Source organism: Symphalangus syndactylus, chromosome 17 (assembly GCF_028878055.3).
Source record: "Symphalangus syndactylus isolate Jambi chromosome 17, NHGRI_mSymSyn1-v2.1_pri, whole genome shotgun sequence".
Classification (NCBI taxonomy): domain Eukaryota; kingdom Metazoa; phylum Chordata; class Mammalia; order Primates; family Hylobatidae; genus Symphalangus; species Symphalangus syndactylus.
Window position 1 is genome coordinate 74237289 of NC_072439.2, and position 121896 is coordinate 74359184.

Consider the following 121896-nt stretch of genomic DNA (forward strand, 5'->3'; position numbering starts at 1 on the left):
CAGGGTAAAAACGTGGTTAGATACAAGAGTGAGATCTGGGGATGTTTGATTCTTCAGTCGCTCAGTCTCCAACATACCCTTTGGGGCTCTATTTATTGACAAAGTTGGCAACTACCACCATTGTTAAAATCATTCCATGAAGTATAATGTGGGGTAGGGGAAAGGAGAACTGTTCTTCTCCAATCCAGGCTACAGGTTTGCACTGCCAAGATGCCCTCTCCAGGTTGAATGCTGAAAACTTACAGAATGGACAAAGCACTGGAACTTGTTGGCACATGACAGAATCCCTCAGATTAAGCTCTTAATGCAAGAGTCATAACTAATCAGATCTGTGGAACTGAACCAATATAAGTCAACAGAGGCTAACAAACTTTAAGAGATGTATTCCTGGATAAATTCCAAGCCTATTACTTAAGAAAGCAAAAACCAGAATGAAATGAACCTGGGAGGCAGAGCTTGCAGTGAGCCTAGACCGCACCACTGCACTCCAGCCTGGGCAACAGAGCGAGACTCCGTCTCAAAAAAACAGAAAGCAAAAACCTGCAAAAATACACCCCCTGTTGCAAATCCCAACCCTTAGAACTTACACCAACTGGAAACAGACTACTATAGTGCATTCCTCAGAAAATGAGTTCTCACTGGTGCCCATCTTAGCTAAGATCAATGGTTAGCTTGCAGGACCGGGGAAAGCCAAGTTGGTTGATTTAGAAACTTGCTCTACTGTCTTGGCAGGATATAGTTGCTATCCTCGTTTAGCAGCATTTATTGATGCAACAAAGCAGTGTCCTTTGTATTTTGTTTCCCCGTTTTCCCATTTGCAAAAGGAATTTTTATTATAGTTATGACGTTTCCCCTCCATTATTTTACACTGGGAGTATAGAGGATGAATAAATATGTCATTTAGTCCAGATGCCATTAACATAAAGTCTAGAGAGAAATGTGCATCTCCCAGAGATCCTGGAACTTGTATGCAAGAACTGGTGCAACTTGAGGCTATCTCCCTTCCTAGAAGAGAAACTCTATGTATTTTTGGTTGTATGCTGATGGGTGAATTGTATTAGTGGGGAGAATTCTGATGATTGTTTCTATGAGGAAAAAGATGAATGTGAAAAGTTGGGCTGCTGAGAGACGCACTTGGTAGATATCTACAGCTTAGGTCTATCCAGTATCCATTCTTCTTTTTGGTATTCACACTTAAATTTATCTTTGAGGGAACCACCTTTCCCCTATTTCATTCATGAAATTTCAATGGAACTGATTCTATCCCCAGGTCCAGTCAGAAGCATTATTGGCTTAGGAATGGCAGGTAACCCAAATTAATCCAGTAAGAAAGAGTCAGCTCTGGAAGATTCTTTAGAGTCAGAAAAGATCACTTCCTTTCTCCTTCTTTGCTAATATGGTAGACTATAATCCTGGACTATAATGGCAATCTTACTCCTATTTAGGAAGAATCTGCTGAGAATGATGCCAACACCGAGACATTTCTGACTTTATCTCTCTCTCTCTCTCTGTTTTTTTTTGAGACAGAGTGTCACTCTATTGCCCAGGCTGCAATGCAGTGGTGCAATCTTGGTTCACTGCAACCTCCGCCTTCTGGGGGTTCAAGCGATTCTCATGCCTTGGCCTCCTGGGCAGGCGCACAACACCACGCCCAGCTAATTTTTGTATTTTTAGTAGAGATGGGGTTTTGCCATGTTGGCCAGGCTGGTCTGACACTCCTAGCCTCAAGTCTGGTCTGCCTGTTCTGGCCTCTCAAAGTACTAGGATTACCGGCATGAGCCACAGCACCCAGTCCTGATTTTATCTCTTGATCATCTGGATTAAACTGTACCAGAACACACTCCTGGGACTTATGGATTGTGCAAACAAATAAATTTTTTCTTTTGCCTGAGTAATTTTGTGCTGGGTATCTGTCCTGGCTGATATAGTTATGTTAGACTGACTCTGTCTTTAAGTGTTAGTAGTTAATTCCTAATTAATAGACTATTAGATATCTCACGTTCAGGTATACATCCTTTTTTCTTTGTAATTTTGTCAAATCTTTTAAGTATTCATTTCTGATTCATTTAACCGAACTCTGAATTTTCTGGAAGGGGTTGGAAAAAGGGTTGTTATTTCTCTAGTTTGCATGCTTCAATGAGACCAGGTGTTGACAGCTGGTGTCTGTGTCAATGCGTCAGTGACTATGCCCTGCCAGTTACTAAATATTTTCAATATCATATCTAATTGGTAGGGGGACACTGGTCTAAGTTGTTCTTTGAATATATTTTTTGTTTGTGGACAATAATCTTAATATAACTGACTCCCAGATGACTTCAAGTGTAGTTATAACTTTAATCAAATAATAGAAGAGTATGGAATTTTACCTAACATTTAAATCTAGAATAAAGTTTTGCAAAAAGAGCTTTGTATGGAGCTCAGGAGGGCTCGGGCAAACCACTAGTCCTAATATTCTGGATCTGTAAAATAAGAAGTTACTATCCTTCAAACTCTAAATTTTTATGATTCCATTTGTAATAAGGAGAAACAAAACCAAAAGCACTATGTTAAAAAAAAAACTTAAGGTCATTTTAGAACATAGCTAATTCTGGGAAATCAGGCACACCTCAAATTTGATAAGGAAGTGGAACACATAAGCATGCAAACGCTCACAGGAACACACAAATAAACACACATACAATGGAAAAAAACCATTGCAGCATTGCAGGCTGGTCTCTAACTCCTGACCTTGTTTTATTTAAACATGAGGAAGGTATGAGGGAACCCAGCATGAAACAGTGTTACTGGCATTTTTTTTTCCTTCTGAGATTTGGACCTTAAGTACATCAATCCTTTTCAGACTACGCCAAGAATACTTAAAGCAGATTTTGCCAGTTAATCTAGGCACACCCAGGCTTAAGTCTTTCTCTATTTGCTTACTCCAGTGTAAATACATTCTAGAAGTTATTTTTTTGTTGTTCTTTTTTGCTAGTTTGCTTGTTCTTCTGTTAAGAATTTTATTGATAACTTTTAGTAACTTGAGGAAAATTTTGAGTATACCTTTACTATGGAGTTTTTCATGAACATAGGAATTTGGTGATATCAATTTAATCATAATTTAAAACTCAGAGTACATATTACATCCCTCTTGACTTATTCCCCACCTACCTGGAGTCATTCTAAACATCAGAGATCAGCCACTATGCAGTGGGGTCCTTTAGCTTTTCAGTAATATATATTTAAAACAATAAGGAAAATTCTCATATGAATTTGTGTTTATTGATGTTAACAGACACACCTGGAGATTGGGTGGGAACTTTCCTAGCTCTACCTTCTCTGTGTTTCATCCATTGTCATCACTTGTGATTATTGAAGGACTTCCCTTCACATCCTTTTATATTCTGATTCCTTATAAAACCTGAAGATAATTTTTTTTAATTTTTTTTGTTTTGTTTTTTTGAGACAAAGTCTCGCTCTGTTGCCCAGGCTGGAGGGTAGTGGCGCAATCTTGGCTCACTGCAACCTCTGCCTCCTGGGTTCAAGCGATTCTCGTGTCTCAGCCTCCCAGGTAGCTGGGACTACAGGCATGAGCCACCATGCCCAGCTAATTTTTTGTATTTTTAGTACAGATGGGGTTTTGCCATGTTGACTAGGCTGGTCTTGAACTTCTGACCTCAGGTGATCCGGCTGCCTCGGCCTCCCAAAGTCCTGGGATTACAGGCATGAGCCACTGCTCCTGGCCTGAAGATAATTTTTAAAAGTCACTGACTCCACTCGCCAGATTTCTCTTTGGTTCCAAGATTATGTAGCCACTTTGCCCATAAACCTAAACTTCCCACTGCCATCTATTCATGCCATTTCTTCATCTTTAAGCGTATTTGCTCACAATTCTCTATATAACACAGAGTAGAGAAATAATGGAAAATAATATTCTACTTCTAATGCTGTTGCCTGCTTAGATTTATTTTATTTCTTCTAGAACCCCTTCACATAGGCTAGTAGTTATTTCTTGCCTCTTATTTTTTCTTTCTTTTCTTTTTTTTAGATGGAGTCTTGCTCTGTCACCCAGGCTAGAGTGCAGTGGCCTGATCTCGGCTCACTGCAACCTCCACCTCCTGGGTTCAAGCGATTCTCCTGCCTCAGCCTACTGAGTAGCTGGGATTATAAGTGCCCGCCACTGCGCCTGGCTAATTTTTGTATTTTTAGTAGAGACGGGGTTTCACCATCTTGGCCAGGCTGGTCTCGAACTCCTGACTTTGTGATCCACCCACCTTGGCCTCCCAAAGTGCTGGGATTACAGGCGTGAGCCACAGCACCAGGCCTTTTTTTTTTTTTAAGTAAGCTTTTAGGTTGAGGTGTACGTGTGCAGGTTTGTTATATAAGTAAACTCCTGTCATGGGGTTCTGTTGTACAGATTATTTCATCACCTAGGTACTAAGCCTAGTACCCAACAGTTATTTTTTCGGATCCTCTTCCTCCTCTCACCCTCCACCCTCAAGTAGTCTCCAGTGTCTGTTGTTCCCTTCTTTGTGTCCATGTGTTCTCATTATTTAGTTCCCACTTATAAATGAGAACATGTGGTATTTGGTTTTCTGTTCCTGTGTTAGTTTGCTAAGGATATGGGCTCTAGCACCATCCATGTTCCTGCAAAGGACATAATCTCATTCTTTTTTATGGCTGCATAATGTTCCAAGGTGTGTATGTACCACATTTTCTTTATTCAATCTGCCATTGATGGGCATTTAGGTTGATTCTATGTCTTTGCTATTGTGAATAATACTGCAGTGAACATGTGCATGCATGTGTCTTTGTGATGGAACAATTTATATTCTTTTGGGTATATACCCAGTAATGGAATTGCTGGGTTGAATGGCAGTTCTGTTTTTAGCTCTTTGAGGAATCACCACACTGCTTTCCACAATGGTTGCTCTAATTTACACTCCCACCAACAGTGTATTGGCAATCCCTTTTCTCCACAACCTTGCCAGCATCTGTTATTTTTTCACTTTTTAGTAATAGCCATTCCGACTGGTGTGAGATGGTGTCTCATTGTGGTTTTGATTTGCATTTCTTTAATGATCAGTGATACTGAGCTTTTTTTCATATGCCTGTTGGTCACATGTATGTATTCTTCTGAGACGTGTCTGTTCATGTTTTGCCCACTTTTTAATGGGGTAGTTTTTTCTTGTAAATTGGTTAAGTTCCTTATAAATGCTGGATATTAGATCTTTGACAGATGCATAGTTGGAAAAAATTTTCTCCCATTCTGTATGTTGTCTGTTTACCCTGTTGATAGTTTATTTTGCTGTGCAGAAGTCTTTAAGTTTAATTAGAACATATCTGTCCATTTTTGCTTTTGTTGCAATCGCTTTTGCTGTCTTTGTCATGAAATCTTTGCCCATTCCTGTGTCCAGAATGGCATTTCCTACGTTGTCTTCCAGGACTTTTATAGTTTTGAGTTTTACATTTAAGTCTTTAATCCATCTTGAGTTGATTTTTGTATATAGTTTAAAGAAGGGGCCCAGTTTTAATCCTGTGCATATGGCTAGCCAGTTATCCCAGAACCATTTATTGAATAGGGAGTCCTTTCCCCATTGCTTGTTTTGTCAGCTTTATCGAAGACAGTTGTAGGTGTTAGCCTCATTTCTGGGCTCTGTTCTTTTCCAATAGTCTATGAGTCTCTGTTTGCACCAGTACCATGCTGTTTTGGTTGCTGTAGCCCTGTAGTGTGTAGTTTGAAATCAGGTAATGTGATGTCTCCAGCTTTGTTCTTTTTGCTTAGGACTGCCTTGGCTATTCCGGCTCATTTTTGGTTCCATATAAATTTTAAAATAATTTTCTTTTTAGTTCTGTGAAGAATATCATTGGTAGATTGATAGGAATAACATTGAATCTATAAATTGCTTTGGGCAGTATGACCATTTTAATGATATTGATTCTTCCTGTCTGTGAGCATGGAATGTTTTTCCATTTGTCAATGTCATCTCTGATTTCCTTGAGCAGTGTTTTATAATTCTCATCGTAGAGATCTCTCGCCTTACTGCTTAGCTGTATTCCTAGGTATTTTATTGTTTTTTGTGTCAATTGTCAATGGGATTGCATTCCTGATTTGACTCTCAGGTTGCCTGTTGTTGGTGTATAGGGATGCTAGTGATTCTAGTGATTTTCGTATGTTGATTTTATATCCTGAGACTTTGCTAAAGTTGTTTGTCAGCTCGAGGAGCTTTTGGGCTGAGATGATGGGGTTTTCTATATAGAATCATGTCATCTGCAAACAGGAATAGTTTGACTTCCTCTTTTCCTATTTGGATGCCCTTTATTGCTTTCTCTTGTCTGACTTCTCTGGTCAGGCCTTCCAATACTACATTGAATAGGAGCAGTGAGAGAGGCCATCCTTGTCTTGTGCTAGTTTTCAAGGGGAATGCTTCCAGCTTTTGCCCATTCAGTATGATGTTGGCTGTGGGTTTTTCACAGATTGCTCTTACTATTTTGAGGTATGTTACTTCAATACCAAGTTTATAGAGAGTTTTTAACATGAAGCAGTGTTGAATTTTATCAAATGCCTTTTCTACATCTATTAAGATAAGCACATTTTTTTTTTTTTTTTTTTTTTGTCTTCTGCTAGCTTTGAGATTGGTTTGCTCTTGGTTCTGTAGTTCTTTTAGTTGTGATACTAGGTTGTTAATTTGAAGTCTTTCTAACTTTTTGGGTGGGTGTTTAGTGCTATAAATTTCTCTCTTAACACTGCCTTAGCTGTGTCCCAGAGATTCTGATATGTTTTATCATTTTTCTCATTAGTTGCAAATAACTTCCTGATTTCTGCCTTAATCTTATTATTTACCTGAAAGTCATTCAGGAGCAGGTTGTTTAATTTTCATGTAATTGCATGGCTCGGGCTATTTTTTTAGTCTTGATTTCTATTTTTATTGTTCTGTGGTCCAAGAGTGTTTTTGGTATGATTTGGTCCTTTTGCATTTGCTGAGGATTGTTTTATGTCCAATACTGTGGTTGATTTTAGAGTATGTGCACTGTGGTGATGAGAAGATGGATATTCTGTTGTTTTGGGATGGAAAGTTCTGTAGGGATCTATGAAATTCATTTGGCCCAATGTTGAGTTCTGGTCCTGAATATCTTTGCTAATTTTCTGCCTGAGTGTTCTGTCTGATACTGTCAGTGGAGTGTTGAAGTCTCCCACTATTCTTGTTTGGGAGTCTAAGTCTCTTCGAAGCTCTCTAAGAACTTGCTTTATAAATTTGGGTGCTCCTGCATTGGGTGTGTATATATTTAGGAAAGTTAGGTCTTCTTGTTGAATTAAAACCTTAATCATTATATAACACCCTTCTTTGCCTTTTTTTTAATCTTTGTTGGTTTAAAGTCTGTTTTGTCTGAAACTAGGATTGCAACCCCTGCTTTTTCCTCATTTCCATTTGCTTGGTAGATTTTCCTCCATCTCTTTGTTTCAAGCCTATTTGTCTCACTGCATGTGAGATGGGTCTCCTGAAGACAACATACCACTAAGTATTGCTTTTTTATCCAGTTTGCCACTCTGTACCTTTTATTTTTTATTTTTACTTATTTATTTATTTATTTTTATTTTATTTATTTTTTTTTTTTGAGGCAGAGTCTTGCTCTGTCACCCAGGTTGGATTGCAGTGGTGTGATCTCGGCTCACTGCATGCTCTGCCTCCCAGGTTCATGCCATTCTCCTGCCTCAGCCTCCCAAGTAGCTGGGACTACAGGTACCCGCCACTATGACAGGCTAATTTTTTTGTATTTTTAGTAGAGACAGGGTTTCACCGTGTTAGCCAGGATGGTCTCCATCTCTTGACCTCATGATCCGCCTGCCTCAGCCTCCCAAAGTGCTGGGATTACAGGCGTGAGCCACCATGCCTGACCTACTTATTTATTTATTTTTTAGACAGAATTTCGTTCTTGCTGCCCAGGCTGGAGTGAAGTGGCACGATCTCGGCTCACTGCAACCTCCACCTCCCAGGTTCAAGCAATTCTCCTGCCTCAGCCTCCCAAGTAGCTGGGATTACAGTCACCTGCCACCATGCCTGGCTAATTTTTCGTATTTTTAGTAGAGACAAGGTTTCCTCAAGTTGGCCAGGCTGGTCTCAAACTCCTGACCTCAGGTGATCCACCCGCCTTGGCCTTCCAAATTGCTGAGATTACAGGCATGAGCCACCATGCCTGGCTTCTGTGCCTTTTAAGCGGGGCATTTATCCCATTTATATTCAAGGTTGGTATTGATACATGTGGATTTAATCCTGTCATTTTGTTGTTAGCTGGTTATTATGCTGACTTGCTTGTGTGGTTGATTTATAGTGTCACTGGTCTGTGTACCTAAACGTGTTTTTGTATTGGCTGGTAACAGTCTTTCCTTTCCATATTTAATGTTCCTTTCAGGACCTGTTGTAAGGCCGGTCTGAGCTCCCTTGGCATTTGCTTATTTGGCTATTTCTCCTTTGCTTATTAATATAGCTTGGCTCCATGTCCCTACCCAAATCTTATCTCCACATGTTGAGGGAGGGACCTGGTGGGAGGTGATTGAATCATAGTGGCAGTTCCCTCCGCAATGCTGTTCTCATAATAGTGAGGGAGTTCTCATGAGATCTGATGGCTTAAAAGTGGCAGTTTCCCCTGCACACACTCTCTCTCTCTCCTGCTGCCATGTAAGTTGTGCCTTGCTTCCCCTTTACCTTCTGCCATGATTTTAAGTTTCCTGAGGCCTCTTAGCCATGCATATGTATGAGCCAATTAAACCTCTTTCTTTATAAATTACACAATCTCAGGTAGTATGCTAGCAGTGTGAGAATGAACTAACACACTTAAGAAGCTTAGTTTGGCTGGATATGAAATTCTTGGTTAAAGATGTTTTTCTTTAAGAATGTTGAGTATAGGCCCCCAATCTCTTCTGGCTTGTAGAGTTTCTGCTGAGAGGTCTACTGTTAGCCTGATGGGATTCCCTTTTAGATGCCCTGCCCTTTCTCTCTAGCTGCCTTTAACATTCTTTCATTTCAATTTTGGAAAATCAGACAATTACATGTCCTGGAGATGATCTTCTTGAGTAGAATATTGTACAGGTTCTCTGTATTTCCTGAATTTGACTGTTGGCCTCTCTGGCAAGGTGAGGGAAGTTTTCATGAGTGATATCCTAAAATGTGTTTTCCAGGTGGTTTGCTTTCTCCCCATCTCTTTCATTGATGCCAATGATTTATAGATTTGGCCTCCTTACATAATCCTATATTTTCTGGAGGTTCTGTTCATTCATTTTCATTCTTTTTTTCTTTATTTTTGTCTGGCTGTCTTGTTTCAGAGAGCCGGTCTTCAAGTTCTGAGATTCTTTCCCCAGCTTGTTCTATTCTGCTGTTAATACTTGCGATTGCATTGTGAAATTCTTGCAGTGTGCTTTTCAGCTCTATCAGATCAGTTAGGTTTCTTTTTAATACTGGCGATTTTGCCTGTCAGCTCCTTTATCATTTTATTGTGATTCTTAGTTTCCTTGGATTGTGTTTTCCTGTTCTCCTAAATCTCAATGATCTTCATTCCTATCTATACTCTGAATTCTATTTCTGTCATTTCAGCCAACTCAGCCTGTTTAAGAACCCTCATTGGACAACTGGTGCTATTGTTTGGAGGACATAAGACACTGGCCATTTGAGTTGCCAGAGTTCTTACATTGGTTCTTTCTCATCTCTGTGTATGGGTGTTCCTTTAACTGCAGTGTAGATTGAGTACAGTCAGAAGGCTTTTTTCCTGAATATTTTCACAGGGCTGAGGCTTTGTGCAAGGTCTTTATTTGTAGCTGACTTCTTATCTTTGGTTTTACAGGGTGGGTATGTTAGTGAGATACATCTACTGAGATAAGCACGTGTTTTTTTGTCTTCTGCTAGCTTTGGGATTGGTTTGCTCTTGGTTCTCTAGTTCTTTTAGTTGTGATGTTAGGTTGTTAATTTGAAGTCTTTCTAACTTTTTGGTGTTGAAGCTGCGGGGTGTGATCCAGTAGGTGGTGCTTAGGCGCTTCATGGAGGCCAGTGGGTGATACAATTTGATGACATGAGATTCAAAACTGAGAGGCTTTAGGGAGGAGAGAAGGAAATGAGGGGTTTTGTGAAGTAGTGGTCAGCAGGTAGGCTCTTTCCCAGTCATGTGACTCCCCTGTATTTCTTCATGGTTGCAGCTGGGCTCCCTCTCAATGCTCTGAAAGTGTGGACTCCTCTCCCACTTGAGTGCTGGCTACAGATTGCGACTTGGCACTCCTAGGCTGCCCACTACAGCTCTGGGGAGATCTCAGGATTCATGTTTCCTCCCCAGCTTGGAGGCAGCAGAGAGAAGGACCTTAGCAGTGGTTGTGGCTGAGGGTCTCTTACTTGTCTCCTGGGGCTCCACCCCACAGAGATGCAGGTCAGCAATTGCTCAGTGTGATCGGCCCAAGATGGGGGATCTGTGCTATGGGTCCAAGCTGGGGGTTCCCTGGTGACAAGCAGCAGGGGTGGCTGGGACCCGTGGGAGATGGACTGGTCTCCTCTCCTTGGGTTAACTGCAGCTTGTTGGGGGTGTGGATGAGGCACTTAGGGTCTTTGCTGTTTAATTAGTCTAAAGGTAGTAGGGGTAGTACTACTACAGAGGCAGTGGCAGAGAGGCTTTTGGTTGCCCCTGGGGGCTGCAACCCCAAGAAATGCAGAGTCACTGTTACTGGGAATGTTCAGCCAGTGAGGTGGGTGGCTGCACTGCTGGTGTGAGTTGGAAGCTCCACTTGTTGGGAGCAGGGGTTCAAGGGCTCACTGAGAGGAGACAATGGTCTCTCCATGTGGTCACTGTGGTGCAGAGACTGTCATATACCTCTGAGAGCTTTTCCCCAGGGAAACTCCAGGCCACTACCTGTGGGTATGCTCAGCTGTGGGTGATGTGACTGTTTTGTGATCATGAACCAGGGGCCCTGCCTGGTGAAGAGTAGGAGGTGGGGATTCCCAGGAAAGAGAAACTGAACTCCTTTCCATATGGTGGCTGCGGTGCGCTAAAGGTACCAGTGCAGTGACTGGTACTTTGTTCCTTCCCCAGCCTGAGGTCTGTTAGGGCAGTACCACTGCAACTGCAGAGACAAGCGTTTGCAGGTTCACTCTGGGATTTCCTCTTCGAAGAAATGCGGGGGTGCCTCTGATTGAAGTGGTCAGGAGGAAACAGGGTGGTCGTGCTGGAGTCCCAGGTCGGGCAACCCTACGCAGTGAGGACTGGGACTTGTGGGGAACAGTCTGGCCGCTTTTCTAAGGTGGGTGCCCTGTGCTGGGGGTCCGGACCAGCCTCTGGTACTCACAGAGGACTTTTCAGAGCCTGGAGACAGAAAGGGCAAGGGCTGCAAGACAGCAAACATCACAACCCCCACCCTCTCACCCTCCCCTCACCCCCACACACTGGGAGCGCTGTCCCAGAGAGTTGTGGAGCTGCTACTGGTTCAATATCCCGGGCAGGGAGTGGGTGGAGACCCAGGCCAGGAGGACTCATCCAGTGAGGAGAAACAGGTTTGGAGATTGTGTAAAAAAGCAGTCTGGCCACTTTTCCACAGGGCAGCCGTGCTGTGCTGGGCGTCCACTCCAGTTACTGACTGATCACCTTGCACTCTCTAAAGCCTGAAGGCAACAAGGACTGAGGCTGTGAAACAGCAAAGATGGCCGCCTACCCCTTCCTCTGAGAGCTCCCTCTCAGGGATGTGTAATGCTGCTACCAGTAGCTGGCTAGAGTTCCAAGCCAGTGGGTCTTATCCTGTGACCTCTGAAGTGCTATGGAAGTGAGGCCTGCAGATCATCGCTGCTCAGCCCCCTGGATTCAGCCCCTTTCATAGGAGTAGGTATGGGGTTCTAACCTCCCACTTTGCTGGGGTAGCAGTTACTTTTGCCAGGAAGCCAGGATATCTAAGGCTCCTGGGACTCCATGTGTACCTGAGCGGCTGCTCTGCCAAGATTCCCCAGAGCTCTGTGTGTCACACTGGAGGCCCTAGTGGAGTGGGTTCATGAGGGGATCTCCTGACCCAAGAGTAGCAACGATCCATGGGAGAAGCATTGGTCCGCAGGGTCGCTCATTCACTCACTGCTTCCCTGGATGGGGAGGCTCCCCTGGCTCCGTGTTTCTCCCGGGTGGGCCGTTGTCTTGCCTTGCTTTTCTCCGCTCTTCCTGTGTCAAGTTGTTTCCTTGATTAATTCCGACGTGTGTATCTGTACGTTTCGGTTGAAAGTGCAGTGTTTACTCGCCCCATCTATTTCTCTCTGTGAGAGCAGTACACACTAGCTGCTTCTAGTTGAGCATAAGAAAAATAAATACCCCTTTAATGTGTTTGCTAGAAGATAGAAAACATTGTAAAGAACAGAGTGGAATTCATATTCTTAAAAACAAATATGAAAACTTATTCTACTTTCCTTCTTTACAAATGAAAATAAACATATCTATTGTCCTCAATGCACTTTTTTCTTTGAAATAATAAGTCCTCAGAAAGACCCTTGCAGTTAAGAATATCAGCTGTCGCACAGAGCTAAATCCTTTTAATTGTGAATTTTTTCCCCACAAAGCAGGATGAACTACATCTTGACAGGGCAGGCAAAGTATTAAAGTAAAATATTTCTCCTACATTTTCTTTCTCTTTTCTTTTCTTTTCTTTTTTTGAGATGGAATTTCACTCTTGTTGTCCAGGCTGGAGTGCAATGGCGTGATCTCAGCTCACTGCAACCTCCACCTCCTATGTTCAAGCAATTCTCCTGCCTCAGCCTCCGGTGTAGCTGGGATTACAGGCACTTGCTACCACACCTGGCTAATTTTTTTTTTTTTTTTTTTTGAGACGGAGTCTTTCTCTGTCCCCCAGGCTGGAGTGCAGTGGCGCAATCTCGGCTCACTGCAAGCTCCGCCTCCCGGGGTTCACGCCATTCTCCTGCCTCAGCCTCCCGAGTAGCTGGGACTACAGGCGCCTGCCAACACGCCCGGCTAATTTTTTGTATTTTTAGTAGAGACGGGGTTTCACTGTGTTAGCCAGGATGGTCTCGATCTCCTGACCTCGTGATCCTCCCGCCTCGGCCTCCCAAAGTGCTGGGATTACAGGCTTGAGCCACCGCGCCCGGCCCTAATTTTTGTATTTTTAGCAGAGATGGGATTTCACCACATTGGCCAAGCTGATCTTGAACTCCTGACCTCAGGTGATCCATCTGCCTCGGCCTCCCAAAGTGCTGGGATTACAGGCGTGAGCCACTGCGCCCAGCCCCCATTTTCTGAGGTGAGATGAAGGAAGAGTTAATCATTCATACTCCTTTTCTTGAGTTCAGCTGCCATCCTTACTTACCTCTGATGGAGGACCAGGGATTTCTGGGACTTGAACTCCTGTTATAGAAGGTCAGATTAGCCTTAAGCTGAACAGCAGCAGCTACCTGGGCCTTTCTCCCCTGAATAAAAGTTCTGAAGATCTAAAATGAAAATATGAAAGGAAAGAAATTATCAAGTTCTGTCTACTAAATATCTCAGTGGATTTCCTTAAACACTAGAGCCTCAACTGGTAGATTTGTCTTAAGGCCTTTATTTGGCGTGTTTTCCTACAAGTCTCAAAGTCTAACAAAGGCAGGCGTTCCCGGCCAAGTGCTGCCAAATTCACCACGTGACCTAGGACCTGAAGTGACCTTTTGTTTCTCCTATTCTCTCTCTTTCCGACCTTCCCTCCCCGCCAAGGCAGTGCAGACAGGATCTCAATATATTTTGAGTTCTCCATAGGAAAAGAATTATTATTAAAACAATAAGCTCTCAAGATAAATACCAATATATAATGTATATACATTCATATATACATGAGTATATACTAGCTTTCATATCTGTATTCTTTTTCTTTCTCACCCAGAACTCAAGAAGACATGTCTGTATCCCTTTTTTTTTTTCTTTTTTAGACGAAGTTTCACTCTTGTTGCCCAGGCTGGAGTGCAGTGGCGCCATCTCAGCTCACTGTAACCTCTGCCTCCCGCATTCAAGCAATTCTCCTGCCTCAGCCTCCTGAGTAGCTGGGATTACAGGCGCCCACCACCACGTCTGGCTAATTTTTGTATATTTAGTAGAGATGGGGTTTCACCACGTTGACCAGGCTGGTCTTGAACTTCTGACCTCAGGTGATCCACACACCTCAGCCTCTCAGTGTGCTGGGATTACAGGCATGAGCCACCGCACCCGGCCCAACATGTCTGTATTCTTAAAGCTATAGAGGTGTCTTTGCTATTTTGTTCTCTTAGGTAAGAACCGGGTCCTCACCTTACACTTTATTCCTCAGGTGAAGAGACTGTGTGTGTGTCCATTCAGGGAAGCATGAGAGCATTTGAATTCAGCTGAGCAGGTTTAGTCACCTAGGAGCTGCTCCCTTAAGTGTTAAACACAATAGTTAACAAACTAAAACTTGCAGGAAATTAATCTGGAATTTCCCAGTAACTACATGTTTTAGATAAGTTTTTGAATTGAGTCCAAGATGATGTGATAGTGCATGTTCATAATTAACTAAGAAACTGAGAAAAGCTTTCTTTTTTTTTTTTTTTTTTTTTGAGACGGAGTCCCGCTGTGTCCCCCAGGTTGGAGTGCAGTGGCGCGATCTCAGCTCACTGCAAGCTCCACCTCCTGGGTTCATGCCATTCTCCTGCCTCAGCCTCCCAAGTAGCTGGGACTACAGGCGCCCGCCAACATGCCTGGCTAATTTTTTGTATTTTTAGTAGAAACGGGGTTTCACCGTGTTAGCCAAGATGGTCTCGATCTCCTGACCTCGTGATCCGCCCGTCTCGGCCTCCCAAAGTGCTGGGATTACAGGCATGAGCCACCGCGCCCGGCCGAGAAAGCTTTCTTAATCTAAGAACAAAGCCAAAAATATTTCCATGTAAGGAAAGAAAATCTTAATTGATTAACTCATTAATAGAGCAGGGAAAAGAAAACAAAAGCAAAAGCAAAAAAACTAACTTGAGATATAGCTGAACTCATAATGTTTATTTGTTTTTATTTCCAGTTGCTGCTTACCCTCATTAGCTGTGCAAGACCAAAGGATTTTGTGCTTTCTCTTGCCTAGTAATTGTTCAGTCCAAAATTTAACCATGTTGTTTTTGTGTTATTACCAGGAGCAAGAGGACATGTGTATTGGTGAGAGAAGAGAGGTGAGGAGGCAGAGATAAGATGAATCTGATTAACTTCAGGGCTCATTAGAATAAATCCTGTAGGCTTGAAGAATCTATAGAATCTTGTAGGCTTGGAGAATCTTGTAGGCTTGGAGAATCCAGAGTTCTATGAGAAATGGTAAACAGACTATAAATCCTGGCTGTGTTGCTGCTATGATGTTGGCCTTCCCCTGACATAATCCCAAGAAATAGAAACGAATAGAAATAGAAATCTAATAGAAATAGAAATAGCAATATTTCCCAAGAAATAGAAAGTAAAACTGACAAAGCCAATGAAAAGAAATCAGTTCGGAAGCTGTTAATTTTCACATGATCTGTGTTCAGTAACCGCCCTCTATCGGCTCTCCTGAATAGCACACTATATGGGATGGAGAATCTGAAAGGCCTTTTTGCTGGTTTTCTTACTAACAGAGAGTTCATAAACCAGGATCTTCTTCAGCCTCCAAGGTAAGGAAATCTGTGATCTCCAAGCTCCCTCTTGTATGTATTGTGAACGCCACTGTCAGAAGAGAAACACCAAAGTTATTCACTTGGAAATGTTGCAATATGAAGACAATGTATTTGATGGAGATGTTATTTAAATGGTAACTTTGTTAATGATCATTATTTCTTTGCTAACTTCCCCTGCTTTATTTTCATGCCAAAAACCAGAGAGGTACAGAGAACAGAACTCGGCACCACAGTCTAAAAGTGTTAAGTTTCAGGCACAACACTGCTGTTTTTGAGCTGTGGGTCCTCAGACAAGCCGTTTTAGCTTTCTGAGCCTCAGATTCCCACTTGCCTGCTTCTTCACCACTTCCTGGGGTGATAAGAGAAGAACAAATGATATGTTTGTGAAGGGGCTTTGCCGCTCGTATGTACCCTATGCAGACATGAAGCATTATTAGTAGTACTTTATAAAAGTAAGACATCATTTTCTCATTTACAGGACTGAGGATTAGAAAGAATAATGCTGGGTTTCTGGCTGCCTCTGCTTTTGAGGGCCTAGGAGGCATTCTGACCTAAAGAGAGTAGGCAGTGGAGTCAGACATAAATGTAAACACCGTTAGTATGACCTTTGCAGATCATTTGTCTGCCCTGTGCTTCTATTATGCTATCTATCTGCAAAGTAAAGAACTTCTTTACAAAATGCCTCATACAAGTGTGAATACAACAAATAAGTTCCATCTCTAAAGTTCTTCATAGAATACAGAATTATAAGATGCACTTGCTATCCAAGGATAAATGATACCAGGAAAGGGCCAAAGTTAATTAATCTTCTTACAATAAAGAGCACATTTCAAGGTAAATAATAAAAATAATTATCTTAAAATTAACAAAATGTATATGGTTATTTGCAAATATGCATTAATTCTTAGTCCAAAGAATGTTGAGGAGTTGATTTGGCATGAAGAGGACACATTTTCTTGGACAAAATTATAGGATGGCACAGTGCGACTTTGTTTAGCTCATACTACCTTTGTGTAACACCATCAAAGGGGATCTTTTTTAACAAAAACTTTTTTTAAATCAAGGGTTTTCATCAATTTTCCAAAGGGATTAAAAAAATTCTTTGACATTTAAGCTGGTACATTTTGGAAGCATTTCTTGTATCATCATCCTTACCCATTACTCTTCTTTATTGTTAATTTATATGATTCCTTGTCTATTTTTTCTTCTGCGGTTTTTACCTAGTCTGTTGACACGTGACTATACTCAATGTTGGAGCAGTTCGCCAACATTATTTTCATCAATTTCATGAAATTCTGCATCTTTTGCAAGAATCGCAACTCCACTTTGCCATCTATTTGACTTGTGTTGTCAGATGTTTACAGCATTCCACAAGCAGTAAGAGTTAGGCTGAAAAAGTTTTGACTTGTGATCAGGGATAGTCATTCAAGCTAAGCAAAGAAGATTGTTTGAAAGGGGAGCAATTTTATGGGTATTCGGTTCATGAGTGAATACTTTCATGTAATGGCAAATATTCCTGTATAATCATGTTCTAGAGGAATTTAAGTAATGAAAACTCAGATAAGAAGGAGTCTTTGGGCCAGGTGCGGTGGCTCATGCCTGTAATTCTAGCACTTTGGGAGGCCGAGGCGGGCGGATCACGAGATCAGGAGATCGAGACCATTCTGGCTGACACGGTGAAACCCCGTCTCTACTAAAAATACAAAAAATTAGCAGGGCATGGTGGTGGGGGCCTGTAGTCCCAGCTATTTGGGAGGCTGAGGCAGGAGAATGGCGTGAACCTGGGAGGCAGAGCTTGCAGTGAGCGGAGATCGCGCCACTGCACTCCAGCCTGGGCGACAGAGCGAGACTCCATCCCCCCCGCCCCCCAAAAAAGAAGGAGTCTCTGATAATGCCTTTTTTTCTATCCAAGAATTCCTTTTTGCATTTTTGGTTCAGTTGTAGTGGATTTAGGCTGAACCACATTCACTCTCATATAAAGGACCTGCATTTGCTTGTCAGTTCCCAGCCTGGGTTAAGGGGTGCTAACTTTGCCCAATAAGATCAATTCATTTGCATGATGTTCTAAATCAATGTCTCTTAAACTCCATTCTGTGCTATTCTCTTTATTAATATTCTGCAAACATATGTAAAATAATGTTATATTTTAGTAGTTTGATGCCAAACAAAATTAAAAGTGATGATTCATTGAATTCATTATTTCTACCAGTAAAGAGAACAGTTAATTTTTTGTTATGTAAAAAGCCAGTAGTTTAATTAAAATACACCACTAAGAGTGAAAGACTGGGAAGAGATATGATTTGTATTATATATTTATATATTATATAAATTTATATAGTCAGATACCATCTAACACTAGTCAGAATGGCTATTACTAAACCGTCAAAAGATAGCAGATGCTGGCAAGGTTGTGGAGAAAAAGAAATGCTTTACACTGTTGGTGGGAGTGTGAATTAGTTCAGCCATTATGGAAGACAGTGTGGCAATTCTTCAAACACCTAAAAACAGAAATACCATTCAACTCAGCAACCCCATTACTGGGTATATCCCCAAAGAAATAGAAATCATTCTATTATAAAAACACATGCACGTGTATGTTCATTGCAGCACTATTCACAATACCAAAGAGATAGAATCAACCCAAATGCCCATCAGTGATAGACTGGATAAAGAAAAAGTAGTACATATATACCATGGAATACTATGCACCCATAAAAAAGAACAAGATTGGCCAGGTGCGGTGGCTAACGCCTGAGGACATGGATGCAGCTGGAGGCCATTATGTTTAACAAACTAACACAAGAACAGAAAACCAAATATTACATGTTCTCACTCATAAGTGGGCGTTGAACAATGAGAACACATGTTCTTCCCACAAATCGTATCTTCTTATATATAGTAAAATGGGAAAAAATTGCAATGAGTGAAAATTCTGTTGCTGAGAAACTTATAACTTCAAATGTAAACATTTTTAATTCTTTTTTATCACAAAATCAAAATATTTATTTTGTTCTTTTCCATATGACACTGTTAAAACATTCCTACTACAGCAATACTGCTCTCCAGGAGCTTACAATCTAAAACAGTCAACGTTATTTGTAGGCCCCAGTAATTAAGACATTATATCAAATGCAGACTTTTTTTTTTTTTTGAGATGGAGTTTCGCTCTTGTTGCCCAGGCTAGAGTGCAATGGCACCATCTTGGCTCACTGCAACCTCCACCTCCCAGGTTCAAGCGATTCTCCTTCCTCGGCCTCCAGAGTAGCTGGTATTACAGGCATGCGCCACCACGCCCAACTAATTTTTGTATTTTTAGTAGAGATGGGGTTTCACCATGTTGGCCAGGCTGGTCTCGAACTCCTGCCCTCAGGTGATCCAGCCTGCCTTGGCCCTCCAGAGTGCTGGGATTACAGCTGTGGGCCACTGCGCCCAGCCTTGGACCTTGTTTTCTAATGTTCTAATGTTAATGTTCTAATGGTTCTAATGTTAAGTTTGAGTTCTGGGTTTAGTTGGGCAAGAATTTCCCTCAGCTGCCATCAATCCTGGCTGAAGTTAACCCCTTTCCATCACTGACCTAGGGCAAAAAAAATTTACTTACTGTCTGTTAAACATCCAAAAAGGAAGCAGATAATCAAGTCAATGAACAAAAAGCTACATGGATTAGATATGAACATATAACTTGGCTCTAAGATGATGGAGAAGGAAAAGACATCTCATGGGTGGCTTCCTTAAGAGAAATGGGAATCTCAGCTTATTAGAAAAAACAATTTGGGAGGTTACTACTTTAGCTCAGAGACTGTAAACTAAACCTCTGTTGAGCAGGTGTGTGTGTGTGTGTGTACGTGCATAAAGAGGGGCAAGAAGGGATGATTGGAGCAGGAAGCACGTCTTCAAGTCTTGAACAGCTTCCCACTGCAATCAATAAGGCCATGCCATAGAATTTGACGTCAATGGCAATACTCTGTGATGTCCACTACCACTGCCTTCTTTCAGCTGAAGAGGAAGTATCCTGTACCAGCCCCTGCTGTTACTGCAATGCAGAGATACCCATTGTAGGTCATGAAGATGAGCGTGAGGAAGTAGCTTATGACCACCTGGATGATGTGCAGCACTGTTTGCAGGAGGTGAGGAAAGCTCAGCATCTGCTGCCCAACAGTTTTGTGTGTCTACATAAGGATGGTTCCATTTGGTCCTGGGACAGGCATGGAATTGTAGCAAATGCTGACTTGTGACTTACACAGCAGGCTCTCTCAGGCTATCTTAAGTCCTTCATAGAACACTGCTAGTATAAACACTGCCACAAAAGCTCCAGCCATTTCTCCAGCTGTATTGATCACCAAATCGGAAAACAGTAGTTCCACATTCTTAAAGCCAAAGTAGAAGGTCACAGGCATCATCATCATCATCATGTTGCTGTCTCCTCCACCACGGGAATGTGAGGCTGAAGTGGTTGCGTGATGGTGAGGAAGTTGCATGGTACTGTTGGAGTCCATATAGCTCATCCCCGTATGATGGGAATGATCCATTTTTTCCAGGAAAAGTTGAGAGTCAGCAGAAGATTCTTGCCAGGTTGAGTCCAGCCACTAGCGTCTCTCTCTCCGAATCTTAGCCTGTCACCCCCTCACGACTCCTCCAATGGCCCCTCCACTTCTACCCGGCTCGACATGTCCATGACCACCATCGAGGCTGAGGATTCCCCTCCCCCCCGACATTTGTAATTCTTAACAGTGTAGCATATTTACAAAGATTGGAAAGACATTTAATAAAATGTTAATGATAAGACTGTGGGTTGTTTTATTGCCTTTATGCTGTTCAATATTTTTTCAGTTTTCTATGATGAACCTGTCTTAATTTATAAACTGAAAAAAAAATACGTGAACGGTGTTTTAAGGCATCTGCTAAAATGTTAACTAAAAATAGTATCCCATTTTAATTTCAATTCACTGATTCATAATGTTAGTATTAAATATTTTTCTTTTGTGTACTTTTTCAAATAAAAGAGAATTAAAAATTATCTGTTTGGATTAATAATCTTTGGATAATAGTCACCGAAAGTATGTATTTTTTCTTTTATTAAAACCATATGCAAGATCGTAGCATTCTTTATTTTAGAGCAGTTTAGCCTGTGTTAAGCATCTCAGCTTAAGTCTGGCTGCTTGAGTTTATAGACTTAGCTCTGCTACTTTCCAGCCCATAACTGTAGAAAACTACTTCCCCTCTCTAATTTTTAGTTTCCTTTGAATTGGAATCTTAATAGCATCTATATTAAAAAGGTCGTAAAAAAGCAATTTATCATCATTGCCATGATAGATGATTAACTTGTTTTTGATTTATGTCTCTGTGGGTCTACCAATATTATTTAAAGATAATTTTGAAGGCTATTTTACATTAAAAATTATTTATGTTCTGAGCTCTGACAAGTTAAATAGCATAGCTCTAACCAACTCCTCTACCACCCAACATTGAAAATCAGTAATAATCTACATTATCTAATCATTACAACAAATTCGTGAAGTCGGCAGAGTGGTATTTTCATTTTACATGTTTGGACACTGAGGCCCAGAGAGGTGAAAGAAGCCCCAGAAGACACAGAGGAGGCCAGAGTAGAGCAGAGGGCTTCTGACTTGCAGACCACACTGGCCGCAGTGTGCACAAGCAATTGCTTTCCAGTTGAGTTTAACTTTTAATTCCAATATGGCCTCTCTGGTTTCTCCTCTGATCTGTGCTGGGTCCATCATTCCATCCCAATCTCCCACACTCTTCCCATCAACCAAGCTGTGCTGTACAGTGGACTTTCCCACCAACAGACTTATGCTTATCTTGGTGCTTTGCCAGAAGTGCCTACCATCCTTCAAGGCTAAAATCACCTTCTTCATCCTTCATAAAATATTTCCTAATTTACTTCATTTGGTGCTCTGTTTAATTTTACCCTGTTTTAAATCCTGATAACTCTTTGTTTTTCCTCTTACTCAGCACTTACAATGCTCTGTTTTGCATTTCAGTTATTTGGGTGTTTGTCTTCTCTCAGCACTTCTGCTATTTATCTTAAAACCCCTTAAACTACCCAGCATAAAAATGACTTAAAATCGGAGATGCCTAATGGACATGTATTGAATGAATGAATGAGTTAATGATGTAGCAGGCAAATAGGTACCTATTTAAAAATTTTTTTTTTCTGAAACAAGCTTGGAGGCACACATCATAATGTATAGAAATACATCCCTTTGCCTGAGTATTTTAATGTAGCAACTGACTTACAGATTCTATCTGCATTTCATTCATGAAAATTTTTTCAGGTTTTAAAAATAGGAGTCTTGGGCTGGGCGCAGTGGCTCATGCCTGTAATCCCAGCACTTTGGGAGGCCAAGGCAGGCGGATCACAAGATCAGGAGTTTGAGACCAGCCTGGCCAATATGGTAAAACCCTGTCACTACTAAAAATACAAAAATTAGCTGGGTGTGGTGGGGCGCGTGCCTGTAGTCCCAGCTGCTCGGGAGGCTGAGGCAGAAGAATTGCTTGAACCTGGAAGGCGGAGGTTGCAGTGAGCTGAGATCTCGCCACTTCACTCCAGCCTGGGTGACAGAGCAAGACTCCGTCTCAAAAAAAAAGGGGGAGTCTTGTTCAATTGTCCTTGGGTCTGATCTCATTAATATACTGAAAATGAATTTTCTTTCCTTTTCTGGCACGTTAACTCCTACAGACCACAGAGATGAGGCACTCAGAGAGAATTTCCTGAATACCAAACAGATCAGAGAGCGAGGGCTGCAGCCCATTGTTGACAGATATGCAGCCAATCTTTTCCTGGTGGGTCACAGTGTTCCTGCCCAGGGCAACATCATATTCAGCTGATTTGTTTCACAGACTGCTCAGTATGGTTAGACAGACTGGTTGAGAATGCTGTCTTACATATGGCATAGTGGATGATATAATATTATCTAATGCAAAATGTGATTCTAGAAATTGGGAGAAATATGCATTTCAAGTTTTAATGCTCTTCATCATTTCTTAAGACATGAGTTTTATGTGGTTTTAGATAGATCTAAGTGGTTTATGCAGTATATCTTATCTATTATGAAGTCTTGAACTTCTCGAATATGCAAACTAAAGGTATAAAAATAAATTTGGATTTTTGAACCAAAGAACCTGTGTTTTTGAAAAATAATTTGGGAAGGGGAGAAAATGGTGAGATGTAGGTCAAAAGATACAAACTTATGTAATATTAATAAGTCTAGAGATCTAGTATATAGTATAAGGATTATAGCTAATAGTATCGTATGATTAACTATATTGTATATTGAAAATTTGCTATGAGAGTTGATATCAGATGCTCCTGTGACAAAAAAGTAACTATGAAAATTGAAGGATATGTTAATTTGCTTACTTACAGCAATTATTTCACTATGCACACGTGTAACAAAACATTATGTTGTATACACTAAATATATAAAATACAAATAAATAAATTTGAAAAATATATTTTATGTTTACAATATTTTAATTTAAAAAATTAGAAGGCCTGGCTGGGCATGGTGGCTCACATCTGTAATCCCAGTACTTTGGGAGGCCAAAGTGGGTGGATCACCTGAGGTTGGGAGTTGGAGACCAGCCTGGCCAACATGGTGAAACCCCACCTCTACTAAAAATACAAAATTAGCCGAGCGTGGTGGCACATGCCTGTAATCCCAGCAACTTGGGAGGCTGAGGCAGATAATCGTTTGAACCCAGGAGGCGGAGGTTGCAGTGAGCCAAGATCACGCTACTGCACTCCAGCCTGGGCAACAAGAGTGAAACTCCATCTCAAAAAAAAGAAAAAAATCTCCATCTCAAAAAAAAAGAAAAAAAAATTAGAAGGCCTTAGCTTTTTTGGATGATAAGATACTTTTTATTGTCTGAAATTCTTAGTAACCCCAATGTAAATGAAAGTCAACTTTGCCAAAAAGGAAGTGCAATGGGAATTTCCAGAACATTACCAGCAATGAATGTGTCAGAGGCTTGGAGACGAGCCAGATGAAACTAAATTAACAGCTGGGTGATCTCAGAATATTTGATGAAAAGAGCTTTTAACAGGATCTCCCCCACATCCCAAAACAATCAATGTAGCTCTTAAAGTTGGAGCTTGGGATCAGAAAACTCACCTCCTTTGGGGTAGAGTGATGTGATGAAAAACTATGGACCTTAGAGTTAAATTGATCTGTATTTAAATCCCCCATCTCAGCCGCTTTCCAGCTATGCTGTGGTGGTTAATTTTATGTGTCAACCTGATGGAGCCATGGGGTGCCCAGACATTTGTTTAAACATTATTCTGGGTATGTCTGTGAGAATGTTTTTAGATGAGATTAACATTTGAATCCGTAGACTAAGTAAAGCAGATTGCCCTCCCAGTGAAAGTGGGCCCCATCCAATCTGTTGAAGTCCTGGAGAGAACAAAAGACTGAGTAAAAGAGAATTCACACTCCCTGCTTGACTGCTGGGACATCAGTATTCTCTTGCCTTCAGACTCAGAGTACGCCTTACACCATCAACTCTTCTGACTCTCAGGCCTTCAGACTCAGACTAGAAGTGTTACCATTGGCTTTCCTGGGCCTCCAGCTTGCCAAATGCAGATCTTGGGACTTCTCAGTCTCCATAATTATATGAACCAATTCCTCAAAATAAATATTTTTATTATACTAAGATAAATATCACACACACACACACACACACACACACACACCCCTATTGGATCTGTTTTCTCTGAAGAACTGAGACTAAAACATATGTGATCTTGGATAAACTGATTAACCTTTCAATTTCTGGATTCAAAAAGCACAAAATATTGCTGATCGTTAGAGAAAATATTTGTGTATTTTATATGTATCTATAAGCATCCAATCTTTTAAATCTGTTATTGTTACTGTTTCCCTCAGGATTTAGATAGCATTGTTCCAAAAAATAATTATCTTGCTGTTTGTATTTTAGTTTGTAAATGGAAGATGAGTCAAAGTAGCTTAAATGAAATATTTTTAAAGTATGTTCAGTGTTCTTTCAAAAGCCCCGAAGTGTATCTATAACTTTAAATAATAAAGTCTTGAAAATTAAACCAAACTTTGACATTAGTACTTTATATGCACCATGCTCCTTTATTATGTGCTTTGATTTTGAGACATCCTGAATCTTCACTGGGTTTCTGTTGTACCAAACTTGGCAAGCTAAGCCAAGGAGAAAATAGGACATGTCTCTCTCTTGATGGACAATAAAGTGTTCCCTCTTGTTTATAGCACTCTTTCCCTATTAGGTCATGCCAATTTGGAGACTGAAAAAAACATGGCATTGAGACTACTTAGAGGGCATTTTAATCTGGCTACATAGAACTTCGTGTGCTATTTGGGGCACACATTTATTATGGGCCCCAGTGAATAGAACAAATGCTGACCACAAGGACCAATAGAACATCGTTTATCACATTACACTGGTATCCAACTCCCACTCAGCAAAGCTGGAACAAATAATCCAAGCTTGATTATAACTGACCAGGCTATGGACTCAACCCTAGAAATGAATCTTGGGGGTAGCAGTCACTGAGCCCATGTAGGCAACAGGGCCAGACCCAAGTGAAGTGGTGAAGCTGTGAATATTGCCTGTTGGTGACCTTCATCTCCTATTTGTATCCTATTTTCCTCCTTTCCAGGCCAACTTTTATTATGTACCTCGTTTCTTTTTTGTGGTCTCTTTTTTGTGTGCTTTATTCCTGTTGCAGTTAAAGCTGATTTATATTTTGGAATCAGTGGCTTGCTATTTTACCCTTTCAGTTGTATTTGTTTTTTAAACAAAGATGGCAGCTATAGAGCAATGCCTAGCATAAAGATGCCAATTTGGAGACTTTTAGTTCCATCTCTACCAGTTAGTTGGTACATAGCCTTTCTGGGTCTCAGTTACTTCTCTGTAAAGTCAGGTCAATAAAAATTACCTCCCAAGTTACAGTGAAAATTAAATAATAACAACTGTAAAAAATGTTTGGTAGGATTTCTAGTTTCTGGCCCAGCATGTAAGGAGGTTGGAAGACACCACTCTATCCTAACAACAAGTATAAAGCTAAACTTAAAATTCAACAGCTCCTCCTGGATCCACAAGATAAGTGAAGTCACAGGGAAAATCACTGCCCCCAAAATTGGAGTGACCAAGAGGTGAATACAGAGAATCACAACACAGCAAACAGAAGCTCGCAAGTAGCCACCTCCACCAGAACCAAAGCCAGAGTAGGAAAAATCTGAACTGTAATTGATGAATTGCTGAAAGTTCAATGTAAAGAACTGATATGGTTCAGCTGTGTCCCCACCCAATCTCATCTTGAATTGTAGCTCTCATAAGCCCCACATATCATGGGAGGGACCCAGTGGGAGATAATTGAATCATGGAGGATGGTTTTTTCTGTGCCATTCTCATGATAGTGAATAAGTCTCACAAGATCTGATGGTTTTAAAAAGCGCAGTTCCCCTGCACACACTCTCTTGCCTGCTGCCATGTAAGACCTGCCTTTGCTCCTCCTTCACCTTCTGCTGTGATTCTGAGGCCTCCCCAACCATGTGAAACTGTGTCAATTAAACTTATTTTTCTTTATAAGTTACCCAGTCTTGGATATGTGTTTATTAGCAGCATGAGAACACAGTAATACAACAACTTTGAGAATTAAAAACTCCAGGGAGACCCAGCTGGGGGAAGGGGACCTACACTTTTGTTTGTCTTACCTGCAAGAGATCTATCAGGTCAGCAGAGTGAATATTAGAGAAAAATCCCCTTGTGCTTCTGGCAGGAAGAGGGGAGGTAAAGGAACCATTTTGAAATACACTAGAGCATTTTGTTCTTCTTAACAAGGTCTTTCCTCCGGATAAATAATTTAACGAAAGCCAAACCTGCTGGGCTTTTATCAGAGCCTAACTGACCTGGAAGAAAGAAAATGCCCAACTCCAGCCTGCTCTGGTCACCCTGTTCCACCAAAGGTGAGGTCGGGAGGACTGAGAAGTATCCATGAAGTTCACAATCTAGAGGCATAGACTCACTAAAAGAGCCCAATCACAGGACTACAGAATGCTTTCTACCCCGCTTACACCTTACCACCACACTACTAAGGTCTGGTTTATAGCAGTTTCTTTCACCCAGTACTTAGTTTTCTAGCTATCTAGAAAAAAATACATGACATACTAAAAAGCAAAATAAAGAGTTTAAACAGGCAGAGCAAGCATCAAAACCAGAATCAGTAAATGGATGCAGAAAGATATACCATGCTAACAATAATCAAAGGAAAGTAGGAGTGCTATATTAATTTTAAACAGAGCAGACTTTAGAGCAAGGAAAGTTATCAGCAATAACTGATAGCAAAATATTAGCAGATTGCTAAGGATTTTTGCATGTGTGTTCATGAGAGATATTGGTCTATAGTTTTCTTTAATGCCTTTGTCTAGTTTTGGTATTATGGTGATGGCCTCATAGAACGAAATGGAAAGGTGGAGGTTGCGTTGAGCCGAGATCACGCCATTGCACTCCGCCTGGGCAAAAAGAGCGAAACTCCGTTTAAAAAATAAATAAATAAATAAATATTAGCAGATTGAATTCAACAACATATAAAAAGAATTATATATTACAACCAAGTGAGATTTATCCCAGGTATGAAAGGCTGGTTCCACATTTAAAAATTAATGGGGCCAGGCGCTATGGCTCACGCCTACAAGAGATAGCTTGCCAAGTGATGAACTAAATCATGATTAAAAGAAAACTAAAATGGATATTCTGAGTCCTTTTGTAGATTCTGTTCAGAGTATTAGTTATGGGTAAACCACCTTTCTTTCCGTTTTTAAAATAAGAAATAATAAATAACCATAAAAAATTCAAAGCCAGGTGCAGGGGTGCACACTTGGCCAGCTACTGGGGAGGCCGAGGTGGGAGGTTCACTGAAGGCCACAGGTTTGAAGCTGTAGTGCACAATGATCATGCCGATGAATAGTCACTGTGCTCCAGCCTGGGCAACACAGCCAGATACTATCTCTAAAAATATTTTTTTAATAAAAAATTCAAATGTTTCAGAGGGTAGCAAACTGGGGGATAAAAGTTTTTCTTCCCTTAGGATCTCCGTTGCCAGTCCTCAGAGGTAATGAATTAACAACTTTCTGTATAACCTTTAATAATTTTCTTGATTTTTTTAAATTTTTTTGACATGGAGTTTTGCTCTTGTTGCCCAGGCTGGAGTGCAATGGCACGATCTCGGCTCACCACAACCTCTGCCTCCCAGGTTCAAGTGATTCTCCTGCCTCAGCCTCCTGCATAGCTGGGATTACAGGCATGCACCACCACCCCTGGTTAATTTTGTATTTTTAGTAGAAACGGGGTTTCTCCATGTTGGTAAGGCTGGTCTTGAACTCCCAAACTCAGGTGACCCACCCGCCTCGACCTCCCAAAGTGCTGAGATTACAGGCGTGAGCCACCACACCCAGCCAATCTTTAATAATTTTCATATGCACCTATAACATTTTCTTTTTTTCCGTTAGCCCCAATAAAAGAAAATCAGAAAGCAGATTATCTTGTCATCAATACACATCCAGGGATATATTTGATAATATCTAACATTTGACTTTGGTTTAACTCAAACCTTTTTAAATTGCCCTTCTACAGCTTTATTTTTAATAATCCTTAGAGACAAGTAGTAGGACAAACACTGTTACTTTTATCGATTCAATATATGGTTACATTGATGTTTAAAGTCATGTCCACAGTTCTCATTGAGGTTCATTAAATAAATAGTTACATGAAAGTTCCTGCTGTATTGCTTTAAAATAATTGAGGACATTATTCAGTAGGTCACATGTCGGGATTTTCTTTTAGAATTTAGTCATAAGAAAGATGATCAACTCTGAGAAATTGGAAGACTTCTTCCTGTTTAAAATAAAGACTGAGTCACTGACTAAATTTTCTACTTTTTGCCTTGACTGCCAGGGCCCTCAGGGCCAAACTGGAAGTTCAACCACATAAACTGATTTTTCTAGTTAGCATATTTTTGTTCATTTCCTGGGCTATGAGCCTGATATGGTTTGGCTCTGTGTCCCTACCCAAATCTCATTTTAAATTGTAATCCAAATTGTAATCCCCAGGTGTTGAGGGAGGGACCTGGTGGGAGGTGATTTGATCACGGGGGTGGTTCCCCCATGCTGTTCTCATGATAATAAGGGAGTTCTCTCACAAGATCTGGTTGTTTGATTAGTGTGAGACTCTTGCCCCTTTGTGCTCTTCTCTCCCTCCTGCCACTATGTAGGACGTGCCTTGTTTCCCCTTCACCTTCTGCCATGATTGTCAGTTTCCTGAGTCCTCCCCAGCCACGCAGAACTGTGAGTCAATTAATCCTCTTTTGTTCATAAATTACCCAGTCTCAGGTATTCTTTATAGCAGTGTGAAAACACACTAATACAGAGCTACTATGAATGTGTCACAATTTCATTATATTTTTTGTTTAATTATAAGCTGTTTCAAGTATTTGTGGGGAGTAAGAGAGAGGTTTAGATAAAATGACTTTTAAGATAGGGAACACAAAACACCAATAAAAACTTAAATTTACTGAGATATTTACTGGCAGAGCTGGAACTGGGATTACAGTTTCCCAAATTTTAGTTCATGATATTTCCTCTCTTCTACATGAAATGAATGGTGAGGTTTTCCTTCTTAATCATTTTATTTCTGTTTTTAAAAATATGGCAGTTCCACAAACATCATGGCTGGATGCTGTTTGCTGGAACCTGTGCCACAGCTTTTGAAGGCCACCCCTCCCTGCCTTATTTGTTGTTTTCAAAGGCAGTTTTTCTATAATGCAGTGCTGGGTGCCTGGGGTTTGCCGGCAAACAGAACGAAAAGATAAAGGTCATATATTTCCCGCTACACTAAATAGTCCTTCAAAAATGCAGAACACCATTGTTCTGTCAGCCTTTCTGCAAAGGGATGGCAAATATCTACCTTGAATAAAAGCACGTTAAAAAAAAATAAAACACTTTGGCAAGCAGAGGGGTGAGTCATATTTCAACAAAGGATTAATGCAAGTCCTGTTTTGTTTGTTTGGAGAACTCAGTCATTTTTTTAATCAGGTAGTTATGAGAATTTTAAATTCTATTTTATAAAAAACAACTCAACTTAATCCTGTGATGAACTATGACGTTTATTGACCTTTTATAAAAAGTACAAGAAAGCTATTGATAAATCTTTTCTTTCTTTTTTGTAAAAAAAGAAAAGAAAAGAAAAGAAGAAAAGAAAAAGAATCCAGATGAAACACAAAACACAAACCGCAGTGTATGGGATGGCGAACACCATTGACTTTCAAGGCGCCCTCTACTGGCAATGGCTTTAAATTTTTAAACGTCTATTATATTATAGGCTTTGGGATTTCATTCTTTAACCAAATAAGATTTTCGATACATTAGTAGGAAGAAAACATATGCAGGGAAAAAAGCCCCAGATATTTTATCTCAGGAATATAAATAAGCAAATATATACAAAAGTATCAGGCATTATTTTACATATCCTGAAAACTATGCGTTAATTGTTAATAGGAAGAAGAATAATACAGTCAGTTGTTCATCAAAGATTTATTGAGCGCTTATAAGGGGCACCATGTCAGGCATTGGGGTCACAGAGGTGACGCTGACGTGACCCCCACATCAAGCGTCCTAGTCTTATAAGGGAGTCAGACCTACCTGCAGACAATTAGCATATCCTGTGTGGAGTGCAGTGTGAGACCCGAGGAACGACCCTTAAATCCTCCTGAGAAAGGAGTTAGGAAAGGCTCCTGGAGGAGGCTGGCAAAGAAATATAAGAACAGTGAAAAGCACTCTAAGGAAAAGGAAGGGTGTTAGGTAAGAGAACATGGCGCGTGTGCGGAACACGAGCAGAACCGCGGTAATAAGTTCCGGGTTGGCTGGCTGTACCACAGCACGATGTGCAGGGACGGCCAGGAGAGGATGCTATAGAGCAGCAGCTCTCAAACTTTTCAGTCTCAGGACTTTACAATCTTAAACATTATTGAGGACCCTTCCCCCTCCCCCACGAAGAACTTTTGTTTATGTGGGCTTCATTTATTGATGTTTACTTTTTTTTTTTTTGAGACGGAGTGTGTCTCTGTGGCCCAAGCTGGAGTGCAGTGGCGCGATCTCTGCTCACTGCAAGCTCCGCCTTCCAGGTTCACGCCATTCTCCTGCCTCAGCCTCCAGAGTAGCTGGGACTACAGGCGCCCGCCAGCACGCCCGGCTAATTTTTTGTATTTTTAGTAGAGACGGGGTTTCACCCTGTTAGCCAGGATGGTCTCGATCTCCTGACCTCGTGATCTACCCTCCTCGGCCTCCCAAAGTGCTGGGATTACAGGCGTGAGCCACCGCGCCCGGCCGATGTTTATTTACTTTTAAGAAACTGTTGGATGGGCATGGTAGCATGCACCTGTAGTCCCAGCTACTTAGGAGGCTGAGGTGGAAGGATCACTTGAGCACGGGAGGTCGAGGCTGTTTGCCAAGATTGTGGCACTGCATGCTCCAGCCTGGGTAACAGAACAAGACCCTGAGGAAAACAAACAAAAAAAGAAGGAAGGAAGGGAGGGAGGGAGGGAGACTAAAGCTGATAAATTTGAAATGTAGTTATTAATGTATTTAATTACATGTTATCTTAAGCTCTATTTTACAAAAGAAATCCTGAATTTCTCAAATACAAATTAGTGAAAAATGTGGCATTGTATTATATTTTTACAAGTATCTTTTTTTTTTTTTTTTTGAGACGGAGTCTCGCTCTGTCGCCAGGCTGGAGTGCAGTGGCGCAATCTCGGCTCACTGCAACCTCCGCCTCCTGAGTTCAAGTGATTCTCCTGCCTCAGTCTCCCGAGTAGCTGGGACTACAGGTGCGCGCTACCACGCCCAGCTAATTTTTGTATTTTTAGCAGAGACGGGGTTTCACCATGTTGGTCAGGGTGGTCTTGCACTCCTGACTTCAGATGATCCACCCACCTCGGCCTCCCAAAGTGCCGGGGTTACAGGCGTGAGCCACCATGCCCGGGCCTTCAAATCTCTTTAATATCTAGCTTAACTAGAGACAGCTGGATTCTCACACCCGCTTCTGCCTTGGATCTGTTGCAACGTCACATGTCTGTAGCTGCTGGAGGACTCCGCTGTGCACTCGTGAAAGAAAAAGTGACAATGGCAAATAACATAGTATTATGAAAATAGTTTTGATTTTGTGGGCCCCCAGGGGGTCCCCAGACCACGTGTAAGGAACTACTGCTGCAGAGGTGGGCAGGAGCAAGGTCACCAGGGAGAGGCAGGCATATAACATTAAGTGGCTTGAAATTTGCCAATAGGCAAAAGGACTTGAAACTGAGAAGCATCTTGTCAGGTGTGAGTTCTAATTCATCGTTTTTGCAGCTGTGGAGGGGATACATTTGAGGAACATGAAATTGAGGGAGACAAGAAAAGTAGTTAGAGTTATTGCAATTATTTGGGCAAGAAGTGATGACTCAAGTAAAACAGTGTGTCCAGGGATGAAAAAAAAGGGAATGGTGCTGGGAAATATTTAGGAAGTAAAACTGACGGGGCTTGGTGATTGATTGAAAGTTGAAGGATTGGAGAAAATAAATAAAACTTACAATTCTAGCTTGGGTAACTGAAGAGAAGGTGATACAATCAAATGACATAGGGACCATATAATGCAATAGCGCTGCAGGGAAGAAGGTAATGCATTTAGATTGAGGTTTGCTGCCCTGGTGGGCCTAAGGATGGCTCAGGAGAGACATCTGGAAGGAGGGTGAATGTATGAATCTGAATCTTGTGCATGAGCATATTTACCATAAAACTTGAGTTTTGGGCCCTTTATCTGAATAGGCCCCTTTTATAGGTACATAAAATGTTGCTTTTTAAAAATACACATAGGTAAAAATACTTTTTAACTGCAGTTAGTATCACTGACTCTTCCCACCACAACTTCTCCTCCACTGTGATTCCCCACATGTTAGATGGCTTGGAATGGCTACAGGCATTTTGGGGATCTCCTAAGGAAAAATTGCGCTGAGGATACATTTAGCTTGAGTTTAGAAAGATATATTTGTTATTTGCAGCTGCTTCGGTTAAGTTATTGCTGACTTATCCAGGAGAGGAACAGCTTCCAGGAATATCCCATTCTATACTCTGCTGAAGTGGAGGGCATATGCATTGCAATATGAACTTATTCAATGGCACTCAGCACGAGAAATTTCAGCAGAGTGGAGCAAAAACAATGTTAGAAATGTTTGGGGTCAGAGTGAATCTGTGAAAAGTCCTCTCAATCATTAGACATAAAAAATGTAAAAAGAGAATTTTGTTCTTATCAATGACTAATCAAAATGGAATTCTCCTCTGGAAAGAATTGTGGTGCATTAAAGATGGCTATAGGCTGGGCGCCGTGGCTCATGTCTGTAATCCCAGCACTTTGGTAGGCTGAGATGGGTGGATCACAAGTCAGGAGTTCAAGACCAGCCTGGCCAACATGGTGAAACCCCGCCTCTACTAAAAATACAAAAATTAGCTGGGCATGGTGGCGCATGCCTGTAGTCCCAGCTACTTGGGAGGCTGAGGCAGGAGAATTGCTTGAATCCGGGAGGCAGAGGTTGCAGTGAGCTGAGATTGCGCCACTGCACTCCAGCCTGGGTGACAGAGTGAGACTCTGTCTCAAAAAAAAAAAAAAAAAAAAAAAGTCTATAAACTCTTCATCACACCCTCTATTGTGTGGTGGTGTCTGTCTCCCCTCTCCTTAAATCTGGGCTGGTCTTGTAATTTGTTTTGACCAACTGAAAATGGTGGAAGTGATGTTGAATAACTTCCAAATCTGGACCTTAGAAGACACAAAGCTTTTCACTTCTGCATATTGAGAATGTTCTATCTTGGAATCCAGATGCCATGCTTTTAGAATTACAATTCAGAAGGGAAAGCCATGTAAAGGAGATCCAAGGCAGTCAACCAATAGCGAGCACCACTGCCAGCCTCATAGTGAGCCATCATGGAAGTTCTAGCTCAGTGGGACTCCGAAGTTTGCAGTCACAGGCAACATCAAGTTTAGCAGATGGTCTGCCAAGCTAAGCTCAGTCCACCCAGAATTCTGAGACAACAAATGACTGTTTTAAATTGCAAGTTGCATAATAATTTGTTGCTTGGCAATAGATAACCAAAACCCTATTGCATCATGTATAATTTTAAACTCTCCTTTGGTATATGTGGTGTTTGTGTACACACACAAAAATTTTTCTTTTTTTTTTTTGTTTTTTTTATTTTGAGATGGAGTTTCGCTCTGTCGCCCAGGCTGGAGTGCAGTGGCGCAATCTCGGCTCACTGCAAGCTCCGCCTCCCGGGTTCACAACATTCTCCTGCCTCAGCCTCTCCAAGTATCTGGGACTACAGGCGCCCGCCACCACGCCTGGCTAATTTTTTTGTATTTTTAGTAGAGACGGGGTTTCACCGTGAAAATTTTTCTTTAATGGAAAACACATGAAGTAGAATTTTGTGATGTTGATATTTGTCAACTTTTAAAACTGGACAATTCAGTGTTTGCGCCAGAAGGAAAATAAAAGTCAAAGGGGAGTTTTTTGTTGACAGGACAAATTTGACTATATTTATAGAGCTAAGAGGAAGGAGTGAGTAGAAACAGAGAGTTCAAGGTACAGGAGAGAAGGGAGGTACTTTAGCAAGTCCTTGAGTGAGACAATAATGAATTGGATTAAGGACACAAATAGAAATACTGGCTTTGTCCAGAAGGAAGTTAACTTCATTCCGGGAGACTGGTGGAAATGATGTAAGCAGGAGAGATGTTACTCAGCTTAGTAAACCATTTATCTTAAAGTACAATACTTAAAATAACGTTAACCTGCGGCTAAGCAAAATAAGTATTATTTCTTGATTTCATAAATTTAACTGGAATAAAAAACATTTTTTCTATGAAAAAAATAATGAAAACAAAAAGGGAAAACCACATCTTAAAAGTGGTAGATTGCTGTTGGCTGGGCGCGGTGGCTCACGCCTGTCATCCCAGCACTTTGGGAGACTGAGGCAGCTGGATCACGAGGTCAGGAGATCGAGACCTTCCTGGCTAACACGGTGAAATCCTGTCTCTACTAAAAATACAAAAAATTAGCCAAGCGTCGTGGCGGGTGCCTGTAGTCCCAGCTACTCGGGAGGCTGAAGCAGGAGAATGGCGTGAACCTGGGAGGCGGAGCTTGCAGTGAGCCGAGATCGCGCCTCTGCACTCCAGCCTGGGCAACACAGCGAGACTCTATCATATTTAAAAAAAAAAAAAAAGTGGTAGATTGGTTTGTCTGGTTAAAATTTCTCAAACTCTAGGCCGGGCGCGGTGGCTCACGCCTGTAATCTCAGCACTTTGGGAAGCTGAAGCAGGCAGATCAGGAGGTCAGGAGATTGAGACCATCCTGGCTAACATGTTGAAACCCCATCTCTACTAAAAATACAAAAAATTAGTCGGGCATGGTGGTGGGCGCCTGTAGTCCGAGCTACTCAGGAGGCTGAGGCAAGAGAATGGCGTGAACCCAGGAGGTGGAGCTTGCGGTGAGCCGAGATCACGCCACTGCACTCCAGCCGGGGCAACAGAGCAAGACTCCGTCTCAAAAAAAAATAAAAAAAATTTCTCAAACTCTAAAATTGACTTCAGGCTGGGCATAGTGGCTAACGCCTATAATCTCAGCACTTTGAGAGGCCAAGGTGGGGGGATTACTTGAGCCTAGGAGTTTGAGACCAGCCTGGGCTACATGGTGAGACCCCATCTCTTAAAAAAAAAAATTCCGTGGAACACTTATAGCATATGCTAGATAGGTCATTCTTTTAGTGCAGTTTACAATGGTTTATTCAACATAGCAAAAACTATCTGCTGAGAAAAATTTAGAACAGACTTGAGTTGTGGGAAAAGCGAAAAGAACTTCATTCAAAAGCATTTTTTGCTTCAAAATTTGGTAGTTAAAAACAGGGCTTCTTTTCAGTTGTTTAATTTTGTTTGGAAATATTTACTTTTTAGTCTTAATTATATTTGACATAACTTACTTCTTAAAAAAGAAGGGCAATAATACCCCAATTCTTATAAGTTTAATTTTTCTTGGTGAGGACTTATTCAAAATCAACTTTAAAAAAACCACTCGGGCCAGGTGCGGTGGCTCACACCTGTAATCCCAGCACTTTGGGAGGCTGAGGCAGGTGGATCACTTGAGGTCAGGAGTTTGAGACTAGCCCAGCAAACATGGTGAAACCCCATCTCTAATAAATACAAAAATTAGCCAGGCACCGTGGCACGTGCCTATGTTCCCAGCTACTCAGGATCCTGAGGCAGGAGAATTGCTTGAACCTGGGAGGTGGAGGTTGCAATGAGCCGAGATCATGCCACTGCACTCCAGCCTGGGTGACAGAGCGAGACTCAGACCATGTCCTCTCCCTCTTACTCCCCACAAAAGGAGAAGAACATGGCAAATGGCAGTTACAGCGAAGCCATACACTCAGGAAGGAGGCTTCAAAATCATTTTTTCAAAGTCTACTGTGTGCCCTGTTCTAAGTGCTGAGCAAACCCTGTTCTAAGTGCTGAGAAAACAGGAAAGGCCAAGAAAGACAAAGTTCCTGCCCTTGTGGAGCTTGCAGATAAGCATGGGGAGACAAGAAAACAAGCACATACATACAGACATGATCATCAGAAATGAGATGGAAAACAGCAACAATCAGTGTCACAATCAGATGAGAGGGCCAGGGGATGGGGACAGGGGTGGTGATTGGGAGGGCTGGGCAGACTGGCTGGCTGAGGTGGACTTCTCTGAGGCGGGGGCATTTAATCTAAAATGCCAACAATGAGCCAGCCATGAGAAAATCTGGGAGAGGAGCCTTTCAAATGAAGATACGTGCAAATGATGTCACCAGCCTCTCTCACTCTGATGACACAAAATGTACTGACAGCACTGAGCTACCATGTGTGCCTATCAGAAATCATATTTACATTTCCAATATTTTGGATTTGAGACGTCTGGTACTGATATCCATATCTTCTAGATGTTTCAATAGGGGGTCCATTAGAAAATCTGAGTTATAAAAAAATTAAAAACAGGGGATAAAGACAGAATGAAAATAACAAGAAAAGCAATATTAAAACACACATACAGTTTACATTTAAATGCCCCAAAGGAGATGTGTTGGAGCTGTTTGGGGATCCAGCCAGCCAAATATAACCACACACCAAGAGGTTTTGTTAGGGAACATGAAAGTAACTATAACAGAATAGGAAAACCAAATTTACACACTTGTATGTGGATCATTTAGAATATAAACAATTCACTCTGAAAAAAAGTTTTATAAATTCCTCTGGTATTGACATAAACTAAGCATAATAAACTCAAGTGTGAAATTATTAGATTTATTTGTAATGACAGGGTCAGTTTGAGAACCTGCCTTCAGTGATAGTGATGCTTTGGCTGAAACAATTCAGCTCAAACTCTTGGCATTATGATCATCCTTTCCTAACATGTGTATTGAAGGTCCCAAAATAGTCCCAGGGCCTGCCTGGCTTTTATGAATATTCTTGCCAGTCCAAATGAGGGCAACACATACTGTATCCAGACATGAAACAAATGTCATCAAGGAGACCACTGAACCACCTCTCTAAAGGAAAGACAGCTGGAGTACTCCACTGGGCAGAAGATTTGGAAAGAATTGTGGCTAGCAATTTGGCATACAGAAAGAAGAGAAGAGAATACTGTTTTCAAATGGGAAACAGAAAATGAGACGGGGAAATGAAAGCACATTCCCAGATGGAGCAATTTTATTTCCAAACATGATTCAGAACAGATATATGCTTTGCTACCTCCACACTGGATTTTCATTTTATAAAATATATTTGCTATTAAAATCATTCATAAAATCTACCTTCCCCTTCGTAGTGGGAAATAAGCAAAGTCAAAGGTTAAAAGGTCATGCATAAAATAGATCCACCAAGATAATTATATAATAGTCTTAAATTCTTCACAAATCAATAAAACATTAATTTATACTTCACTATACAGCACTTCAAGGTTTTTCTTTATATATTAATGTTTATATTTCACAGACAACAATTTTACAAAAAGATTATCATTTTTTTCATAAAATAGGAAAACAAAGCCACAGTACTAAAAAAAAAAATCCATCTGCAGAGTGTAAACATTTTTTATAAGAATACAAACTAAAAGAACAATGAAACTCAAGTACTTTATCAGAAACAGCGGTTGACCTCTTTTTTCCTTTACTCCCTTTTCATCTGAGAGAGCCTTTTAGAGATCCAGAATCATTTGTTGTCTGCAATTACTATAGGCTTTGGCTCACAATTCTGGGGAAAAATGCCAATTGAAGGAACCCTGCATATACATTTTATTTTCTTTTTCTTCAAGACAGACAACCTCAAAGTAAGGTCCAAATATTGGTTCCTTCAAATGGTGTCAAAAAGAATAGTATTATATGAGGAGGATAGTTATCATAGAATAAGAACTAAAATCCCATTTTTTTTTAGGAAAAAATGATGCAGGTGTCTGTGTATAAGGAACTATGACCCACCAAAAAACCACCACATAAGAAGAGGCCAATGTAATTTGCCAGTCTGACAAGACAGTTGGTATTATAGGTGGAAGAGACCTCAAGGATCACATAATTCAGCTCTTTGTTTTTAGTGGGAGGAAAGACGAGGCCCAGAGATGGGAAGTGGCTTGCCTAAGTACATTAGCAAGTTAGCTTCAATGGTTATTTTTATACACACATAGGCACACATACATACTGTTGCACTGACTTCTGTTTTGTACATAAAATGCTACTGGCTCATATAATACATCAATAAGTATGCAACTTTTCATTTGTTATTTCATTGCTGGAAGTGGGAAATACCCAGTCTTCCCAGGAGTGAAATGGTTCTACTTTCTCTCCGTGGTGCCCTGTATCATTATTCAGCTCTACTGCTGCTCTCCGCAGCCCCTACAAGTAGCATGGATTGGGGAAGAAGGAAGGATGGCAGGAAGGCAGGCAGAGATCCTCAACTCAAATCAGAATTGGAGTGTCTTGTTGTGTCAAAGATATTCCCACTGGCAGTGAAGACTTTACATGAAGTTAAGCTTGGGCTGTTGAAACTTCTAGACCTGGCTGGAAGGAGAAAATGGGGGATCTAGGCACCACCAGGTGCCAGTGTACACCCTTCACTCAGAACATGAGCTTGTGTTCCTCTGACCCTAAAAAGTGGAGATAAGCAGTGTGTGTCTTGCCTAAGCTACTGAACTATAAACTTAGATGACTTTACTAGGTGCAGTCATAGTTTCTAATTATTTTAACTTGTATACGCATATAAAAAATGAAAATATTTATGCCTATGTTATAGTAGTATTAATAGCTATTATATTATTTCCACAAAATTACATGTGGTTATAACTGTAGGGAAGGTTTTAAAACCCTAAGGCAATTTTTTAAAAAATACCATTGTTTTTAATATTTATTATGGACATCTTTCTGAAAAACCTTAAGTCTAGCTATGTATATTAAAATTAAATAACTTAAAAAAATAAACAATACATTATATTGTAGCAAAATAGCTCCATTTTAAAGCCATAGAAGTGAAAAAATTGAGTTTTCAAGAATAGACTAGACCTTCTAAAGGTATTTTTCACAATTTTGAACTAATATTAAATGTATTTTCTTTTTCGACTATGCCAAATATATTCACACTGCTCTTGGTACTTTATGTCAGAAGTGTTTTTATGTGAAACACTAGGTTGTTTCATTTGTCTGTTTTTACTTGCTCTATAATGAAAAGTTTACTCTAAATCTAAATAAATTTGCTCCCAAAGATCTCCCCAAGGAGAAGGGGGACAACATAACCAAAAAAAACAACAAAAACCTAATGATATATAGATATCCAGTGCATGCGACTTCATATTTTCTAATAATAGTGGTAGAAAGTAACTTTCAAGTATCCCTGTAATCCAACCGGACTTACAGATAGCGATCTCATAAAACATTCTAGAGGAAGAAAGTCCTTTGAGAAACTTGTTCTTTCTAGAAAACCTTTGCCAAAATTCCCATAGGAAACAAAACCATCCATTCACAAAAGACCAGAGGGTACTTGGTCCCCAGTACTGACCTGAAAGTGCACGCATTTAATACTGCTCTGAACTCAAGGTTAACTCTAGCAGAATTGAGGAGTCCTTGTTTTCTTAACTTATTAAAGGTCACTCTATCATCCAGAGCTGGAAGAACTGCTTCTAAAAAGAACGTCCTGATGAAAGCAGGACCCAAAGCTATTTCCAGTTCCTAGTCCTGCTTTCTGTAGCTGTAGGTATGAGTATAGTTGGCTAAGATAACAAGAACAGAGAGATTGGCCCATTCTGGGAACCAAATTTAGATGTTTTGCACTTAAGTTAGTCAAATTCATTTTTAAAAATTAGGTTATCATAGAGACTTCAGTTATGGAATAGAGATTCCAGAACTCATAAGTAGAGGGGAATGGGAGGAAGAATTAGTCAACTAAAAAGTGCATGTCTTTCCAACAGGTGTAGGAGGTCAAGAGGGGCTCGAGGCTTCTGGAAGTTTTGCTCCTTTACAGGTTTTGATCTAGCCACTTGATGTAACTATTCCTAGTCCGGATTCCCACTGAGAAGTTGGTGGGCCAGCTAGTGAAAATCATACATCCGTGAAAGCCATCCTCAAAGTGATCCAGGGTCACCTCCACGCCGGCACTCTCCAAACGCTTGGCATACATGATCCCATCGTCTCTGAGGACATCATGCTCACACGTCAGAATGTAGGTCTTTGGGAGGAGCTGCAGCACAGCCTGGTCTGCAATGAGTGGGGCGGAGCGGGCATCCAGCAACTGAGGAAGCTCCTGGACAATCCTGGCATTGCCTGTGGTCTGTAAAACAGGCTTGTAGTTCTTTGTGAAAGATGCAGGCAAGAGGGATGTCCAGTTTAGACGGGCCCTGAGGGCAGCAGCCTCTTCCACATCAAGTGAAGTGTGATTGTTAATGATCATTGCCTGCACAAAGTCGTAGTTGCCTTTGAAGTAGTCCACCCAATACTTCACCATGACATAGCGGGGCAGGATTGGGGTGTTCACATTTTGCTGATAAGATGGTGTGTTAAAATCTAAAGCTTGAAGAACTGGATAAATTAAAGCTTGTAGTTTGAGCTTATTTTTTAGGCTGGCATCTTGAGTAAACTAGAGAGGAGGAAGCAAATATATTATTTCATTTTGCATGCCTTCTTTTATGGAACCATACCCTGTAGAGTAGCTTAATGTGTTACTCTGAATCTGTCAATGGTATAAGTGTTACATTTCTACCAGGCACTGTATAAATAATATAGTTTAAAAAATAATTCTCTATCATTACCATCACCACCCTATCAAGCTGCTAGATATTTAACTAAGAAAGGTATGATGTTCACAACTCACTTTTGAGTGAACCCTGTGCTTGTATCTATCTTTAGGCAGTTAAGACACCTGGGTATCATGAATGGATAATGTGTGAACCTTATTTAATTTTTTATTCCCTACAAAACCCCCAAAAAAGGTCATGGCTTCCTAGGGAGAAAAAAAATTAGTCTTACTCTTCCAGAAGAGAGGGGCAGAAAAAACTTAATAAACAGATTATGAGACTCCTGAGTGTTTTAGTAGGACCTCAGGGTATGCCTTCTGGTGAGCATCTTCACGCTTGGTGAGACAGAATTTAAATAGTTCTGGCAATGCACCCTCCATTCTACATAATGAGCATATGCCACAGAGTGAAGTTGTCATGGGAATGTGAATGAGTCCCCTACCTCAACAGATCTCAGTCCCCCCACGCCTCCCTACAGTGTTAATATTGCCCCATTTTGTAATTCTAGTGTGCAAAATTATATATTTGTCGTGTAACATCTAAAAGAAAGCTAACTAGTCATGAAGCTTCATAGACAACTAAATGATCTTCAAGGTAACCGTAGCCATACACTTCTGCTTCATACTTGGACTTTAGAAACCCATTCCCAGGTGAGATGTGACTGCTCTCCAAAAGCAAGAATGGTCAGTAAATAGTACTTTGAATATGTGCCACAAATTGTATACACATCACCTCACTAAGTCCTTGCAACAGCCCTGCAATCAGATGACATTGTCCTCATTTTTCTGAGGCTCAGAGAGGTTAAGGGACTTATCCAGGGCCCCGCAGCACGCAACCGTGGGTCCTGGGTTAGATCCCAGTGCTGTCTGGCTTCAAAGCCAAGAATGTTCTCTCCACCGAGCCAAGACTCTCTTCTGACCATATTTGGATGGAAAACTTGCCAATGCCAAACGGAAAATCAAGTTCTCGAATTATAGCAAAAGAGTTAGAAGCCAAGGTACATCATAATTAGAATGACAGATGGTATTTGAGGACACCAAATGAAATTTGGAGGTGAGAAGACAAAGATGTCTTCAGTTACTTCATCCATAACAGGAAGAAAATGTGCTTTTTCCCACTTGCCAAAAAAATTGGGGTGCTATTAGAGCTAGACATAGTTTTCAAAGAATTCAACCAGGTAAAGCTCATAGTAACTTGTAAGACAATATTTAAATGGCTGAATCGTTTAATTTTTTTCTTTTACATTAAAAAAAAGTTAGGGAAACAAATTTTAAGGTTTTAACTTGGCTCAAAGTTGTAAGGAACAATCTTAGGAACTGGAATTTAAGCAAAAATACTCCGCTTTGCAAGTCAAACATGAAAAAGCAGGGGATACTGGAGTTCCATACATAGCCCTGAGAAGCAAGGGATGTCAGCCCTTCTTTAACACTGACTGTAATCAGGGACTTTACAAAGACTCATACGTGACACTTCCTCCAATGACCCATCTTCCTACTTCAACAAGATCTCTGAGAGCTCAACAAGTGTAATCGCATGAACAATTTGGCCATCTAGTGACCAGCCCACCCAGCTATGTGTTTGCCACACATAATGGAGGGTGTGTTGGTCTGCTGGACCTTGTCATACACCGCTCAACCCACCAGCACCTTAGGACAGTGGTGTTACCTGTTGTCCAAGGGCAGCAGCCAGATTTCCACCAGCACTGTCGCCAGAAATGCAAATTCTGCCTGGATCAACCATATACTTCTGTAAGACTTCTGGCTTCAGGAAATACTTTGTGGCCCGTACAACATCATGAATTTGCTCAGGAAAATAAACCTTTGGAACTAGCCTGTATCTGTAAAAATAAAAGTTGTATTCATTTAAGGCCTTCGCCAATTTTTGGGGACATTTAAAGTTTAGATGGAAACTGGTTCTTTTAAATCTGGAAATAGATAAGAAATTAATTCAATGGACTTATTGTATGAAAAAGAAAAAAAATAAAATATAAAAATAAACCATTTTCTTGCAAATCAAATACTTAGTTTAAAATGTGATGATTTTGTATTAGTAATCGTACTATTTTTCTTTAAACTGTCAGCCACCAAACCAAACCTACTTACCACCAAGAACAACCAAAATAAAACTTCAAAGTAAAGGGCAGATGTTCATTACAAAGACATGGATAACACCGTAATAGATTTTAGAATGTTATTTCTGGAAATCAGCATTCCATTCATAATGCCTCTGGGTTAACAGGTGACTTGGCAGCATTAACCACTTCATTGATCTCACATTTAATGAGTCCATCATTTACTTTATATAATAAAATTGTACTTCACTGGAGAGGTCCATACTAGCCTGACATTAAACCCAAGAAATACATTCACTACCTGGAAGATTGTAACTAAAAGGCCAGTTGTTAACCCGCAAAAGAGAAGCTAAGTTTTCCAGACAGCCTAGAGCAGGCCCTCTGAGATACTTCTGGGGCTCCTCCAACTGGCCCCACTTTGCAAGATCAGAGTCCTTTGGAATCCTACTCTGTACACCTGGTAGAATTCATATCCCCTTAAGATTCCCAAAAAGCTCTGGTTTTGTCAAATGCCCCACCCATAATATTATCTTACACATCTACATTGGCAATCTTGGTTTAGAGTTCCATCTCACTCTCTACTCCCCTCTTTTGCTTAGTAATTCTCACTCATTCTTTAAGCCTTAACTGGAGGGTTTGGCCTCCTCCAGTCCGCCTTCCTTGGTCATATCTCCACTTGCTTCTGGGCTTGAACTGGCTACTATTCCTTGATATTTCTGTGTGCCAGAGTATGTCACTCACTGTTCTTATTGGCTTATGTGAAAATTATTTGTGTTTTTCCTAAAGATTGTGTTCTCTGATATCAAGAACTGTGTTTTATTCATTACTGTGTTTCCAGTATCTGCCAATGTGAGGGGCACATAATCATCCATCCATAAATCTTCTTTGAGTATTAACATACCTTCATTTTGCAAACGAAGCAACTAAGGCATACAAAAGTTACTTGATTTGCAAAAACTCAAAAACAGACCAAAATTAGGTAGGATAAAAACTAATTACCTAATTAAAAATTAATAACAGTCAGTGAAGACTCAAGACTTTTGATTTCCATCTTATAATTAGCATACTGATTTTCACAAACTAATTTTTTCTAAGCTACTCTAAATAAAGACATTTATTTTCCACCATCTAAAATCCAGCTAGTTGGGCTGAGAGCGGTGGCTCACACCTGTAATCCCAGCATTTTGGGAGGCTGAGGCAGGTGGATCACTTGAGATCAGGAATTCAAGACCAGCCTGGCCAACATGGTGAAACCCCATCTCTACTAAAAATACAAAAAAAGGGCCAGGTGCGGTGGCTTAGGCCTGTAATCCCAGCACTTTGGGAGGCAGAGGCGGGCGGATCACCTGAGGTCAGGAGTTCGAGACCAGCCTGACCAACATGGCGAAAACCCGTCCGTACTAAAAATACAAAAATTAGCCAGGCATGGTGGTGGGCGCCTATAATCCCAACTACTCGGGAGGCTGAGGCAGGAGAATCCAGGAGGCAGAGGTTGAACCCAGGAGGCAGAGGTTGCAGTGAGCCTAGATGGTGCCACTGCACTCCAGCCTAGGTGACAGAGCAAGACTCCATCTCAAAAAAAAAAAAAAAAAAAATAGCCGGGCATGGTGGTATGCACCTGTAATCCCAGCTAGTTGGGAGTCTGAGGCATGAGAATCACTTGAACCCAGGAAGTGGAAGTTGCAGTGAGCTGAGATCATGCCACTGCACTCCAGCCCGGGCGAAAGAGCAAGACCCTGTCTCAAAATAAAACAAAATCCTGCTAGGTAATTAAACATCTTGACATTCATTGTAGATAAAATCAAATGGACAAATGTTTGTGAAATACATTGACAAGTAGTGAATGTGGATCTGGTCATTCCGGAATTACCACATTTTGAAACTAAATGCAATAAAAAAAAACTCCCTTAGTGGAGGCAGAGCTTGCAGGGAGCTGAGATCGCGCCACTGCACTCCAGCCTGGGCAACAGAATGAGACTCTGTCAAAAAAAAAAAAAAAAAAAAATTTTCCCTTAGTGTTTGCCATATAGCAGATAAAATAAGCTTTCTAATTTCTTATTTTTCCATCTGGGGTGGTCAATTAATAGTGCAAAATGCTTTTTTTTCCAGTTGATTTTTCACTATGTATGAAAGCTGCTGCTGTATAATCTATATAATTCCATTTGAGCAAAAAAGTAGAATTACACAGTTTGGTCCACTAGATGACATCATTTCGTATGATTCTATTTACCCCTAGTTCTTGGGGTGGGGGGGTGGGTCTCAATTTTTAATCTTCAGTATTACCAAGCTGAACTTTTAATTTTAATAAAAACAAATGTACTTCATGAATCAAGTTGTAAAAACAAAGGTTATTTCATTTCAGCAATATCCCACATATCACAATAAACTGTTTCCCTGGTTGCCCAGATGGTCAGAACATATCCGCTGTATCCATACACCAAATAAGTTGAGTTTTTAGATGTTATTTCAGAAAAGGTCTGAGAGACTTTGATCAAAGGAAATTAGTAATCTAAAAAAACATGCTACTGCTCAATCTTCTCAATTAATTATTGGCTTATATAATAGGATAAACATGCTTAAAAACAAACAGGTTATGATGCAAGAGTGTTCCTGGTGCCATAAAGATCCATGGCCTAACCCCTCCCCTTATCTGTTTTCATGCTGGAAACGTTCTTCAGTTTTACTCAATAAAAATGGACACTTTTGGCCAGGCGTGGTGGCTCACCAGCACCAGGCGTGGTATAATCCCAGCACTTTGGGAGGCCAAGGTGGGCGGATCACGAGGTCAGGAGATCAAGACCATCCTGGCCAACATGGTGAAACCCCATCTCTCCTAAAAATATGAAAATCAGCTGGGCGTGGTGGCGTGTGCCTGTAATCCCAGCTACTCAGGAGGCTGAGGCAGGAGAATCGCTTGAACCAGGGAGTTGGAAGTTGCAGCGAGCCGAGATCACGCCACTGCACTCCAGCCTGGTGGCAGAGTGAGACTCCGTCTCAAAAAAAAAAAAAAAAAAAATGGAGACTTTTTGTAGACTGGAGAATATCCTGAAAGCGGATATTTATTAGGTTACCTGGTATAAGATGAACTTTCAAAGTAGCTTGAAATTCACCTAAGAAGTATACCAAAATTTTGTAATATCTAGACACAGAAAGCCAAGAATCAGGAGGAAATTCATGGGTGGTACAGCCAAATAAAGCATACATAAACATATCTGCTCTCTGCTGCTGGTGCTCAAAGCTACGTCCCTGCAAAGTAGTGAAAGAGGGTTCTGATGTTCAATATTTAAAAACTGCAGATCTTAAAGCACCTGATACCTAAATATCAAAGATGTTATATCATATTAATATTATGGATGCATATATATTCCTCAGTTTGCCCAACTCACTTCAGGGAGAGGATGACTCAGCAATGCCAAGTGGATTACCTATCTTTATCACTGTATGTACCTCCCGCTAGAAGAACAAAATTTGGTGTAAATTCAGGCATGAGGTTTAATCAAATTAATGTGTACAGTCTGTAAAAATGACCATATTCCTGCTGGGTGAGGTACATTGCCAAATGTTCTACAGACGTATGTCGCTCAAATCTCAAGCAAACTTCTGGGTTTAAGGATGAGAATGTGAGGCTCAAGGAAAATGTGTAACTTGTCTATAACAGCTTGAAGTGGCAGAACTGGGATCTGAACTCACAACTGAATTCAAACCTATGCCCCTAAGCCCCAAATGACACCAATGTGCTAAGAGGGTTGAAATGCGCATTCTTTCTCAAAATAACCTAACCTGGAAGGCACGTATACAGCCTTCTGCTGTGGAAAGGACGCCCCGTTCTCTTCGTGTAGTGCCAGTTAGGTGAAAGATACATGCGGTATTCTGGAATAAAATTATACTCCTATCAGATTCAGCAGGAGAGAGGATAAGCCTCACTCCTTTTCCAGCTTTTTTACTTTTCACCATCACCCAAGAAAATCTCAATAGATTCATTTTGGGAACATAAAAGAGTTAATATTCCCCACTGTCTTAGGGATATTTTTAGTAGGGGATATCCAAAACAAATCAATAATTAAAACCAGATTGTGCTCTCTGAGTGAGACAACTCCAGAGGGAGAATCTATTTATTCCGCTAACAGAAGTTTCCTTTCTACTGTTGCATCACAAGGTCAAAAAACAAAAAAAAACAAAAAAGAAGCTTCCTTTCTTCCCTGCCCCCCTTATTTTTATTTTTTTATTTTATTTTATTTTTTTTGGGATGGAGTCTCGCTCTGTCGCCCAGGCTGGAGTGCAGTGGCCGCAATCTCGGTTCGCTGCAAGCTCCACCTCCCGGGTTTACGCCATTCTCCTGCCTCAGCCTCCAGAGTAGCTGGAACTACAGGCGCCCGCCACCACACCCAGCTAATTTTTTGTATTTTTAGTAGAGATGAGGTTTCACCGTGTTAGCCAGGATGGTCTTGATCTCCTGACCTTGTGATCCACCCACCTCGGCCTCCCAAAGTGCTGGGATTACAGGTGTGAGCCACTGCGCCCAGCCCCTTGCCCCCTTTAAGAGACAGTCTTGCTCTGTCACCCAGGCTTGAGTGCAGTGACACCATCATAACTCACTGCAGCCTCAAATTCCTGGCCACAAGCGATCCTCTTACCTCTGCCTCCCTAAGTGCTGGAATTATGGGTGTGAGCCACTGCATCCCACCCAGAAGCTTCCTTTTCATTAAAAGAACATATAATAAAATTGTGCTAGAGGGCAAGGGATGTGGATGGATAACTGTTTCTTCAAAACTGCACCATTGCACTCCATCCTAGGCAACAGGGTGAGACTCTGTCTCAAAAATAAATAAATAAAAAATTTAAAAAACTAGAGGTAAAAAATACTCTTATTATAGTTAAACTGCACTGAAATTTGTAAATATATAATAAGACCTTTCTAGATTATATACATGAGGATACACCTACAAATCTTAGATATAAGATAAACATTGTAATGTATTTAACAAATACTTATTGTGCAATTAATATGTAAAAATAGTATAGCATTGTAGAAGTTACTGAGTAGGAGGCATGGCTTTTACGTAGTTTTTGTTCTCAAGGACTTCACCTATCGGTCATTTGATCTGTCCCCAGACCCTTGAGCCAGCATGAGTGACATGAATCATGGAATCCCAACTCCTGGTGCTCATATGAGGTGATTCCATTACCAAGGCTGCTGGAACCCCTGCCCACCAGCTTCCTCAGATAAGAACCTTCCCCAATGCCACAATCCACATGAAAGAATAGCAAAGCCATGATGCCACTACCCACTCTAGAGGGCCTCAAGGCAAGGAGCTGCTGGCTCCAGACAGCCTCTCTTCTAGAAAGTGGAGGTCCAGAAGGACCAAGGGTCCACCATCCTCCTAAAGACTCTTGGAATCATCCACACTTACTTCTGTTTTCCTCAGTCGTCCCTCCGTCTGTCTTCTCTCACATTTCATTCCCTCTCTGCTCTCTGCCTCGTCCCTCCCCTCCCAAGCCCTCTTGTTACACCACTTTGGTCTTCCATGACCAATCCACTTTTTCTAATGAGGTTCTGCTCATTCTTAGGGATTTGATCCAAACATCACTTTCTTCGAGACACCTTTTCTGACCCTTTAAGCAAGGTAATGTCTTGCCTGTTAGATGCCTCTGTTACTACTTGCCCTTCTACTTCCCATCACTTATCACACTTTTAACATTACTTATTCAAGGTCTTTCTCTTCTAGATCATAAACTCTATGAGGGCAGGAATTAAGTCATTCTTACATTGTTATGTCACCAGCATTTAACACGGTAACTGGCACAAAATAGGAATCCAGTAAATATTTATGGAATAAAAGAAAGAAGAAAGAAGCGAGCCACTGAGATCCCGCTCTGAACTGCTTTTTTTTCTTTTTTTTCTTTTTTTTTTTGTTTTTTGTTTTGAGACAGGGTCTCACTCTGTCACCCAGGCTGGAGTGCAGTGGCGCAATCTCAGCTCACTGCAGCCTTGATCTCCCACGCTCAAGCAGTCTTTCCAACTCAGCCTCTCGAGTAGCTGGAACTACAGGCATGCACCACCATGCCTGGCTAATTGTTTTTTAACTTTTTTGTAAGACATGGTTTTGCCATATTGCCCAGGCTGGTATTGAACTCCTGGACTCAAGTGATCCACCTGCCTCAGCCTCCCAACATGTTGGGATTACAGGTGTGAGCTACCACACCTGGCCTGAACATTGTTTCCAAGAGAAACACCATGATCATATAATGTTGGCTGTCCCTCAACTAGAGCATAGGTTATAAAGTGCTCTTGGGTTAGCCTGAATCCTAACAAGGATTACTATCTCGCTATTTCTAGAAAAAAAAAAAAAAAAAACACAGTACTGTGAGTTCCAAACATGCTGATAAATAAATGTACAAGCTGTCCTTTTCATTCTATAGGCTAGATAGAGCAATAATCCTCCAGACTCAGCTAGTGCTTTTGAATATCTGAACTCCTTTTATATCAATTGTCTAAAATGATTCTCGTGACAACTCTCTGCAGTCATTATCCCAACTCAGCATGCATTTACCTAGCATGCACACTCCAAGCCTTGCACTGGGTTCTGGAGATGCAAAGGAAGGAAGGAAGATGTGATTTCTGTTTCCAGGAGTTCACAATTCTTTTGTTTTTGCTTTGTTTGTTTGTTTTTTGAGATGGAGTTTCACTTTTGTTGCCCAGGCTGGAGTGCAATGGCACAATCTCAGCTCACTGCAACCTCTGCCTCCCAGGTTCAAGTGATTCTCCTACCTCAGCCTCCCGAGTAGCTGGGATTACAGGCGCGCGCCACCACGCGGGCTAATTTTGTATTTTTAGTAGAGACGGGGTTTCTCCATGTTGTTGATCAGGCTGGTCTTGAACTCCCGACCTTGGGTGATCCACCTGCCTCAGCCTCCCAGAGTGCTGGGATACAGGCATGAGCCACCACGCCCGGCCTTTGCTTTGTTTTTTAAAAAATAGGGTTTCCCTATGTTGTCTATGCTGGACTCAAACTCCTGGGCTTAAGTAATCCTTGTACCTCAGCCTTCCAAGTAAGGCACACCACCATACCTCACTCTTTTCCCAGTAGCTCACATTCTAAACATATAGGAAGGGTTCTCAACCCCATTTTGCACATGAGTTTAAATGACCTGCTTGAGGTCACCCAGTCATGAGTGATGGAACTTGACTGCCATACGCTCATGCCTCCCATCTGGACACCATGTTGTATAGATGAGGAATAATGCAAAGTTTAAATCAAAGCAGTCCCTTCTCAATTTTAGCCCTTTTCAAAAAAATCTTCTTAAATATGTCTTATTCTTCTGTGTCTTATGATAAGCCTGACAATACCCATTTTACTTCAGACAGATGCTGATAAGGGGAGAAGGGAATGGAGGAACGGTTTAGGGCATGTCGCCAAATAGTGATATTGAAGCCCGGAGGGCAGGCCCTGTGGTGAATGGAAAATCCGCACAGTGCCAACTGAAGCAAGCCCAGCTTCCCTCCTTTTCTCAGGCCTGCAAGGAGCTGGGGCTACACAAGAAACCAACTGAATGGCCCCTGAAACTTGTTCCTCCACACCGAGCTGTAGGGCCTTGTCTCCTTAAACATCCCCTGTGCTTTCCTCTGGCCAGCTGCTCAGGCCAGCTGCCCAAATCATTTCCTTGAAGGTTCCTGTATTACCAAACTGCACTGACAACCCTTGAGTAATCTGGGAGGCCTCGCTGAGAGTCCAGAAAGGTCCAGGTGCGGTAGCTGCTTCCTCAGCAGATTTGGCTCCAGCTGTCTGGACTCTAGGGCTTTTGGGTGACTGTAGGGCTTTGGGTGACTCTAGGGCTTCTGTCAACGGGGTCAGAACTGCCTCAGTGACTCTGAGCAGCCCCTTCCAAGAGACTGCAGAAGAAAAGATCCAGTTAAATCTGGAGTAGGAGCAAGGAGGTGGTGCACCATGAACAGGAGGACAGCTGACAGAGAGGCAGAGGGAAGAAGAGAACTGAATGAGCCTGGGACAAGAAAAAGTGGTTGGTGTCATGGCCCTGCCACTCAGCATTATAAGCTCCCTTCAATAGTGGCTTGAAACTGGATCAAAAAGGTCCAGAGACCTCGGGAACTATCTGACTTATTCCCCTCTACCCCATCTATGCAACGAGCTAGCTATCTGGCCTTATGCACATTACTTAGCTTTTTGGGTCTCAATTTCCTCACTTATGAAAGATATCAAAATATCTTGGATGTTTTATATGAGAATCAAGGTGCTTCATTCATTCATTCCATAAATATTTACTGAATGCTCACCATATGCCAGGGATGTTTCCAGGCACTAATGATTCAGCAATAAACAAAACAAACAACAATCCTGAAATGTTTGCCTTTATAAAATTCATATTGTCTATTTCCACTAATTACAATAAACATATAATAAGTCAAATATGTAGTTTGTCAGATATTGATGATAGCTTTGGAGAGAAATGAAACAGAGGAACGTGGGTTGCAATTTCACAAAGGCTTGTCAAAAAAAGGCTTGGCTGAAAGGATGGTATCTAAACAAAGACCTGAAGAAGAAGAGACACGTGTGCAAAAGCATTTGCACGATGCCTGGCACAAAAAAGATGGCGTGATTTTTGTGTTGTATTATTATTATCATCACAATTATTATAATTATTATTCACATTCTTCTTAGTTGCTCAGAAAAGTGGCTTATACAGAACTGATAGAGACAACTCAAAATATTAATATTACTACTATTACTACTAACTACACCATTAAAATTTGTTGAACATGTATTTCTATTCCCAAGGTACAAGTCATAGAACCTGACTCTAAGAGAGCAACTTTTTCAACTCTTGGCTGTAGAAGAGATTCTCTTAAAATCCTTAATACTTTTTAGATTTAAAAAGTTAGTATTAAACTTAATATGTTGCAGGTAACTGATTGCATACTTCTCTAGGTTTTTAGTTAATCCTTTTTTTAGAAGTTTTCAAAACTAACGGTGAAAAGGTAATTTGAAGTGTTATAAAGCTAGTTCAATAAATTTTGTTATATCAGAAATCATTTTTCTGATTATGCTGAGTGTGACTTTGGGCAAATCTCTTTGCCAACTCGAGACCTTTATTTTTTACTTTATCACTTGTAAAACGAAGTAACTAGACTGTTATCTAGAATTTCTTTATAAGAAAAATTTTCTATGACTAGCATTAATTACTTACTCAATGGAAACAATGACAGCATTCAATTCCTCAGCCATTGCTGTACACAGCTCATCATAATACCTGATTTCTAAAAGACACAAAGGGAACAATCATTACAAAACAGGTCATTTAACACTGCCCACTCGTAAATTCTGCTAAGTGTGAATTGTTTTTAGGCTTGGAGCTAATACTAAAAACAAATAATAAAAAGCAAATGTGAACAAATAATAGAGTTACATGTACACATGAAAAATTAAATCTGATTTCTAATAACATGCAACTACTATGTAACAGGAAATGCATAGTTTAGTTTTGAATATATTACTATCTAAATATTTATTTCGTAACGCACTATATGAAATGCACCAAATTAATCCTGATTTTATAGCTCTTCAAATGTATATATCTTTCTGAAAAAAAAATCACAGCAAATAAGCAGTCTCTTCCTTAGAATCATGCAATTTTAGGCTGGGAGTGGTGGCTCATGCCTGTAATCTCAGCACTTCAGGAGGCTAAGGAAGGAGATCACTTGAGGTCAGAAGTTTGAGACCAGCCTGAACAACACAGCCAGATGCTGCCTCTATAAAAAATTTTTTTTTAATTAGCCAGGGATAGTGGTGCACGCCTGCAATCCCAGCTGCTTGGGAGGCCGAGGAAGGGGGATCACTTGAGCCCAAGAGTTTGAGGTTACAACGAGCTGTGATAGTGCCACTGTACTCTAGCCTGGGTGACAGAGTGAGATCTTATGTCTAAAAATAATAACTTAATTAAAAAATTTTTGCTCTTTTAACACTTCATTTGCTGCAGTTCAGTAAAGTGATCAATTTGAAGAATATGGTATTCTCTTTAAATTAACACATAAAAAACTAGAATTCTAGGAAGTCTTAGCATTTCTTAGCGGATCCAAAGGTCTGCAGTAACAGAACCAATTTAATATGTAAGAATTTAATCCTTAATTGCTCTCGGTAAATTAAGATCTATATTGTGCCAACTGAGAGCCAAATATTTCCTTATTTATAGGGTTTCCAAGACAGTCTTAGAATCAGAAGCTTAAGAATTACATAGATACCTGTTACCTCCATCTGCTCAAGTTCTTCCTCAGGCAGAAGTGATCAGTCAAAATTATGCAGAAAAGGCCAGGTTGACTCTTGTAATCCATCGCATTCCTGGCACCCATACCTCCTGTCCTCCAGTACAATGTTTTTCCTGGCAAGCGTCCAATGCTACAGACTCAATCTCTTTTAAGGCAGAAACTCCTTCTTATTCATTTTTGTATCCCTACACCCGAGCACACCTTAGACTGACCAATGGTCCAGACTTGCCCACAACTGTTTGAGCTTTTGCACTGAAAGATCTGCAGCTCAGCAAACCCCTTGGTCTCGGGCAAACCTACCTACTCATGATCAGCTATTGAAAATGTGAAAAAAAATCACTGAATAAAAGAATAAACAACGGATATGGAATTAAATAAGATTACTAGAAAAAGTCAAACCTTCTGACCTTTGTTGCTTTAAAAAAAAAAATCACATAATGATAAAATAAACAAAACAAGTGGCCATTGCTTTTAAACTAAGGGGATGCCAAAAGCTCTGGACTGAAGATGAGGAAGTAGCTCCATGATCATTTATTAGCAGAGACAAGACCCCGACTTCCGCCTTGGCAGGCTCTCTTCCGGGCGGCTCCGTTTGGCTGCCTGCCATTTTGAATGTGTTCTACTCATGAAAATCATCCAAATCTAAAGAAAATATCCTTAAACTTCGCAAGATTGTTTCCTTTGAATGGTTGCATACATTTTATATTTTAACCTTTGCTTTCATAAGCAGATAAAATGTTAACATGTGTATTAAGGAATACCTGGTCTATTTCATAGAAATATATCTTCAAAACACAAGTTGGCAAAAGAGGCACAGATGATTCCCCATATGCGTGCCCGGTGAAACTTCACCTTGTTTTGGTGCAGAAAGCTGTATCAGCACTGCACAATAAGTTAGTCTGTGATGTAGATCACAGGAAATATTTTTACAGCAGCCTGAATTAACAAACAAACAAGCAAAAAACCTTTACATAGGATACCCATTTAATGTATCACCCAAACCAGGACCCTTTTGAGAGTGAAAAGGGGGCACTAGTAATAATTTTGCTGGGACAACAGGGTTAACTGGGACCATCCAGGGGAACCAAGATAAATGGTCCCCTTCTTTCCCACTAAGAAAGCCAAACTCAATTACACATCTCCCCCAAGGCCAACCACAACAACAAACCATCTGAAGGTGACCGGGACATACTTGCACTTGCCAAGGCCCAGCCTCCTCCGTGGATATAAACGACGCTGCGTTTCAGTGGCTCTTCGGGCTTCGGAGGGCCTTCAAACACTCTGACTTCCACACCATCAAAGTCTGTGTCCGTCACCTTCACTTGGGCAGAAGACCATGCGCTTTTTTTGCCAAAAGAAACAATGATAAAATTCAGTGCCAGCAGGTGATGGCTCAGTCCCAGGTAGTGGATCAGGTTACTCTGCAGGGCGAGGGAGGAAATAAAAGAGGGAGGGTGCACGTCAACTTGGCATCACCAGAGCTGCCCTCACCAACTGAGTGTCTGAATTCCTACAAGCAACTGCCACTGGACTGGAGGGCTCATTGAGCCCTTTTAATAGAAAAACCAATTGTATTTACCTTTTGCTTTTGGAGTTGACAAAATATTTTCATACATGAGATCTCCTCAGGTATCATCAGTCCCATTTTATTGAGAGGGCTTAGAAAATAACTATGCTTATTCACTTCATTGGATAAGTGGTAGTTCTGGGACTCAAATCTAAGATTAGGTTTGAATTCCAGGATTCAGTACCTTTTTTTTCTAAAGTATATCACAGTTCCAATAACATACTAGGAGTAAAGAAATAATACTTTATTTCAATGCAAATAAAAGAGGAAAATTTTCTATTTACTTTAATTTCTTTAAATTCCTTTGTAACATATATTTGAGTGTGTCTTATTATTTAATTTCTTTAAATTGCTTTGTAACTTCAATATATTTAATTGTATCTTTAAGTGTGTCTTGTCCTTTTGAAAGGAGTGTGTGAGAAAAAAGAAACATGGTCAACGGAGGCCCTGGCATTTAGAAGCAGATCGGCTCAGACATAACCAGAAGCTTTTTTAGAAATGAGGCAAAGACCATACTGCCTGATGGTCTCTTCCCTTCTGAACCCTCAGGGTATCAAGCTCTGCATTAAGTGTTCGCAGAAAGTTATTTGGTTGCAGAAGGAACATAGCAAGGAGACCTAATTTACCCACCAAGCAAAGACACTTCTGAGTTTATTTCCTTCTCTACACTTTCGCAAGTTCATCGGGAAGGGTAACAGCTGGAGAGTAACAGTGCTCTTTTGTAGACTGTGAAACAGAACACTGGTGATTAATGATCATAAGATCAAGGAAACAGTGTTGCTAGCAGAAATCAGGACTATATGATGTCTGCAATGTGGCACCCTACAGCTTCTCAGGCTGTGCACAGGGCATGATGGTACACCTTGAAGAGGGTCCGTGTGTGCTCATCGCCTCAGCCTCTGGGCAAATTCCTGAGCCCTTTACCCCAGTGTCCCATATAGACATTATAACTGTGTGTGTATATTTTATATACATATATATATATATATATATATATATATGTCGTGTCATGAAAAGAGTTAGAAAGCACTATATTATAACAGCATTAGCAAGTGTTAATGAAAAACAAGAACAAGAGGCAATTAATCAAATAATGAACAGCTATTTCAGGAATTCCTTTAATATTATTTGCTGGCAAGTATAAGCAGCAGCAGAGCAAATGAATATTAAGAAAATTCAACTTCTACATGTGCCCTGACATCTACTGCCCAATTTACTGAACAAGTTAAAACTGTTCATGTCTTTGTTACTAATTCATGCATGTGTACATGCACATATGTATGCACACATGTACCTGCACAGAGGATTCTAACTATCAACTTTAGTTCTTTGGTAAATTGGAAGAAGGCAATTACCATTCGAGTTTTGTGGTAAAATGTTAGTCTAATTTAGAGAATATTGAGATCTGCTAGAGAATAGCTAAGAATCACTGTATTTCCAAAGTTTCTAGAGTAGATATAATAAACCCTTGTTAACGCCATTATCAATTAATAGGGAACATGCAAGCTCCATTCCACTTGTCACAGGACAAGTAGTTTGACCGTCATGAAACGATGAAATATGAACAAAGAAATGTCAGACCTGGCTCTGTTATATTATGGACTGCACTTTTCTTTTTAATTAAATGAAGACTTTCTTAAACACTTGAGACAAATTATATGAGTTTCTTTAACTATATGAAGCTGTAAAACAAGTGAATTGTCTTTATATGACAGATATGAGAAGACTGTACATTTTATAAGAGAACCCACCTCGAGTTTCCTTTATGTAATGCATGGTCTGAGTACATGCGGGTTTGACTCAATTTGTTCATACCTTTCCAGAAACATCTCTCCACATTAGCTTATGTTTCGCTTGCATTCACAGAATACCTGAACAACCATCTGTATTGTTTCCAATAGCAACATGGTGGTGTGGGGGTAGAAGTGCTGATTAGAAAAGGGACAATTTGGCTGGGTGCAGTGGCTCATGCCTATAATCTCAGCACTCTGGGAGGCCAAGGCAGGCAGATCACCTGAGGTCAGGAGCTCAAGACCAGGCTGGCCAACATGGTGAGACTCCATCTCTACTAAAAATATAAAAATTAGCCAGGGCTAGGTGCGGTGGCTCACGCCTGTAATCCCAGCACTTTGGGAGGCCGAGGCGGGCGGATCACAAGGTCAGGAGATCGAGACCATCCTGGCTAACACAGTGAAACCCCATCTCTACTAAAAATACATAGAAAAACTAGCCGGGCATGGTGGCGGGCACCTGTAGTCCCAGCTACTTGGGAGGCTGAGGCAGGAGAATGGCATGAACTCGGGAGGCGGAGTTTGCAGTGAGCCGAGATTGCGCCACTGCACTCCAGCCTGGGTGACAGAGCGAGACTCCGTCTCAAAAAAAAAAAAAAAAAAAAAATTAGCCGAGCATGGTGGCACATGCCTGTAATCCCAGCTACTCAGGAGGCTGAGGTAGGAGAATCGCTTGAACCCGGGAGGCAGATGTTGCCGTGAGCCGAGATTGTGCCACTGCACTCCAGCCTGGATGACAGAGCGAGACTGCCTCAAAAAAAAAAAAAAAAAAAAAAAAAAAAAAGGGACAATTTGTTTATGCAGGGTAAAAGACAGGAATATGAAAGGGTAGGTGGATGAGTAGAAAAAGAATTTAGAAAATTGCTACAAGAAAAACTGTGCTAATGTTTACAATTGTATTGATAAATTAGAGTTATACTACAGCCAATATGGAGACTGTCTGAAAACTTGAAAATGGATATGAACAGTAACCTGTTGTTAATTACTTTTCTTGTTCCTATTATAAATAATAGCTATCACTGCCTGAGTGCCTACAGTGAGTGCTAGGGTAGGTTGCTGAATTCTGGCTACTATTCTGTGAGGTGGGTACTATTATCTTGCTTACAGAGAGAAGAGAAAATAAGCTTAGAGATTAAGGAGCCAGTACAGAAGCTGGATTTCTAAAACCTTGAGGGGGCTGCAGGACTTACAGAACTGCCCTAGAAATGTTGGTATAGATCAATGTGGGCCATGGAAGCTGCTCTGAGCCCTATCCAGTATGGGATAACATTTGCATGTCTATGTGATATCGTGTGGAATGATAAACTTGTGAGTATCATCTAACATTTTTTTTTCCTCAAATATCTTTCCCTTAGCTCTTCTCATTACTCCCCTCCTACCGTACTGCCCAGAAAATAAACTCAGCCACACCTTTCTATAGTTGTTACTTCTTTGAAGGGCTATGAGAAAAAAAAGCAAAGAAACAGGAGTTCCTTCCTTCCTTTAGATTTTTAAAAACCTGTATCTTTTGGAGAATCTTTTTTTTTTTTTTTTTTTTTGAGATAGAGTCTCGCTCTGTTACCCAGGCTGGAATGCAGTGGCGTGATCTCGGCTCACTGCAACCTCCGCCTCCCAGATTCAAGCTGTTCTTGTGCCTTAGCCTCCCAAGTAGCTGGGATTAGAGGCATGCACCACCACTCCCGGCTATATTTTGTATTTTTAGTAGGGACAGGATTTTGCCATGTTGGCCAGGCTGGTTTCGAACTCCTGGCCTCAAGTGATCCACCCACCTCGGCCTCCCAAAATGCTGGGATTACAGGCGCGAGCCACCATGCCCGGCCGAGAATCTTTTAAAAAATAGGCATTGATTTAGAAGATTACATGATGAATAAGAAGTCTCCTAGAATAGAAAGTGATTTCCCAGGCTCGATGGTAGAATAGGGGAAGAGTAAATATTGCAGAGGAAATGAGGACTGTATGGGTAAATATCTGGGAGCCAATGAAAAAAGAACCCTGGGGTGCAAAAACTCCCAGATAGGTCTGTGGAATCTGAAGCAGCTGACCTGTGCCTCATGCCCAGACAGAACCCTGGAAAGAGGCAAGATCTTGGGGAAGAGTAGACGCAAGGTATGTCTACAAAGATAATGCCTCAAATGGCCTTAGAGCCCCAGGCTCCAGCTGGTGAGGGAAAAACAGAATGATTCTGTGTACCCAGTGAAAGCATAAATGTAACAGCGTCTGCATGAATGTCTTGCAGATGGACCTAAGACAATCTATCTTTTCTCCACAGCCCATTATATGTATCCAAGAGTTCAACAGGAATAGAAATGAGTGCTAATGGATTTGAAAGATCTACTATCTTACAGATAAGAACAAAGGATATCTCAGGACAAACTGTAAGGTCAAACACCAAGGATCAGGTGGAACAGTGATGTGGGCTGAGGATGAGTGATACCCAGATGGCTTCCCCAAACCACAGTGCCTCAGCACTGCATGAGATCCTCCAAAACCTGAAAGCAAATAGTGATGAGTGAGAATTCCTAAACTCACTGGGAATAAGTTTCCTACCTAAAGGATGAAGGCTTAAAATATAGATCAAGTTATATTCCCTTGAGCTTATGAAATCAGATTCAGAGTCACACAAGTAACATTCTGGAAGTAATAAAGTTTCCTGAAACCTCTATTTCTTTTTTTCAGACAGAGTCTCACTCTGTTGCCCATGCTGGAAAGCAGTGGCATGATCTTGGCTCACTACAACCTTTGCCTCCCTGGTTGAAGCGATTCTCCTGCCTTAGCCTACCAAATAGCTGGGATTACAGACACCCACCACCACACCTGGCTAATTTTTGTTTTTTTTTTCTTTTTTTTTTTTTTTAGTAGATACAGGGTTTCACTATGTTGCCCAGGCTGGTCTTGAACTCCTGACCTGAAGTGATCCACCCGTCTTGGCCTCCCAAAGTGTTGGGATTACAGGTGTTAGCTACTGAACCCAGCCTCCTGAAACCTCTTTAGAAGTAGCTGGGAAACTCCAGGAGAACACAGAAGCAAGCCAAGTTTTAAGGACCGAATGGGCTGTAAATTACTCCATCTTCACTAAAGTAAGCTAGGGCAGTGCCAGAGGTCTTAAAACTTGCCTTCACAACCATTCCAGGATCTAGGGGAAGAATTCTGCCTAATGAGATGGAAGGGGATAAAGGGTACTCATTATGCCTCAGTGGAACGAGACAAAGAAATCCGGTGGGGCACTGGCTGCCTACCCAGGTCTGATGGCTGAAGATCAAAGGACAAACAAGAATCAAAGGAAACCAAGCAGAAATTGTGCTCTGCTTATGAATATATAAATTAATTATGTTTATATATGGGGTTGGTCTCTGTTGATTAACTCAACATATAAATTATGAAGTATACCCTATGGGCAGAGAACTTTGTAGGGGAGAAAGAGAATCATCTGAAACTTAGAGTAATAGAGGAGAAACAAGGCTTGCAAATGAATAGCTGATGTTAGTTAGCTAAGCAGTAAGTGGTAAGAAAGGCCTAGATAAAGGGTTGCACAAGCTCAGAGAAGAAAGGAATTACCTCTGCCTGAGGATGAAATCCAGTAAGGTGTCCAGCCCTCAATTACATCTTAGACGATGTCCCATCATAGGTATGGCTAACAAGGAAAAGGGCTGGAACTAAGGTGCAAGTATTGGAAAGTGGTTTTTGTTGTTGTTGTTGTTCTGTTTTTGTTTTTTTGGGATTTTTTGTTTTTTGTTTTTTTTTTTTTTTGAGACGGAGTCTCCGTCTGTCACCAGGCTGGAGTGCAATGGAGCGATCTTGGCTCACTGCAACCTCCGACTCCCTGGTTCAAGCGATTCTCCTGCCTCAGTCTCCCGAGTAGGTGGGATTACAGGCACAGGCCACCATGCCCAGCTAATTTTTGTATTTTTAGTAGAGACAAGGTTTCACTGTGCTGGCTAGGATGGTCTTGATCTCCTGACCTCATGATCCTCCCGCCTTGGCTTCCCAAAGTGCTGGGATTACAGGCATGAGCCACTGTGCCCAGCCGGGAAAGTGTTTTAACTCAAACGCCTATGGGTAGGTAAGGTATACAAGCAAAATGGAGGCAAGACGAGCATGGCAGTAACAGGCTCAATCTAAAGGAGGCATGCGCAGCACAGAAGCCAGCAGCATAGACTCCAGAGCCAGAGCACCTGGGCTAAAATCCCAGCTCCCTCACTTACCAGCACTGGGCCCCTGGGCAAACGACCAAACTTCTCTGTACCTCAGTCTCCCATCCATAAAATGGAAGTAATTATACACACGACCTCAAAAGATTGTTGTGAAGACTGGAAACGAAGGCACCTAGAACAGTGCCTGTCACATAAGAAGCCCTTTATGAGTCAATTATCACTGATATTACACCTCTGCTCCAGAAGATCATTGCGTAAAAAAGTGAGCCCAGTGACAGATATTCCAATGTTTCTAGGGAAGCTGAGACTATCATTTTTCCTATTATGCACATTTGTTATTAGTACCACATGGATTAGCAAGTCCTGAAGTTGTTGCAGGTTAAAAAAGATGTACAACAGTGATCTTTAAAAAGCTTATTTGTATGGTCATATTGAAGGGGAAGGAGGCAACTGGGGAAGAACCAGCAGCACAATGATATCCCATACACATCAATGACTTCGCATCTGATCAAGTTTCAACATGAACCAGCGACATCAATACTTACAGCATCGATTCTAACTCACTACCTGATGCGTTCTTCACATTCAAAGGTTTGTATTCTATGTCAGTGACTCTCCAATGTTTCCACTACAGTCACTTCATTCAGTCCATCAGCTTTTTAATTCTCTTTATATTTCGCTCTAATTGTGCCTATTATAAAAAAAATCTATAATCTCATGGAACATTTATTTATCTGCATGAAAATATGAGAACTTAATTAAAATATTAATGTTTAATGTTCAATTAAGAGATGGACCTTAAAGTAGAGGTATGGAACCAAACCTAGGACAGAAAAGACAGAGGCTGTCCAAAGAGACTGCCCGGACACAGTACCAGCTGAGGTGAATTGAGTTTTAATGAAGTAAAGATTCAGATTCACTCAAGCAACCTGAAAGTAACAGTTTCCTGAAACCTCTTTAGAAGTAGCTGGGAAGGCCGGGCGCAGTGTCTCACGCTTGTAATCCCAGCACTTTGGGAGGCCGAGGCGGGCGGATCACGAGGTCAGGAGATCGAGACCACGGTGAAACCCCATCTCTACTAAAAATACAAAAAATTAGCCGGGCGTGGTAGCGGGCGCCTGTAGTCCCAGCTACTCGGAGAGGCTGAGGCAGGAGAATGGCGTGAACCTGGGAGGCGGAGCTTGCAGTGAGCCGAGATTGCACCACTGCACTCCAGCCTGGGCGACAGAGTGAGACTCCGTCTCAAAAAAAAAAAAAAAAAAAAAGAAGTAGCTGGGAAATCCAGGAACACACAGAATTGCGTTAAGGGCCCTATGGGCTGCAAATTACCCTGTCTTGGCTAGCTGAAGTAATCTAGAACAGTTCTAGAGGTCTTAAAACTTGCCTCCATAACCATTCCAGGATCTAGGGGAAGAATTCTGCCTAAGGAGATGGAAGGGGAATAAGGGTACTCATTACGCCTCAGTGGAACTGGACAGTAAAATCCGATGGCGCACTGGCTCTGTACCCAGGTAGTTGGTTCATGTTGAAACTTGACCAGATGCTAAGTTATTTATGTGTATGGAGTATCAGTATGCTACTGGTTCTTCCCCAGTCTCCTGCTTCCCCTCTGATACATGACCAGAAGGCTGGAGAAGGAGAGAAGGTTGGAGAAAAGCAAACAGATGTTTCTGGTCACAGGGCAGTGTTCACACTTTAGTCCTCTGCCCACCGCCCTGACCTAGTAAGGACAGAAAGAGAACCTGCAAGGCATCAAAGTCCCCTTTCCTATTCTCAACTAGAATACAAGGTCAAAAACATACCTTCACTTGCTGAGGCCTGGATCTCTACTCCAACCCAACTCTGATCAAAGCACAGGGCTGAGCACCATTTCTGGGAGGATTTAGGCCACATGGTAAATTCCACCAGAGAGGGAAAGTTACTTTGCTGAGGTAAAGTTGAATAAAATAAAAAAATGGAAGCTTCAGAAACACTATCACTTAAAGAGCTGGTGAGCAGGACAGGAAGAACCAATCAATAAAAGACAAAAAAGAACAAGAGAGGGAGTGAGAAAAAGAGAGAAAAGGGACAAATCGTTAGTGTGGCAACAGAAACAAGAAACTGGAAATATTAAGGGAGAAGAGATTTCAAGAAAGCAGGTTGTCAAATGCCTGCAGAAAGGCTAAGTAGGTCATTGGTGTTGGCTATGGGTTCACTGGTGAACCTATTAAGGACAGTTTCATCCAAGATATGGGGCTGAAAATCATATTGTAATGGGTTGCAAAGTGAGCAGGAGTTGAAGAAACAGAGAGAGTAAATGCAGACAGATTACGTCCACTGTTTGTAGAGATAAGGAAGGCACTAGAACAGTTGGGAGAGACTTGAGCATGCTTCTTGGGAAACAGCTTGTCAAGAGAGAAAGACAAAGTTACAGAGGTAAAAAGAATTGAGTGAATTGAGATCCTAGAGGAAGAAGGACATAGGATCTGGAAAGCAGATGGAAGGGAGAATTCATAACAGGTAATTTATAGGGGGCAAGAAGGCAAAGTGAGAAGATATATCTCTAAATAGAATTTGATTTCTGTCAATGTCAGTTCTGTCTTTGTCCTAAAGAAGATAGTGACTTTTTGACCGGGCGCAGTGGCTCAGGCCTGTAATCCCAGCACTGGGAGGCCGAGGTGGGTGCATCATGAGGTCAGGAGATCAAGATCATCCTGGCCAATATGGTGAAACCCTGTCTGTACTAAAAAATACAAAAATAAGCCTGGCGTGGTGATGCGCGCCTGTAATCCCAGCTACTCGGGAGGCTGAGGCAGGAGAATTGCTTGAACCCGGGAGGCAGAGATTGCAGTGAGCCGAGATTGCACCACTGCACTCCAGCCTGGCAACACAGTGAAACTCCAGCAAAAAAAAAAAAAAAAAAGACAGTGACTTTCTGAAGACTACCTTCTTTGAAGATAATCCATTGCAATCTGGCTTCAGCCCCCTCTGTCTGATGAACTATCCTTATTAGACTCACCAATGACCCCCTGACCCCAATGCCAATGCTGATGCTAATGACCTACCTGGTCTCACTGCAGACATTTGACAACTTGTGCTTTCTTGAAACTTTCTTCCCTCTTAACTTCTCCAGTTTCTTGTTTTTCTTGTCACATTAACAATTCATCCCCCACTCCCCCCATTCTTTTTTTTTTTTTTTTTTGGTCTTTTATTGGTTGGTTCTTCCTCTCCTGGCCACTGGCCCTTTAAATGATGATGTTCTCAAAAATTCCATTTTTTATTTCATTCAACTTCACAATTCCTTCTTTCTTTGAGCAAGCCAATGTACTATCATGGCAAATAGGAAGTATCTACCAGTAGCCTACTAAATTCAAAGGCTATGACCTGTATTCATATACTGATTTCTAGTCCCTGATCTATCTTTCTCAAGCTTCCATCTGTATTTCCAACCATCTCCAGGATCTAGCCTACAACCTCCTCAAAACTAATATGGCCTACTCTCCTTTCTCCACCCCCAGAGCAATTAATGACATAAATTCTCAATTATCTGACCATAAGTCTAACTTCTAAGCTAGAAACCTTAATATTGTCCTCAGCTTCTTAACTCACATGATTTCCAATCACCACATCAAGCCCTATTAACTCCATCTGCCAACGTTTTCTGACCTAGTTTTACCTCTAGCTCCACCCCCGCTCTCATTGCTGCCCTGGCTAAGATGCTCATTGTTTTTTGCACTTGCCTGCTAACTTGAATTCTAGATAACAGTCTTTCTCTATAACTTGCTGCATACTGCAGTCAGAGTTTCTACCCTGAAAGGCTGATCACATTACCTGCCTGCTTAAAAACTTCTGCTGACTTCCTGTTTCTTACAGGAAAAAAAAAAAAATCTAAAGTTGGCATTCCAGTCTGGTCCCACTCTACATTCCAACCTCATTTCGTAATTACCACCCTACCCCTTGCAGTCAAGCCTAACTTGCCTAACATTTTTCATTTTTTTAACCTGCTATTCTCTTTGGCAATGCCCTTCACTGGTATGCTGAAACCAGCTCTTGCTGGGTCTCACAAACCAACTGATAAATTTACAGGAATTTTGCAAGTCAGTTTGTCAGAGGTATGTGAACCAGAGCATCTGTCTTGAATAAGGGCTGGGTAAAATGAGGCTGAGACCTACTGGGCTGCACTCCCAGATGGTTAAGGCATTCTAAGTCACAGGATGAGATAGGAGGTCAGCACAAAATACAGGTCATAGAGACCTTGCTGATAAAACAGGTTGCAATAAAGAAGCCGGAGAAAACCCACCAAAACCAAGATGGCAACGAGAATGACCTCTGGTGGTCCTCACTGCTACACTCCCACCAGCACCATGACAGTTTACAAATGCCATGGCAACGTCAGGAAGTTACCCTGTATAATCTAAAATGGGAGGCATGAATAATCTACCCTTGTTTAGCGCATAAGAAATAACCATAAAAATGGGCACTTGCTCAGGTTCCAGGCCTTTGGTGGATCCCCATCCGGCTAGGGATTTTTCCTGTACCTGTCCTTCTTCCCTTATTTCTTTTACTCAGCATTATTTTTGTAGAGGAAACCTTTTGTCCCACATGAGGGCATGCATGGACCTAAAGGTTCTATGTGGAGCACAGTGGCACCCTCTACACATAGCAAAGTACTGGATGGAATTATTAAGCCAACCTGTAAAGCACAAAATACGTATGCAATAGTAGGGGTCTCTCATTAGATTGCACAATTATAAAATTTCCAATTGTTTCCTTAAATATCCAGGAATTTCATGACAAGCTACAAAGCAAACCTGAGGAGAACCTTACTGCCACTCCATAACAAAATTTAGCACAGAGAAATAAAAGAGCTCACAGAGGGATTCAACACTCTAACCCTGTCACCCTAAAACATTTGGTTTGTTTTTTTCCTCCCAGAAAACCTCTAGGGCTGCAGTTGAGTCTAAGGAAGGGCAAAAAGGATAAGGTTGTCCCTTTCCAATTCCAAAACATTTTTTTTTTTTTTACTATCAACACAGAAAGCAAGTAGTTTTCATATTGCCAAAATACTGGCTTAGCTCCAAAATCCTCCTATAGTCTACAGGATACATCAAGGGCAGTAGCTCATGTGTACTGACATTTGCTCTCTGCCAGTCACTGTTCTCATTGTCAAGAAATCTCAGACCACGGGGGTCAGTGAATCACCCAAGGTCACTCAGGCAGTAAATGGTGAACTGGATTTGAACCCAGGCATTCTGGCTCCAAAACCCTCAACCATCACCCTCTATTACCATTCATGAATGTAGGAGTTTGGTCAGGGTGGTGGGAAAAATTATAGAAGTTATAGAGAATGACACAAACCTTCTTGGAAGACTGGGAGGTTTTGCAAAAGCCTTGAAAGATAATTTGGCTGAAGGCAGCCAAATTCTTTTATCGGGAGCCGGTGAGCAAAAGGCAGATAACAAGCAAGTATAAAGGAATTGATCTAGTTAAGTTAGTTTACTTAGGCCTCGGAACCTGGCCTTTAATCATCTGTGCACAGTACTGCTCTCTCCAGGGGGGCGACCATGTTAATTACCCACCAGATGTGTTGACTCAAAGCCTTTGTCATTAAATCTGTACTAAATAAATGCCTGTAGCACCAGCTTGTCTGGGCTGTGGCTGCTGACTCTTTATAGCACCCTCCTTGGTGTCTGTGAGTGGCCTGGTCCCCTAGCTGCACAGCCAGGCAAAAAACCTGTGTCTGCATACATTTTTTCATCTGTCGCTCAGCCAGGGTCTGTGGTCCAGACCCAGCACATGAGTACATTTATTCTCAAACCTACATCATAAAACTAGAAGATTTTACATCTGAAATTAACATATCACTTCACATATTTACCCAAAGGGAAACTAAGGCCCAGAAAGGATTTGTAACTTTGCTCGGCTCAGTGACTATGGCAGCATAGCTCTATGCTTGACCACTCTGAATCAAGCAGCCACTCCCATCATTCCCCTTTCCTTCAGCTCTTCCTCAACAACACATCACTCTCTGGAGCCTTCCCTGGTAATAATACAGGAGTTATTAAAAAATAATTTCTAGGCAGATAGAGAGGAGTTCTTGGTAAGGCTTTTTCTTTTAATAAAAGCAACCCCTGGACCATTTCTTTTTTTATACTTTAAGTTCTAGGTTACATGTGCACAACGTACAAGTTGGTTACATATGTATACATGTGCCATGTTGGTGTGCTGCAACCATTAACTTGTCATTTACATTAGGTATTTCTCCTAATGCTATCCCTCCCTGCTCCCACCACCCGACAGGCCCCAGTGTGTGATGTTCCCCACCCTGTGTCCAAATTTGCTCATTGTTCAATTCCCACCTATGAGTGAGAACACGCAGTGTTTGGTTTTCTGTCCTTGTGACAGTTTGCTCAGAATGATGGTTTCCAGCTTCATCCATGTCCCTACAAAGGACATGAACTCATCCTTTTTTATGGCTGCATAGTATTCCATGGTGTATATGTGCCACATTTTCTTAATCCAGTCTATCATTGATGGACATTTGGGTTGGTTCCAAGTCTTTGCTATTGTGAATAGTGCCACAATAAACATACGTGTGCATGTGTCTTTATAGTAGCATGATTTATAATCCTTTGGGTATATACCAAGTAATGGGATTGCTGGGTGAAATGGTATTTCTAGTTCTAGATCCTTGAGGAATCACCACACTGACTTCCACAATGGTTGAACTAGTTTACACTTCCACCCACAGTGTAAAAGCATTCCTATTTCTCCACATCCTCTCCAGCACCTGTTGTTTCCTGACTTTTTAATGATTGCCATTCTAACTGGTATGAGATGGTATCTCATTGTGGTTTTGATTTGCATTTCTCTGATGGCCAGTGATGACAAGCATTTTTTCATATGTCTGTTGGCTGCATAAATGTCTTCTTGTGAGAACGGTCTGTTCATATCCTTCACCCACTTTTTGATGGGGTTGATTTTTTCTTGCAAATTTCTTTAAGTTCTTTGTAGATTCTGGATATTAGCCCTTTGTCAGATGGGAAGATTGTAAAAATTTTCTCCCATTTTGTAGGCTGCCTGTTCACTCTGATGGTAGTTTCTTTTGCTGTGCAGAAGCTCTTTAGTTTAATTAGATCCCATTTGTCTATTTTGGCTTTTGCTGCTATTGCTTTTGGTGTTTTAGTCATGAAGTCCTTGCCCATGCCTATGTCCCTGAATTGTACTGCCTAGGTTTTCTTCTAGGGTTTTTATGGTTTTAGTTCTCACATTTAAGTCTTTAATCCGTCTTGAATTAATTTTTGTATAAGGTGTAAGGAAGGCATCCAGTTTCAGCTTTCTACATATGGCTAGCCAGTTTTCCCAGCCCCATTTATTAAATAGGGAATCCTTTCCCCATTTCTTGTTTTTGTCAGGTTTGTCAAAGATCAGATGGTTGTAGATGTGTGGTATTATTTCTGAAGGCTCTGTTCTGTTCCATTGGTCTACATCTCTGTTTTGGTACCAGTACCATGCTGTTTTGGTTACTGTAGCCTTGTAGTATAGTTTGAAGTCAGGTAGCGTAATGCCTCCAGCTTTGTTCTTTTGGCTTAGGATTGACTTGGCAATGTGGGCTGTTTTTTGGTTCCGTATGAACTTTAAAGTAGTTTTTTCCAATTCTGTGATGAAAGTCATTGGTAGCTTGATGGGGATGGTATTGAATCTATAAATTACCTTGGGCAGTATGGCCATTTTCACAATATTGATTCTTCCTATCCATGAGCATGGAATGTTCTTCCATTTGTTTGTGTCCTCTTTTATTTCATTGAGCAGTGGTTTGTAGTTCTCCTTGAAGAGGTCCTTCACGTCCCTTGTAAGTTGGATTCCTAGGTATTTTATTCTCTTTGAAGCAATTGTGAATGGGAGTTCACTCATGATTTGGCTCTCTGTTTGTCTGTTATTGGTGTATAAGAATGCTTGTGATTTTTGCACATTGATTTTGTATCCTGAGACTTTGCTGAAGTTGCTTACCAGCGTAAGGAGATTTTGGGCTGAGATGATGGGGTCTTCTAAATAGACAATCATGTCATCTGCAAACATAGAAAATTTGACTTCCTCTTTTCCTGATTGAATACCCTGTATTTCTTTCTCCTGCCTGATTGCCCTGGCCAGAACTTCCAAAACTATGCTGAATAGGAGTGGTGAGAGAGGGCATCCCTGTCTTGTGCCAGTTTTCAAAGGGAATGCTTCCAGTTTTTGCCTATTCAGTATGATATTGGCTGTGGGTTTCTCATAAATAGCTCTTATTATTTTGAGTTATGTCCCACCAATACCTAGTTTATTGAGAGTTTTTAGCATGAAGCGCTGTGGAATTTTGTCAAAGGCCTTTTCTGCATCTATTGAGATAATCATGTGGTTTTTGTCTTTGGTTCTGTTTATACAATGGATTACGTTTATTGATTTGCATATGTTGAGCCAACCTTGCATCCCAGGAATGAAGCCAACTTGATCATGGTGGATAAGCTTTTTGATGTGCTGCTGGATTTGGTTTGCCAGTATTTTATTGAGGATTTTTGATCGATTTTCATCAGGGATATTGGCCTAAAATTCTCTTTTTTTGTTGTGTGTCTGCCAGACTTTGGTATCAGGATGCTGCTGGCCTCATAAAATGAGTTAGGGAGGATTCCCTCTTTTTCTATTGATTGGAATAGTTTCAGAAGGAATGGTACCAGCTCCTCTTTGTACCTCTGGTAGAATTCGGTTGTGAATCCGTCTGGTCCTGGACTTTTTTTGGTTGGTAAGCTATTAATTATTGCCTCAATTTCAGAACCTGTTATTGGTCTATTCAGGGATTCAACTTCTTCCTGGTTTAGTTTTGGGAGGGTGTATGTGTCCAGGAATTTATCCATTTCTTCCTGATTTTCTAGTTTATTTGTGTAGAGGTGTTTATAATATTCTCTGATGGTAGTTTGTATTTCTGTGGGATTGGTGGTGATATCCCCTTTATCATTTTTTATTGCATCTATTTGATTCTTTTCTCTTTTCTTCTTTATTAGTCTTGCTAGTGGTCTATCAATTTTTTTGATCCTTTCAAAAAACCAGCTCCTGGATTCATTGATTTCTTGAAGGGTTTTTTGTGTCTCTATCTCCTTCAGTTCTGCTATGATCTTAGTTATTTCTTGCCTTCTGCTAGATTTTCAATGTGTTTGCTCTTGCTTCTCCAGTTCTCTTAATTGTGATGTTAGGGTGTCAATTTTAGATCTTTCCTGCTTTCTCTTGTGGGCATTTAGTGCTATAAATTTACTTCTACACACTGCTTTAAATGTGTCCCAGAGATTCTGGTATGTTGTGGCTTTGTTCTCGTTGGTTTCAAAGAACATCTTTATTTCTGCCTTCATTTCCTTATCTACGCAGTAGTCATTCAGGAGCAGGTTGTTCAGTTTCCATGTAGTTGAGCGGTTTTGAGTGAGTTTCTTAATCCTGAGTTCTAATTTGATTGCACTGTGGTCTGAGAGACAGTTTGTTATAATTTCTGTTCTTTTACATTTGCTGAGGAGTGCTTTACTTCCAATCATGTGGTCAGTTTTGGAATGAGTGTGATGTGGTGCTGAGAAGAATGTATATTCTGTTGATTTGGGATGGAGAGTTCTGTAGATGTCTATTAGGTCTGCTTGGTGTAGAGCTGAGTTCAAGTCCTGGATATTTTTATTAACTTTCTGCCTCGTTGATCTGTCTAATGTTGACAGTAGGGTGTTAAAGTCTCCCATTATTATTGTGTGGGAGTCTAAATCTCTTTGTAGGTCTCTAAGGACTTGCTTTATGAATCTGGGTGCTCCTGTATTGGGTGCATATATATTTAGGATAGTTAGCACTTCTTGTTGAATTGATCCCTTTACCATTATGTAATGGCCATCTTTGTCTCTTTTGATCTTTGTTGGTTTAAAGTCTGTTTTATCAGAGACTAGGATTGCAACCCCTGCTTTTTTTTGTTTTCCATTTGCTTGGTAGATCTTCCTCCATCCCTTTATTTTGAGCCTATGTGTGTCTCTGCATGTGAGATGGGTTTCCTGAATACTGCACACTGATGGGTCTTGACTCTTTATCCGATTTGCCAGTCTGTGTCTTTTAATTGGAGCATTTAGCCCATTTACATTTAAGGTTAATATTCTTACATGCGAATATGATCCTGTCATTATGATATTAGCTGGTTATTTTGCTCATTAGTTGATACAGTTTCTTCCTAGCATCGATGGTCTTTACAATTTGGCATGTTTTTGCAGTGGCTAGTACCAATTGTTCCTTTCCATGTTTAGTGCTTCCTTCAGGAGCTCTTGTAAGGCAGGTCTACTGGTGACAAAAATCTCTCAGCATTTGCTTGTCTGTAAAGGATTTTATTTCTCCTTCACTTATGAAGCTTAGTTTGGCTGGATATGAAACTCTGGGTTGAAAATTCTTTTCTTTAAGAATGTTGAATATTGGCCCCCACTCTCTTCTGGCTTGTAGAGTTTCTGCAGAGAGATCCGCTGTTAGTCTGATGGGCTTCCCTTTCTAGGTAACCCGACCTTTCTCTCTGGCTGCCCTTAACATTTTTTTCTTCATTTCAACCTTGGTGAATCTGACAATTATGTGTCTTGGGGTTGCTCTTCACGAGGCGTATCTTTGTGGCATTCCCTACATTTCCTGAATTTGAATGTTGGCCTGCCTTGCTAGGTTGGGGAAGTTCTCCTGGATAATATCCTGCAGAGTGTTTTCCAACTTGGTTCCATTCTCCCCGTCACTTTCAGGTACACCAATCAGATGTTGATTTGGTCTTTTCACATAGTCCCATATTTCTCGGAGGCTTTGTTCATTTCTTTTTACTCTTTTTTCTCTAAACTTCTCTCCTTGCTTCATTTCATTCATTTCATCTTCAATCACTGATACCCTTCTTCCACTTGATCGAATCGGCTACTGAAGCTTGTGCATGTGTCATGTAGTTCTCGTGCCAGGGTTTTCAGCTCCATCAGGTCATTTAAGGTCTCCTCTACACTGTTTATTATAGTTAGCCATTTGTCTAATCTTTTCTCAGGGTTTTTAGCTTCTTTGCGATGGGTTCAAACATCCTCCTTTAGCTCGGAGAAGTTTGTCATTACCGATTTTCTGAAGCCTACTTCTGTCAACTCATCAAAGTCATTCACCATCCAGCTTTGTTCCGTTGCTGGCGAGGAGCTGCGATCCTTTGGTGTAGATGAGGCATTCTGGTTTTTAGAATTTTCAGCTTTTCTGCTCTGGTTTCTCCCCACCTTTGTGGTTTTATCTACCTTTGGTCTTTGATGATGGTGACCTACAGATGGGGTTTTGGTGTGGATATCTTTTCTGTTGATGTTGATGCTATTCCTTTCTGTTTGTTAGTTTTCCTCCTAACAGTCAGGACCCTCAGCTGCAGGTCTGTTGGAGTTTGCTGGAGGTCCACTCCAGACCCTGTTTGTCTGCGTATCACCAGCGGATGCTGCAGAACAGCAAATGTTACTGCCTGATCCTTCCTCTGGAAGCTTCATCTCAGAGGGGCACCTGGCTGTATGAGGTGTCAGTCAGCCCCTACTGGGAGGTGTCTCCCAGTTAGGCTACTCGTGGGTCAGGGACTCACTTGAGGAGGCAGTCTGTCCGTTCTCAGATCTCAAACTTCGTGCTGGGAGAACCACTACTCTCTTCAAAGCTGTCAGATAGGGATGTTTAAGTCTGCAGAAGTTTCTGCTGCCTTTTGTTCAGCTATGCCCTGCCCCCAGAGGTGGGATCTACAGAGGCAGGCAGGCCTTGTTGAGCTGCGGTGGACTCCACCCAGTTCGAGCTTCGGAGCTGCTTTGTTTACTTAGTCAAGCCTCAGCAATGGCAGATGCCCCTCCCCCAGCCTCGCTGCTGCCTTGCAGTTGGATCTCAGATTGCTGTGCTAGCAGTGAGCAAGGCTCTGCGGGCATGGGATCTGCTGAGCCAGGCGTGGGATATAATCTCCTGGTGTGCCATTTGCTAAGACCATTGGAAAAGCACAGTATTAGGGCGGGAGTGTCCCGATTTTCCAGGTACCGTCTGTTATGGCTTCCCTTAGCTAGGAAACGGAATTCCCCAACCCCTTGTGCTTCCAGGGTGAGGCGATGCCCCGCCCTGCTTCAGCTCACACTGTGTGGGCTTCACCCACTGTCCAACAAGTCCCAGTGAGATGAACCCTGTACCTCAGTTGGAAATGCAGAAATGACCCGTCTTCTGTGTCATTCACATTGGAGCTGTAGACTAGAGCTGTTCCTATTCAGCCATCTGGGAACCCGAACCATTTCTTTTCTAACAGAAAAACGATCTGAAGGGCCAGTCCAGCAAGCTTTGATATGCAAATGCCGGCTATTAGAAATAGTCCACCCAATATGGCGACTCCTGCCTTCTTCTTGTCATGGTGTGTGCCAAGTGTCATGGCCACCTCTGGATAACACCATGTGTTCAGAACATCATGGCAACCCGCATTTTCATATTAAAGGACTAAGGTGGGAGGACCAGGTGTTTTGCAGGCTACCTAAATGACACACCTGGTCAAACCAATCCCTGGGCTCTATGCAAACCAGACACCGCCTCCTCCAGCATCCCAATATAAGCAACCACTTTTCCGCCACACACCGAGTTTCTCTTTGTTCTAATCCCCCCTCCCTCTGTCTCTGTATGGGGAAGCTGTTTTCTTCTTTCTTCCCTCTTGCCTAATCAACTCTCCACTCCTTAAAACCACTCCATATGTGTCTGTGTCATTTTACCTAAACTGGCGTGAGACCAAGGACTCTGGTGTTCCTCCAGTCATCGGCGCCGTATCATTTTGGTGCTTTCGCCAGGAATTCATTCACTGAGCAGTGAGTATGGAGCGAATCTCAACCTCAAATCTGTCCTTTAATCTCAAGGCTGTCTTCCGGCTATCCTGTTGCAAAACCTTCCTTCTTTCCTGCTTTCTCTGTCTGCAGTCTCTTACTCTCTGTGTGTTGAATGTGTGGGAATTTTTACAACCTAGGGAAGTAATCCTGTTAGGCAAGATCAGGAAATGCTGTAGACCCAGGATATAGCTCAGCAAAATGTCACTGCAACCTTCTAGGAACAGAGTTCCCTTTTTCCACCTCCAACAGTGAGATTACTTGCTAGTAATTCTCTGGAGAGCTCATGGTATGTCTAAGCCAACAGTGCCACCTAGTGGAAATAGAAATCCTCTTCATAAGACACATTGCTGGTCCTTTGCTGTACACTGTAATCTCCTTTCACACCACTAAAAATCAGGCTCTAGGCTACTACTGTAAACAGAAGAGCTCCGTTTTCAACAGATGGGAGTAAGATGTCTTCCATAGCCAAATTTTAGTCTCAATACTGTCCCATCAGCAGGGAAAAAGGCCATTCGGTTCCTATGTTTTTTTAAGGCACCTACTCTGTCTCCAAGACAGTACTTAATTAGTAAGGGGATTTTAAGTACGGAAGTTAACCAGAACCATTTTTCTAGGAGTAAATGCTTTAGCACGGGGCATAATAGCAGGCAATCTAGCACACTGCCTCCATTAAAGGAGGCTTGCTCAAAGACGACACAGTCTCTCTGGAGATACGTTTTTTGGGGAGCCGGGCAGATCACACAGATTTAGGAAGTCAAAGGGAAATCACAGAAGGTGGATGACCTAAGGTTATGCAGTAAAGCATGGTTAGTCCTATCACTTAGCTCATCCGGTTCCATGGCTTGGAGGACCATGTCTTCAACCATGGGCGGCATATTTAACTTGGTGGCAGAACCCAGGAACCAGGGAGGGAAAACAGTCAAACACTGCCTGTCTTTTCCTCCACCCTAGGTCATATGGAAAGGAAGGAGACTAAGAGGATGCTTTTATTCTCACTTCTTTTTCTAGATGGGTAACAGATTTTCTTCAGCTTGCACCCCTCTGGAGTGCACTCTATGCACTGGAACACTTCCTTAACCTAAGGACTTTAAAGAGAAAAGCAACTCATTTTCTTTTATACAAGGGCATGGCATTTTTACTAAACCTTTGCCAAGCATTGTAAGATGAACACAGCTCTTTAAGCTATCATATAGGGCAGTCCCAGGGAAAACAGTTCCCCAAAAGTTAAAGAAGCAACTTCCAGGGAACCATCTGAGGATCCCCCTTATTTGGGTCCCCTTCAAGTTCCCTTCTCATGACAAAACCTTAGGCAAATAAAAGATGACTTAGGCCAGTTTTCTAACGACCCTGATTGGTACATAGAAGCTTTCCAAAATTTAACTCAGGTATGTCACCTCACATGCAGGGATGTTACTCTCCTCCTAAACCAGACCCTCACTGCAGTTGAAAAGCAGGTAGCTCTGTAAGCAACAGATAATTTCAGAGATGAGCAGTATATCTCCTATAATACATCAAAAGGGAAGAAAGCAGGTAGGGAAAGTGAAAAAAATAGCAGAAACACCATTCCCAATTGGGAGGGAAGCAGTTTCAGTAAAGAACCCTAACTGGAACCCCAGTAGCTCAGGAAACAAATGGAAAAGGAAGCACCTTTTTTTTTTTTTTTTTTTTTTGAGACAGAGTCTCGCGCTGTTGCCCGAGCTGGAGTGCAATGGCGCGATCCCTGCTCACTGCAAGCTCTGCCTCCCAGGTTCAAGCGATTCTCCTGCCTCAGCCTCCTAAGTAGCTGGGACTACAGGCGTGTGCCACCACACTGAGCTAATTTTTGTATTTTTAGTATACAAAAGAGTAGTTTCTTCTCTTTCCAAGTGGAATATTACCATGATGGCTATAGCTTCAGCCTTCATCAGCAACTCTAAGGAAAAGACAGAGGCCTTGGGTCTAGTTTGAGACACTGAATTGACACCAATGCTTTCATTTGACTTCTCATTTTGTGAGAAAAATATTTAAAGAAGTACTTGGAGAAGTCCACTGTTAATGTGGGCAGGGCAACATGCCAGCTACATTAAATGAGGTCTGCCTAGGAAGCAGTGGAAAAAAATTATGTGAACTAAAGGTTATTCCTTTAAACTCTAAGATGCTATGGCTGAACTTTTTTTAGAGTAATTGTATTTGCCTATTTCATGTTATGGTAGGAATTTGCCCTAAGGAAGTAGAACTATTTTAGCTCAGAATGGTAATATTTCTTCTAAAACTTATTAGGAAACTAGAAGGAATGTTTTGTGGATGTAGTTTTCCTAAAGGTCATGCAGAACTTCCAGGTATTAACAGATTTTGAAAGATGAATAATAGCCATTTTAGTGGCTATTTATTTATTTTTTTGAGATGGAGTTGCCCAGGCTGGAGGACAGTGGCATGATCTCGGCTCACTGCAACCTCCGCCTCCTGGGTTCAAGTGATTCTCCTGCTTCAGCCTCCTGAGTAGCTGGGATTACAGGTGCCTGCCACCACACCCAGCTAATTTTTGTATTTTTAGTGGAGATGGGGTTTCGCCATCTTGGCCAGGCTAGTCTTGAACTCCTGACCTCAGGTGATCCACCTGCCTTGGCCTCCCAAAGGGCTGGGATTACAGGTGTGAGCCACTGTGTCCAGCTCATATCATTTTCAAAGGACTTGTGTAGCACACAGAATGGTTTCTAAATAATATCATCCATAATATTAGTTGATGTCCCTTCATAATTCTAAATCCAGCATTTTTCAAAGCATTACCAATGAACAGGAACTTTTAAGATAAAGCTAAATATAGAAAAATAAGAAAAGTGAATTACTGCAAATTACTATACATATTATAATTTGAAATTTTGTTAATACTGTCTAAGACAAATCATCCTTTGGAATAGTTTTTTTCACACTGTTCAAACTACCCTTCATCCTATAACAGCAGACATGGCCTAATGATTCTCATTTTTAATCAACAGTGTTGTCAGACATTTCAATGATTCTGAACATAATATTATGATATTCAGGGCCAGAGAGCAAGCATTCTCTACTTGCTCTCAGCTGAAAGCAAAGAGGTTCTCAAGAGCTGTCAACCTTTCTCCTTTATGCTCTGAAAGCCTCCTAAACTTGTCGGTTTACTTCCATTACACTTTTATTGAAAACAGTGAAAGAAAAAAGTTACTACAGTGTTTATACTTTTAAAGTGAATGTCTTTTGTAATAAGGTAGAAATATCACAGAACCATTGAATGTTGGAATCAGAAGCATGTTTGGGATATCATCAAATACAATAGCCACATCCTGCCTATGAGGAAAGCTGGAGGGGCTAAAGGACCTCTCAAAGCTACACATGTAGAGTCAGCAGCAGAGCAGAGCTTAAAGCAGCAAGGGACTCTTATGGCCATCAGTAATCACGCTCTTGTTTAACATGCAAATGAATAAAGCTATTTTTATAAAATCCACCCTCCCCAAATATTGGCAGTAACTCTAAATTCTAGTCATTTTTTAACCATTAGAGAATAAGATTAGAAGCATCGGTAGTTAATGGTGATAATAATTTCCGTTTTATATGGGGTTTTATGATTCACAAATATATTTTATAAAACAAGTTTCTAATATTTCATTTCCTTATATTGAGGGCTTTTAAAAGGAATAACCAGAAACCTATTTATTAAAATTTCATATTTAAAATTATAGTTGAGAATAATGGAAGATTTTTCCCATTTATCTTTGCTCTCCTAGATAGTAACCAGATAAATGACTGCCTAGAGAAATGCATAGAGTCATATAAGATAAAACGTCTTTTTCTCTCCATTTTACTCAGAGTTTGATGATGAACTATGACTGGATATTGAAATAATCATTCTTTTATCCTTTGTAGTAAGGCTTACTTTGTCCAGTGGCAACATGATCAGACAAGCAGCTCTCAGATGACATGTGACAATATTAAATTCAATCTTAGCAAGCAGCTTCTCAATTTCACACTTGTGGTAGCTGGATTAACCCAATTATTTTTTGGAGGTTAAGGGGGAAACTTTTACATTTGCAGAATACCATCCTTCAGAAACCAGAACGCAGGATTTCGTTATCTCAAAGAATTTTATGGAGATAGAAAGATCAGTTAGCATTTATTAAATTTTAGCACACAATCAGATGGAGGGTTTAGGAAGAAGTAGATATGATTACCTAATAATTCACTTTTGAGTTCTTCACTTTGATACTCAAAAATGTGTGAAACTTGGGACTTTTACTTAGCATACGTTTCGGGTAAAATATTTTCATTGTCTGCCGGGCGCGGTGGCTCACGCTTGTAATCCCAGCACTTTGGGAGGCCGAGGCAGGCAGATCACGAGGTCAGGAGATCGAGACCACGGTGAAACCCCGTCTCTACTAAAAATACAAAAAATTAGCCGGGAGTGGTGGCGGGCGCCTCGGAGAGGCTGAGGCAGGAGAATGGCGTGAACCTGGGAGGCGGAGCTTGCAGTGAGCCGAGATTGCGCCACTGCACTCCAGCCTGGGCGACGGAGCGAGACTCCGTCTCAAAAAAAAAAAAAAAAAAAAATTTTCATTGTGCCACTTCCAGGTTCTTGGTTCTAGCACAAAACCCCTGCTACACACACACACACACACACACACACACATAGATATATACACATATATATATACACACATATATATATGCTACCTATATATATACACACATATATATATGCTACCTATATATACACCTGCTACATGTGTATATATATTTACACATGCACATAGGTGTATATAAATGTGGCATGTATATATACATACACACATGCACACAAGCACACACATACTTGTTACATATATATACAGTCAAGTGCTACATGATGACATTTTGCTCAAGAACAGATCACATATATGAGGGTGGTTCCATAGGTTATGATGGAGCTGGAAAACTCTTACAACCTAGTGGCATTGTTGTCATTGTGACATTGTAGTGCAATTACTTAATTTTTAAAACAAATTTAGTGTAACCTAAGTGTACAGTGTTTATAAAGCCTACAGTGATGCATAGTAATGTCTTAGGCCTTCACATTTGCTCACTACTCATTCACGGATCCACCCAGAGCAAATTCTACTCCTGCAAGCTCCATGGTAAGTGCCTTACACAGGGGTAGCATTTTTTAATCTTTTATATCATATTTCGCTGTACCTTTTCTATGTTTAGATATACAAATACTTACCATTGCATTGTAATTGCCTACAGTGCTGAGTACCAAGTTTCACCAAGTATTAGATCTACAAATACTTACCACTACATTGTAATCGCCTACATGTTGAGTACCGTTTCACCAAGTTGGACAGGCTGGTTTCAAACGCCCAACCTCAGGTGATCTGCCTGCCTCAGCCTCCCAAAGTGCTGGGATTACAGGTGAGAGCCACCGCACCCGGCCAGGAAGCCCTTTTTAATACGCGTTTTAGAAGGCCTACGGAAAACCAGGGCCAAACCTCTCAATTACTCTAAACTATCTATAATAGACCAAAACCCAGATGAGAATCCTGTGGACTTTATAGAAAGGCTGACAGAGGCACTAATAGAACACTCCTCCTTTTATCCCCTGATTCAGTGGAGAGACAGCTCATCCTGAAGGACAGGTTTATTACACAGGCAGCTCCCAATATTAGAAGAAAACTACAGAAGCAAGTTATAGGAACAAATAGCACCTTAGAGAACCTCCTGAAGGGGGCCACTTCGGTCTTTTATAATAGAGACCAGGAGGAGGCCCAAAAGAAAGAGAGAAAGCTCAGGGGAAGGACAAAGGCTCTAGCAGCAGCTTTGCAGGCTGGCAAAGTCCAGGAGCCCCAGGATGCATCCATTAGATGCTATCAGTGTGGCAGCCCAGGGTATTTTAAAGAGGAATGCCCAGGCAGCAAGATGAAGGCACCTCAACCCTGTCCAGCCTGTGGCAAAAACTAGTGGAGACAGAACTGTCCCCAGATACGGAGGTCACTGGGTTCAGGGCCAGTCTCACAGATGGTCCCGCAGGACTGATGGGTCCTGGGGCCCAAACCTCAGCTCCAGCGGTTCAAACTGCCATCATAGCATAGGAGCCCCGGGCGATACTGGAAATTGAAGGAAAGGAAGCAGACCTCCTTCTAAACACTAGACCCAGTCTCTCTCTTTCCTCCTCTCTAACCCAGGCCTCCTCTCTTCCTATAGCACAACTGTAAGGGGCATTTCAGGAAGAACTCTAATATTTTTCTCAACCTTAGTTGTGGTTAGCAGGACCTATTTACACATGTTTCCAAGCCATTGTCCTATTAGCTCTACTAGTCAGAAAAGCCTCCAAGTTAACCCTAGGAAATAATTTAACTGTTTACACCCCACACAATGTGGCAGGATCACTGTCCTCTAGGGGGAGCTCTTAGCCGGCAAACAGCCGGTGAAGCAAGACGTACAAAAGCAGGAGAGGCAGCAGTCACTCTCCCCAAACACAAGCGTTCAATTGGCTGAGCTAATAGCTCTTACAAGAGCACCTAGATTAAGCAAGGGAAAGGTGGCTAACATTTATACTGACTCCAAGTATGCTTTCCGGATTTTCCATGCTCATGCTGCCATTTGAAAGGAAAGGCATTTTCTTAACACTAATATATCTCCTATAAAATATCACCAGAAAATTAGCAGGTTATCCTCAGTTTTTCTTTCCTAAGAGACAGCAGGGATGTATTCTAGGGAACATAGAAAGGGAACAGATAAGGTAGCAGAAGGAAACAGATTAGCTGATCAGGCAGCCAAATCAAAGGCAAGGAAGCCTCAAGGCACTAACACACTTCGAGCCCTTCTAATCTAGGAGGGCTCCATTTTAAAAGAAATTAAACCTCAGTATTCCTCTGCAGAAACAGAATAGGCCACTTCTCAGCCGCATACTTTTCAGCCCTCAGGACGGCTACAGTCAGGATGGCAAACTCTATTTGCCAGCCTGCAGCCAATGACAGTCCTTAAAAACCTTCACCGAGCTTTTCACTTGGGAAAGGATAAAACTTACCAATGTGTTCAGAAATTTGTTTTCAGGCAGAAAACCTCTGAATTGGTTAAGCATGTAACCTCTCTAAGCTCACTTCCCACAAGAATTAACACAACCAGCAGAAGCCCAACCCCAGGAAATAAAACCTTTATTTAACCCAAGAAATGTGGTATTAATAGAACATCTTAAGCTAAAAATTATAAAAGATAAGTGAGTGGGCTGGGCACATTGGCTCACGCCTGTAATCCCAGCACTTTGGGAGGACGAGGCGGGCAGATCATGAGGTCAGGAATTCAAGACCAGCCTGGCCAACATGGTGAAACCCTGTCACTACTAAAGATATAAAAGGAAATTAGCTGGGTGTGGTGGCACGTGCCGTAATCCCAGCTACTTGGGAGGCTGAGGCAGGAGAATCGCTTGAACCCGGGAGGCGGAGGTTGCAGTGATCCAGCCTGGGCGACTGGGAGAGACTCTCTCAAAAAAGAAAAAAAAAAAATGAGGGCTACTCATCTTACTCAGTCCCTCCTTTACCCCAATAGATATTTTTTTCATTTCTACCCTTCCTGTCAAAATTTGCTACCAAATAGTAGAACTTCTTTTTAAAGCATATTTGCAGGGAAATTTTAATTATACACGGGAATGCATTTGTAACTTTGTAAATCCCCAAAAGGAAATGTTATATCTTGGCAAGTAAAGTTTTCAATGAAAAAATTTTCTTTTCTTTTTTTTTTTTTTTGAGACGGAGTCTCGCTCTGTCGCCCAAGCTGGAGTACAGTGGCGCAATCTCGGCTCACTGAAAATTATTTACTATGCCACTCTTGTGGCAAATGTTACAGTTACGCTACTATTTGCAATAGAACTATACACTGTGGCACCCACAATGTGGAATTCTGGTTGTAAAAAAATTCTAATTGCGGTAATATTTTGCCTGATTATCATCCTCATAACAGGATTAATAATTGCAGGAGAAATTTAGTCAAGGTAGTTTTGCTTATAGCAGGAGTAATAGTTACGGATAAAAAGCAAACATAAAAGTTTTACTATCATTAAGTTTAACAGGACTTTTTACTAAAGGTTGGTAATATAATGCACTCTAAGCTATGAAAAAAGGTTATAAAGAAATACCTTTTATATAAGAAAGGATTTTGTGGCCAGGTGCGATGATTCACGCCTATAATCCCAGCACTTTGGGAGGCCAAGGCGGGTGGATCACTTGAGAACGGGAGTTCGAGACCAGCCTGGCCAACATGGTGAAACCCCGGCTCTACCAAAAATATAAAAGTTAGCTGTGTGGTGCCTGTAATCCCAGCTACTGAGGGGAGGCTGAGACAGAAGAATTGCTTGAACCTGGGAGGTGAAGGCTGCAGTGAACTGAGATCACACCACTGCACTCCAGCCTGGGTGACAGAGCAAGATCCTGTCTCAAATAAATAAATAAATAAATAGAGGATTTTGTGAGTTGATGGGTGCAGCAAACCAACATGGCACATGTATTCCTATGTAACAAACCTGCACTTTGTGCACATGTACCCTAGAACTTAGAGTATAATTTTTAAAAAAAATTTTTTCAAAAAAAAAAAGAAAGCATTTTGTATGGTAAATACTTGTTCTAAAAGGAAATGACTGGTTTTTTAAAGCTAGGATGTTTAGAATGAGTCAGAAAAGTTTATGTTGTAAGAGGGTCTGTGAAAATCATGAAAAAAATTAATCATTAAAGGAAAGGAATTGTCAAAATGAAAGCTAAAGTTGCTTTAGACATCCAATAACGTATTTCTCTCAATCATATTGCAAGTTATAAAAATGGCCTAAGCCTAAAGTTATTCTCTAATGGCAAGTCAAGGGAGAAATGCATGCTTTTCTCAAGGAAAATGTTACCTTTATGTTAACGTTTCTGGTAATGTACAGCGACATCTAGTGGAGACAATCCAGTATTGCAATCCATTGGTGTAACTAATAGGTACCAAACTCTTACTGTCAGTTATGGTCTACAGGATCCCCCACTAACGGTGGTAATCTTAATGCTCTTATTCTAACACTATATTTTAAACTTTCTTGTAAAACTTCTCTCTTTTTGCCTAGAAGCAATCAAACTCCAAATGGTACTGCGAGCTGAACCACAGATGGACACGCCATTCTTCCAAGAATCCTTAGATCAACCTCAGGAGAAGGCCCAACTGCTGCTCCCCCGCACGCCCCTTTTCAGCAGGAAGTAGCGACAAAGAATCGTCGTCCAACACCCCCTAACAGCAGTTAGGTTTGCTTCTGTTGAGGGGGGAAATAATACAGGTGTTACTTTAAAAATTTTTTTAAGCAGATAGAGAGGGTAAAAGGAGTTCTTGGTAAGGCTTTTTCTTTTAATAAAAGCAAACCCCGAACCATTTCTTTTCTAACAGAAAAACGGCTTGAAGGGCCAGGCCAGGAAGCTTTGATATGCAAATGCTGCCCGTTAGAAATGGTCCACCCAATATGGTGACTCCTGCCTTCTTCTTCTTGTCACCATGTGTGCCAAGTGTCATGGCCACCTCCAGATAATACCATGTGTTCAGAACATCACGGCGATCCACATTTGCATATTAAAGAGCTAAGGTGGGAGAGCCAGGTTCTTCACAGGCAATGTAAATAACATACCTGGTCAAACCAATCCCTGGGCCCTATGCAAACCAGACACCGCCTCCTCCAGGATCCCAATATAAGCAACCACTTTCCCTCCACACACGGGGTTTCTCTTCATTCGAATCCCCCCTCCCTCTGTCTCTGTACCGGGGAGCAACATGTTTTCTTCTTCCTTGTTTCTTTCTTGCCTAATAAACTCTCCGCTCCTTAAAACTACTCCACACGTATCTGTGTCGTTTTATCTAAACTGGCGCAACACCAAGGACCCTGGTGTTCCTCCAGTCATCAGAGCCATATCATTTACACCTCTCTTGGTCCTATTCTTGTCTCACTCTCCTTTGCCTTCCATACACATGGGCACATAAAAATGAGACTTTTAAAAAATCAAGTTTGTACTCACATCTCTGTTACCTACCACAACAATAACTAGATTGTGAGCTCCTTGGGAAAAGGTCTGGGTCTCGGGGGCCAAATTTTTTTCCAGTGCCTCATGTACATGAGGTCATAAACAAATGCCCTTCTTGAGGCTACCCAAGCTGCTAAAAGCCTCCCTTGATTGCCAGGACAGCAGTATTTGTTTTCATTTGAGTGTTCCAAGTAGCAGCTGACTAAAAGCAGCACAAAAGAATTCAACTTCCAAACAAAACCTCCCATACTCCCTTCTTTGATATGACAATTCAGAGCTTATCCACTCATGCCCTGTGACTTCACAAGTGTGTCACACAGGACACTCCAGAAGTTGGGTTAATCTTCTGCTTTTTACAAAGTGCAGGAAGTGGCAAATTAGACATCACCTTTGAAAAAATTGTGTCTTAAATGGCACATAAACACAAAAGATACAAGGGGAATGATTTTTATAGACATCTACTGATATCTGAAGAGCCAGATTCAGATGACAATAAATTAAGTACCCTTTTGTACACATTCACATGGTGATCATGACAAGTTATTGCCTACTATTTAAAATACATAATAATAAACCATGTATTCTTTTGAATGGTCCTTTACAGTTTATGACCTTTTGAACTTTCACTTATCTGAATGTCACAAGGACTTGTGATAGGAACAGCAGGTATTATACTCATTGTATGCTCATTTGGGGCTTAGAGAAGTTAAATACTTTGCTCAGGATCATAAAGCCCTAAGTGACAAAGCAAGTGGTTGGTGGGGGGCGGGGGACTCACGCCTGTAATCCCAGCACTTTGAGAGGCCGAGGCGGGCAGATCACAAGATCAGGAAATCGAGACCATCCTGACTAACACGGTGAAACCCCGTCTCTACTAAAAATACAAAAAATTAGCCAGGCGTGTGGGGAGGGGGGGCGCCTGTAGTCCCAGCTACTTGGGAGGCTGAGGCAGGAGAATGGCATGAACCCGGGAGGCGGAGACTGCAGTGAGCTGAGATCGTGCCACTGCACTCCAGCCTGGGTGACAGAGCAAGACTCTGTCTCAAAAAATAAAAATAAAAAGCAAGCACCAGAACTCTCAAAAGTTCGACTGATTCTGACCAACTGCTCTGAATATTATCAATCAAAGCTCTGATTATTTTAAATCCTGTCACTATTTTAAACAGAAACCTCTCCTATTACACAGGTTTTGCTGCACTTAAGATGAAAAGGTTTAAAATCAGGGTAGGGAGGGGAAGTAGGTCATGAAATGTATCCCAAACTCTACCCCACTGGCAGCACATTCTCTCTGCCAGCTGATCTGCTGGGCTGGTTAGCAAGAGTTTTGCCTACATAAACAGTGTCTGAGAAAATTAGCATCAGTACAAAAGCCCATGCCTTTATAATAAGGACAATTTCTACAGCCAGCAGTTTCAAGTTAACGCAGCTCAGTCCCTCCTTGGCCTGAAGCATTACAAGACAGGATGGCCTGCCAGTTCCAGAGGCAAGAAGGAAGTCACTGGCTGTTGGGACAGAATCTGGAAAAACACACAACGGAGTGTTTAAATCTACACCAGGAGCCGCTTCTTGTTTTAATGGATTCAAGACATTGGAACAAGTCACTCCTTCCAAACGCTTAGTCTATTAAAAGATCCACAATTACAACAAACTTGTTTAATGTCTAACAAACTAAGTCTAAATCAAAATATCTATACAACAATTGAGATCTTCCATATAATGACCTTCCTGAGCAGAATTTACAGATAAAATACTCCGTCACAAGGAAAAGCGTCCATATTTATTTTTTACCTACTCATTCAAACATTTTAAAATTTTTTTAAGTTGTATATATTAAATATACCTTAAAGGGGTACAACTGCAGGCTTCCGACATGCATATATTGTGTAGTGGTGAAGTCTGTGCACGCATCATCCACATAGTGAACACTCTACCAAATAGGTCATTTTTCAACCCTCACCCCTGTTTGAAATGCTTGTTCCCTGGTGCCATAAAGAAATAGCACTTGAACATAAATTTAATTTACTCAGCAAGGCCATTTTTACTTCCTGCAGAAGCGGTACACTCGCTAGCAGTTTTGCCACGAGAGGACACCGAACAAAGGAAGAGACAAGGTCATTTATAACCTGACATGTCCACCCTACTGCTGTGTCCGGTTTCCATTGGCTGGAACGGGACCTCACATTCTGTATTTGTCCTGACTGGCTAGCAACTTAGAACTTTTTAAAAGAGGCAAAGGCAGAGGAGAACAGAGGAAGGAGGAAGTAACTTGTGGAATGCTGAGAAAGGTAAAAAACACCTTTAAATAAGGAAGAGGAACAGGCTATGACCTAATGCTTGTTTGGACCACTATAAGCATGCCAGGGAAAATATTTAGGCTCAATTGTGGGAGCTAAGAACATGAAGTATATTTTTTTTAATTCTTTATTTCTTTATTACGGCTAGCAGATATTTAAGAATGTCAGCACAGGTCTTTGAATAAATTTTGCTTTTAAGACAAGTTACTATTTATTCCTAATTAGACGGGGAGGAAAGTCTTTGAAGAGGAACCTCTACTTTACTTTTTACACCCCCCACCCCCCACCTTTTATAGTCTCCAATGTCTATAATATTCCATTCTGTATGTCCCGTGCACCCATCGTTTAGCTCCCACTAATTCATTCAGCAAACATTTGAGTGTTGCCCACCAGACACCTAAACAGGTACAGATAATACAGGGGTTATTAACACATTATTTTAGCCAGATAGTAAGGGTAAAGGTTCTCAGTGGAAATTTTCCTATAATAAGAAACAACCCCTGAATCATCTCTTTTATAACAGAAAAGGCGGCTTGAAGGGCCAGGCCAGCAAGCTTTGATATGCAAATGCCAGCCATTAGAAACTGGCTTCACCCAATATAGTGATTCCTGCCATCTTCCCCTTGTCACCACTTGTGCCAAGTGTGATGGCCGCCTCCAGATAACACCATGTGTTCAAACATCATGGTGGCCCACCTTTGCATATTACAGGGCTAAGGTGGGAGGGCCAGGTTTTTTGCAGGCAACGTGAATGACACACCTGGTCAAACCAATCTCCTGGGTTTTAAGAACTAACTCTTTTCTTATCTCTATTATTATCATTACTCAATCAAGTTGTCCAGTCCAGGGCTACTCAAAGGATGGTCCAAAGACTGGCAGCATCTGAATGCAAATTATTGTGCCCTAACTCTGCGTACTGAGTTAGAACCTCTGGGGCAGACCCAGGAGTTTCTCCAGGTGATTCTTTTACACATTAGAGTTGAGAAACATTGGCCTAGTCAATTAAAGGTGTGAAATAGACTCTCATTAGGCAGTGTTTGATCTCACCGATTTTCTTTACCAAGGTAATGGGTGAGGCATCTTGGGGCAATACTGCTAAGAGGATGACTTGTAATGACGAAACTCAGGTAGAACATCTGAATGACAGCTGGTGGCCTCTCTCAGGCTTGAATGGTCCCTCCCCGAACTCCTCCTCAAACTTCAAGATACCACCTCTGTGAAGCCCCCCCCACCCCACTACTCACGTCTCCACAGACAACTGATCTCTTCATGCTCTCCATGTCAAGTGGAAGGTTTGGTTTGTGTGCAACTTCCCTGTAAACTTGCTGAGGACAGACACCAGGTTGGAGTCATCTCAGTATCCAGGCACCCAGGGTGGTGGACAGCCATAAATGGATGGGGAGGAGCATGACCCCTGCCCCAAATCTCAGGGGACCCATGAGGCACCTACTTTGATGTCACACGACAGCCTACTTTGGGGCCGCCACTGGCGTCACAGGCCCGCCCCTCCCCATCAGCCACTCTACACCCTTGCACTTCTCTAACATGGCAGACTCAGGAAACAAGGGACCCGCAAGTCAAGCCAGGTGGCTGTAGAGGGAGTCATAGATTAAGTGGTGCGCTGAGTGGAGACAGAGCATAGCAGAGTGGTCACACAGCAGAGTGCCCTAGCCTGTGCAAAGAATGACTGATGCTTAAAAATGACTAAGGACTTTATTGAGAGCCAGCCTAGCTTGGTGAAATGCCAAGTCCTTGCCCTCAAAAAGCTGTAGAAGAATCCCATGAGATTGAAGCCAAATGTGATGAGACACTTCAGCCTCTAGAAGAAAAAAAAAAAAAAAGGATGACACCCATAAGCCTTTACTTGCCAAGATATATGAACTCACTGGCGAAATAGAGGGGATATGCATGGACCCTACAGGCTTGGGGCCCTGAGGACCAAGAGGTACTGGGGGAGAAGGAGGGGCAGGAAGAAAGGGAGGAGGAAAAAGTGGAGGTGGAGTGACACAGTGAGAATTTCCCACTCTGAGATGTCTGATGACACCAAAAAATAAAAGGAGAGAGAAACTGAAGAGAAAGATGATGAAGAAAACAAAGAACTAAAGCGTTTTAAAAAAATACTGGCAAGCTTTAAAAAGACTAAGGTTTTTAATTAAAATACAATACAAACCTATCTGACATTCTTACACTAAAGTAAGGCAATCAGATCCTGTCTTGCCCCAAATATTCAAATTTTCATTTTGAACACAATAAACGTATCCAAAGGTGAAAATAATGAATTTAACTTGAAACTATTATTTCATGATCTCTTCTGTGAGGACTGCAAATTGAGGCCTTTAAAGGATGTCAAGTAGATATGAAGAATGCCACTTTGAAACCCATACGTCACACCATTACACTACACATGGAACACCCAAACGAAGACTGAACACATTCAGCTGGGCGCATTGGCTCACACCTGTAATCCCAACACTGTGGGAGGCTGAGGTGGGAGGATCACTTGAGGTCAGGAGTTCGAGACCAGCCTGGCCAAGATGGTAAAACCCTGTCTCTAGTAAAAATAAAAAAAAATAAAAAAAATTAGCCAGGCATGATGGCTGATGCCTTTAATCCCAGCTACTCAGGATGCTGAGGCAGGAGAATTGCTTGAACCCACCCAGGAGGCAGAGGTTGTAGTGAGGTGAGATCACACCACTGCACTCCAGCCTGGGCGACAGAATGAGACTATCTCAAAAAAAAAAAAAAAAGACTGAACAACACTCCTTTTTCAAAGAAAAATTATGCTCCATAACTGAGCAGATAAACACATTCCCACTGCTTAACTCTCAAATTCCTTTAGCCCTGAAATTTCCTAGGGCAGAAAAAGCAGAACCCAAGGAAAACACTATCTTTCCTAACCCAGACATCAGCTTTACATTTCAGGGAGTGCTGGAATAGAGACAGCCTGTGGTGGAGACCATGGCACTACTGTTGTTTTTTTTTTTTTTTTTTTTTTTTTTTTGAGACGGAGTCTCGCTCTGTCGCCCAGGCTGGAGTGCAGTGGTGCAATCTCGGCTCACTGCAAGCTCCGCCTCCTGGGTTCACGCCATTCTCCTGCCTCAGCCTCTCCGAGTAGCTGGGACTACAGGCGCCCGCCACCACGCCCAGCTAATTATTTTTTTGTATTTTTAGTAGAGACAGGGTTTCACCGTGGTCTCGATCTCCTGACCTCGTGATCCGCCTGCCTCGGCCTCCCAAAGTGCTGGGATTACAAGCGTGAGCCACTGCACCCGGCCCATGGCACTACTGTTAATGACCCCAGGAAAACTGCCACTTCAAGTTCTGAAGAAGGTTCAGAGTTTGGGCCAAAGCAACTCCATCTTGGATGCTAATCTGTCATGTTGACTTATGATTAACCCTAGTCCTGGGAAGTCCTCTAAGACTTCCAGTTTACCTACTGTTTACCATAAATCCTGCCCTTAGGTCAAAACAACCTTAAAGTGACTGTACTTAAATTGTCCTACACATCTCTTCTGAATCACAAATACTGTTTCCCTGTTATGTATAAGTCCTGGGTCTGGGGGGTAATGGTACAGGGATCCACCATCTCATCTTGCCACCACCTGAGACACAGACATGGCTTCTGTTCATAAGTGTCTATTAAATGATTAAATGGTTCTTTCTGAGAAACTGGATATGTCAGCCTCTTTCTTTGGCCCCTCAGCTTCCGCAGACTTTGAGGGTAGGTTTGCACAGGCCTCCCCACCACAGAACAATGCTTTAGTGAAGAAGGATGTATAACCTGTATATTATCTTCAACACTCCTATTTATTATTTATAATCTCGTGTTTAGGTGTTTTCTTAGTAGTGTCTATTTAGGATAAACAAACAAACAAAATGTGTAAGTATGAAATCATTGTACGTAGCATTTTAGAAGTATTAATGCTCTGGAGGAGACACAGAATGCAGCAAATTCTCTAAAGCAGGTGCATCCCATGTTGTTATGTAGTTTGATCCTTGTGAATGCTTTGTCATGTAGCTTTTAGAATATTGCTGTGAAAATTATCAGAACTCTTCACTGAAATGAATGTTTGGGAAAAATATGTACTTGAAGAGCAAGTGTGTGCCCCTTTCACCAGCTAAGAAGTAGAAAGGATTTAAGTTTGCTTGCATTAGCTATACTTTCATTATTTTGCTATGTGAGACATATTCAACATAAGATAGTTGGCCAGGTGCAGTGGCTTATGCCTGTAAACCCAGTGCTTTAAGAAGCGGAGGCAGGAGAATCACTTGAGCCCAGGAGTTCAAGACAAGCCTGGGCAATATAGTGAGACCTCTGTCTCTACAAAAAAATAGAATAAAATAAATTATCCAGGCATAGTGGCTCACACCCATAGTCCCAGCTACTCAGGAGGCTGAGACGGGAGGACTGCTTGAGACTGGAGGTTGAAGTTACAGTGAGCCGTGATCATGCCACTGCCCTCCAGGCTGAGTGAAAGGGCGAGACCCTGTCTCAGAAAACAAAATAAAGTAGTTAAGGATCAATCAGACTTGGTAAAATAAATAAAGATGTGCATAATCAAATTTAAATGCTTGATAGACTGGCATATAGCAGTTAAGAATTTTCAAGAAGAATACATCTAATGTAAAGACTCTTAACTTCTTTGTAGGTTTTGAACTGTGTGTGACCCAGTGATCTGGTAAAGAAATATAAGCATAAGGTTATTTACCACAGTAGTGTTACTTAATATTATCAAACATTTTCCTCCTCTCATACCATGAATTCAGTTAACAAAGTGACTAAACATATTTTCTTTCTAACAAAGCCTTGCTGAAAGTTACCATTTTATCATTGTTTATAACTTCTAATGAATGAGATTATTAAATAAAAATGAATGAGGGAGTGACTGTTTACATGGGCAATTGTTCTTTCTCTGAAGCTAGGTACCCATCCACGTAGGTCATGAGGAAAACTATGTATTTGTTCACTGCTTCACCCTAACACTTACAACCCCTCGCATACAGTGTGTTCAACACACGCTTGTGGAACGATGAATATGGAAAAAAGGAATGTCCATAATCACTTTTAAAAATATATATACAGTGCTTGAGAAAGAAACACACTGGTGCTTCCCCAAATATCTGAAACTATTTACTAAGACATGCATTAGTACGTCTTATAGTTAAGAGATTACTAAAACTAATTTTACTTTAGCAAATACCCAAGAAGAAAATCTAACCTAGAAAATGGCACAAGACTGCAAACAAAAATTGGAAATGGCTCACTAAAGTACAATTATCCAGGCACTGTACAAACAAAAACAACATAAACCTGGATGAAACAATCAAGTAAATAAATTCCTCAGGAGAGTTAATAACTCTATCTATGTCTGATGAGTTTAGTTCTGAAATTAAGCCACACTGACATAAGGAGCCAATCGAAAGGACACCATCTAGTCTGTGTGCAATTCTGTAAAGAAATCCTAGTAGTTGGAATTCAGAGTTTAGCAGACTATCATTAAAGACCCATCTTTTGGGCCGGATGCGATGGCTCATGCCTGTAATCCCAACACTTTGGGAGGCAGAAGCAGGCAGATCACTTGAGTTCAGGAGTTTGAGACCAGCCTGGCCAACATGGTGAAAGCTCATCTCTACTAAAAATGCAAAAGCTAGCCAGGCATGGTGGTGTGTGCCTGTAATCCAAGCTACTTGGGAGGCTGAGGCAGGAGAACTGCAAGAGCCTGGAAGGTGAGGTTGCAGTGAGCCGAGATTGGGCCACTGCACTCCAGCCTGGGCGACTCAGCAAGACTGTGTCCCCCACCCCCACCCCAAAAAAAAGACCCATCTTTGGGCTGGGTGTAGTGGCTCATACCTCAATCCCGGCACTTTGGGAGGCCAAGGCAGGTGGACTGCCAGAGCTGAGAAGTTTGAGACCAACCTGGACAACGTTGTAAAACCCCATCTCTACTAAAAATACAAAAAGTTAGCCAGGTGTGGTGGGTACATGCCTGAGGTCCCAGCTACTTGGGAGGCTGAGATGGGAGGATGGCTTGAGCCTGGGAGGCAGAGGTTGCGGTGAGCACATGACTGTACTCCAGCCTGGGCAACAGAGTGAGATTCTATCTCAACAACAACAAAAAAAAGAGAACCATCTTCATCGGGCTCATAATGGGCTTCTCTTGATCTAATAATTCTCTCTAGTCTAGGTCTCAGCCTTCATTTCCTCATACATCTTTCTTCGATAAATCCCTTCCCTAAGGCTTCAATCTTAAACTGGATGCAAATGAAGTCGTATAATTTTAAAACCCAAAGGGCCCACAAATATAGACTGTCTTCTTGGAAACTGATGCCCAGAGAGATTGGTGACAAGCTCTGAGTCACCCAGTTACAGACACGTTTAGACAAGAACCAGGTCAGCAGGTTCCTACTTCAAGATTCTTTCATTACATCTCGATTGAAAATAGTTCCAGTTTATCTCAATGCTTCTGCAACCCTAACTTTTTTTTCTCTTCCCCTTCATCGACTTAACTTTATACTTATTTTGTTTTGATTTTTTTCTCCCACTCTTCTGTTCCATCTGTTCCCCTAGACCTAGAAGTAGAGCATCATTTTAAAACCTCACCACCTGCAACCTTGTTAGACAAGTACGACAACCAGATCTCTGACCTCTCTTTGACATCTCTGGCTTTCCAGGCTTTTGTTGCCTTTTTACCAACTTAGAATTTTAGAATGTCAGGGCCGGGCGCAGTGGCTCACGCCTGTAATCCCAGCACTTTGGGAGGCCGAGGCGGGCGGATCACAAGGTCAGGAGATGGAGACCACCCTGGCTAACACAGTGAAACCCCGTTTCTACTAAAAATACAAAAAATTAACCGGGCGTAATGGCGGGTGCCTGTAGTCCCAGCTACTCAGGAGGCTGAGGCAGGAGAATGGCGTCAACCCGGGAGGCGGAGCTTGCAGTGAGCCGAGATTGCACCACTGCACTCCAGCCTGGGCGACAGAGCGAGACTCCGTCTCAAAAAAAAAAAAAGAATTTTAGAATGTCAGAGCTGGAAGGAAAACTACAGAGCAGCCTTTCCCAAACATTCTACAGAACAGCAAATGGAGGAGACAACTTTGCAATGAGAGCAGGCTGAAGAGTTCTGAGATCTGTGATTCACTCAGCTCGGGAAATGCTGCCCAGCAATTCTCTCAGAGATTCACAATGCATGTCAGCTTTTGAAACACACTGACAAGTCCCAGCAGGAGGAGAGAAATGTACTTAACTCTGCTTAAACTTCAGTCTTTTCACAACTCTTCACATCCCTTGAGACTGCTTTGGGAAGGCCTTGCCTCGCCCCCTTGTTTTACAGATGAAGACTAAGTCCATCCTTGACATGGGTAACCAATGTCCTGCTCTATATATTGGGGCCAGGGCTCCAACCCAGCTGAGTCCCAGCCCAGAGCATCCTCTTGAAGTATTTCTCCTCTGCTGGATCTAGTTCTTTCCGGTCTTCCGCACACCAAATACCCAACATTTCACCTGGTACTACACATAGTGTATTCACATAGTGACTAGTATTCACATAGTGTAAAATACATTCACACAGTGACTAGTGTTCGCATAGTGTGTATTTCTGTGGGGGACAGAAGGGTGGATGCTTGCTCTTATTTCAGCTTGATCTTACGTCCAATTGTATAGGACATAGGACTGCACTGATTTTGCTTACATAAGTTCTATGTGATACTCGATACTGGGATGTGGACATGCAAAACCATCCCAATGATCTAAGGGGTTCCAAGGGACTAGAGGAATAAGCCCAGAGTATCCTGAAGGAGATTTGAGGTGAAGGCTCTTCAGATGGGCATCCTAGGTTGTATGCGAAAGTGGTGGGTGATCCTGGGCCCTTCCAGAAATGTGGTAGTACATGCTAAACTTTCCACACTTCCTTTGCATTTTCTCCTAACTTCATAACCCACTTCCCTTTTTCTCGCTTTTCCTACTGTCTTTCTCACACCAAGTTTTCCTAGTTGATTCTAGAGGCCTTAATATGCTAGGAATCAAGGTCTCTTCCCCATTTTTTCTTAGGGGAGGGAGAGCTAGGAAGGAGTAACATGTAGGAGTTTTAAGAAAGTGGAAAACATGCTTTGCCTAAAAAGAGGTGGGCTGGCACTTACACAAACTGCTTGCTGCTTTTCTGTTTGGGCATCTCCTGAACAACAGTACAGTTAACGGACAGTAATGGTGAGAATTAAAGGGTGGGTGTCAGAAGCTTTCACTGATGAGAGATAGCCTGTACTCCTTTAATCCAACCAAATAAGCCTACTTCCCAAACATGCAACTTGGTTTTGTTGATGGTTTGTTATTTTCTTCTCCTCTATCGCCCATGCCACCCCCTTCTCTTGGCTCCTGCGTGATACTATTCTGACCCATTCTTCAAGGTATAGCTTCAATCTGAACCTTCGCGATACCATCCTGGCTCAGTTTTCACCCCTTGGAGTTCACAGCCTTGTACTGCCCATTTGAAAATCACCCATGTACTGACGGCCTCCTAACATTTCTAGGCTTATGTTCCTGAATTACTTTTGCTTGCTGCACAATATCTTTCATCTTCTCAAATAGATTCTGAATCTCTGAAGCACAGGAACCATTTGCAACACTTGTAAAAATGAAAGTAATTCAATAAATATTTGTTTATTACATGAAACATTAAATGAGCTTTCTGTAGAATATAGGTCATAAACTCATGTCTTCAAGGACCAGGGCAACTAACAGAAATGAGTAAAACAGGTGTAATATCAGGGTGTAGGGAGTCTTGTGGTAAACTAGAGAAACAATGCCCTCAGAAAGCAGCTGCTGCTCAGCCACAGGCGATTATATGACACGGAGATGCTGGCCTAGTGTTGCCAGATGGCAATTTTTCAAGAGAAGTAGAAAGCCCAGATTGTGTGAAATACCTGTAACTTTCAGTGTTGGCAATGAGTTATAAAATGTTTAATACGCAATGTGGGCCAAAAATAACATGTATAGGTCAGTCTCTGGCTGTCAAGCTGGCTTTGAAAGTTCGATCACATCTTTTCAAACAAACAATAATATGCATAATTGACAGTGTTCTAGCCCCTAACCTGGACAACAAACAGAACCAAGGCATAAAATTAGAAATTTGTTCGTTCGGTTTTATTTTAAATTTTAAATTATGTTAATGCATAGAAACAGTTTAATTAGAGAACAGTGAAAATGGACATGGAGGCCGGGCACAGTGGCTCACGCCTGTAATCCCAGCACTTTGGGAGGCTGAGGAGGGTGGATCACCTGAGGTCAGGAGTTCGTGACCTGCCTGACCAACATGGTGAAACCCCGTCTTCCTAAACACACAAAAATTAGCGTGGTGGTGGGTGCCTGTAATCTTGGCTAGTCAGGAGGCTGAGGCACAAGAATCGCTTGAATCTGGGGGGCGGAGGTTGCAGTGAGCCGAGATCACATCACTGCACTCCAGCCTAGGCAACAAGAGTGAAACTTCGCCTCAAAAAAAAAAAAAAAGAAAGAAAATGGAGATTACGGAGACTCTAAAGGAATTTATTGGATCTTCTCAAGGACTGCAGAGCTGATGCACTTGTTTCTTTTTAAGATTTCTTTTCCCTTCAAAACAGATTTTATTTTCCTTGATTTGAGTATAGTCTTGTCAGAGGTAATTATGGTCACTTTTGGGGGAAATAACAAAAGAAATGGAAGGATTAATTTTTCTGAGATCATTACTGGGTTGAAGTTAGAAGATTAAAGGAAAATAGATTAATGAGATTATGTCATATTTATATATAAAGATACGTATTTTTAATATCTTTATATGAAAGAAAGTCCAAGTGGCCTAAATGTTGTCCTCCTCACCCTTCACCAAGATAGCACTATCTACACTCAAATACCAGGAAGTAGGCCATTTATAACCGAGTGTAATGGTAGGTGTCCAGTACTGTGCTAAGGGTCACAGGCAATGCTACAAGGTGTTGGCCCTTGTCCTTGGGGCTAACAGGTTAATCTCTTGGTGGTAACTTACAGACGCTCTGGACATGCAGGATTCTACAACCCAAACAGGGGTGGAAGCTGACAATCCTCACATAAACTGAAAAACCAAAGCAACTTTCAGAGCATGTAAATGTCTTCACCTTTGCAAATGAGTTGGGAATTCACATATGCGATCTAAGGTGGCTACCATTGACTAAAGTTTTGTTTTGTTTTAAACAGCAGAACTGTTTTCAGACACTTTGGTTCACTCCTTGACTACCCTTAGCCGGGACAAATGCTCCTTGCCTGAAGCTGAATTTGATTTCCAGAAAAGCCAAAGTTCTTCTAGGTAATAAGTTGTAGTAAAGCTGAGGATTTCATTTTGTTCATAACAAGCAAGACTATAAAGCAATAAGACCGATATTCACATGTACCTCATGAAATGACTTGGAGTAACTAATTTTGGGGGGTGGGTGGGGGCGATGGAGCTTCGTTCTTGTTGCCCAGGCTGGACTGCAATGGCATGATCTCAGCTCACCGCAACCTCTGCCTCCTGGGTTCAGGCGATTCTCCCGCCTCAGCCTCTGGAGTAGCTGGGGCTACAAGCGCCTGCCTAATTTTTGTAGTTTTAATAGAGACAGGGTTTCACCATATTGGCCAGGGTGGTCTCAAACTCCTGACCTCAGGTGATCCACCCAACTCGGCCTCCCAAAGTGCTGGGATTACAGGCATGAGCCACCACGCCTGGCCCTTGTATTTCAAAATTAGCCGGATGTGATGGCATGAGCCTGTAATCCCAGCTACTCGGGAGGCTGAGGCAGGAGAACTGCTTGAACCCGGGAGGAGGAGACTGCAATGAGCTGAGATCGCACCACTGCACTCCAGCCTGGAGTGACAGCCTGGGTGACAGAGCCAAACTCCACCTCAAAAAAAAAAAAAAAAAAAGCCCCTGTATTTCCCTTCTCAGGGTAGTATAGTAAAATTGGAAAGACTGTGAGAGTAAAACAGACCATTTTATAATCTCTTTGTAGCCACTTGCCAGCTATATGAGGTTGGGGAAAATAACCTCTCAAGCATTTTATTTTTTATTATTTATTTATTTATTAATTTTGAGACAGAGTCTCGCTCTGTCATCCAGGCTGGAGTGCAGTGGTACGATCTCGGCTCACTGCAAACTCTGCCTCCCGGGTTCACGCCATTCCCCTGCCTCAGCCTCCGGAGTAGCTGGGACTACAGGCACCTGCCACCACGCCTGGCTAATTTTTTGTATTTTTAGTAGAGACGGGGTTTCACCATGTTAGCCAGGATGGTCTCGATCTCCTGACCTCGTGATCCGCCCGCCTCGGCCTCCCAAAGTGCTGGGATTACAAGTGTGAGCCAGGGCGCCCAGCCAAGCATTTTTTTTAAATGAACATTTCTTTAAGAATACAGAGTATGACCGCAGGAATTATGCTTGCTTACTGCTCTTTCCCCAGAATAGTGCTGGTGCAAAGTGATATGCAATAAATATTCATTGAAGGAATGAACAAGAACTTTAATGTCAACTCTTTTCAAACAGATTCCAATTAAACAAGGTAACCATTTAAGCTACTGAAGTAACAAGTTAAAAAAATCAATTACAATTGTTCTGGAAAAGCGTGTAGCACATCAACATTCTTGCACATTGCTATTAGCCATATAAATTGGAAAATAACTTGGAAACATGTAATAGGACCTGCAAAAATATTTACAGCCTTTGATCTAGTAGTTCAACTTTTTAGGAATTTTTTGAGGAAAATCCTAAGAAACAAATTACACAATATGTCCACTGTAACATTATTTATGGTGGCGAGTAACTAAACAGTCTAAATTTTTGGTAATAGGAGAATAGTTAGGTTTAAAAATGACACAAGCTCTAATGCATCCATTACAAAAGATGGAAATAACATGCAGTAATTTGACAAATCCTTCTGTTAGAATTCTAATGTAGTAGTGCATATTCAACCTAACAAAAACAAAACATTTACACAAAAAGAAACAGTGGTTGTATTAAAGTGAGATTATAGGTGATTTTTTTCTATTTTCCAAAATTTCTATAGCATGATTATCTACCTTTTATAATAAAATAATTCAGTTCTAATTTGCTAAAGAAAGTATGCTTCTGTGGGGAAATTTTTAAAGCAGCTATGACATCCAGGGATTATGGAACTCAAACATTCTCTACTCCCTGACATCCGCACACTGCCCAAACACCCTTACCTACTCATATTCCTATATTTTGCTTCTTTGTACACACTTTGCTTACACAACTTGTCTGTCTTGCCTGGGCAGTAGATACTTTCTCCAAACATAAGAGAGGGCTGGACTGTAGGATTCCATTTGTTACTGGAATTTCTTCTGCTTCCCCTCATGATCAAACCCCAGTCCATCCTTCAGTATCCATGTCAGACATCCCTTCCTCTATGGTGCCCTATCCAACTCATCCCTCAGACCATCACTCCTGCCTTCGTGCTCTCTAGTTTAAGCTTCTACTTCTAAAACTTGTTGCATTATAATTATGAGCTTCTAGATCTCTCCTTCATTTTTGTTCCCCTAGGTTTAGCACACACCTCTTACAGAATTTGTGTTCAATATAATTGTCAAGTGAATGAATGTATTGCTGTTTATGTTTCCTTTCATTGTTGCTGCTAAGTTCATGCCTTCTGAAGAAGCAGGCAGCTTACCCCTTACCATTTTCCTGCTTAGAGTCTTCATGGAAAGGAAACAGGAATCCAGGGCAAGCACAAGCACTTTTTTTTCTTTTTTTGGAGACGGGGTCTTGCTTTGTCACCCAGGCTGGAGTGCAATGGCGCAATCTTGGCTTACTGCAACCTCTGCCTCCTGGGTTCAAGCGATTCTCCTGCCTCAGCCTCCTGAGTAGCTAGGATTACAGGTGCGTGCCACAGTGCCCAGCTAATTTTTGTATTTTTAGTAGAGACGGGGGTTTCACCATGTTGCCAGGGCTAGTCTCGAACTCCTGGCCTCCAGTGATCCACCCACCTCAGCCCCCCAAAGTGCTGGGATTACAGGAGTGAGCCATCGCACCTGGCTGCAAGCACATTTTGTTGGTCAATTCCATTGATGCTGCCTTATTTGAGAAATGGGATGCACAGAGACTACTTCCTGTCAGGGTGTTATCACCAATACCCTCTCTACTGTAGAAGCTGTCCAGGGACTTTCAGTCGCTCATCAATCTATTCACTCACTCAGCAAATATGTGAGTGTTTACTTTGTGCCAGGTACTTTTAGGAGTTGTGCACACAGTGGGGAAGCCCACAGACAAGCCCCTCCCCTCCAGAGCTTTCAGCCAGGCAGTGGAGATGGAATTACCTAGGAGTAATTAAACAAACCCAGTGACAGGAAGTACTGGCAAATGAGGGTAAAGAAAGAACAGGGTGTTGGCCGGGCGCGGTGGCTCACACCTGTAATCCCAGCACTTTGGGAGGCCGAGGCAGGCGGATCACGAGGTCAGGAGATCGAGACCATCCTGGCTAACGGTGAAACTCCGTCTCTACTGAAAATACAAAAAATTAGCCGGGCGTGGTGGCAGCACCTGTATAGTCCCATGTACTTGGGAGGCTGAGGAAGGAGAATAGCGTGAACCCGGGAGGCAGAGCTTGCAGTGAGCCGAGATAGCACCACTGCACTCCAGCCTGGGCGACAGAGTGAGACTCCGTCGAAAGAAAGAAAGAAAGGGGGAAAGGGGGAAAGGGGGAGAGAGAGAGAGAGAGAGAGAGAAGGAGAGAAAGAAAGAGAGAGAGAGAGAGAAAGAAAGAAAGAAAGAAAGAAAGAAAGAAAGAAAGAAAGAACGAACAGGGTGTAGTGAGAGGAGGTGAGAGGGAAACCAGACTGGGTAGTTAAAACAAGAGGTCATGTTCTCTAAGCATAGACCCACCCCTTTTGACAAACATGCAAGAAGCCTTTGTCTCCAATAAGGCATCATAGCTGCCAACAACTGCAGTGTTTGTTTCAAACTTTAAACAAAGAATGACCTTCTGAAGTAATACATTAGGGACACAGCAAGAAAGACAGACTTAAAGAAGTTTCTGTTAAAGACAAAAAGCTACTAAAACCAAACAGAAGAAAAACCTCATTGTTTTCAATCAAATTATATATTTGGCCACCAGGAGTTAAATGCTACTGTAAGGTTTGTAACAGAATATTTTTTATTTTTCTTTCTCTCTTTACTTTTATTTTGAGACAGGGTCTGGCTCTGTCACCCAAGCTAGAGGGCTGTGGCAGGATCACAGGCTCACTGTAGCCTCAACCTCCTGGGCTCAAGTGATTCTGCCACTTCAGCCTTCCAAGTAGCTGGGACCACAGGTGCATGTCACCACGCCTGGCCAATTTTTTTTTTTTTTTTTTTTTTTTTTGTAGAGATAGGGGTCCCACTATGTTGCCCAGGCTGGTCTCAAACTCCTGGGCTCAAGTGACCCACCAGCCTCGGCCTCCTAAAGTGCTAGGATTACAGGTGTGAGCCACTGTGCCTGGCCTAGAATATTTTTAGTAAGTAGTTTCAAGTTTATTTCATCAAGTAGTACTTACTCTTGATGTTGGTTGTGTGCTTTCATCATCCTATGATTGGCTTATTAAAAGTGACCAAAATTAAAGCAGTGTCACAGATCTAACAACACAAGGCGGGCTAGTCCCATCCACGGTTCAGTCATGTAAAGATTTCCTTCAAACTTTGATACTTTCAGAAACTCCAGAGCAGTAGCTTCCTGTGTGTGCCATGCTCTTCCACCTCAGACTCTTGCTGTCTTCACTTCCCGGAATGCTCTTCCTATTGGAAGAGTGCTGCTTCTCATCCATTCAGATCCAGCTCAGCCAGCACTTCCTCTGGGTTCCTCTGAGTTCCTCAGACTTACAGGGGCTTCCTCCAACCTGGCTGCCATAGGACCCACTTTGTACCACAAACTGAAGCCCTCAGCATATTTGTTTGGGATTGTCTACGTCTTGGTTTTTCAGAGTATGAGAAGCTCCAGGACTCTACAGTGTCTGACACATTCTGGGTAGTCAATAAATGTCTGCTGAAAATATGCTGGCACTTTAAAAAATGAATAATGCATCATTTTCCTCCATAAACAGAAAGAGGAAGAGCTATAACAAAATATAAGACTGTATGTTTAAGTATAACTTCAACATCTATAAAAAGACCCTGAAAGTAAACCATGTGCACACAAAGCAACAAGGACCAATCTGCATTTCAGCAACTTTAAGGATTACAGGTGTATCAAATTTTAACATGCTACCCATGATTGCTTGCCAATCTTCTAAACCCTGAATATGGGAAAAAAAAAAAAAATGGGAGGGGGTGGTTAGAGTTGGAGATGAGATAAAGACATTCAACCCCTCACAATACCCAAATGAAAGTCCAACTCTTTAAAGCACTTAAATTCTATTATTTGCTCTCAAAATATGCTTTGAGAGAGACAGAAACCATGTTAATCTTTTTAGAGTAATTGAACATCACTACCAAAGAGGTTGCTTCTGTAGACATAACCAATAATACATTTTTCTTTTCATCCATGTATTAAGCTTCATTTAATTGGATAATTCAGAATTGTGCAATTTTAATTACCTATGTGAGGAAATAAGACTGACATGTTATTGGTTTTGGTCAGTAGAAACCTCTGTGGCTGCCAAGAACCAAATTTGGCACATGGAGTATCCTGTAAAATACTGACCCACTGTCCTTAACAAAGGTATAGTATGTGTATTTAATTTTTAAATTTTTTATTTTTTATTATTTTTTTGAGACAGGGTCTCACTGTCACCCAGGCTGGTGCAGTGGCACAATCATAGCACACCACAGCCTCAAGCTCCTGGATTCAAGTGATCCTCCCACCTCAGCCTCCTGAGTAGCTAGGACTATAGGCACATGCCACCACACCCGGCCAACTTTTTAAATTTTTTGTAGAGACGGGTCTCACCACATTGGCCAGGATGGTCTCAAACTCCTGGGCTCAAGCAAACTTCCTGCCTCATCCTCCCAAAACTTCCTGCCTCATCCTCCCCAGGCAAAAGCCACAATGCCCGGCCTGTATTTAAATGTTATACAACTATAGAACTAATAGGATTTAATCTAAAATAGACTAAGTTTACTATTAATCTGATGAGAACGTTTTTTTTGAGACAGACAGAAAAGGCTACTTAGCCTGTGAAGAGTCCAGATTGTAAAATATGTTTCCACACTGATGAACCAACCGACATTAATTTAGTTAGTTATTTGGGAAAAGAGGTGTGTGTGTGTGTGTGTATTTTACTATTTAGTACATCAGTAATTTCCATTGGTAACCTCCACCGTGAATTTTAATCACAACCTATACAGTATATTTTGACTATTTCTTGTCAGAAATGATAGCTCAATATCAACATTGCCAAAGTCAAAACATCAGTTTTGGAAGACATCCTTGACATCACTCCAACAGACAGGTTACGGGTTGAGACATTGAATGGAAAGGTGCAGGTGCCCGGAGTGTCCTTGTGGGGCCCTGACAGGCCCATTGCAGTCCTCAGGTTCCTCGGCTTCTCAGGACAGTTCATCACAGCGGCCCCGGCCTGCTGGCAGTACTCCTGCTGGCAGTACTCCGTCTAGGCTTCTCTGATGCCCTCTTCCCAGTTTTTCTGGTTTTCCCAACTTCTGCTTCCTCCGAGGCTCCACCTCTTCTCGGCAGCTCTAACACTATTCTTCATTCAGGGGATTTCATGGATTTCCAGGGTTTCCATTGTCACTGACCTGCCAACAAATTTCTCCCTATTTCTCATATTTCCTTTACTTATTCATCTTATGTTTTTAGCACTGGATTTTAGCTCCAGGAGGACCAAGTGCTGTTCATCTTGTGAATTGCTATATCCAAGTACTAGCACATAATAATTGCTCAACTAACATGATAGAGAGGACACGGTATATTTCCTCAATTATGGTGGTCAACTGAAGACACCTATGTTTCATAACGTCAGAAGTCAAAGTCATCTTTTCCATACTCATAGGCCAGATCTCTAAGCCCCAGAGTTGTCAATCATTTGAGCAAATCTAAAGCCCTTTGTTGAGGAAGATATCAACCCTGCTTGTAAGTACTTCTTCACTACCTTCACATTGAGGCAAGGTCACCCGCCATTAGGAATAGAATTCAAGTAAAGCACTTTAATTTAACAAAATGTTATTTCAACAACTTTGCCTAAGGTACCTACAGTCTAAGGAACTCTTCACAGTTGACATAAAATTCTAAAATGAACGATACCTTGGCAAAGCCCAGTGGAGCTCCTTGATATAAGACAGTGACTAAGAGATGATTTCTCCAGCTTTTGGAGCACTACCTCCAAACAGATTACCTGGAGTAGAATTTTGGCTCTGCCACTTACGGGGTATGTGACTTGGGCAGATATTTAATTAACCTCTTTGTTCCTCAATTTCCTCATTTATAATGTAACAACAATAGTACTTATGTAACAAGGCTGGTATAAATATTGGGTTAATGTATTCAAATCGTGGTTAGAAAAACAAGCTAGCAGCTGGGCACGGTGGCTCACATCTGTAGTCCCAGCACTTTGGGAGGCCAAGGTGGGTGGATCACTTGAGGTCAGGAGTTTGAGACCAGCCTGGCCAAAATGGTGAAATGCTGTCTCTACTAAAAATACAAAAATTAGCTGAGCATGGTGGTGCGCACCTGTAACCTCAGCTACTTGGGAGGCTGAGGCAGGAGAATCTCTTGAACCCAGGAGGCAGAGGTTGCAATAAGCTGAGATCGTGCCACTGCACTCCAGCCTGGGTGACAGAGTGAGCCTCTGTCTCAAAAAAATAAATAAATAAATAAAAAAGAAAAAGAAAAAGAAAAATGAGCTAGCTATGATAATGATGGTTCATATATCCAGCTAGAACATCGGCAAACTAAATCTATGGACTCTAAAACTTTAACTTTAGGAAGAGGTTTTGAGTTCTTGTTATATGCCAAGCACAGGGTTAAGAAACTCATATACACAATTACATTTAATTCTTATAAGCCTTGAAGGAGGTACTGTCATTATCTTCATGTTCACAGATAAGAAACTAACATAGATGTTAAATAACTTGCCCAACTAGTCACAAGTGCTAAAGTCAGGATTTAAACCTAATAGCCATAACCAACAGCAGCCCATGTTAAGAAGATCTACAGCTGTATAGAAATCCACAAACCTGAGAGCAATAGCAGATTGGCAAGAATAATGGTGACGATAAAAGAAAAAAAAAATTACCTTTGTAGTTTAGTGTAGACAACTGACAAAAATCAGATTTGGACTAAATATATTTCTCGTGTGCCAGGTACTGCTCCAAGTGCTTTACATATTTAACTAATGTTTGATGATGATGACAACGAACAATAAACCTTTATTCACATATTGTGCAATTTTCATAACTTTCCAGATTGAGCATTTTAATCACTTGCTAGATCAGTAAACAAACCCTTAGGTTATGTTCTCTGTTCAAGGTCACACAGCTAGGATAGCTCAAAGCCAGGATTTGAACACAAGTCTCCTCGATCCCAAAGTCCATGCTCGTAAACACTATGAAAATGTTCCCTGATGTTTGGTAAATATACCATCAGTTTCATGAGGTGTTTTGTGAAATAAGAGATCTATAGTCGATTAAATTTGGGATTCATTGTACACTTTCTTTAAGATTCAAAATACATATCAGCAGAGAGTTCTCAAAGGTTTTACAGTTAAAAAAGAAATCCTGATTAACTCTGTTAAACTTAGCTTATTTAACCGTAGAGCCCTATTCAATGGGTAATATATATCTTTTTTCTTTTTTTGACAAAGAGTCTCACTCTGTCATCCAGGCTGGAGTGCAATGGTGTGAACTTGGCTCACTGCAACCTCTGCCTCCTGGGTTCAAGCGATTCTTGTGCCTCAGCCTCCTGAGTAGCTGGGACTACAGGTGTGCCCCACCACGCCCAGCTAATTTTTTGTATTTTTTTTTTTAGTATAGATGGGGTTTTGCCATGCTGCCCAGGCTGGTCTCAAACTCCTGAGCTCAGGCAATCCACTTGCCTTGGCCTCCCAAAGTGCTAGGGTTACAGGCGTGAGCCACAGCACCCGGCCAATATATATCTTTAAAGCAAATACTGAGGCCATTAGCCTGAGGTTGTCGCTGTAACTATAGCCCCCAGGTAAGCAGGCCAAAACCCAATTCAACATAAACAGTAAAATAAAACTTAAGCTTAACCTATCAGAAACCACTAACTAACCTCTAGCCACTGGATCATACCCAAATAAGCCAAAATGCCTAGCTGTAGCCAATCAAGTAATTTCTCTACCTCTCTTGGGTGTTTGGTCTATAGAATCTTGCTGTTCACCCTGCAGAGTACAGCTCTCTTGGCTCAAACTGTTAAACTTATTTTGTCTCAAGTTTTTTTTTTTTTTTAAACAGTATTAACATCCTCCAGGACTAAAATTTGTAAATACATAATACACTTTTTACCTATGTGATGCATTCTTAATGTAGATCATACAACTAGCCACAAAAGAGCTGAGAGTGGAGGCAGAGGAGGGAAAAGGGGAAGACAGAAGATTGAACAACCATAACAGGAGACTGTTGAATATAGTTCAAAGGGCAATGGAGTCCAGCAGACCTTGTTCACAGCCAACTTCACTAAGCAGGCCCATGTCTGTGAAGAAGTTACTTAACTTTGTTGAGCCTCTATTTCCTTTCCTATAAAATGAGAACATTAACTACTATTTTATAAAGTGGTTGTGTTTGTAATTCTGCAAATGCATCTATTATTATGCAGATATCTGCCAGCAATCTTATTGTTAAAAGCTGATGATTTTCTAAAAGCAGAATTTTTTTTTTTTTTTTTTTGAGACGAGTCTCACTTTGTCACCTAGGCTGGAGTACAGTGGTGTGATCTCGGCTCACTGCAAGTTCCGCCTCCTAGGTTCAAGCGATTCTCCTGCATCAGCCTTCCAAGTAGCTGGGATTACAGGCACCCACCACCATGCCCGGCTAATTTTTGTATTTTTAGTAGAGACAGGGTTTCACCATGTTGGCCAGGCTGGTCTCGAACTCCTGATCCCAGGTGATAGGCCTGCCTCAGCCTCCCAAAGTGCTGAGATTACAGGCATGAGCCACTGCACCTGGCCTCTAAAAGCAGAATTGACTTGCTTTGCTAAGAAAGTTAAGGAAGCCCAGATATTGCTGTCTGGCCTTGCCTCTCACAAACAAGGAAGAACTGTGTGCAGTGAAATGGAAGTGACTGAAACCTTGTGACAAAGTGACTTTACCTTGGAAATGATGCATATACCAGAAACAGTGAGATAAACATCTTCCACCTTTTAAAAAGTAGATTTCAAAGTGTTCAAAGAAAGATAGTTTGAGTCTCACGGCAGGGACAACATTATGGGACAAGCAGCTCAGAAAAAGGTCTCTCAATCTCTCATGGGGTATTTATCAACTATCCTATTCAAGGGGAAAAAGAAAAGGCAGATGACTATCAAATGTGGAAAATCACCAGTGTTCTTTTAAGGAGATGGCCTATAATCAACATTTAGTCAGAAACAGACACATAATTCATGACAAATTTGAAAACAAGCATAAATCTATTAAAACATGAGGAAGTTAGAAACCCAGAAAACAGCAAGGCTTGCAAAACACAGTTGTGAAGGACAACACAAAACCATTTTTGGCTATATTCAGAGTCAGAAGCACGTGGAAGCATAGGGCCTGCCCCTTGCGACAGACGCAGTAACACAGTGATAATGGAAGCAGAACCATGAATTCCTAATTTCTCTTTAGTCTCTCTATCGTGAATGGTCTTCAAACAAAAACAGAAGTCCTAAAGCAGTAAGAGGAAAATTATGTCTATGATAGGACAGAAAATTTATGATTTGGTGGGGAGCCTGTACATAAGCAGCAACATAAGCAACATCTAAGGGCCATAAAATAAAAACAAAACACTAACAGAGTGTTGAGAAAGAAATTAAGGCTGAGCAAGGGCAGTGAGAGGGAAACAGATGGGGAAGTTCTCAAAAGAGATGATTTCTGAGTTGGTATTGAACGACGCGTGGGATATTGGCCAAAGTAAAAGGGTGGGAGGGCATCTGAGACAGAGGGGACAACAGCAGAAGCATAAGCAGATTCACGAGCTAAACTGTCATCCATGACACAGCGAGGCTGCAGTCAGCAAAATGGTGCCAGGTTGTAGCAAGCACCAAGTGCCAGCCAAGGAACTTAGCACTTTTATTCTACAGGGGATAGGAAGTGTGGGTGGGATGGAGGAGTGGTAACTGAAGGATTAACAGTCAGATTGGAGCACTCAGGACTGGGAACAAGGGATCATTTCACAGCCTTGACTTGATTAGGCCGAATGCGTGCAAGTCAAATAAATGCAGCCTGAGCATCCGTCCAGGTTTGACTGAGAATCATTCTGGTTTAAAACCATTGTACTGAGCTAGGCATGGTACCTCATACCTGTAATCCCAGCACTTTGGGAGGCTAAGGCAAGAGAATCACTTGAGCCCAGGAGTTTAAGACCCGCCCTGGCAATATAGGGAGACCTCGTCTCTACAAAAAACACAAAAATCAGCTGGGCATGGCGGTGCATGCCTGTGGTCCCAGCTACTTGGGAGGCTGAGGTGGGAAGATTGCTTGAACCTGGGGAGGCAGAGGTTGCAGTGAACCACGATCATATCACTGCACTCCAGCCTGCGCCACAGAGACCCTGTCTCAAAACAAAGAAAAAAACACTGTTGACCTAGCATGATTATTAATAGCAGTCCCTGCTACTCTCAAAAATGTCCTGGTTTGGACAATAAATTATATGGCTACCTAAATACATGTAACTTGGGGACTATCTATCTGTGTTTAATAACAATGATAATAGACATACATTTTAAAAGCTACAAACTGGAGAAAGGTGAGCTTCCCAACAGGTATTCTACAAATGGATTACAGGTGGGGCACTAGCTATCAATGTTTAAATATTTTATAGAGGTAAAAACTTAAAGCCATTTTGTATAACTACACAGAGTTGAATAATTGGCATCAGAGTTGGCATTCTATTTGAGAACGATTTGTGTAACTCTTTATAAATCTTGTGAATTCTGTTATTCAAGCTCATACAGATTCCCCCAAAATTGCTTCCAGAATCCCCAGTATACTAAACAAATGTAATTGTTTCTATGACACAAGAAATAAGAAGAAGCACTGATGTAGACTAATTGTGGGAGCTCAAAAAAACAAAAAAATCGGGACAAAAAATTCACTAGTGACTAAGTTATCATGAGTGTCCTCACAGCATAGCCCAGCAGGGAGGGCATGAAACTAAGAGTCCATGAATTTCTATTGCAGTTCCCATTTCGCCAGTATAACTGATCACATGTTTAAATTTAAAAAAATTTTTTAAGAGACAGGGTCTTGCTCTGTCACCCAGGCTAGAGTGTAGTGGTGTGATCATACAGCCTTCACCTCCTAGGCTCAAGAGATCCTCAGTCTCCCCAGTAGCTGAGATTATGTGCCACCACATCTGGCTAATTATGTTTTGTAGAGACAGTCTTACTTTGTTGCCAAGGCTGGTCTTGAACTCCTGGCCTCAAGGGGCCTCCTGCCTTGGGATTACAAGTGTGAGCCACTGTGCCTGGCCCTGATCATACGATCTTGATGGTGTCCTTGACCCTTTCTGAACCTCAAGTTCCCTTAGCTGACAAATGGAAATAACAATGGCAACCAGTTATTTATTGAAAAAAAATGAAATGAGGTGATATTAGTAAAAACCTTCATAAAATCTAGAGTACTTTATAAATATGAGGTATACAAAAAAGTTATGTTCTTTAAGGTCTCATTTCTCTCAGGGATAGCTTCTTTTTCCACTTGCCACTGATGTCCCTCAGGGGCACCCTTGGTAGAATCCTCCGGATCTTACTCTCACTCCAAACACATTCATTTCAACTACTTCTGCCACTATCCATTTGCCGACCACTCCCAAATCCATATCACCAGCCCAGCTCTGTCTCCTGAGCACTGGATCTGTATGTGCAACTGTTTATGATCAGCCATCCTTGGACTAGTCCACTGACACTTCAAAACAGGGTCCCAAACATTTTATCTTCACCCTTAGATCTGCTCTTGCTCCCAAATCAGGGTCATGGTCCCCATTCACCCGGCTATTCCAGCATCTGTCCCAGGAGACATCTTTGACTCCTTCCTCTCCGATGCTCCATACTCTCCCCTCCAACAGCAACTCTGATCAGCTTTCTTCCAAATCAGTCCCACTTCATTAGCTCATGGTCTCACCTGGATTAGTGCTTCCTAGATGGTCTTTTGACTTTTTTTTTTTTTTTTTTTTTTTTTTAAAGACGGAGGCTCCCTCTATTGCCCAGGCTGGAGTGCAGTGGCACAATCTTGGCTGACTGCAACCTCCACCTCCCAGGTTCAAGGGATTCTCCTGCCTCAGCCTCCCGAGTAGCTGGGACTACAGACGCGCGCCACCACGCCCAGCTAGTTTTTTTTTTTTTTTGTATTTTTAGTAGAGACGGGGTTTCACCATACTGGCCAGGCTGGTCTCAAATTCGTGACCTTGTGATCCGCCTGCCTCAGACTCCCAAAGTGCTGGGATTACAGTTGTGAGTGACCACACCCGGCCTACTTTTGCTTTCTTACATTCCAGTGTCTACACTGCCACTGAGAAGGACTATTCTAAAACACAGTTTTGAGCATGTGACTTCTCTGCTAGAAGACTTTCAGTTGCTCCTTTCTCATCCACAGAGCTCTTCCTCACCTGACTGGTGTTTCCCTTCGGCCTCCCTCTCTGACCTTTGAACTTTAAGCTCCAGCCAGTCTAAACCACTTGTAGTTCCTCAACTATACCATCCTCTCCCACTAGAACTTTCACATACTGCTGCTTCTGGCTGGAATGCCCCTTTCACCCTTCTCTTCTCTTCTCTGGTTTCTATTATAAGGAAATCTAGCACAAATCTAAACTCTTGAGTTCAGGAGTAACACAGGCTGGAATTGAATTCAGGCTCCATCTCGTATAAACGGTGTCATCTTAAGCAAGTCACTTTTCTTTGCATTTCAGTCTCCTCCTTTGTCACATAAAGAACACCTGCCTGATTGTATTACCATGGGCTAAACTAATTGCACACAAAGCACATAGCACAGTTATCTGCCACAGAGTAAATGCTCACTATATGCTCAATAGATGTTATTTTTACTGTAGGCACTCAACCTTGATGTCTCTGATTAGACACATTTCCCCAGTGCCCAGGTCCACTTTAGATGTTCTTTCCAAGGCTCTTGCAGCAATCCACAGATGCCTCTATCATAATTTTCCTTCCATCATTCAAGTGCCCACCTTATCGCTGGCAGTTGGTTTATCATCCCTCACTTGACTGTAAGCTTCTCAAGATTAGGTATCCGCCTTACACATTTCTGTTTTGCCAGACCAGCTCCTTAGTATTTATTTAATACATGATGACTTCCAGGGTTTTAATTTTATTAAACACTGAAAGAGAGCTTGTCAAAATTTCATAATATGACACACCTTAGATTAGGCAGGCAATATAGTCAGGTTTTTCACTTGAAAATTCAATTACAGGTAGGCACGGTGGCTTATGCCTGTGATCCCAGCACTTTGGGAAGCCAAAGCAAGAGGATCACTTGAGCCCAGGAGTTTGAGACCAGCCTGGGCAACATAGCAAGACTTTGTCTCTCCTAGAAAAGAAAAAGAAGAAAAAAATAGCCAGGCATGGTGGCACGCGCCTGTAGTCCCAGCTACTCAAAAGGCTGAGGCAGGAGGATCCCTTGAGCCCAGAAATTCAAGGTTGCAGTGAGCTGTGATCACACCACTGCATCCCTGCCTGGGTGACAGAGCAAGACCTTGTGTCTAAGAAAAAAATAAAAAGTAAAAAACGAAAATAAATTCAATTACATTTCTTCATTCTATATAAACATAAAATGAAAGAGAAGTGGTAGACAGTTCCTACATAATTTCATTTGGCAGCAAAAGCAAATAAATGGTGCTCACTTCAGCAGCACATACACTAAAATCATAACAATTCAGAAAGGACTAGCATGCCCCTGCAGAAGGATGACACACATTTGCGGTGTTACATATTTTCTTCAAAAAAGTAAATATGGCTGGGCGCGGTGGCTCACGCCTGTAATCCCAGCACTTTAGAAGGCTAAGGCAGGTGGATCACCTGAGGCCAGGAGTTCGAGACCAGCCTGGCCAACATGGTGAAACCCCATCCCTACAAAAATACAAAAAAAAATTAGCCGGGCATGATGGCGGGGGCCTGTAATCCCAGCTACCCAGGAGGCTGAGGCGGGAGAACTGCTTGAACCTGGGAGGCAGAGGTTGCAGTGAGCCGAGATCGTGCCATTGCACTCCCGCCTGGGTGACAGAGTGAGACTCTGTCTCAAAAAAAAAAAAAAAAAAAAGAAGTAAATATATGCTATTTTAAAATGCTATTTTAAAAGAAGCAATTGTGCATAAAAAGAACATTTAAGAATGATTAACTGTACTTTCACACTTGACAGAAATGTCTCAGATCAAGCTCAAATTGCATGGTAGAAATAGGATGTCCCATTAAAATAATGAGGGTATTTCTATGCTCAGGGCTATATTTGTAGAAGTGCCAGAAAAAATAAAAAGGAAACTATAAATTGGGCATTATCTTACACACCTGGTAGCTGAATCAATCTGACCTTAATGTTTCATAGGTAGTATCTGCAGAGACCAACTCAGGTTGTTCACCTGTCAGAACTAATTCTGATTAAATAATGCCCCTGACACTATTCTTAAAACCTTTTGCTGCCATATGTTTAAAGAAAAATCCTAGCAAATCAGCTAAAAATTGTGGTTAGTGGCTGGGCGCGGTGGCTCACGCTTGTAATCCCAGCACTTTGGGAGGCTGAGGCGGGCGGATCACGAGGTCAGGAGATCGAGACCACGGTGAAACCCTGTCTCTACTAAAAATACAAAAAAATTAGCCAAGCTTGGTGGCGGGCGCCTGCAGTCCCAGCTACTCGGAGAGGCTGAGGCAGGAGAATGGCGTGAACCCAGGAGGCGGAGCTTGCAGTGAGCTGAGATCGCGCTACTGCACTCCAGCCTGGGTGACAGAGCAAGACTCCATCTCAAAAAAAAAAAAAAAAAAAAAAAAAATTGTGGTTAGTGAAGTTACCAAAGTGCATGAAGAAATACGCATCATCACAATTTCTGGACAATCATTATTTACTGATGTTTTAAGTTAAATTTACCTGACAATAGTAAATATTCCAGTTCAAAACTGTTATGAAAGAGGTTAGCACGTTGAAGTTCTGCAGTTTCCAGCTGAGCTGTCATTTAAACCACACCCACACAGCCCAAAAGCACATCATGCACAGAGAATTCAGGTGAGGTGACATTAAGTCTCAACAAGTTTGGGGACATTTGGCAAGATAAAAATCCTTGATCAACTAGTCCAAAAGCACTGTCACCCATAAGAAACAGGGGGAACACTCAGCGTAAATACCAATTTCAGCACTTCTTTTACATTATGTCACTGAAAAGATTCATAGTGTAAGCAGTAGTAAGTTAGAAAATAATCAAGACAAGACATGCTCCAAGCTCCCTTGGGACACCATTATTACCTTTAGTCACATTTTCCTTCCATCATTCAAGTGCCTACCTTATCACTGGCAGTTGGTTTATCATCCCTAACTTGACTGTAAGCTTCTCAAGTTTAGGTATCTGCCTTACACATTTCTGTTCTGCCAGACCAGCTCCTTGCCTTGGTGTTCATTTAGTAAGTGATGACTTCCAGGGTTTTAATTTTATTAAACACTGAAAGAGAGCTCGTTAAAATTTCATAATATGACACATCTTAGATTAGGCAGGCAATATAGTCAGGTTTTTTTTTTTTTTATTTTTATACTTTAGGGTTTTAGGGTACATGTGCACAATGTGCAGGTTTGTTACATATGTATCCATGTGCCATGTTGATTTCCTGCACCCATTAACTCGTCATTTAGCAATAGGTGTATCTCCTGATGCTGTCCCTCCCCCCTCCCCCCACCCCACAACAGTTCCCGGAGCGTGATGTTCCCCTTCCTGTGTCCATGAGTTCTCATTGTTCAATTCCCACCTATGAGTGAGAACATGCGGTGTTTGGTTTTTTGTCCTTGCGATAGTTTACTGAGAATGATGTTTTCCAGTTTCATCCATGTCCCTACAAAGGACACGAACTCATCATTTTTTAAACCCCATTGTCTCAGCCCAAAATCTCCTTAAGCTGATTAGCAACTTCAGCAAAGTCTCAGGATACAAAATTAATGTACAAAAATCACAAGCATTCTTGTACACCAATAACAAACAAACAGAGAGCCAAATCATGAGTGAACTCCCATTCACAATTGCTTCAAAGAGAATAAAATACCTAGGAATCCAACTTACAAGGGATGTGAAGGACCTCTTCAAGGAGAACTACAAACCACTGCTCAATGAAATAAAAGAGGATACAAACAAATGGAAGAACATTCCATGCTCATGGGTTGGAAGAATCAATATCGTGAAAATGGCCATACTGCCCAAGGTAATTTATAGATTCAATGCCATCCCCATCAAGCTACCAATGACTTTCTTCACAGAATTGGAAAAAACTACTTTAAAGTTCATATGGAACCAAAAAAGAGCCCGCATCGCCAAGTCAATCCTAAGCCAAAAGAACAAAGCTGGAGGCATCACACTACCTGACTTTAAACTATACTACAAGGCTACAGTAACCAAAACAGCATGGTACTGGTACCACAACAGAGACATAGATCAATGAAACAGAACAGAGCCCTCAGAAATGATGCCGCATAGCTACAACTATCTGATCTTTGACAAACCTGACAAAAACAAGAAATGGGGAAAGGATTCCCTATTTAATAAATGGTGCTGGGAAAACTGGCTAGCCATATGTAGAAAGCTGCAACTGGATCCCTTCCTTACACCTTATACAAAAATTAATTCAAGATGGATTAAAGACTTATATGTTAGACCTAAAACCATTAAAATCCTACAAGAAAACCTAGGCAATACCATTCAGGACATAGGCGTGGGCAAGGACTTCATGTCTAAAACACCAAAAGCAATGGCAACAAAAGCCAAAATCGACAAATGGGATCTCATTAAACTAAAGAGCTTCTGCACAGCAAAAGAAACTATCATCAGAGTGAACAGGCAACCTACAGAATGGGAGAAAATTTTTGCAACCTACTCATCTGACAAAGGGCTAATATCCAGAATCTACAATGAACTCAAACAAATTTACAAGAAAAAAACAAACAACCCCATCAAAAAGTGGGCAGAGGACATGAACAGACACTTCTCAAAAGAAGACATTTATGCAGCCAAAAAACACATGAAGAAATGCTCCTCATCACTGGCCATCAGAGAAATGCAAATATAGTCAGGTTTTTCACTTGAAAATTCAATTACAGGTAGGCACGGTGGCTCATGCTTGTGATCCCAGCACTTTGGGAAGCCAAAGTGGGAGGATCACTCTTTAGAAGAGTTTATTACTCTTCTAAACTATACATAGACTCTCCCTCCTACGAGACTTCGTAACTACACCTGTTCTACACCTATCAGCTTCTAGCTTTTTAATAGCTATATATTAACATGACTTCTCCATCCTACTAGACTGTGGTTTCTTCTAGGTCACTTTAGTGTCTCTCCAAAGCTTCACACAGGATTTCAATCCATGTTAAGCCTAGGTAGCTGAGCACAAAGCATGGCACTATGATAGCTATATCAGGGGATCCAGAAAGTCTTTTTGAAAGAAATTGGACTTTTCTCATAAAGCAAATACTAAAATATATATTGATATGCATATGCACATCAATTCCACTTTAGAAATAGAAAAATTATCCCTTGGGGGAAAAAGTTTTTTGTTTTGAAAGATATTTTTTGTAGAGATGGGGAGCGTGGCACAGTTTCACTATATTGCCCAGGCTGCTCTCGAACTCCTGACCTCAAGTGATCCTTGCACCTCAGCCTCTGTAAACTCAGCTGATAGCAATAACCTAAGCACATTCTGAGGATGACCCTGTATGGCAGACACACCTAAATGTGTGTTCTGAGCTAAAGAGTCCCCAAGTGCCCAACCCAGTGATTCGTTCTTTATCTATGATAAACATGTGAGCACCCCCCACCATGTAACATGGGATGTACAGGGGATTGAGGCCCTGAGTTTTGGGTTAAATGAAGGTTGCCAGGTGGAAGTCATTAGCGGGAGGACGTCAAGGGACAATGCTATGTAAACTGCATGTTTGCAGGCAGTTGTGATTTTCCTGCCCTGCCTGCCACCACTGGACTGTAGAAAGACAGATATGTTGTCCAGCCTGCTGCCAATGCCCCTTTTCCATATATAAAGTGGTTCTTCTGTCCGGCCCACCACCACTGGACTCTTTCCCTTGTATGCAAGCCCCTAATAAAACCCTATTTTTGGCTGGCAAGGTGGGTCACGCCTGTAATCCCAACATTTTAAGAGGCCAAGGCTGGTGGATCACCTGAGGTCAGGAGTTCAAAACCAGCCTGACCAACATGCTGAAACCCTGTCCTTACTAAAAAATACAACAATTAGCCAGGCATGGTGGCGGGCACCTGTAATCCCAGCTACTCAGGAGGCTGAGGCACGAGAATCACTTGAAACCAGGAGGTGGAGGTTGCAGTGAGCTGAGATCACGCCACTGCACTCCAGCCTGGGTGACACAGTGAGACTCCATCTCAACAATAACCACCAAAAAAAAAAAAAAAAGCAAAAAAAAAACCCATGTCTTGTTTGTAGGCTCTGGGAATCTTCTTCAGCCTCTTCAACCTGGTGCCTTCACTACTGAGGTTAATGGGGGTTTGGCACAACAGTCTCCCAAAGTGCTGGGGTTACAGGCATGAGCTACCATGCCTGGATAAAAAAAAGCTTTAAAATAATTTATTACTACATGTTCATTGTAGAAAATCTAGAATATACCAATACGAAAACTGAAGATACAACCTTATGGCCCAGAAGAAAAAATCATGTTTTAAATCATATCTTTCTGCTTTTTCTATACAAACATAGATACATGTTTTGATATATAAATAGTGTATGCGCTATTTTGTAGCCTTTTCCTGCTTAACGCATAGTACAAATCTTTTGCAAGTCATTAAACATTTTACAACCTAAATTTTTTTAACTGCCTAGTATTCCCAAATATGAATTTACCATTATTTAATCTTTTACTGTTCTTACTTTTTTTTTTTTTTTTGAGATGAAGTCTCACTCTGTAGCCCGGGCTACAGTGCAGTGGCACCATCTCGGCTCACTGCAACCTCCACCTCCCTGGTTCAAGCAATTCTTCTACCTCAGCCTCTCAAGTAGCTGGAATTACAGGCGCGCACCACTGCACCTGGCTAATTTTTTGTATTTTTTAGTAGAGACGGGGTTTCACCATGTTGGCCAGGCTGGTCTTGAACTCCTGACCTCAGGTAATGCGCCCGCCTCGACCTCCCAGAGTGCCAGGATTACAGGCATGAGCCACCACACCCAACCTTCATTAGTTTAAATGGTGCTGCAAATAAAAGAAAAAAAGATTGCTGAATTTTCCTTCATGTTTATTATAAGTGGCAGTGCTTTTAGACAAGTTCAAGTTTTTGTTTTTTTCTTTGTCTTATGGTGCTGATGAACAAGTTTTTTAATCCTGTAAAATGTTTCCATCTTTGTAGCTAGAGGTTTGCCTACATCCATCATTACTTACCATAAATTCCATCTAGAGGGATTACGGCGTCAAAAAATAAACACACTTCTAAGGCTTCAGATGGATATTGCCAAACTGTTCTCCAAAAACGTGGTTCTAACATACATTTCCTCCAGCAGTGTACACTTCTCAGTATTTTAACCTGCACTGAGATTACCATTTAAAAATCTTTGCCTGCATAGCATTTGGAATTCAGCCTTCAGGACTTCCCCAAACTCTTCTTTTGTTCCTCTAGTCTCCTGCTGCCTGGTCATCTAAATTACACCTCTGCCCTTCCCAGACCTACTTTTGTTTGTGCTTTTCCACTGCTCAAGTCTTATAGTGGCTTTGCTATAACACTGAAATTTGCCTAGCTAGTATTTTATCCCCTTACGGCCAAAGTATCAACTAATCTGATAAACTAATCCATGCTAATGTAAAGGGGCTCATTTCCAGCAACACGTATGCAATATAACATGCAGTTTAAGGAAAATATATTTTCTACAACAGCAATGCCTTTTATCTTATAGAGCAGTAGTTCTCAAGTTTTGCTGCAATGAAGATCATCTGGGGAACTTTTCGTTTTTTATTTTTATTATTATATATATTTTTTTGAGACAGAGTCTCGCACTGTTGCCCAGGCTGGAGTGCAGTGGCGCAATCTCGGCTCACTGCAAGCTTCGCCTCCCGGGTTCACGCCATTCTCCTGCCTCAGCCTCCCAAGTAGCTGGGACTACAGGCACCTGCCACCAGCCCTGGCTAATTTTTTGTATTTTTAGTAGAGAGAGGTTTCACTATGCTGGCCAGGCTGCTGGTCTCGAACTCCTGACCTCGTGATCCACCCACCTTGGCCTCCCAAAGTGCTGGGATTACAGGTGTGAGCCACCGCCCCAGGCCATGACACCGTGTAATTTAGTAGTAGCACTCCAGGTTTCAATTATATAAATTACTTCCAGTTTATTTATTTTATTGCTTCAAAAAAGGTGAGCATTCTTATAGATGTTCCCACAATCCACAGTGGACCCTTGGGGACAACTAGAAGACTCACTACAAGTACCAGGCACTTAAATACATTACTAAACCTTACAGCAAACCTACAAGGTAGTTATTTGCCCTATTTTACAGGGAAAACTCAAAGATTTGAGGTGACATTGGAAAATTGCTTTATTGGGTAGAATGTTTCCATCTGATCATAATGATCTTTTGATATTTCACAATTTAGAGGACAAGTGATAAGAGCCATTTTTCTGCAAATCCACTCCTGAGCCACAGTGTCAGGTGAGAACACTGGTTACCTCATCTATTGCTGACTTCAGGTTACACCCACTATCATTCCCAAGCGCCACCTGAGGGTATACTCTGTGGAGGACCTTACAGAGCCTTGTCCTTAATGGGCTGGCAAGCCTAGCTGGGAAAGAAAAGCTTTTCTCCAAACCTAGCTTGTCCGAGATTACTTATGATGGAGAAGATTTCTTTGGCGACCTGAAAACTAAGAATAATCTCTGCAGCCAACATAGCAGTTTGATCTTTTTCCTGTTTTCCTATGTTTAAGTTATTGTAGAAGACCATTAACCCACCCAGGTAAACACCAGGTAAACATCACTGTTCCTCAATCTTTGAAAGGTATTACTTTCAAATTACATAATTTCATGGGGGAGGAGAGGGAATGCAAGGCTTCCTACAACAAGACTGACTTTCTTGACACCAGTGCTAAAGAAGGGGATGATCATTTTCACCATGTCAACATTATAGGAAGCAGGAGGAAAGGAAGGGGGGCAGGGGTCTATAGCTTCATAGATCTTTCCTAAGAGACAAAAGGGGCTTTGGAGGTGAGAATGTGGCTGAATTCAGGAAAAGCAAATCCACACTAGGAATGTGCTACAATACCCTAGTAAGGGGACTTTTCATAGGATAAAGCCCCACAGATTATGTAATCTTACACATAATGAGTGGACAGGGAACAGGAACATAAACCCTCTGGGAAAATCATGATTTTTTTAAAATCAGCTTTCTCAGGTTGAAATTTTTTTTTCTTTCTCTAGTTGTCATTTCTGAAAGAAGGAGTTTATAAAACTATTCTGAGATTAAAGCCCAAGGTTGTGGGGAGGGAGGAGGCTTGGTTTTGGAGAAGGTTAGAGTTTAGATAGAGCAGGCTGCTCAGAAATACTGTCCAATCAGAGGGCTCAGCCTTGGCTGCAGACTGTAGTTTAGATTTTAGATTCTCTGACACTAAAAATAATGCCTCTTACCATGGAATAAACCAGAGACAGTTATACTTTCCTGTCTATGGAAGGAATGAACACACGCCCATGATACAGTGGAGAGAAATATTACCCTGCCAGGTTAAGGCAGGTAACCTCGCTCAGGAAAAGGTTATCTGACAGCCAAGGACATAAAATAAACGCTGCAGGGCAAGCAGAAAACATGCATCATGCAAACCAGGGCTGCCGCCTCCTCACCTCCTTTAAGCCAACCCAGCCTCCCAGTCCTCTTTCTTGGGCTGAGCTGAGATCAGCCTCGGGTGAAACGAGAGATCCCTATGGTTCCTCAAGTGCTTGGATGGAGAGCCCTGCCTGCTGTCTCCGGGAACGGAGCGCTCCACAGCCTGGGGACATTGGGAGACTGCCCTTGCCTGCTTCTGCTTCTAAGGTGGCTGCATTCCCAGGAACCAGAGCCTGCTTTTTCCGAGCTCTCCTAAAAATATTTATCCTCTGCCAGTCCCTACGGGAGAACGACAGTGTGAGGAAGGGTGGTTTATAAAATGCTTAAGGATTTGCCTTTTGACGTTGCAAACCAAGGAAGAGGAAGATATTTAACATAGACGAAGGTTTAAACAGTTGTCAAATTCTATTCAAGCACTTCTTCCCTGTCACAAACGCAGACGGGGAAATGCAGTTTTAGCCCGCTGCTAGCAAGGAGGCGAATGCGATACCCTGAAAATTCCCGACTGGACCACCTTAAAAAGCGACAGCCTCAATGCATTAGGAAAAACCTGCGTTTTCGTGGAACCCGGCGGAGGAATTTTGTATCCCCTTCAAATATTGCGTAAGAGGAGGAAGAGAGAAACAGCGCTGGGCTGCACCTCACCACTTGCTGTGCACCCCGGAAAGTGGCGTCCAGCAGCATCAGCTTCCAGGGGTCGGACACGGAGCCAGGCAGCGGGATGTAGACGTAATAGGCGGCCAGCGCCACCAGGGCGGTGAGCAGGACACAGGACGACCTCATCCTGCCCCGGCTCGGCTCGCCAGCGGGCTGGCAAAGAGGAAAGGGCGATGCCACCCGGAGACCTCCGGCAAGTTTCTGCCCGCGGCAGCTGCTCATTCACGCGTTTCTTATAATCCCAGGAGCCAATCAGAGGCTGCGTCGGGAGGAAGTTGGAGCGCGGACGTGCCCCCTCTACGGTGTCCTTGCAAAGTGTGGCAGTCACTACAGGTTTGAGGAAGGCTCTGTCGCTGCGCTGGCCGTAGCACAGCGGACTCTGGAGGACACTCGTTTGTACTGCATGCGTGTGAGGATGGCTTTCCTGCTGGAAGGTCTCAAACGGAAAATAGTTTCAGTGTGACGAGCCTCTGGACAAAGCAAGTGGGTCATTCTGACTCAGAGTACTGAGAAAGGAAATAAAAATTCTGTTTTCTGGAGCCAGACTTGGAGTGGTTTGTAAGTTCTAGCTGATACATGGCAAAAGAAGATATTAAATTCTTCTGGCTCAAGCAATGAAAGGCCAGTAGTACATCTAGCACCCAAGTCTTGGTTTCTAAATCCCATGCTCCAATAAGAGGAACCACGACTTTTTGACACCACCTCTGGAGAAAAGGCTGATACCAGGGCTGGGGCTGTAAAGTACAAGATGAACCTGTTGTGCCAGAGATGCGGAAGTGCTCAAAAAATGATAGGAACTGGTCAAAGGTCCACAGCTGCCAGCTTGAAGGGTCTCCCGGTGGCTAAAACTGGGATAATTTTACCAGCAATATAAATCATCATAATGGATTATAACCCATTGATTAAAATAAAACTCAGCAATCTATATTAATATACATAAATGAGGAAAGAAGAAAGGCTTTTCTTAAAATAGAATGCCAGCTAGTAACCATAGAAAATCATAAATGAATGCTAAAACTAGAGGGTAAAAATTTGACACCGAATTTTGGTTCTTCGTCAGATCTCTCCACAAATTACTACAAAGGGAAAAAATAATAACTTTTTATTGGAGAAACTTGTGGATATCACCTGAAAAATTCTTTCAGTGAGTCAATGGTAGCAGAAATACATTCAAACCCAGATTTCTTGTTAATGGTTGGGGGTGAGGAGGGGTGGGTGAGTATTGAATGGGAGAGAGAAAACTTCACTAGCAAAATTTCAACGAGAAATCCAGAAGGAAAACATTTAGAAGACCTGTTTCAAGAAAGTGGTAGGATGACAACTCCAAACTTATTGATGAAGGTCTTAAAACACCTAGTATGTATAATTATGCATCTTAAGATAGTAATTTTAATTTAATCAAATTAATAGAAGTGAAATAACCATAAATTTGGTTCTCATAATGAGATTTTTAGGAAACAGTTGGCTTCCTCTTCAAAGTTGAAGGAAAACTGATAAGAAGGGCACACTTTCATGGTATTTCAAGCAAGTTCTCTCTCTCTCTGTTTTTTTTGTTTTGTTTTTTTGTTTTTTGTTTTGGTGTTTGTTTGTTTTTTGTTATTTTTGAAACAGAGCCTTGCTCTTTTTGCCCAGGCTGGAGTGCAATGGCACGATCTCGGCTCACTGCAGCCTCCACCTCCCAGGTTCAAGCAATTCTCCTGCCTCAGCCTCCCGAGTAGCTGGGATTACAGGTGCCCACCACCACACCCGGCTAATTTTTGTATTTTTAGTAGACATGGGGTTTCACCGTGCTGGCCAGGCTGGTCTCGAACTCCTGACCTTGTGATCCTTCCACTTCGGCCTCCCAAAGTGCTGGGATTACAGGCATCAGCCACGGTGCCTGCTCCCCCACCCTGCCCACCCTCTCTCTCTCTGTCTTTTAAGTTACTGGTTAAGCTCATAACTCTAAACAGATAGGAATGTTTATGTTTATGTTTGTGTGTAAGTATATGTGTAGAAAATTAGAAGCTAAGGCCGGGCGCGGTGGCTCACGCCTGTAATCCCAGCACTTTGGGAGGCCGAGGTGGGCGGATCACGAGGTCAGGAGATCGAGACCATCCTGGCTAACACGGTGAAACC

General features: G+C 41.7%; 1 protein-coding gene, 1 long non-coding RNA gene, 1 other non-coding gene and 1 pseudogene across 4 annotated transcripts; 2 read left to right on the plus strand and 2 right to left on the minus strand.

Annotated features, from left to right (window-relative positions):
• Nucleotides 1-11012: 11012 nt before the first annotated feature.
• Nucleotides 11013-20384, plus strand: LOC134733086 (uncharacterized). Its single transcript, XR_010116649.1, has 6 exons — nt 11013-11251; nt 11546-11823; nt 13896-14231; nt 15096-15131; nt 15564-15599; nt 20138-20384. It is a non-coding gene; the product is annotated as an uncharacterized lncRNA (long non-coding RNA).
• On the minus strand, nt 19293-20144 carry LOC134733083 (high affinity copper uptake protein 1-like; annotated as a pseudogene).
• A 17012-nt stretch (nt 20385-37396) lies between the features above and the next one.
• On the minus strand, nt 37397-120303 carry NCEH1 (neutral cholesterol ester hydrolase 1). Of its 2 annotated transcripts, none has more exons than XM_063621709.1 (5): nt 119767-120303; nt 54502-54754; nt 52259-52328; nt 42649-42820; nt 37397-40826 (listed from the first exon to the last, which is right to left on the minus strand). In XM_063621709.1, exons 1-5 carry the CDS (start codon nt 119998-120000, stop codon nt 40209-40211), a joined length of 1347 nt encoding a protein of 448 aa, XP_063477779.1. In that variant the 5' UTR covers nt 120001-120303; the 3' UTR covers nt 37397-40208. The 2 variants fall into 2 exon arrangements, with proteins under 2 accessions (XP_063477779.1, XP_063477780.1); XM_063621710.1 differs by having other exon boundaries at nt 54526-54754; nt 119767-120300.
• On the plus strand, nt 110958-111059 carry LOC134733364 (U6 spliceosomal RNA). The gene has a single exon (XR_010116814.1). It is a non-coding gene; the product is annotated as a U6 spliceosomal RNA (small nuclear RNA).
• Nucleotides 120304-121896: the final 1593 nt, after the last annotated feature.

What these genes read in the sequence shown, in the direction of transcription:
- NCEH1 (XM_063621709.1), bottom strand. Translation starts at nt 120,000, where the DNA reads ATGAGCAGCTGCCGCGGGCAGAAACTTGCCGGAGGTCTCCGGGTGGCA. An exon ending in GCTGTCATTGTTTCCATTGA is followed by an intron (nt 42,821 to 52,258) that starts GTAAGTAATTAA and finishes TTATTTTTACAG; the next exon opens with ATACAGGCTAGTTCCAAAGG. An exon ending in CTGCTGCCCTTGGACAACAG is followed by an intron (nt 40,827 to 42,648) that starts GTAACACCACTG and finishes CCTCCTCTCTAG; the next exon opens with TTTACTCAAGATGCCAGCCT.